At 54.2% G+C, this 132,250-nt stretch overlaps 1 protein-coding gene across 8 annotated transcripts; it reads right to left on the bottom strand.

Moving 5' to 3' along the window:
- Positions 1-10,550: 10,550 nt before the first annotated feature.
- DTNB (dystrobrevin beta) lies at positions 10,551-116,355 on the bottom strand. Of its 8 annotated transcripts, XM_062488345.1 has the most exons (19): positions 116,289-116,355; positions 114,959-115,039; positions 113,249-113,462; positions 110,173-110,258; positions 105,971-106,125; positions 103,632-103,737; positions 101,151-101,317; positions 94,499-94,623; positions 77,182-77,259; positions 72,525-72,530; positions 69,654-69,737; positions 64,484-64,571; positions 58,553-58,638; positions 57,035-57,148; positions 55,024-55,120; positions 50,296-50,316; positions 17,477-17,630; positions 14,009-14,098; positions 10,551-10,919 (listed from the first exon to the last, which is right to left on the bottom strand). In XM_062488345.1, exons 1-19 carry the CDS (start codon positions 116,353-116,355, stop codon positions 10,702-10,704), a joined length of 2,037 nt encoding a protein of 678 aa, XP_062344329.1. In that variant the 3' UTR covers positions 10,551-10,701. The 8 variants fall into 8 exon arrangements, with proteins under 8 accessions (XP_062344329.1, XP_062344328.1, XP_062344332.1 ...); XM_062488344.1 differs by lacking the exon at positions 72,525-72,530; XM_062488348.1 differs by lacking the exons at positions 69,654-69,737; positions 72,525-72,530.
- Positions 116,356-132,250: the final 15,895 nt, after the last annotated feature.

The following is a 132,250-nucleotide window of genomic DNA, read 5'->3' on the forward strand; positions in this document are numbered from 1 at the left end:
GGCCGCGGTGACCCCGAGCCCCGGGCCCCCAGCTCGCCGGGCCAGGAGGATGCGGGAAGGGACTCAGTGGGACCTCCCCAGGTGCCACCGGGGCTTGTGTCACCCCTGGCACGCAGCGGCCGCGGGCTGTGGAATGCTGGTGGCACCGGGAGCACGTGGCGGTGTCCCTGGGGACACAGCGGGTGTCACATGGAGCTGTGTGTGCGGGCGGGGGCGCGGCGGGGCCCGGGACCCCCGGGGTGGGGAGGGGGCACAGCTTGGGGTTCCCGGTACCTGCGGCCACGCCCGTGTCGTGTTTGCCGCTGCCGGCCCCGCTCGGTGGGGAGCGAGGAGGAGGAGGGCTGGGATGAAGGGCAGGGGGGTCAGCAATAATAACGGGATTGATCCGGGACTGAAGGAGCCCCGGGATCCGCGAGCCCCCGGCCACGTGCGGGGGTCCCCAGCTGTGTCCCCAGGCCGGGGCTGCCCCGGGACTGGCCGCGGGTGTTGGAGCCGCAGGGACACGGGGCCAGCTGGGCCTTCTCCCCAGACCAGCGAGGGTCCCGGGCTACAGGGGGTCCCTGAGGGCGCCTTGGGGTGCACAGAGATCCTGGGGTCTCCGTGAGGTTTTTGGGGTCCCTGTGGTCTCCTTGGGGTGCACTGAGACCCGGGGGTCTCTCTGGGGTTCTTGGGGTCTTCGTGGGGCTGAGCCCACCTGCTGCCCCCCCCTCTGGGCGGGAGCTGCCCTTCCCCGGGCAGCTGGGAATAATCGGGATTAATTACGGCTCTAATGAGGTGTGAAAGGGTTACGGCCTGTGGGATGAGCAGCGGGGCAGGGACAGGGACATCGGTGCCGCTGGACCTGGCTGAGACTACAGAGCACCCACGTCCCCGTGGGAGGGACAGGGCGGGTGGGGGACCCTCAGCGTGGGAAGGGGCCCCGGGCTGGGGCTGTGGGCACCCAGGCCCCTCCAAACCACCCCACACGGAGCCTGGCAGGGGCCGCGGGTAGGACGGGCTGGGTGGGGCAGGGACCCGGGTGGGGACAGAGGGGGCAGGACACCCAGCGCGGTGCTGAAGGGGTGGGCACGGCTGGGCAGGGCCCCGGCGGGGTGGTGGTGTCCCGACAGGGTGATGGTGTCCCCGAGCGCTCCGGTGTCGCCGGTGTCGCTGCACTGCCCGTATTTCCACGCTCCCGCTCTCCTCACGCCGGGCAGAGGAGCACGAAGCTGCTCCGGGAAGGCTCTGGATTTTTCCCACCACGATGCCTAATCCAAAACAAACACGAATGGACGCCGGGAAGGGCGCAGTGCGGGGCCAGACCGGGGCTGGGGAGTGGAGAGGACGCGCCTGTGGCCGGGACCCCGCGGATTCCGAGGGATGAGGTTCCTGCCGGGATGGAGGGAGCGCGGCAGGGAGGATCGGGGTGTTCGGCATCGCCGGGCATCCCGCGGGGAGCCGGTGCCGCCTGTGACCCGCCTGCAGCCCGGCACCGGCAGCTGTCCGGGGCGGCAGCGGTGCCACCGAGCCCAGGGAGTCTCCAGCGGGGACTGCGGGTTCAGCCGTGGCTGTCACCACCTTGATGCCCCCGAGCGCGCTCTCCCCTGCCAGATGTGCGGTGTGTGCGGTGCCGGCACATCTGGCGGCGGGGCAGCTGTGCCGGGGCCGAACACTGGCAGCTCTGTGCGCTCCCGGTGACCGCGGCCATGACCAATGCGGGGATCTCCGGCTCTGCCGCGGCCCCACGGCGCAGCGCCCGCAGCTGCTCCCTCCTCCCGGATCAGGCGCTTCCTAGGAAAACCCTTTTTTTTTTTTTTTTTTTTTTTTTTTTTTTTTCCATGAAATCCCTGTCTTTTCCGCATGGCGAAGGGACAAGACACCCCGCAGGGAGGAGATGGATTTATTAAATATTTGGCGGATGACAGAACATGTCTCCCTGCTCACAGGCTGCTGCTGGAAACGTTCCCCGTGCTTACGGCGTCGGCTGCAGCACCGCCTCGCCAGCCGCTCCAGGGGGGGACAAGGATCCTGTCCTGATCCGGGGGGACACAAGGATCCTGTCCTACTCCCAATCCTGCTCCCAGTCCTGCTCAGGGGGACAATCCTGCTCGCTGCTGCATTCCCCTGTGCCTGCAGGAATAGGGGATGGCACCAGAACTTGATGTGGTCCCCAGGGACCACCCATGCTGCGTGGGCACCGCCGGGGCTTGGGGAGCCGGGAGTGGCCACGGCCACCCCTGTCCTTGTGCATGTCACCCACGGAGCAGCCGCTGTGGGCTGCTCCCATCCCATTCCCTGCCCCATGGCAATTGGGATGTCCCTCTCCTGGCATTAACCCCGGGCCTGGCCGGGGATGCCAGCGCAGGGACGCGGCTCTGCCCCGGGATTGTCCATGGGAAAACGCCTTTAGGTGCCTTTTCCTTCGGCTTGGTTTTGCCCCAGGGAATTGCAAATGGCAATCCCGATCCGGAGGGTGCAGCTGGTGTGAGCCCCACGGCTCTGCCCCAGCCTGCGTTCAGCCCAGGGGGGCAATTAAAAAGGGGGTTAATTACCTACCTGAGTGACCCCCTCGGGTGACACATCACAACAGCCTTCCCTGGGCACCCCAATCCTGCTCTCCTCGGTGTCAGGGGGTGCTGGGGGGGCCCTGCACCATCCTTCCCATCACCTCCAAGTGATGGATCCCAGGTTTTCCACACAGAGCCCAGGTGCCCCAGCACTGCTGTGCCACCACCCTGCCCTGGCAGTGCCAGCAGCTCTGGCGCTGACCCCAGCGGGGCTCAGGTGGGCATCCCCAGCCTCTTGCCTACAGGAGGTGCTGGGAGAGCCCCCAGTCCCTCTCAGCTCTGCCTGGGGGGAAAGACCCCGACCCCTGTGCACCCATCACACCCCCAGCTCCTGGTGGCCAGCTGGGCCATCAGGAAAACATCCCCATTTTCCATGCTTGGAGCTACGATGCAGCCAAAGATGCTGCACACCTGAATGCAGCAAATTCAGCTGAGAATCCACATCAAGTTGTCCTTCTGTCCTAGTCCCCATCTCCATCCCCATTCCTGTCTGCATCCCTTTCCTCATTCCTATTCCCATCTCTCCCCATTCCTGTCCTTATCCCAGTTCTCATCCCTCTCCCCATCCCTGTCCTTATCTCCATCTCTCCCCATCCCTGTCCTGGCTCCCATCCCCATTCCTCTCCTTGTCCCCATCCCTGTCCCCGCTTTGCTAGCTGAAGCTGCTGCCTCTCTCCAGGTTCTCATGGCTGCCCACATTTCCATCCAGCCCAGCCTGTGGCCACCAGGGTGTTTATTGTCCCTGTCCCTGTCCTGGTGAGCGTGTCCTGGGGCTGGGTGGGTGTGGGGAGGGGGCAGAGCTGGGGGTGCTCACAGGGTTTTTGCTCCCTCCATCCATCACCCTCCACGAATATTTATGGATGCACCAGGGCCCTCGGCTCCTTCCACTCAAAACAACATTCCCAAGCACCACGGGAAGAATGTGCTGGAGCCACCCCTGGCTGGGACTGTGTCCGTGCTTTGGGAGTGGAGATGGAGCCCAGTGCAGGTCGGGGGGAGCTGCCATCCCCTGCTCCGTGATTTCCCCAGTTTCCACCAAAACTGAACCCAGCTCCTGATGCCGATGCTCCTCTCAGCCTGGCCATGCTCCTCCCTCAATTCCCTGTTTGGGATGGGAACGTTTCAGTCCAGGGCTGGGAATACCAGAGGTTGGTGACCCTGTCACCTGCAGCCCACCATCCACCCCCGGGAGGACAGGACCTCCCAGCTGACTCCGGGTGGGTTTTTAAAAGCTGAATCCCCTTGGTGCCGCGCAGGAGGGCCTGCACCCCCTCATTCCATGCACAGGGAGGGACAGAAGCCAGGAGCAGTGACCAGCGTGGGGTGTGACAGTGGCACTGCTGGGGAGGAGAATGGAACGGAGCAGCACACAGAGCGGGAACGGCCACCAGCAGCGTCCTGTCAGCTTTGTTTTTGGTGTTTTTTAAGCGTCCCATGACTCGCTGAGCCGGGTGGGACAGGTCTGGTCACCGTAGGGAACACACCGAGGGTACATGCAATGGCCTGAGGGCACGAGAGGCCCGCGGTGTCCAGGGAGAGCTCTCCAGGTGGTGTCGGGAGAGCTGGAGATCGGGCACAGGCGCACGATGGTGATGGATGGGCTGGAACTGCCTCTTCCCAAGGGGGGAGACGTCCCTCGATCGCAGATGGAACCTCCGAGCCTGCGGCACCAGGAACCACGTCAGGACCCACAGAGATCCCACAGGAATCCCACCCGGCCCCGGAGCCACCAATGCTGGGAGCTGGGGAAGGGGCTGGACGTGTCCAGGGAAGGGAATGGAGATGGGGAAGGGGCTGGAGCCCCAGGAGAGGCTGAGGGAGCTGGGAAAGGGGCTGAGCCTGGAGAAGAGGAGGCTCAGGGGGGACCTTGTGGCTCTGCACAACTCCCTGACAGGAGGGGACAGCCAGGGGGGGTCGGGCTCTGCTCCAGGGAACAGGGACAGGACAAGGGGAAATGGCTTCAGGCTGGGCCAGGGCAGGCTCAGCTTGGACAGCAGCAGGAATTTCTCCATGGAAAGGGTGCTCAGGCCTTGGCAGGGGCTGCCCAGGGAGCTTTGCAGTGCCCATCCCTGGAGGGGTTTAACAGCTCTGTGGATGTGGCACTGGGGGACATGGGACAGCTGGGCTCCATGGGCTCATGGAGCTTTTCCAGCCTCGGTGACCCCAGGACTCTGTGACCCCCGAGCCTGGGGCTGGGCACCCCTGGGGCCATCCCTGGCCAGCCCAGGCCAGACCCGAGGGGTGGCACCACTGGAGTGTCCTGCTGACCCCAGAACTCCTGCCCTTGGTCCCCAGGGAACTCCTGAGGTCAGGGCAGGTCCCCAAGGTGGCTCTGCAGGCTGAGGGGAGCTCGGGGCTGGGGATTTTGCCCCCCAACAGGATGGTGCTGCCCAGCTCCCCCCCCATCACTGGTGGGCAGCTGGAGCTGAAGGGTGGCCAGAGCCAGTGGTTTGGCTTGGCTGGACACCAGCAGCACCACAAGGCTCGGGAGCACCCCCCTGCTCCTGGCAACACACACGGGACTGGGAGGAACTGGAGGAATCCCAGAATCACTGAGGCTGGAAAATCCCCCGAGGTCGCTAAGTGCAATCCCCACCTTGTCCCCAGCCCAGAGCCCAGTGCCACCTCTAGGGACACCTCCAGGGACTCCAGGCCTCCCTGGGCAGCCCCTGCCAGGGCCTGACCACCCTTCCCACAAGGAAATCCTCCCTGGTGGAAGAGCCACCACAGTGTAAAGGATTCTTTTTGCTTTTCTTTTGTCTTTTCCCATTCTTCCTGTAGGATCAAGAAGCCTGACTGGTTCCTCTCTCTCGTTCTCTCAGTGGTCTCTACTTTAGTGCTCCTCAGCTGCTCCTTGCTGGTGTTTGAGCCCCGGGGGCTGCTCCTGTGCAGTGCAGCCCTGAGGGGTGCCAGGGGGACACACATCCCTTTCTTCAAAGCCACAGGGGTTTCAGGGACATGAGGAAAAGCCACACTCTGTGGTACCACTGTGCTGGCTCCCTCTCTAATGCTGCAATTTCACTCCTTCTTGAGTTACCAGATTGTTTCCCAGATGAGGCAGGACTTGAATTTCTAATGTAAAAACTGTCAGAAAGACTCCTGAGCCCCTCTGGGGTTCTCTCCTTGCGCTGCTGAAGTGGATGGGATGTGGGAAAGGCAAATCCCCCCTTTTCTCCTTTGCCAGTGGCTTGCAGAGGACACTTGGTGGGAGCTGGTGCTGGGTTTATCCCACAGAATTGTGGTTTGGATCTACCACTGATCTTCCTGGCCCATGCCTTGGGCTGGGGCTCAGTGAAAGGTGAAAACTTTCTCCTGCCAGGTCCCTACAATCCCCCAGCCAGTCCCAGAGGAAGGTCCCTCCCGTCCCCATCCCCTTCTAGCCCAGTCTGGGTGCATCCATGGGAGGTTTTTCTGCCAGGAGAAGCCTCCTGCCCACTGGGAATGGGGAGTGATGGGCATTATGGCAAACTTCCAGGGAGTGTGGAAACCTGAGCAGCTCCTCCTCCTCCTCCCAGCTCTTCAGGTGGGGGATAACGATCTCCCTGGAGACACCCCAGGCTCCAGTTCTGTCCCTCCTGCTCTCAGCTCCACCTGTTTGTCTGCCCATCTGTTGGGCCTTGTTAATAACTTAAACCCTGGCTTTTTGGGGGCAGACACTGTATTTTTGGTTCGTCTGGACAGTGTCTGTCCAGTGTCTGTCCAGTGTCTGTCCACGGGCTCCTGTTTGCTGGCTGAGGCCCCTTGTTACAGAAGTGACAATAGAGTGGGAGATGAGGCTGGGAGAGATGAAGGTGATGGTGTTTTCCCACTCTGGGGAGAGCTCCGAGCCCCTGGCAGGGCCTGAAGGGGCTCCAGGAGAGCTGGAGAGGGACTGGGGACAAGGCATGGAGGGACAGGACACAGGGAATGGCTCCCACTGCCACAGGGCAGGGCTGGATGGGATACTGGGAATTAGGAATTGTTCCCTGGCAGGGTGGGCAGGCCCTGGAATTCCACAGGGTGGAATTCCCAGAGCAGCTGTGGCTGCCCCTGCATCCCTGGCAGTGCCCAAGGCCAGGCTGGACATTGGGGTTGGAGCAGCCTGGGACAGTGGGAGGTGTCCCTGCCATGGCAGGGCTGGCACTAGGTCGGATTTGGGGTCCCTTCCCACCCAACCCACCCCATAATTCTGTGGAAAACATTATTTTGAACAGAGCAGAGGGGTGGGCAGGTGAGGCCTTCCTGGTACAGAAACAGGACAAGAGCAGGAGGTGACAGGAGCCCAGGAGCTGCTGGAGATGGGACATCTGTCCATCCTTACCTGAGCTGCTGTCCAGCCTGAGGCCCCTCCTAACCTGCAAACAGGGAAGAGCAGGTTAGCAAGGGGAGCATCTTATTTCCCACCAAACAAAGGATCTGCCCCCATCTCTCACTGCTGCCCCAGGACTGCACACCTGGACATGCACAGCAAGTCCTCTGTAAGTGCAGGCAGGCAGGAAAGTGCTCCTGATCCCCAAAGCCCAGCAGTCCCGGCTTGGCTGGGCTGGGGTTGCCCAGACCAGGCTCTCAGGGCAAGGCCAGCTCCACAGGCTGCTCAGGACCTTCTCCTGTGAGCCCTCAGGGTCTCCAAGGGGGGAAATCCCACAGGCTTTAGGGTCAACCTGTGCAAAGAGAATTTCCTTTATTCTGGCACGTGTCCCTTGTCTTCTCCCCAGGCACCACGGAGAAGCTCCTGCCTCAGTTTCCCTGAGTCTCTCCCAGGATTTCTGGATCTCACATGCATTGCTTTGATCCCAGTGCCCTGAGCCTTTCCAAGTGCCACCTCCAGCACTGCCACGGTCCTTCCCTGTCCCTGGTGTCCCGGGGAGCTCAGCTGGTGCCAGGCAGAGGGGCAGGGCAGTCCCCTCCCTGTGCCAGCCCGCGAACCCCTGACCCTCACAAGGACACGTCGCTGTCCCCTCGGTGTCCCCAGTGCCAGCTGTCCCTGCCAGCCTGTCCCACTGTTCCAGCTTGCCCCGTGTTCCCAGGGCTTGGCCCTTTCCTTGGCATTTCTCCAGCCTGCTCAGGTCCCAGGGGCACAGCCACCACTCCCAGCTCGGTGTCACCCCAAACCTGCCAGGGATGGTCCCATGGGGACAGGGGGATGCAGGACCTCAGTTTTGGCCAGGATGGGCAGGTGAATTCTGTGGAATCTGAGTGGTTTGGGTGGGAAGGGACCCCAAATCCCATCCAGTGCCACGGCAGGGACACCTCCCACTGTCCCAGGCTGCTCCAACCCCAATGTCCAACCTGGCCTTGGGCACTGCCAGGGATGCAGGGGCAGCCACAGCTGCTCTGGGAATTCCACCCTGTGGAATTCCAGGGCCTGCCCACCCTGCCAGGGAACAATTCCAATATCGATTCCAAATTGACCCTCTTTTGATTTAAAGCCACTCCTAGGACAATGTCATCCTTGCGCTTCCTCACAAGTTTCTTCATGTAATTATTTCCTACTTCCCTGCTATTTATTTATCTTATTCCCAATTAATGAACCCTACTCCCCTCCCTGCTGGAGAGGCTTTGATGGAGCAGGGGGTGGCTTTGGGGGGATGGAATCCAGGAGGATTCCCACTCAGCTGCATCCCTCGTGGCTGGGATCATAAAGCAGCATCTCCAGAGGTGTCCCCGAGGTGTCCAGGCCCTGGAGGGCACAGCTGGGAGCTGGCAAAGCCTCCTCCATGCAGTCCTGTTGGATGGCAGCCCACGGCAGCTCAGCCCCGGGGGCTCCTGCTGTGTTTCCCCTTTGGAACTTGGGGCGGTGCATCCACTCCTTCCCCTCTGCCAGATGCTACTGCACAGCTGGGACCACCTCTGCAATCCCTGTCTGCGAGGGAAGCCCTGCTGCTTCTCCCCCAGGCACCACGTTCCTCTTGGTGAGGCCAGGACGTGAGCCCAGGGTGGTGTCCCCTGAGATTCTCCATGTCCTTGTCCCTTCCTGCACTGACCATTTGGATTTTATAACCCTGAAACCATTGGAAGATGGACTGAAGACCTGGGTTCTGCTCAAACTGCTGGAAATGCAGTATTTTCTGATCCATTTCCTGGATAAAAATACCCAATTTGAAGTGGGATTCCAGCACAGGGTGGAATTCCCAGAGCAGCTGTGGCTGCCCCTACATCCCTGGCAGTGCCCAAGGCCAGGTTGGACATTGGGGTTGGAGCAGCCTGGGACAGTGGGAGGTGTCCCTGCCATGGCAGGGCTGGCGCTGGGTGGGATTTGGGTCCCTTCCCACCCAAACCATTGCAGGATGCTTCTCTGGATCCATGGCGGTGGAGGCCCTGTGAGGACCAGCCTCTCCCATGTCTGTGTGGGTGCAGGAGCCGGGGAACACCTGAGCTGCTTTTTGCTCTTGTTCATCCCAGGTGGGAGAACACTGCTGGGCCAGGGCTGCTCCCAGAGATGAACCTGGGGCAGGGGGAGCTCGCTGTGGACACGGGGTCAGGACTGCACACCTGGAGCATCCCAGCCACACTCCCTGCAGGCACCCTGCTCTTTGGTGTCACCCATCCCTGATGTCCCCACACCCCAGAGCCCCCACACCCAGGGTCTGGAGCAGCTCCCCCAGCCCACACCGCAGGGCTGCACGTCCATATTGATCATTCCTCGATTTCCCTGCCAGACGTTTACCTCACCCACTCTGGGACTGTAAGAAACCACTTTTTCCCTGGCAGGGATGATATTTACATTCCACACAGAGGTTCTTGGACCCAGTTCTGCTCTTGGACACGTCTGGGCTGTCCCTTCCCAGCTTCGTGCTGCTTGCTGTGATGAGTAACGGGCAGAGTTTGTGCTCCATCCCTGCTCCCATACATCATATTCCAGCCTCAGAGTCCCCCTTCCCCTGCTTCCCATGAGAGACACAATGCATATTTGGAAAAAGCCATGCAGGTCATCTGGTAAGCATCTCAAATATTCCAGTGATGAGGAATGTTCCGGGCAAAGAGGGTCCTGTGACTTGGAGCCGAGGCAATTCTGCTCTGAAAACTCCTGCTCCTGCCAAAATCAAACTTCCCGCGCTCCTTTCCACCACCTCCAAACACTGGTGGGCAAAGGAACGAGGCAGTTCCAAACACCTGGATGTTGTGCAGAAGTCAGTGGTTGGGAAAACTCAGGCAAATGAGCTCTTCTGGGACAAACGCTGCAGCAGCTGAGCCAGCAGGAAATGTGTGTGTAACAAACCCAGGCTCAGAAGTCCTGGTTTGTTGATGCTGGAGTTGGGTTTGGCTCCAGCGAGACAAATGCCGGGGCTGATTCACACCCGGCCAAGGCTGCTCCTCGTGTTTGGGTTTGAAACATCGACAGCAGAAGCCAAGGGAGCCCTGAGAGAGGTCCTGTCCCTGGCAGGGTCTGGGAGGAGCTTCCTGGCTCCTGGAAGGTGAGGTGAGGAGGAGATCCTGGCATTCCCTCACTCACGCTGCCCTGCTCTGGTGCCTGAAAATCCTGAGGTCATAAGGAGCCCTGAGATAACTCCAGTGGAATGGGCCATGGTTTGTCAGCACAGAGGGAAAACCTGGGAGGAGACCAGGGACACAGGGAGGAAAGGGACCTCTTGTGACACTGATGGTACTGCCTGTGTGGGACCCCCACTGGCATGGGGACACTTGTCCAGCCAAGGTCACCGTGGGCAGGGGCTGAGCAGGTGACAGTCCCACAGCTCAGGGACTTCCCTGGTGACTGCCCCACTCTGGGTTCTGTCTGATCCTCCCCTCTGAGCTGGATTTCTCTCAGCACCTGGAGAAGCTCCTCCTCCTCTCACACATTTCTCTGTGTGACCATTGCTGGAAGAAAAATATCCTTGGAAGCCAAGCACAGGGCAGGACTGTGACATCAGCCTGTGGCAGGTGTTGGGGACAGTGACTGGGGCTGGCAGGTGATGTGTGCCAGGGCACAGCCACAGCACCAGTGAGGGGGCTGCTCCATCAGATCCACCTAATCCAGAGCCACCTGATCCAGTCATCCACCTGATCCAGAGCCATCCACCTGCATCCAAAGTCATTCACCTGCACCTGGAGCCACCTGATCCAGTCATCCACCTGATCCAGAGCCATCCACCTGCATCCAAAGTCATTCACCTGCACCTGGAGCCACCTGATCCAGTCATCCACCTGATCCAGAGCCATCCACCTGCATCCAAAGTCATTCACCTGCACCTGGAGCCACCTGATCCAGCCATCCACCTGCACCCAGAGCCATCCACCTGCACCCAGAGGCTGTGGTGGGGCTCCAAAGGGAGCCAGTGAAGCCACAGAGGAGTGAGTCAGAAAATGCTGCAGAGCCCTCAGACAGGTTTGTCCTCTCACCTCGGTCCTTCCCATTCTGCAGCTTCTCTGTTTCTTCTTCGTCTACTTCCTCTGCTTCAGAAAAAAAAACAAACAAAAAAAAACAGAGAAAAAGCAGACATGAGACAGGTGGATGAGAGAAGAGAGGCAATCATGGAATTGTGTGCGTTGGAAAATCCCTCAGAGACCATGGAGTCCAGTTCCCCCAGTTCCACCACTGCCCCATGTCCCCAAGTGCCACCTCCACACAGCTTTTCCCCCCCAGGGGCTGGGATTCCATCACCTCTCTGGGCAGCCCCTTCCCATGAAGAGACTCTTCCTGGATTTCACCTGTTCTCTGGTGGGAGCTGTGGGTTTGCTCTGTTTAAGCCAGGATAAGCCAGGTGAGTTTATGGCAGGGTATTTACACAGCACAGTGGGAGCAGAAGGTCACATTCTCCTGCAGGTGGTGGCTCTTATCTCATCCCAACACTTCAGTGAGACCTGTGCAAACAGCTGATGGTTATCCTGAGGGGGTGTCACTCCTGCCCTGCCTCCTGCACGAGGTGTGAGAGCAAAGACAGGGAGAAGCCCCCAGGGAAAGGCACAGCTGGAGAACCAGAGGTGTTTGGGGTGGGTCTGGTCACAGGGGACCTCGCAGACACGGCCTGTGTGGCTGTAAGAGCAGGACAGTGGCACATGGAGGTCACACAGCTCAGCTGGGTCCTTGAAGGGAGAGCTGAGGGGATCAGGGACAAAACCAGATGCCTTTGGAATAACCAGAATTGTGACCTGGAGCTCAGCACTGGCTCTGGAGCAGCCAGCATTGCCTTGGTTCCCTGCAGACCAGCACCCTCCTGAAGCCCATCCTCTAGAGCTCAGATGGAATAAAAATGGGATCAGTGTTCCCCCAGCAGCACTGCGACATGAGAGTGTTGTGTGGATGTGGCACTTGGGACAGGGGCAGTGGTGGCCCTGGCACTGCTGGGGGAACAGTTGGACTCGGTGGTCCCGGAGATCTTTTCCAACCTCAGTGATTTTGTGATTCTGTAATTCTGTGACTCGACAACTCCATCACGAAATCATGGAATACCCTGGGTTGGAAGGACCCACCAGGATCACCCTGTCCCCTGCACGGATACCCCAACAGTCCCACCCTGGGCATCCCTGGGAGTGTTATCCAAACTCCCCTGGAGCTCTGGGGCAGTGCCCAGCACCCTCTGGGAGGGGGAATAGCCTTTCCCTGATCCCCAGCCAACCCTCCCTGACCTCACAGCAGGAGAAGGTGGATGGGGCCATCGGAGCACCCCAGGAAGCCCTGGGAGGATGGGGTGGTGCTGCTCCCTCTTTCCCTTCCCAGGGAATGTGCTCTGCAGGCTGGGCCAGGGCAGGGGGGAGCCAGACTCCCACCCTCCAGGGTGGGTCCCACACCCCTCCCGTGGCTGCAGGAGGTGTCTGTTCCCACAGCTCCCTTTGGGACACGATGTGTGAAATCCTGCTGGCTCCCATCAGCTGAGGATAACTCATGCTTTTCCTAATTTACACAAATGACACCATTTCAGGCACTGAAACCAAGGGAGCTTTCCTTGGTCTCTGCATCTCCTCGAGCAGGAGGCTGTCAGCAACTCCCATGTTCATTCCACTCTCACTCCCTGGTGATGCTCACAGCTCTGCAGATCCCCGAGTTCCATCAGGGAGCCTGGTCCCTGGCCAGGGACAGACCCTGGAGCTGTGTCAGGGGATTTTGGGATGCAGATCAGGGAAAGGTTTGGACAATACCCTCAGGCACAGGCTGGGATTGTTGGGGTGTCCTGGGCAGGGACAGGAGCTGGACTGCCTGATCCCTGTGGGTCTGACTCAGGTTATTCCACAATTCCATGATTCTACAATACTTGCTCTGCTCTGGAAAGCAAAAATGAATGAGTGCAGACTCTGGGCAGAGGTTTGCTCTCCGTGTCTGAGCCTCGGGGGCAGAGCTGAGGTGATTTATGGGGGAGCTGGCAGCCCTGCCACGGCCCCGCTGGTGCCGTGTCATCCATGGACAACTTTATTAACTCCCAGCTCCTCTGCTGCCAGGACAGGGGCTGGGAGTGGGGGATTTACTGCTGGGCTGTAAAACACCCACCCTGTTCATCCCTGGGAGGCTCCCCTAGGGCAGAGTCCCATCACTGAGGGACAGACATTTATGGGGAATTTTGTGCCACAGCTGCCAGGTCCAGCAGGGAGCAGGGACCAGGAACAGACACAGGACACGTCCCTTCCTCATTAACAGGGAGGGCAGAACAGAAAACAGGATCAGGAACACAGAAACACAGAATGCAGGATCAGGAACACAGAACACAGGAGCACAGAACACAGAACACAGGATCAGGAACACAGAACACAGGAACACAGAACACAGGATCAGGAACACAGAACACAGGAACACAGAACACAGGATCAGGAACACAGAACACAGGATCAGGAACACAGGAACAGAATCACAGGATCCTTCACCTTGCAAAAGGGCAAAGAGTCCAACCTGGGACTGGTGCTCTCTTTGTCACCAGCCCAGAGCACCGAGTTCAGTCTTTCCTTGGACACCCCTAGGGATGGGAACTTCCCCCTGGAGAGCCCCTTTCAATGCCTGACAACCCTTTCCATGAAGAAATCCCTCCTGGAAGCAGGCAGCTGGAGCACTGAATGGCCCCAGCCCTGTTGCTGACAAGGCTCAAGGGCCATGGACACTTCCCTGGGTGATGCAGGACCTGCTCCAGCCCCAGCAGGGTGTTCAGCTCCCCTGGCACAGGGAAGAGGCACAGAGGGAGTAATTATCTGTTTTCCTCATCACTGTTTAACAACAAGGGATGAAACTGGCCTCCTGTACAGTTATTGATACGTGATTGCATCATCTGATGGAGAGTCACAGCAGAGGGTCTCACCTGCTGCACAGGTACTGCAGGGCTAAGCAGGAGTCTGGGGACTCTCACTCCAAAAACCTGCTCTGGCTTGTGCCTGTGCCATTAAGATCATCCCCCAGCATTGCCCAGGCCAGTGATGCTGGCTATAAAAATGAATTTTCATTGAGAACGTGGACATATTACCTCACCTTACGCTTCAGTTCTAACAAAAAATAAATTTATGGACAAATCCTCAACCTGTGGCTTCCAAGTTCTCCTTCTCCCTTGCCCTGACCCGGCTCTCACCTGAGTGAAGCTCCTTCACCAGCGAGGACATGGTGTTGGTGATGGAATCAGCTGCCACCAGCAGGTCATTGCGGAGGTTCCTCCTCGTACCTGGGGCGGGGCAGACACACGGGAATCAGGAACGGGGTCACTGCCAGTGTCCCCGTGTCCCCCCTGTGACAGGGCAGCACCGGGGCAGTGCCAGCCCCCCTGCCTGCTCCCCCCACGGGCAGAGCCCCTCTCAGCCTTGCTGAGGTTGGATGGGATCAGGGCTGCTGGAATTCTCAGCCTCCTGCACGGCTGGAGGAAGGAAGCAATCCTCTTCCTCAGGGTGCCCTGCAGCTGGGGCACGGCTCTGTGCTGTCCCTGGGGACACCCACCTACCTGGACACTGCTGCCTGCACGCTGGGCAGCACCACCAGTGGCCCCATCCCAGAAGAGCCAGGGAACACAGCTGGCACAGGGATCATCCCACAGGGCTGTGGGAAGGACGATGCTTGTGGCCTCCTGAGGACCACGATCCTCTTGGATCATGGATGTGCCCCATCCCTGGAAGGGTTCAAGGCCGGGTTGGATGGGGCTTGGAGCAACCTGGGGCAGTGTCCCCGCTGTGAAACAGCTGGATAATGTTACCAAGCCCACCCAGACATCTCCTGCCTGGGACACTCAATTATTTTATTAAGTGAAAAAAATCGACATTTTATTCTCTTTCCTGTGTTCTCCACTGGCCTCGGCTTTGCCTGATTTTGTGTGATTAATATGAAATAGCACTAATTGTGCAGATTGCCTTTCCGGAAGGATCATTCCAGGAAAATGATTTCAGAGTCTGGTCACCACGATTTTTTTCTTGCAGGAGTTTTTCTGGTGGTTGAATCAGCCCCACCGTGGTTATCATGGGAGGAACATTCCCCTTGCTGTTAGCAGTGGTGGACCCGAGGATTCCTGAGGGAATATTCTCTTTCAAGATGATCAACAGCAGAATTGCTTTTCTAATTACGTGGTGGCCTCTGTGCCTGAGTGTTTCACCCAGAAACCGTCAGGGTGTTTTATTCTGAGCCTGTTGTACTTGGTCACCATCCGAGTGCCAATCTTGGTAATCCCCTACTGAATGGAAGATAAGAGATCATCTGAGGAGGAAACTTTTCTAATCTCAGGACTCTAAGACCAAGATCTCTGTGATTCAGTTCTTCAAAGCTTTTCTGCTCCAGAATTTGCCCCACTACTGGGGCAGCTCGTGGAGGACTCATGCCCTGAGAGGCAAAACGAGCCCTTGGTGTCCCTGTCCTCCCCCAGCTCACCACAGTGGGGTGGGACCATCCCATTTTTAAGGAACTGGTGGATATGCAGACACTAGCATGAATAGCCGAGATGTTTTTGCTAAAGTAGGACCAGTGTCCTGATCCTGAGGGGTGTCTCTGGGCTTGTTTTGGTCCCCAGCTGCCAGGACAAGTCCTCCACCCAGCCCTGAATGCTTTGCTGCAACGCCTGGTTCCTTGCAACCCGTATTTGAGATGCTGTCCTGTGTTAAAACCCCGGGAAAAGCACAAGTTTTCACCGTGGACCATCCCAGCAGGTCCTGACGAAGGGGCACTCATTAGGGAGAGGCACAATGAGCCCTTGATTGATTCCAGCAGCTCGAGCAGGAGCTTGAGAAGACGCTGCAGTGACAGCATGGGAGGGCTCTGCCTTGCCATGGCTTCCGCATCTTCCCAGGAAAAGGCAGATGGACACAGAGCAAACCAGGATGATCAGGGAAGGCTGGGAAATGAAGAAAGATCCAGCACCTTCACGTGCTGCCATAATCAGGTGCTCCAAGCACAGGAAGACCATTCCTTCTCTTGGTGCTCCTCACGAACAAAGGGAAGGGGAGAGCGATGAAATGGATCCTGTGGGTCCTCCCGGGACCTGGCTGGGCTCAGGGTGCTGAGCCTGGGTGAAGAAAGGGATCCTGCATGGGGGGAAGGAGAGGCAGCTGCCAGGGAAATCAGCACAGAGCTCTGGGCTGCACCCCCGAACTCGCAGTGATGAAGAGGAGGCGACTGGACCACCCACAGCAACAGATGGAGCGCTCGCCTCTGGAATTTGGCATCCTGCCTCCCTGGAAATGCCTGCTCTGCTCTCAGCTCTGGCACTGTGCAGCCATGAGGAGCTTGCTCCTACCCATGGGATGGGCAGAAGACATCCCCTGCTCCCAGAGGAGCTGCAGGGCTCACAGGGGCAGTCCCACAGCGTTCCCAGCGCTGAGGCTGAGGGCTCCCAGTCCTGCTGCAGCACCAAATACCAGCTAAAAGTGCTCACTGGCACCAGTTAGGTGTTCACTTGCACTCCTGCTCCTCCGCTGCCATTTCCCAGCCTCTTCCCTCACCTCCTTCTGGTAGCAGCTCCTTTGGGCAAGGGAAAAGGTCATTCCAGAAGGATACATCCACTGAGCACTGATAAATACCTGAAACCTGTCTGGTTTGGTTCTGAGAGGTTTCTTTCCGTGTTTGGTTTGTCTGAAGAAGGAACCTGTCCACCTGACAAAGGGATTTGGTGCTTCTATTCACAGTCTTCCCTCCCTGGAATAAGAAACCATCTGCAGCCCCATGACTCCACCTGAGGTGCCCTGCCAGTTTTTGAAGGAACAAACCTCCTCTGCATCAGCTGGGGGCTCTTGTTCACTGCCTGGGACTGGCCACGGCACGAGATTCCCAATGGGATCTCCAGGGAGCACCACGAGGTCCACAGGGATGATGACAGAAATACTGAAGTTGGAAAAGAGCTCCAAGATGTCCTTGGAGCCATCATCCTTGCTGAGTCCTCAGCCGTGCCTTAGGGATAGGAAGATTTTCTGTCCTTCCACTTGCACAGAGAAAAACATCAAGGACAGGTGGATGTCCAGCTTGGAAGAGGTGATGTCCAAAAAGAACCTCCAAGTCTGCCAGGGACTGCCAAGACCAGGCCCTACTGCTGTTTTGCTCCCTGGATTCTCCTGGAGCACTAAAGGTGAAAAGCTCTGGACCAAGATGGAGAAAAGAGCTTTGAAAGCCCTTGTGATTTTTCTTGCAGTTCAAGCAGCAGGTTTGTAAATATGACAGGTCTGCAAGGTTTTATTCTTGAATTATTTGTGGGCATAACTTCCCTTCAGGGAAGATCATCTTCTTAAGTCCAAGAGATTCAAAATGTGCCTCCAAATACGGTCCAGGGCAGAGGAGAGTGGTTTGTAATGATTGCCTTGGCACGGTGAGTTATGTGTGCGTTGTACTGGGAGCAGGGAATGGTTCGGGTGGGAAGCACAGTAAAGAGCATCCGGTTCTAAAACCTTCAGGGACACCTCCCACTGTCCCAGGCTGCTCCAACCCCAATGTCCAACCTGGCCTTGGGCACTGCCAGGGATGCAGGGGCAGCCACAGCTGCTCTGGGAATTCCACCCTGTGCCAGGGAACAATTCCTAATTCCCGGTATCCCCCGTCCATGCCCTCTCCCCGCCCCGGTGGTCCCAGCGCTCACCTTGTGTGAAGGCCTCGTGCACGTCTCCCCCGAGCCCGGGCAGGGTGTCCTGGGTGCCATGGGTGGGCGTGGAGCCGGCCGAGGAAGAGCGCGTGGGCACGGCCGGGGGGCGGCCATGGGTGGGCGAGGGCTGGGCTGAGCCCGAGGCCTGAGCCTGTGGAGACACAGAGAGAGCTGGGCCAGTGGGATGGCACAGACAGACAGACAGACAGACAGACAGACACAGAGAGAGCTGGGCCAGTGGGATGGCACAGACAGACAGACAGACAGACAGACAGACACAGAGAGAGCTGGGCCAGTGGGATGGCACAGACAGACAGACAGACAGACAGACACAGAGAGAGCTGGGCCAGTGGGATGGCACAGACAGACAGACAGACAGACAGACAGACACAGAGAGAGCTGGGCCAGTGGGATGGCACAGACAGACAGACAGACAGACAGACAGACACAGAGAGAGCTGGGCCAGTGGGATGGCACAGACAGACAGACAGACAGACACAGAGAGAGCTGGGCCAGTGGGATGGCACAGACAGACAGACAGACAGACACAGAGAGAGCTGGGCCAGTGGGATGGTGCAGACAGACAGACAGACAGACAGACACAGAGAGAGCTGGGCCAGTGGGATGGTGCAGACAGACAGACAGACACAGAGAGAGCTGGGCCAGTGGGATGGCACAGACAGACAGACAGACAGACACAGAGAGAGCTGGGCCAGTGGGATGGTGCAGACAGACAGACAGACACAGAGAGAGCTGGACCAGTGGGATGGCACAGACAGACAGACAGACAGACAGACACAGAGAGAGCTGGGCCAGTGGGATGGCACAGACAGACAGACAGACAGACAGACACAGAGAGAGCTGGGCCAGTGGGATGGTGCAGACAGACAGACAGACACAGAGAGAGCTGGACCAGTGGGATGGTGCAGACAGACAGACAGACACAGAGAGAGCTGGACCAGTGGGATGGCACAGACAGACAGACAGACAGACAGACACAGAGAGAGCTGGGCCAGTGGGATGGTGCAGACAGACAGACAGACACAGAGAGAGCTGGACCAGTGGGATGGTGCAGACAGACAGACAGACACAGAGAGAGCTGGACCAGTGGGATGGCACAGACAGACAGACAGACAGACACAGAGAGAGCTGGGCCAGTGGGATGGTGCAGACAGACAGACACAGAGAGAGCTGGGCCAATGGGATGGCACAGACAGACTCGGAGCTCTCCCTGGATCCTTCTTCTCTCCAGGATGAACATTCCCAGCTCCCCCAGGCTGGCTGTGCTGTCCCTGTCACTGCAGCCACATTTCAGGCACATTCAAAGCCACCAGCTCAGTCACTCAGGACCGAGAGCCTGGAGCTGCCAGCACCTGGAGCCACTCCCGGGTTTGTGCCTTTGGTTTGGAGCCTTCTCCTGAGCTAGGTCATGGCCAGCTCCTGGTGATGAGGGACTGTCACCGGGGCAACACAGCCTGGGAGATGACACTGCCAGGAGCTGGGCTTGGTGACATTGCCAGGAGCTGGGAACGGTGACACTGCCAGGAGCTTGGCACAGTGACACCACAGCACCCAGCACAGACATGCCACTGGGAGATGGTGACACTGCCAGCCCCCCTCACAGCGGTGACACCCCTGCCATCCTGCACAGCAGTGACATCATCAGCACCCATGGAATGGTGACAGCACCTGCACCCTGTGCAGCGGTGACACTGACAGCACCTTACACAATGGTGACACTGCCATCACCTTACACACAGTGACACTGCCAGCACCTTACACAAGGTGACACTGCCAGCACCCCGTGCTGGTCCCACAGGAGCTCCTAGGACCAGGACGCTGCTCGGGATGGCCGCAGCTCCAGCTCGTCGCTCTCCCCCTGCCAGCCCCGCGCTGATGTTTGCGTTAACATGAAAACCCAGCCATGTGGAAAATCCTCATTTGGAAAGTGCATTAATTGGGGACTGAGAGCCCCAAGTCACGTGTCCCTGTGCCACCTCCTCGGAGGGGACAGGGCTGCAGGAGGGGAGCAGCGCTTTTCCAAGGAAAGGTCACCCCAATGTGCACGTGCCACACCAGCAGCTTCCCTTGCCTGCACCCAAACCCAAACCAAACCTTGAACACCCGCCCAAAAACGCGCAGAAAAAGGCAGGAGTGTCTGAATTTGCATCTATTTGTGGCAAAAGGTGCCCACGCCTGGATGTTCCCAGTGCAGCCCGTGGGACACAGATGGGGACAGCGGCAGATGTCACCTGTGCCATGGCTCTGGTTTGGAGGAACCAGGTCTCTCCTCCTCCTCCTATTCCTCCTCCTCCCAGACTGAGCCTCAGCAGCCACTCAGGGGAGGGAGAGCAGCCCATGAAGATGGAAAAGAGGAATAAACCCAGCCCAAGCTCCTGCATCAGAAATGGGCCAGAACCAGAGCTGGTTCCCCCAGCAGGGAGCCAGAGAGCGGGTGGCAATGTTTCCTGGTTTGAATATTTTCTTGTTTTTAAGCTCATCCCCCAGGTCTCATCATGTGTCCTGGGACCTCAGCACGTGCTCCTGTTACCCCTGGAGACCAGGGATGGTGGCAGGTGTGAGGAAGGGAAAAGTCACAGAGCGTTTGTTGTTTAGAATCCCAGAATCACTTGGGCTATAAAAGAGCTCCAAGATCATCAGGTCCAATCCCCAGCTTGTCCCCAGCCCAGAGCACTCAGTGCCACATCCAGGAATTCCTTGCACACCTCCAGGGATGCAAAGCTCCCTGGGCAGCCCCTGCCAAGGCCTGAGCACGTTGCAGGTGGAGAGGTGAGAGCTCAGTTCCTGCAGTCAGATCTCAGTGCTGTGCCCCAAAACACATCTGCCTAAACTGACAGGAGACAAATTTTAGAGCGTGTGACAAGCTCAGTCCAGCTCACATGTCCCCACCTTGGCCAGGACGGGCTTTGCAATCATTGAATCCCAGATTGGTTTGAATGGGAAGGGAACTCAGAGCCCACCCAGTGCCAGCCCTGCCATGGCAGGGACACCTCCCATTGTCCCAGGCTGCTCCAGACCCAATGTCCAACCTGGCCTTGGGCACTGCCAGGGATGCAGGGGCAGCCACAGCTGCTCTGGGAGTTCCACCCTGTGGAATTCCAGGGCCTGCCCACCCTGCCAGGGAACAATTCCTAATTCCCAGTATCCCATCCAGCCCTGCCCCTTGTCCCTCTGTCCCATCATTCCAGGTGTGCTCTCTCCCTGGACCAGGGGACACCGTGACCCCCAGGCACGCCCAGGCTGGCAGTGCCCACTCCTGTCACATCCAACCAAGAGGAAATGATTTTTGTCACCAACACTGCTCTTTGAGACACGCTGCCTGCACTGATATTCTTCGAGAAAGTGCCCGAACAGTTGAATTTTTCATTTTGGTGGTTTTTTAACCGCTTGGCAGCAGCTGGCTGGGCTGATTTGCATTCCACGCCAGCGGAGCAGCGGGGACAGGAACGTCCCTCAGCCGTGACGTGGTTCCTGGAAAACACGGGGACTGTGAGAGCAGCCCGTGAGGTCACGGCCACGGCACATCCTGGGGGGGATGGGGACGGGGTTTGGGGACGGGGTTTGGGGACGGGGCAGGGCTGCTCCCCGCTCCCGGTGCAGCCCCCGGGGTGACGCACCCAGCGCTGGCGGGGCTCCAAGGGGGAGCCCCAAGTTGTGGGTTCAGCAGAGCCCTCAAGGTCGCCTTCCTAGAAACATGTGCTGGCCCCAGATGGGAGTTCTGGGGCCGGGACCCCCCCAGCTCCTGCAGCCCCTCACTGCTGACCCCTCAGAGCGCTCACAAAGCAGCTCCTGGCCAACCCTGACCCTCCCAAACCACAGCAGCACTGAACTTCCTGCGTTAGTGCTGCATCCTCCCCAAGACAGGATGGAGCTGTGGAGCCATGGAGGCACTGAGGCTGGAAAAACTCCGTGAGCCCATCGAGTCCAACCATCCCCAGCACAGCCAAGGCCACCACTGGCCCATGTCCCCAAGTGCCACATCCACAGGGCTTTGAAATCCCTCCAGGGATGGAGACTTCAAACCTCCCTGGGCAGCTGTGCCAGGGCAGCACAGTCCTTTCCAGGCAGGAATTGTTCCCAATATCCAAGCTGAGCCTGCCCTGGCCCAGCCTGAGGCCATTTCCCCTTGTCCTGTCCCTGTTCCCTGGCAGCAGAGCCCGACCCCAAATACCATGGGCTGAGCTACAGCTGCACATCTGTGTGGCTCCTGCAGGGATCTCACAAACCTCTGCAGGTTTACATCTCCAGAAGGAAATAATCCAATCTCCTCAGGGATGATCTCTCCAAGACCAGAGAGTTCGGAGTGGAGACAACACCTGAACAGGTCCAGCCAGGATGGAAAAGGGACCTGCAAGAGCATCCCTGGGCTGAAAAGGATCTTGAAGGGTGACGGCTCCTTCCTGCTCGAGGCACTGTGCAGGTGGGGCTTTCCCAGGCCCCACAGAAACCCCACAGGAGGGGCAGGAGAGGCACAGCAGAGCTGAGCTGCACTGTGCCAGCTCTGGGGTGGCACCCAGAAAAGGAGGCTCAGGGGGGACCTTTCCAGAGAAAAGAAAAAAAAAAACAGGGAAGGGAAGGGAAGGGAAGGGAAGGGAAGGGAAGGGAAGGGAAGGGAAGGGAAGGGAAGGGAAGGGAAGGGAAGGGAAGGGAAGGGAAGGGAAGGGAAGGGAAGGGAAGGGAAGGGAAGGGAAGGGAAGGGAAGGGAAGGGAAGGGAAGGGAAGGGAAGGGAAGGGAAGGGAAGGGAAGGGAAGGGAAGGGAAGGGAAGGGAAGGGAAGGGAAGGGAAGGGAAGGGAAGGGAAGGGAAGGGAAGGGAAGGGAAGGGAAGGGAAGGGAAGGGAAGGGAAGGGAAGGGAAGGGAAGGGAAGGGAAGGGAAGGGAAGGGAAGGGAAGGGAAGGGAAGGGAAGGGAAGGGAAGGGAAGGGAAGGGAAGGGAAGGAAGGAAAGGGAAGGGAAGGGAAGGGAAGGGAAGGGAAGGGAAGGGAAGGGAAGGGAAGGGAAGGGAAGGGAAGGGAAGGGAAGGGAAGGGAAGGAAAGGAAAGGAAAGGAAAGGAAAGGAAAGGAAAGGAAAGGAAAGGAAAGGAAAGGAAAGGAAAGGAAAGGAAAGGAAAGGAAAGGAAAGGAAAGGAAAGGAAAGGAAAGGAAAGGAAAGGAAAGGAAAGGAAAGGAAAGGAAAGGAAAGGAATCTGGAGTCCCCACATGCTGGTGTCCCTTTCCTGGGCCTGGCCACGGCCACGTGCACAGAGAGCAGTGACTGGAACCTCTGAGCTGGCATTTCCTCCCACTGACAGCTCTGTGCCACCCCCAGCCCACGGCTCTTGGGCAGCTGCTGCCACAAGGGAGGAGGGCTCAGGACACCGGGAAGAGCCAAGGATGGAAATCTGGGCAGCCTGGGCTGCTGGAATGTGTCCCTGCCCAGGGCAGGGCGTGGGACAGGAGGAGCTCTGAGGTCCCTTCCCCCCCAAAACAGCCTCTCAGTGTGACACCGATGGTGACAAGGAGCCCCAGGCAGCCCTAGGAGAGCAGCTGATGGAGCACCCTGCCCACTGCAGGGTGGGCACTGACCTGGCACAGCCCAGAGCCACCACGGGACCCTCTGGGGACACTCGGGGTGCTGCAGAGAGGGCCAACAAATCGCTCCCAAAACCTTCCTCTCCGGTGGCTGAAGGCAGCAGGAGCAGGAGAAGGAATGACAGAATTCTGGATTTCACAGGATCATCGAGGCTGGAAAAGCCCTCTAAGATCACAGAGTGGAATTGTCCCCCAGCACTGCCCCTGTCACCGAGTGCCACATCCACATGGATGGACTCCACCCCTGCCCTGGGCAGCTGTGCCAGGCTCTGAGCACCCTTTCCACGGAGGAATTCCCAATATCCAACCTGACAGCGCCCTGGTCAGCTTGAGGCCGTGCCAGTGGCCAAGAGCCCCCAGAGCTGAGGTGTCCCTGTGGATCTGGGGCTGTTGTCCTGTGCCAGGGCTCTTGGATCAGTGTCTCCATTCCCTGGCACAGTTGTGCTCAGCTCGGCTCCTGCACGGGGCTCCCAGTGTGGGGAACTCCAGGATGCCTTTTGTAATAACCAGAGCCAAGGCAGAGCTGAACAGGGCTCTAAACTCCTCTCTGGCTCTGTCTTGGAGCTGCAGCCCCACAAAATCCAGGAATTACTGGCTCTTTGCATGTCCTTCCTGGAAACTGCACCAGAAGTGACACAGAAGATGCATTTCAATTTAGAAAAGCCACGGAGGAAACCTCTGACCTGGCTCCTGAAATGTTTGGGAGCCAACTTCGATTTATGGTCCCTGGCTTATTGAGTCTTGTACACAAGAGCTGTAAGGTTCAACCCAAAATGCCATTTCCAGGGAAAGGAGGCTGGGCTGTGCCCTGAGCACGGATCTGCTCCAGGGGAAGGGATGGATGCAAGGGGAGCAGTGCCATGAGAGCTTCCAGCAGCTCTGCAGGACGCTGCCCCACCACCACCTCCCTCAGCCCAGAGGCTGAGCTGTGGGTCCCCCACCCTCTGGGGAACCACTGCCAAATTCCCTCCAACCACTGTGGCAGAGGAAAGGAGAACGGCATGGAAAAAGCCCTCGAAAATTTGGGTTTTAAGGAGCCCTGAAGGGGTTTTGGAGCCCCTTTTTGGAGCAAGGTCACCTACAAGGTGCTGCTCAGGCTCCTCTTCAGTTGCTCTTTGTAAACCTCCCCAGGGAGGCCCCACCACCCCTCTGGGCAGAGTTCAGCCTCTCCTGGGAATTCCTGTCCCAAATCCAGCCAGGATTGGGTTTGACCTGCACCTCTGGCTCCACTTCCTCCTGGGGCAGGAGGAGACACACAAGCACAGCTGGATTTCCCTCTCATTCCCCTTTGGCCTCCTCCTCTCCAGGCTCCTCACGACAGCTCCTGCATCACCTTTAGCATGGGTCTGTGGGACAGGGACACTGGAAAAGCTGTCCCAGACAGGGACAGGACCCCAGACCTCAGAGGTTTCCACAGAACTGACTTGATCTAGCGCCAGCAGCACTCCTGCTCGCAATCGTGGAATTGTGGAATTGTTTGGGTTGGAGAAGACCTTCAGTTGAGTCCAATCATCAAGTTCATCTGCTTCAAGTGGAAAGCTGAACCAAAGACCCCCAGAAGTCTCTGAGCCCACAGATGCTCACTGAGAAACGCAGAAATCCACAGACACTGATTCTGTCACAGAAACATCACGGAGTGGTTTTGTGGGAAAAAACCTCAAATCCCTCCCAGTGCCACCCCTGCCATGGCAGGGACACCTCCCACTGTCCCAGGCTGCTCCAGCCCCAATGTCCAGCCTGGCCTTGGGCACTGCCAGGGATGCAGGGGCAGCCACAGCTGCTCTGTTCCACTGTCATATGGATCTTCTTCCCAGAACAGATTAAACTCAAAGGGATCTTGCACACACAATGACCCAAGAGCCAACAGGTTTCAGACCAGCAGTTTAGACAAGTAAACATCTCATCATGCCCCAAATACTGCAGAAAATGCAGCGCAAACAGAGCAGAGGAGAACAGGAACACATGGTCTGTGCCTCCCAGCTGTGGCTGTGTGTCCCTGCTGCAGGAGGGAGCCAGGAGCATTCCTGGCGGCCCAGGAAAGCAGGGGTGTGCAGCAGAAAGTGCAGTGCTGTGGGTTCCTCTTGCACATCCCACTCAGTGCCTGGGTCCCCTCTCCTTGGCAGGGAGGGAGTGGCCCCTGAGCTCACCCCAGGAGCCGCCAGCTGAAGAGCTTTCATCACACTCCCCGTCAGTGAATATTCCAGGGGCTTTCCTCAGGAAAAACAGCATCTTCTGGCCCAGATGTTCTCCCCATGCCCGGGGCTGGGGGACACACACTGGGCTGAGCCCCTGGACCTAGCACTGCCCTTGGCTTCCTCTGGGGCTCCTCTTGCTCAGCCCTCGGACTCTCCACCAGGGAAAAACCTTCCCTGGCACAGGCTGCACAGAGGAGCTGTGGCTGCCCCATCCCTTGGCAGTGCCCAAGGCCGGGGTTTGGAGCACCCTGGGGTAGTGGGAGGTGTCCCTGCCCAGCGTAGGGGTGGAAGGAGATGAGATTTAAGATCCTTTCCCACCCAAACCACTCCAGGATTCCCTGACTCTATGACCAGACTGCCACAGAACCGACACACTGGAGGGCTACAGAAAACTCAGTTCTTGCCACTAAAATAACACCAAAGCTGGTGTTTCCTGCAGCTTCAGGTGCTGTTTCTGCAGAGCTGCGGGAGCTGCAGCTCAGCAGGTGAGGCACAGGAATGCACAGAACCATCAGAGAACTGTCAGGAGACACCTCGGCCACCCCAGCTGTGCCCGCTCCTCAGACTCCCTCCAGATGTTTAGGAGTGAATTTGCAGCACTTGGGGCTCTGCAGGCCCAGGGCAGCCCCAGCTCCTCCAGAACTGCTGGGTGAGCCAGAGCTTCAGCCAGGACGAGATCCCCTTCCTCACCAGGGATTCACAGAATGCCAAAAAGCTTGGGCTGGGAAAGGACCTTAAAGCTCATCCACACCAGGGACACCTTCCATGGACACTGTCCCAGCCCTGAGCCCCATTCCCTGGTCCTGAAGCCTTCCAGGGATGGAACAGCCACAGCTCTCCTCCAAACAGCCCTGCCCTTCTTCTAGAACCTCACAGCAGTCCAGGCTGGAAAACACCTCAGTTCTGAGTTCTCATCCCCAGCAATCTCCTCCTGCCTGACGCCAAGAGCAAACCCAAGTCCCTTGCAGGAAGGCTGAGTAGTAATTAATTCAGGACAGAAATAATGAACTACAGAGGAATTTCAATTTACACGTCTTGCTATTTTAACAGAAAACCCTTGACAACCGATTTTGGAAAAAAAAAACATAAAAAATACCCTTCTCCAACCACATTTAAACCTGCTTTGCATGAGGCTGATCCAGCCTACGCTGCACGGGAGGAGCAGGAGTTTGCTCAGGAGTGTCTCACTCAGGGATGCTCCCCCTGGGCTGCTTTTCCCTCTCACACTGCCTGGCTTTAGGCTGGGATAAAAGCTGGAATGCTGCAGGGCCGGTCGGGGCAGGACGTGGCTCTGTCCTTACCGCTCTGAGAGGCTCAGGGTGGTGCTGGCAGCTCGGTGACACTGCAGGGCACCGCAGCCAGCACTGCCTGCAGGGCCCAAATCCCATTTTTGGGAGCCCTGTCCTCGCTCCTCAGCCTCTCCTGCACTGAACATCACGAGTGCAGTCACGGGGCTGCAATATCCCTGTGAGCCATTTCTCCAGGATTTGGGGCTGTGTTGCCATTTGCCTTTTTTTATTTATTTATTTTTTTTCACCGGTAATTTAACAATTATTTACGTTACCCAGGAAGGGAGGAGAAGGCCTTCCAGAGCTGCACATGAAACTGCTGCTGCCTGAATAATTCCAGCTCGATCGAAGCGTGTGCTAAAAATAATCCAACCCCCTCCCTGCAAACACTCTTTGAGGGAAATATTTAAACCAGAAAACAAGGCCCCTAAATCAGCCAGCCCCCCCCCCCCCCCAGCCGGGGCTGTTAACCCGATTGTTGCAGAGAAATTGAATTTCCCTGTGCTCCGTGGGCTCCGGCTCCAGCCGCCTCCCGGAGCGAGCACGCCAAGGAATACATGAAAGGCTCATTAGTGGGGAAGGCTAATAACCTTTCTGAGACATTAATAAAATCCCCTAATGCAGGGACAGTTCCGTGGCAACAGAGGCAGGGAGGCAGGGTGTCCTGTCCCCAGTCCCACGGATCCCCCAGTGGGGTGGGGTGGGATCACTGGGATGAGCATGGATCCCATCCCTGTCTGATCCTGGCATGTTCCAGGGTATGGGATGGGGAAAGCTGTGTGCGACACCCTGACACCCACAGGGACATAAAACCCGTGCACATAAAATACAGATGGAGAAGGGCTGGGGGGGCGTGGGGGATGCACTGCAAACACAAGCAGCAGTGTGCATCATGCCTGCTCGGACAGCAGCAGGAATTTCTCCATGGAAAGGGTGCTCAGGCCTTGGCAGGGGCTGCCCAGGGAGCTTTGCAGTGCCCATCCCTGGAGGTGTCCCAGGAATTCCTGGATGTGGCACTGAGTGCTCTGGGCTGGGGACAAGGAGGGGATCAGACACAGCTGGGACCGGATGGGCTGGGAGGGATTTTCTGACCTAAATGCTTCTGGAATTCTGTGCTGTGGTTTGGATCCCTGCTAGCACCAGGCTCCTCAGCAATGCCAGCCAGGGATACTCATGATCCACCCCAGGTGACAGGATCATGGCATGGCTCGTCCCACCAAAAAGCTCACATGGATCTGTCCAAAATCAGATTAACCAGAAAAACAAAAGCCTGGCTAGGACCCACGGTGGGGATGGAGAGGAGAGGAGAGGAGAGGAGAGGAGAGGAGAGGAGAGGAGAGGAGAGGAGAGGAGAGGAGAGGAGAGGAGAGGAGAGGAGAGGAGAGGAGAGGAGAGGAGAGGAGAGGAGAGGAGAGGAGAGGAGAGGAGAAAACCAGCAGCACAGGGAGCAGCCTTTGGTTCCCCATCACAGCATGGATGCAGGTCTTGGGGACAGGTGCCAGGTGTCCTGGGGCTGTGCAGGGGCTGTGACCCCTCCCTAGTGCCCCATCATCAGTGCTGAGTGAAAGGACAGGTCTCTGTGCCCTGTGCCAGTGCTCAGCCCATCCCTGTTCCAGTGCTCAGCCCATCCCTGTACCAGTGCTCAGCCCATCCCTGTTCCAGTGCTCAGCACATCCCTGTTCCAGTGCTCAGCCCATCCCTGTGTCAGGGCTCAGCCCATCCCTGTGTCAGGGCTCAGCCCATCCCTGTTCCAGTGCTCAGCCCATCCCTGTTCCAGTGCTCAGCACATCCCTGTTCCAGTGCTCAGCACATCCCTGTACCAGTGCTCAGCACATCCCTGTGTCAGGGCTCAGCCCATCCCTGTGCCAGTGCTCAGCCCATCCCTGTTCCAGTGCTCAGCACATCCCTGTTCCAGTGCTCAGCACATCCCTGTACCAGTGCTCAGCCCATCCCTGTGTCAGGGCTCAGCCCATCCCTGTGTCAGGGCTCAGCCCATCCCTGTGTCAGGGCTCAGCCCATCCCTGTTCCAGTGCCCAGCCCATCCCTGTGTCAGGGCTCAGCCCATCCCTGTTCCAGTGCCCAGCCCATCCCTGTTCCAGTGCTCAGCCCATCCCTGTGCCAGTGCTCAGCACATCCCTGTGTCAGGGCTCAGCCCATCCCTGTGCCAGTGCTCAGCACATCCCTGTGCCAGTGCTCAGCACATCCCTGTTCCAGTGCCCAGCCCATCCCTGTTCCAGTGCTCAGCCCATCCCTGTTCCAGTGCTCAGCACATCCCTGTACCAGTGCTCAGCCCATCCCTGTGCCAGTGCTCAGCCCATCCCTGTGCCAGTGCTCAGCACATCCCTGTGCCAGTGCTCAGCACATCCCTGTTCCAGTGCCCAGCCCATCCCTGTTCCAGTGCTCAGCACATCCCTGTTCCAGTGCTCAGCACATCCCTGTACCAGTGCTCAGCCCATCCCTGTGCCAGTGCTCAGCCCATCCCTGTTCCAGTGCTCAGCCCATCCCTGTGTCAGGGCTCAGCCCATCCCTGTGCCAGTGCTCAGCCCATCCCTGTTCCAGTGCTCAGCACATCCCTGTTCCAGTGCTCAGCCCATCCCTGTGTCAGGGCTCAGCCCATCCCTGTTCCAGTGCTCAGCACATCCCTGTTCCAGTGCTCAGCACATCCCTGTGTCAGGGCTCAGCCCATCCCTGTGCCAGTGCTCAGCCCATCCCTGTTCCAGTGCTCAGCACATCCCTGTGTCAGGGCTCAGCCCATCCCTGTTCCAGTGCTCAGCCCATCCCTGTTCCAGTGCTCAGCACATCCCTGTTCCAGTGCTCAGCACATCCCTGTTCCAGTGCTCAGCACATCCCTGTGTCAGGGCTCAGCCCATCCCTGTTCCAGTGCTCAGCACATCCCTGTTCCAGTGCTCAGCCCATCCCTGTGCCAGTGCTCAGCACATCCCTGTTCCAGTGCTCAGCCCATCCCTGTGTCAGGGCTCAGCCCATCCCCGGGGCAGTGCTGGCAGCCATGGCCATTACTCAGCTCTTTTTGCAATTTGCTTTTTCAGCTTTAATTGCGACCTGGAGATAAACCCAGCCCTGCAGGACATCTGTGCCCGTGCAGGCTGGGCGGGCAGCTGTGTCCCCAGGGACGGTGGGACATGCCTGGGGACAACAGAGTGGCCAGACCCTGTCCCCAGGGAAGGGTCTGTGCTCCAGTGCTGCCTCCTGGCCTATTCCCTGCCCATCAGGCACCAGTATCCGAAGGATTTTCTCCCTGCAGGATTACACACCGTGGTGATTCTGTCCCTGGACAGAACCTGATCCAGCCTGGAAAATGACAGGGAAAAAGAGGAGAAAGCCAGGAAACCAACACTTTGTTTTTCCATCCATGTTTTGCACAGCTCCCACCGTGCCGCCAAAGACTTTTCTGGGTATGGAGCTGTGATGGGGATGGCAGCTTCTGCCTTTCCAGGGGCAGCTCCCTCCAGAGGGGTTCCCAGGCTGTGCTGTGCCATCCAGAGGGGTTCCATGCCTGTCCTGTGCCATCCAGAGGGGTTCCATGCCTGCTCTGTGCCATCCAGAGGAGTTCCCAGGCTGTTCTGTGCCATCCAGAGGGGTTCCCAGGCTGTGCTGTGCCATCCAGAGGGGTTCCCAGGCTGTTCTGTACCATCCAGAGGGGTTCCCAGTCTGTTCTGTGCCATCCATAAGTGTTCCCAGTCTGTTCTGTGCCATCCATAGGGGTTCCCAGTCTGTTCTGTGCCATCCATAGGTGTTCCCAGGCTGTTCTGTGCCATCCATAGGGGTTCCCAGTCTGTTCTGTGCCATCCATAGGGGTTCCCAGTCTGTTCTGTGCCATCCATAGGTGTTCCCAGGCTGTTCTGTGCTACTGCCCAGCTTTTCCTGCCCCCAGCCCCCCAGCAGGTCCTGCTCCCCCCAGCCCCGCTGGGCTGTTTGAACTCCCCATTCATGGATCACTGTTTGTTTTCATTCCTCCCTCTCCCCCCAGCTGCGGGACCCAGAGCAGGGATCAGGAAACAATAAAATCTCGGTTACCACACAGAATGCCGCCTTTTCCCTGGCTCCTTTCAAAGCCTGACATTTTTGCTTTCATCCACCATTTGCACAGTTCTGGGGCATGTGCTGCTCCCCCCGTGTGCAGAGGGGCCTCGCGTGGGGGTCCTGGGGCTGTGCTCAAGATGGACCAGATTGTTCCATCGGCACCACCACGTTCCCAGGGCTCCCACGGCTCCAATTCCCAGTTCCACTGCTTGGGTTACAAAGGCCCAAAGCCAGCGTTATCTTTCAGAATTATTCAAGTTTTTTTTTCAGGCTTCTCTCTTGGCACTTCCCTGCCTTTGGCTTTCCCCCCTGCTGGAGGGGCTGCAGGAGCCAGCCCAACCCGAGGCCAGAGCAAAACCTCTGATCCTGGGATCATCCAACCCGAGCTGCAGATTTCTGTGCCCTGGGATTTCCCTGCACTCACAGGGACACGGGAAGCACTGCGGGTCCAGATTCCTTGTCCTTCAAAAACCAGCCTGGGGACTTCATCCAGGCTGGAGTGAGAGTGTCCCCACTGCTGCTGCCCAGGCAGGGGACAGAAGCCATCTCTTCACCCAAAAACCATCAAATGCTCGAATTCACGGAATCAGGGAATGGGATGGGTGGGAAAGGGACTTCAGAGCCCACCCAGTGCCACCACTGCCATGGGCAGGGACACCTCCCACTGTCCCAGGCTGCTCCAACCCCAATGTCCAACCTGGCCTTGGGCACTGACAGGGATCCAGAGGCAGCCACAGCTGCTCTGGGCACCCTGGGCACCCCAAGATCCCATCCAGCCCTGCGCTCTGGCAGTGAAGCCATTCCCTGTGTCCTGACCCTCCCTTGTGACAACAGAGGGGCTCCAATTCCACACTGGGTGTGTCCATGCAGGCAAAGGAGCTGCTCTTGCTCCAGCATTTTTCAGGAAAACTGCAAAAAGATCAGGGAAAGCGATGGCAGGCAATGGTGAGGGTGGAGGAGGAGCTGCACAGCACCCAGCCATGGCAGGAGGGTGTCACCATCGGGTGACACAATGTCCTGAAGCCCAGACCTGGCTCCCCTGCCATGGGATGAGCCCTTTGGTGCATTATTTCCATGATCACCTTTTCCCCACCCGTGCTGAGGAGCAGAACTCGTGGTGGTGGTTCCTGGGCAGGACTCGGGTCCTGAGCCGATGGGAACCATCCCATCGGAGAGCTCTGGGGATAAGAACCAGAACTGATTGTCTTTGATCAGATCCAGCTTTTTAAGAGCCACTGATGGAACTCCTCCCGGGAAGTCAGGGCCCAGGCCCAAAGACAGGTTTGCACAAGAAGCTCCAGGCAGGCTGGGGCATGCTGCTCTCAGCAGCCCCTGCTCAGGGAACAAGGACACAGCCACAACAAAGGAGTACCTCGGTAATCCGGGATCAGCTGTGCTGCCTTTTCACAGCGTGCAAAAAGAGCTCGAGGCTTCTGGGGGGCCGGGGCGGACAAAAAGAGACACGGCCAGGAGCCCCTGGTTAAGGGGTTGGGACAGCCATGGCCGGGGACACGCAGGGGACACGGCAGGGCAGCAGCCCTGGGACAGCTGAAAGGATGGAGTGTCTGAAAGGATCACTTGTGACCATGAGACACAGGCGTGAAATCCCCCAGCCACCACACAGAGCTGTCATTCCTGCTGGGAAAAGGAGCCAGAGAGGGGGGACCTGCCCGGGCACCCCGCGGGTGTTTGGGTGTTGGGGTGTTTGGGGGTTTGGGGTGTCTGAGGTGTTTGGGGTGTTTGGGGATTTGGGGTATTTGAGGTGCTTGGGGTTTGCTCCCCAAAGGGACAGCACAGGGCAGAGCTGGGATTTGTGGCTCCACATCCTCAAAAAGGCCAGGAGAAAATGGATTCTGCTGAAAGACAACCTGGCTGGAGGATCCAGCAGGAATTCCTCAGGGATCTGTGCGCTTCATATTCTAATTACGTGCACAAAAATAACTGCACTCTAATGACACTTCCTGGTGACATAAAGGTTAGGATGAATCATTAATCCAGAGGCAGAGCAGAGTCTCACACAGCTCGGGAGGCTGGGCTGGCATGGGGAGCACTCGGGATCCTGGAGCAGGGGCTGGCTGTCCCCAGGGCCTGGCTGTGTCACCAGGACAGCCCCAGGGACCTTCTGGAGGCTCTGCCATCAATCCATCCTCACCCCAAATCCCTGCAGAACGTGTCTGATTACCCCATCCAGAGAGAGGAGTTTGAAATGGAAAAGGAGAAATCGGAGCGGTGCAGACACAAACTCTGTCCTCCATCTCAGCAAAACTAAGTCCAGGATCTCAAAAGGATCCATGGTATAAATGATATGGACAAAGGCTGCCAGTGGAATGAAGGAGCACAGCAAGAAAAGGAGCCCCTGGTTAGGCACAAACTCCAAAGTGCGAAGTGAAGCTCATCATTTTTGGAGGATTTCAGCTCAAGGTGGGTTTGCAAAGAGCTCCCCAAGAACTCTGCAAGTGTTTCCTCCTACCAAGACCCCACTCAGGATCAGCCCCTGCAGCCCAGGATGGTAACAAGGATGAAGTCACAGCTGCTGGAGGAACTTCCCATCATCCAGAAGCAACATCTCTGACCTGCAGCCCAAAACCTCACAATGTCCTCTGCAAACGCACATTTCCAAAGGCTGCAGGCTGGGGAACCTGGGCTAAGAGCCCCTGGAGAGCTGCTTGAAGAGTTTTTGATGTCCATTTTTAATAAATCTTGAAGTAACAGGGAAATTCCAGTAGCATAATAGCATTTTCCGGGATAATAATAAAAGGAAAAGCAGAATGAGTGGGAAGCTCCCATCAGTCAAAGACAGGAAAAAGAACAGAAAAGCTGAGAGGAGATTGGAACAGCAAAAAACTGGCAGGATTGCGACTGAGGGTTGGTAGCAGGAGCTTTTGGTGGCTGTGGAAGAGGGAAGTGGAGCTGGGAACACCGAGGGTGCCAAGGGGGGAGTGGAACACCAGAGCCAAACACTTCTGGAACACTCCCCACTTCCCCAAACACTCCCCACTGCAAGCCAGGCAGCGAGGAGAAGGTGCTCAGGAGGGAAGAAAAGCCAAGCAGAGGCATTAATTAAAGATCTGAAATGACCTGGGGACATTCCCACCTTCTCAGGTTTGGGAAGAGCTGCAGGTGGACATGTTCACAGGATGGAAATGCAGAACACAGAAATGGGCAAGGAAAAGTAAAATCCAACCCAGCTGTGGTCAGACGTGAACATCCCGGGCTGGAGACAACGTGTTCCTCAGCAAGCTGGGATGCAGCAGGGGCAGAAATGGGAATTCACACCCATGGGTCCTTTGTACCACCACGTTCTCACAGCAGCACCCAGGATATTCAGTGAAAATAGAATGGAACTGTACTGGATTCCAAACCTGAACTAACCCAGCTGAATTGGCTTGGGGAAGTTTTTATACAAAACCCCCATTTCCTACATTTCTCCGATTTCTACACAAAACTGGAGAAGTGCATAAAAAGCAGTGGTAGAGGAGCAGTTGTCTTTCCAAGGAAAGGAAATGTTTCACACACTTTGAAAAGGCTGCTTTGAGGGAAAAACCACCTGATTCATGGAAAGAAAGATGACAAAAGTACACATTATTGTTCCTTTCACGAGAAAAGAGCTGTGCACAGTAACACCCAATTACTGCTCAGTCTGAACTCTCTGAGCTTGCAACTCCTGCCTTGCTCCCAAAGCTGCGAGGAAACCACCCAGGAAAAAAGGGGAGGGCAGGAGGTTGGGCACGGAAAGAATCACTGGGGCTGGGAAATCCCTCCCAGCCCATCCAGCCCCACCTTGTCACCAGCTCAGGGCACCGAGTGCCACTTCCAGGGATTCCTTGGGCACCTCCAGGGGTGTCCAGATGTCCAGAGATCCGTCCCACCTGCAGGAGAATCACCCCGAGGAGCTCCCCAGAGGCAGCCCAGGAGTGAGGAGCAGCAAACACAGCCCCAGGACACGCTGCACGTTTGGGATGCTCCAAGGGACCCACCAGGGATGGAAGGAGGGAAGAGTAATTCTGGTTCCGAAGGGAACAGTAATTCTGGTTCCAAACCGAGCCCCCGAGACTCCTCTGACGCGTGTGTAGGAAAAGAAAAAAAAGGTGTGGAGTCATCCTGGGGGAGAGTGCTGTGGGGTGGTGATGGAAACAACTGCGCCCGAGGATTAATCATTAATTAATGATGTGGCTTCAGCTGCTGCCAGGGCACAAAACACTGCCTGGAGCCACCGGGTTGCTCATCTGTTGTTTAAAGCCGGGGCTGACACGGAAGGGAGGAGGTGTGAAAGCAACTCCGGGGTGCTGTGGGACCTGGAAAAGTGCAGCTCCAGGTTGGAGCCGCTTGGAAAAGAGGAGGGGAGGCAGCCAGTGAAGACAGAATGTGGGCGAGGACAGAAAACTCGGGAAAATATTTAAATTCCTCGTGGCTTCCATCATTTCCTGGAATGCTTTCCCAATATTTTCTGCAGTCCTCAAGGACTCTGGAGACTGTGCCTGGGAAGTTGTGTGCTGGAGATGAACACCAGGGCAGGTGTTGCTGTAGGCCAACCTGATGCCAGAAAAGCCAGAGCTGTGCCATGGCCACGGCTGGGCACGGATTCCCATGGGAATGGGAATTCTGTGATTGCCACGGGAATGGGAATTCCGTGATTGCCACAGGAATGGGAATTCCGTGATTGCCATGGGAATGGGAATTCTGTGATTGCCACAGGAACACGGCTCTGGCTGCCCATGGTATCCTGGGGCTGGCCTGGGACACAAAATGAGGCTCCACAAAATGCCCCGGGCAGGGCAGAGACAGGAGCTGCTGGGATGGAAAAAATCCTGGGAAAATCCCATATTATCCATGAGGGATGAGGGCCCTGCTGGCCCTGGCAGCTGGACCAGACCGCAGACCCTGCAGGGGGGTGAAGGGGCCTGGGAATTGCCAGATCCATGTCACCCCTGGGAATTGCCAGGTCTGTGCCATTCCTGGGAATTCAGTGGGCAATGCTCCTGTGGTGCAGCACAGGGCTGTAGATCAAGGACTTAAGGAAACCCCTCTGGCCACTGAATCTCTCAGGAAACGTTGCTTCCATGAGTATAAAATGACAGAAAATGAAGGAGGCAAAGCCCCAGTGATGGGTCCGGGGCAGCCCATGGGCCTCACTCTGCTGCTCCAGTCTCTGTCTCCTTCCAAATGAGGGAGCCCTGGTCAGTGCTGGGATGTTCATCCACAGCTGACAAACACAGCCAGAGCACTAAAAATGGATGTTCAGCAAGATGGATCACTCGCTGGCCATGGCCTGGCATGATAAATGCAGTCCTAACAGGATCAAGAAATGGGGATTTTGCTCTCAATAAACTCAAGCCTAACCATCAAATGATAAAACATGTGCACAGTTTGATTTCTGTAGCTACAAATTTTCTCTGAATAAAGCGGTTAAAACAGAGTAGATGAGAAATGAGGAGTTTGATGAGCAGGGCACAGCACAGTGAGGAGCACAGCTGAAGGAAAGCATCCCTCACTGCTGATGGAAAACCATCAGTTTCCACAACACACTTTTAAAACCCTTTCCAGGAAGACCGTAATGAATAATAATTTAAGGGATTGAGAAGGATGGGTGACATTTGTGGCTCTTTGGGTGAATATGTCTGTGCTTCAGGCAGAGACCGATGGCTCGTGGTGCCCTTGGCTCTCATTGCCAGCTCTGGGAGCCACAGGCTCACACATTTCCACAACAACACTCCCTACTTCTCCTATACAACAGAAGGATTTGTCATCCTCTTTTTGCCATTCCTGGCTTGCCAGCAGCAGCAGCACGAGCTGCAGATGAGCTCGTCACGCAGGGCACTGCAAACCCTTCCCAAAGGCACATCCTGGGAGTCATCCCTGCTTCCTCCTCGTGTCTGCCTCCACAGGCTGGGCCCACACACGGAGCAGGGAATGTCAGGGGATGGATGGATGGATGACACAGGCAGAGAGGCAGCAGAGCTGCCTCGTCACGGTACAAACCTCACCCCTCCTCCCCCTCCTCCCCCTCCTCCTCCTCCTCCTCCCTGCTCAGCACTTCCAGTGATGCTCAGAGCTCTGTACACACTCAGGGTAGGCAGCATTCCATTCCTGGAGGAATCCCAGGATCCCTGAGGCTGGAAAATCCCTCCCAGACCTTCCAGTCCCAGCTGTGGCTGATCCCCAGCTTGTCCCCAGCCCAGAGCACTCAGTGCCACATCCAGGAATTCCTGGGACACCTCCAGGGATGGGCACTGCAAAGCTCCCTGGGCAGCCCCTGCCAAGGCCTGAGCACCCTTTCCATGGAGAAATTCCTGCTGCTGTCCAAGAAGAAGAAGAAGAAGAAGAAGAAGAAGAAGAAGAAGGAGAAAAAGAAGAAGATATTTAGACTCTAGCAGTGCCACGGTGCAGGATGGCCTTTGGGATGGGGGTTTTGGCAACCCTGGGGAGGAACCTCCTCTGGTCCCCAGGACTGGAGGTGACCCTGGGCTCCCCCTGCCCCTTGGCTCCCACACCACTCCCAGCACTCCTTTTCCCAGCTGTGGGCTTGCAGAAGGAGCTGCTGGGGTTCGGCAGCCCTGGGGAGGGCAGGATGAGCCCCAGCTCCTTCCCCTGGAGCTTGGGGCACTGTGAATGCCACCAGCACAGCTCCACACTCCAACCCAAGATCACCGGGGCACACCTTCAGGAAGAGGTGGGAGATTCCCCAGAGGGACCTGAGGATCCCCAGGATGAACAGAAGGACCAGCTGGCACATGGTGTGAGGTGGCAGACCTGCTCTCCCCACTTTGCTGTGCCCCAAGGCAGGGATCCCCGTTGGAGCAGGGGCCAGGGGCTGGGCATGGCCCCACAGCTGCTGCAGGCGTGTCCGTCACAGCCAGCCCCGGTGTCCCAGCACAGCTCCTTTGGTTGTCACAGCCAGCCCCGGTGTCCCAGCACAGCTCCTTTGGTTGTCACAGCCAGCCCCGGTGTCCCAGCACAGCTCCTTTGATCTCTGCGAGGAGTGGCTCCCAGCTAATGCACAACACACGGAGCGTGACGCGCGCCCCCAGCCCCTCCTGCCATCTGGAGGGGCACAGAGCCCCCAGAGCAGGGGACACATCTCACACTGTGTCCCCTGTCCCTGTCAGAGAGCCCGGGGAGCTGCCCTGCCCCTCCTGGGGATGCTTTCTGCTGGAAACCCCCTGTGGATCCCCCGGCTGCTCCCAGAGGTGCTGCTGCTGCAGCCCTCGTCCCACGCTCAGGGCTGGGGAAGTTCCAGAGCTGAGCCTTGGGGAGATTTCTGCTGCAGATTTCTGTGCCTGAGAGCACACGGACTCCCTTCCTGGGACCTATTCCTCAACTTTTCCACAGCAAAGTGACAATAGGACACTTCACCTCTGAGCTGGAGACAGAACCACAGCCTGAGACACCACTGCCCTGACACGCTGACACTTCTTTGGGATTAAGCATCAGGAAAAAAAAAAAGCCCAAGTTTTTCTTCTTCAGAAGAAAAAAAGCAGCTGGGAATAAAACATGTGGTTTAGCTCTCCAGTGACAGGCATTGCTGTTTGGGGCCAGGTTATGGAATCCTGGAGTGGTTAGGGTGGGAAGGGACCTTAAATCCCACCCAGTGCCAGCCCTGCCATGGCAGGGACACCTCCCACTGTCCCAGGCTGCTCCAACCCCAATGTCCAACCTGGCCTTGGGCACTGCTAGGGATGCAGGGGCAGCCACAGCTGCTCTGGGAATTCCACCCTGTGCCCCTTCCCCACCCTCCCAGCCAGGAATTCCTGTCCAGCCTCCCTCCAGGGAAGCTCTGGGCAGGACAAGGCACAGCTGATGTGGGTTTATGTGACAGGAGATCAGCCTTGATGTCCCAGAGGTCTCTCTCCAGCTCTGTGCTGCCCTAAAAAGCTGGAGGTGATGGCAGGGTTTTGGGAGAATCCTGGAGTTTTAGGGACTGTCCAGGTGTGCCCCTGGGGAGGTGGGAGGCTGTGGGGGCTGCTCAGTCACGCTGCTGTGCTGGCCTTGAGGCCACCCAGAGCAGTTCTCAGGGCTGCAGAGGGGAGCCCAGCCTGCCTGCCAGGATGGCAGAGCCTGATCCCAGCTCCCTCTGGGATGTGTCCCTGCTGTGGGAACCCCACTGCTCAAGGAATTCCTCTGTTCCATTGTCACATGGAGCTTCTTCCTAGGAACAGATTAAACTAAAAGAGATCTTGCACACACAATAACCCAAGAGCAATTTAGACAAGTAAACATCTCATCATGCCCCAAAATAAATGTAGGAAATTGAGGTTTTGTATAAAAACTTCCCCAAGCCTGGGTAGTTCACTGTTCAAGGAGTATTTTTGTGTTCAGAAGACAGTGACATTTGGGTGTCAAAGGTTCTGAGATCTCAGAAATGTGCCAGTGATGTTCATGGGCAGTAATGTTGCACTCAGGCTGAGTGTCCTGAGGATGGGGGGAAGGAGAATCCCTGACATGGGAAATGTGAGAGCAGAGTCTGAGGTGGGCAGGCCCTGGCACAGGGTGGAATTCCCAGAGCAGCTGTGGCTGCCCCTGCATCCCTGGCAGTGCCCAAGGCCAGGCTGGACATTGGGGTTGGAGCAGCCTGGGGCAGCGGGAGGTGTCCCTGCCGTGGCACTGGATGGGATTTAAGGTCAGTTTTAAGGTTTTTTCCATGGTCCTGGCCCCATGCACAGCCTGACACCGACACCTGTGAGCACCAAGAGCATCATCACAGCCCAGCCCCACGCTCAGGGTGCAGATCTCCTGGAATTCTGTACCTGAGTTAATCTGATGGGCTCATTAGTGCTGTCAGCCACGCAGGATTAAGCTGCCAATGATCTGCACAACGGAGGCTGCTGGAAGCAAACCTGGGATGTTTCCAAATGAGCCCCACGCTGGGGAGGGGCAATGGTTGATGATGCTTTATTCAAGCCCAAGAATCCTGATCTCTTTTAAAGCATCTCCCTCACCTCCACTTGGTGAAATGCAACAGAGAAAGGGACAGAGAAAAGAAAACTAATATTCACCTGAGCTGGGTTTGCACAGAAGCATCCACTCATGGAATGGTTTGGGTTGAAGGGACCTTAAATCTCCTCCAGTGCCACCCCTGCCATGGCAGGGACACCTCCCACTGTCCCAGGCTGCTCCAGCCCCAATGTCCCACCTGGCCTGGGGCACTGCCCCTGAGCTACATCAGTTAAAATACTGAGATCTTCTATTTCTCTGCTGTTTTAATTCTTTGTGGATTCCAGCACATGTGCTTCAGGCTGGTGAAACTGGAGGGGTGTGTACAGCAGTAAATCACAGGCTAAATCACAAATACAATACGAGCACTTCTCTGTAAACCCAATTTGGATTACACGACAATTTTGGTTGTTAGCACAACTTCCATTCTGCTTTGATAAATAAAAAACAAACCCCAAGAGGTTTCAGGTTGGAAGCACCACACGAGGCCAAAGCTGCAGCTGGAACTGATATTCCCCAGAGCCAGGCTCTCAGGTAGGACTATTTTGGTGCAGCACTGTAGATAAATTGATTCCAGGCACAGGTTTTTTCCCTTCCTGTGGCACAGTGACATATCCAGGCCGGTGTCTGACTGTGATTTTCTGACAGCAGGCTGTAAATCCGTGCTGCCACAGTGCAGCAGCAGCCACCACCCACAAGGGGAAGTGATCACTGCCCTGGCTGACACATCTGAGCCAGCAACATCCAACCTCAGCATTCCCAAGGCCTTGAATCTGTAATATTTCTGTAATGCCAAACAGCACCAGCCCTGGATGTTCTGGGTTTCTTTATCCACAATATTTCTGTAATGCCCAACAGCACCAGCCCTGGATGTTCTGGGTTTCTTTATCCACAATATTTCTGTAATGCCCAACAGCACCAGCCCTGGATGTTCTGGGTTTCTTTATCTTGCTTCTAGCCTGCTTCAAATCAGCTACAACTACCAAAAACAGAACCAAAACCAAAAAACACCCCCCCCCCCCCCCCCCCCCACACACACAGTTAAAAGGTTTTCACTTCCAGCAGGGCCATAATTGGTCCCATTTGTCAAGGAGATCCTTGGCCAGAGAGGAGACACCCAAACACCCTCAGCCTGTCTGAACAAGGGGCACAGAGAGCTCCTGTCTCTGCCACACCTGGGATGTCTTCAAAGGATAACTGAACAATAACTGGGAACAATTCCTTCACTGAATTCCTTCATGGAATTCCTTCACCTCACACCCAGCCCATCCCAGCCCTGCCACGGCAGGGACACCTCCCACTGTCCCAGGCTGCTCCAACCCCAATGTCCAACCTGGCCTTGGGCACTGCCAGGGATGCAGGGGCAGCCACAGCTGCTCTGGGAATTCCACCCTGTGCCAGGTGGGCAGGCTGGCCAGGGAAGAAGTTTTTTGCAGTATCCATTCCAAATTTTCCCTCTTTCAGTCTGAACCCATCACTTCCTGCCCTGCCATTACAGTCCCCAGTGAGCTGTCCCTCTCCATCTCCTGGAGCACTGTGAGGTCTCCACAGAACCTCCTCTCCTGCAGCTCAGCAGCCCCCACGTTTCCAGCTCCCTGTGCCACGGGGCTGTGTCTCCCTGGAGCTCTTCCCTCTACTCCAAGCCCAAGTGCAGAAGTGAATTTGTGAGCTGGGGAGGTAAAGAACAAACTGGAGAGGGGCCAAGAAACCACGGACTTCAAAAAGACAAAAAGTTTACAACACAGTTAGTAAAGGAGTGATTTATGCTCAACAGGATGGTTTGGTTGTGTCAGGCCATACCTAAACCCTGGTGCTGCACAGAACATGCTTTAACAAGATGTTTCAGGGCTCCCTTTGAAAAAGACAACCCTTATAAAGAGATGAGGTGGAAAAAGGGACTGTTCCCAACAGAGGAAAGGGCCAAACCAGAGCAATAAAGTCTGTGCAACAGATGATGAACGGAGCCCCAAATTGCTGCCATCTGTTAGCAACCTTTGCCCAGCAAAATGAATTTCATGTGAGGTCAAGAAATCCCAAACTGCCATTTCCTCATTACTATTAATAAGGGCCAGGTGCCACATAAACCAGCAGTGGATCCAGATGTCCTTCACGTGGCTCTGATTACCCTTCCAGGCTGGGTAATGATCCCAGGGAAAGTACTGCAGATGTACCCACAGAAACACGGTCAGTATTAATTGCTCTGCAATCCAATTAGTGGGCACGAGGAGCATTATTCACCCCCAGCCCACGGGGTGAACATCCAGCTCCATGGACGTTCTCCTGAAAGAGCGCCAGGGGATGAAGAGCTCTTGGCTTCTGCTGGATTTTCCATGACTGTGGATGGAAGGATTTTTGTGAACTTCTTCTGAAGTCCAAAGAAAGAGAAGTTTTTGTGGAGACCCCATCCGAATGCCAGGTTGGACACTGGGGCTTGGAGCAGCCTGGGACAGTGGGAGGTGTCCCTGCCCATGGAACTGGATGGGATTTAAGGTCCCTTCCAACCCAAACCTGTGACTCTACAAGCAATCCCTTCTCCAGGTGACAGCCAAGATCCCAGCGAAGGCTCTCACTTGAATTTCACCTTGGTGAACATTGCTGAGCACCCAAAAAAGCGTCGGCTCTCCCTGTCTGCAAGGGACACAGCTCCACACCCAACAGCATGGTCCAGTTCTGGGGTTTGATTAACACGAAAATGCCAGGGGAAAGCAGCTGATAGCCACTCTGCATGGCTCCAGCCAGGTGTGTCTGGGTGCCAAGCTGTGTTTGAGGCCAGCAGGAGTGCAGGGGGTTCAGAGTGTGCTGGACCACATCCCAAGGAGGAACACGCTGTCTGCACTTCCTCCAGCCCAGCTACGTGCCGCAGCACTTGACTGCAGAGTGAAGAAAGCATTGTTTCAGAAGAGTCAGCATGGCTATGAAATTCAGCAGGGAAGCAATAAATATTTCACATCCTGGACTCCACAAGGACGATCATTTAACCACTTACAGCCCGTGCCCAAAGAAAATACATCAGAGGAGATGATTCCAGAATTCTGTCGTCGGTCCTGCCAAACCCATCAGCAGTGTCACATTTCCCAGGGACTAAACAAACAGCAAGGAGAGTCAGATCTTGCCAAAACAAATGCAAATCCTTGTAGAACATCTCTGCAGTCATCACAGTGATGTCCCCACAGTGGGAACACGACTGTGACGGGCTCAGGAATATCTGTCCCCAAATGTGGCCACAAATGATTTGTGGAAACGTCAATGGGAGGTGAGAAACGCCACCAACACACCACAGCAAATCCTCAGGAACAAGGGACAAAGGGTGGGAACACCCACGGAGGGGGAGAGTATTTCAATAAAAATCCCACTCTGACCTTGCCAATGAGATCTTTAATGGGGATTGATAAAATATCCAAGGTCGGGCTGGACACTGGGCCTGGGAGCAGCCTGGGAGAGTGGAAGGGGTGGCACTGGGGGGGGATTTAAGGCCCCTCCCCCCCAAAACCAGTTTAGGATTTGCTGATTCCTACAAGACAGACCTAAGCAGTGACTTCATTGCTCTAAACACTCAGTGAGTACAGGGACGCTGCTCCTCAGCCTTTGGAACATTCCTCCTGCTCCAAGACATTCCTCTTGCTTTGCTCTGACACAAACCATCCTCTCCTCGTGGCTCCAGAGGGTCTGGGCCTGCTGTGCCCCTGCTCCCACACCCTCCCTCTCCCATCCCTGTTTTTTGCTGGGGAGCTTTAGTGGCTGACAGGAAATCATGAAATCAGGAACTGCATCCAGCCCCTTCCAGGCTGGATCAGCATCTCCCAAAGATCTGGGTGAGCCACGGGAGCCCCTAGCTCAGCCCTTCCCCAGGGATGCTGTGTTGGGGCACACTGCCACTGAGCCCTGGGGATTTGGGAATGCAGTGAAAGGGCTGAGGAGCTGAAATTCCCCCAGGGGGCTGGAGGAGCTCAGCTGTTGTGGGCACCCCCAGCCCCCCAATCTTCCCAGACCCTGCTCTGACTCCCGGGGCCCCCCCTGGTCACAGACATGGGGACAGCTCAGCCTGGGGAGAGGTCCAGAGCTGCTCCACATCCCCAGGGCTGCTCAGGCCTGGGATGCTGAGGACTGCTCTGGCACGGTGTGGGATCAAAGGAGGATGGAAAGGTTTGGGTTTGGAGGGACCCCAAATCCCACCCAGTGCCACCCCTGCTGAACACCTCCTGCTGCCCCAGGCTGCTCCAACCCCAATGTCCAGCCTGGCCTTGGGCACTGCCAGGGATGCAGGGGCAGCCACAGCTGCTCTGGGAATTCCACCCTGTGGAATTCCAGGGCCTGCCCACCCTGCCAGGGAACAATTCCTAATTCCCAGTATCCCATCCAGCCCTGCCCTGTGGCAGTGGAAGCCATTCCCTGTGTCCTGTCCCTCCATGCCTTGTCCCCAGTCCCTCTCCAGCTCTCCTGGAGCCCCTTCAGGCCCTGCCAGGTCTGATTTAGGTGCTAAGGGAGCCCCTGGTCTCCCTGGGGCTGGCATGGTGCTGGCACACGAGGCTGTCCTGTGTCACCCTCCCATGGCCAGCCCTGGGCTCTGGTGCTGCCAGGGGCACTCAGGGCCTGCTGCTGAAATAAGGGAGAACTACCTGTGTGTAACCATCCTGGAGACCCACAGAACCCCACGCAGGATCCCAGAGGACTCTGTGTCCTGTCCAGCGAGGTCTCCTCACATGGACAATACACTGAGCACAGATGTGAGCCCTCGGGGTTCTTGGAGCCCCCTGAGCACGTGGCCCATCACCAAACCTTAAAACCATCCCTAATAAATCCACAGGAGCTGCACGTCCTGGTGAGAATGCTCTCACGCCGCCATGCTTCCCATCTTCATTCCACAAATAATGCCTTAAAACAACAAATACAAAAACAGAAACCTCCAGAGGGGAAAAGTGGAACCATTTCCAGGCTGCCCCTGACAGGAACCTGTTTAGAAAATGGAGCCCACCCTGTCAGCTGGATTTGAAAGCCCTTCCTCAGGGTATTCCTCCTGTCCAGGCAGGCAGAGCCTGTGCCTGGAGCTTTGTGCCACAGGAAGCAGCTCCAGAGCAGGGAAGGAAAGGCTTGGAAGGCAGGAAAGTGAACAAACTGCTGCCTGTTTGTAGCTGAGTGATCCAAAGGGTGATTAAGGGCACAGGAATGTGATTCAGGGAAGGCATGAATGGAGCAGAGGCTGAGCTGCCTCCTGGCTGCTCCCCAGTTCAGGAGAAACCACAGAGCCCTGACATCTCTGCCCAGGCTGGACACACCTCTGTGTGCCACAGAGCAGGAATCAAACCATCCCTCTGGAAAACACCTCAGTATGTTACAGAGCAGGAATCAAACCATCCCTCTGGAAAACACCTCAGTGTGCCACAGAGCAGGAATCAAACCATCCCTCTGGAAAACACCTCAGTGTGCCACAGAGCAGGAATCAAACCATCCCTCTGGAAAACAGCTCTACAGAGCAGGAATAGAACCATCCCTTTGGAAATATCTCTGTGTCCTACAGATCAGGACTCAAACCCTCCACGGCCTCTCTGCTGCTCCAGCCCATGCGAGACATTGCTGCCTCCCTCCCTGTGTGACAATGGGAACAGGAGAAGCCCTCAGGAGCCACAGGGATGCCATCCCCAGTCAAATCCTAAACTGGGTTGGGTTGGAAGGGACCTCAGAGCCCATCCAGTACCAGCCCTGCCATGTGACATGGTATGTGTATTCTACAACCAGCTGTGAAACCAGCTGGGGCAGTGATCCTTATCTCTGTGGAGATATCTCCTGTTCATGGACAGCTGTTAAACCAGCTGGGGCAGTGATCCTTATCTCTGTGGAGATATCTCCTGTTCATGAACCAGCTGTTAAACCAGCTGGGGCAGTGATCCTTATCTCTGGGGAGGTATCTCCTGTTCATGGACAGCTGTTAAACCAGCTGGGGCAGTGATCCTTATCTCTGGGGAGATATCTCCTGTTCATGAACCAGCTGTTAAACCAGCTGGGGCAGTGATCCTTATCTCTGGGGAGATATCTCCTGTTCATGGACAGCTGTTAAACCAGCTGGGGCAGTGATCCTTATCTCTGTGGAGATATCTCCTGTTCATGGACAGCTGTTAAACCAGCTGGGGCACTGTTCTTTCTCTTTCCCACATCCCATCCTCCCTCCAGGAGATATCTCCTGTTAATGGGCCATTGAGTCCCACTGCATGGCTGATAAAATTCCATCATCCCATTGGGAGATGCTCCACCCAGGGGCAGGAGCCAAGCATTCCCTACCCAGATAAAATCTGAGATTTGGAACATCAGAGCAGCCTTTTCCCACTGGATTCCAGAGGAAAACCAGACCCTTCTACATCATCACTGGACCTTCAGAGGAAAACTGCACCTTCTCCAGGAGCACTGCTCCAACAGAACCACATCTGTCACTGCAGGACTGCATCCACCATTTCATGGGGCTGCTCCAACACCCAGACTGACTGACAGGGGGTCAGCTTGGATTCTGACTCTGTCAGTGTTTTGGGTTTGTTTGGGGTCTTTTTGTATTTCTGTATTTTTATTTTAATTTTCCTAATAAGGAAATTCCTATTCCTATTCCTATTCCTATTCCCATATCTTTGCCTGACAGCTCCTTAATTTCAAAATTATAATAATTTGGAGGGAGGGGGGGTGTTACATTTTCCATTTCAAGAGAGGCTCTTGCCTTCCTAAGCAAACACCTGCCTTTCAAACCAAGACACCCTTCCAGCCAGGAATCCTGCCACATGCCCATGGCTGCTCCTCACAGCCCAGCCCAAACTCATCTGCAGGGGTGGCGCTGCCAGCGCAGGAGCCAGGTGAGGTGTTCAGTGCTGCCAGCTGAGGTGCTCTTCCCTCTGAGGGCAGCACAGGCCCAGCCTTCCCTGTGGAATGTCTGCAGGGAATAAACCCTGAGGTTAATAAATGTGTGAGGGATAAACCCCACGGCCACGGAGCTGCATCCCTGCACAGCTCTGAATATCACTGGCTCGCTCAGGAGCCCTTCTAGGTTTGGTGTAGGCAGCCTGGGATAGTGGAATTGTCATTGTCCACAGCAGGAGGGGGGAATGAATGAGGTTTAAGGTCCCTTCCCACCCAGACTGCTCTAGAATTTGGTGGTCCCTGCAGGAGAGCCATGAACATTTCTGAGAGGGGAGCAGCAGCCCTGAACTCTCCCCAGAGCTCCCCTGTCCCCAGCATTGGGCTGAGCTGCACACAGGAATGCTCCTGGCACTGCAACAAGGCCCTTTCCTGGTGTTGGAATGTGACACAGCTCAGGGAGCACAGGGCAATCCCAGGCACCAACACAGCTCTGGCAGGCTCAGGACCACGGAATCCCAAAATCCTTCAGCAGGAAACACCCTCCCAGCCCATTCAGTCCCAGATGTGTCCAATGCCCACCTTGTCCCCAGTCCAGAGTTCTGAGTGCCACATCCAGGACACCTCCAGGGATGTGACTCCACTGCTGGATGCAGAACTGAGCAGCAGTTGCAGATTGGACAAGAGACTCCTTCAGGCGGCCCAGGACTCTGCAGAATTCTTAACAGAATTCTGCTGGGAATTCTCCTGTTACAGGGCTCTGCATCCCTCGGGAAGGACAGGGCTCATGAAGTAGTTTGGCTTTGGGAAGGACAGGGCTCATGGAGTTGTTTGGCTCTGCTGTAGCCATGGCTGAGGTGGCTCAGCTCATTCAGGGGCTGTGCCCTGGCACTGCTGGAAGGTCTCCCCTAAACATCCAACCTGAACCATGGCATGAAAATGGGAACTCCTGACTCCCTCTCCATGGGGTTGAGGAGCAGCCCTCCCATGGATCCAGGGTTTCCAGGGATTGCTGGGTGAGCACACATCCATTTCTGCTGGGTAACACAGCCCTACCACTCCTGAGCCCCCTGCCCTGTTGTTCCCACCATCTCCTGAGGGAAAAGATCCCATCCCAGAGTTCCCTCTGCTTGAAGCTGTTCCTGTGCCTGTTTGGCATTAGGGACATTCCCTGGTGCTGCAGCTCCTGAGGCTGCTCTGGGATGGTTGTAGGACTGTGGGACACGCCAAGGACACCATCCCTGTGATGCACATCCTTGGGAATCCCTGCCACGCTCCTCTGGCCACTGAGAGCTCCTACGGCTGCTCCTCCCACTCCAAAACAAAGAGGCTTTAATGGTTAGCAGATTAGCCCAGCTTGTCACCAGCTGTGACATGGAAAGGCTCCTGGTGTAAATTAGGATTTTACTAGCTGGGACACAACAATCCCAGCAGTGCTGGGAACAGTGTGGTGGGCCATGAACGCCATGCGGCTCCAGACTCCATTCCAGACTGGAATGACATCTCCACACCAGGCTCTGCTCCTCCAGGGTGTGCCCAGGACACAACAGCATCTGTCTGGGCCTTGATGGAAGACCAGCTCTCAACACGGGGCACAGAGGTTGCTGGAAATGCCAGGATCAGAAATGGTGTCCCTCTCCTGATAGAAATTCCTGACATGAACTTCTGCTCCAGGACAGGACCTGCAGCCCCAGCAGTGGAGGAAGATCAGAGATTCCCAAAGTGGATGCCTGCTCCTGCTGTGCTGCTCCTCCTATTCCACGACTGCTCTGCTTTATTTCCCTTCACCCTTGACAGACATTCCTGCTGCCCCCACACAGCCAGCCCACCTGGCCAGGGGCTGAGGGGATGCTCAGCTCCCTGGAACACCTGAGCTTCTCCTCCACAGCCCCTAGAGCTGCTCCACCTTCTCCCTCACACAAGGCCAGCCTGGATGGGGCTGGGAACAACCTGGGAGGGTGGCAGGAGTCCCTGCCAGGGCTGGGGATGGAACAGATGAGCTGGAAAGTCCTTCCCACCCAGACCAGCCTGGGGTTTGCTGTTTCCATGGTGAGGGACAAACCCCAGCAGCCTGTTCTGAACACCAGGGGTGCTCTGGCTGCTCTCCAGAGCTGCCTTCCACCCTAGCCAGGTGGGACTCTGTTTCTCAGCCATGTGGGGCAGCCTCTGCTGGGATTTCCAACCTTGTGGGGAGCAGCTCAAGCTGCTCCAGGCCATGCAAAGGAAGGATGTAAAGTTTCAATTCCACAAATATATCCTTCAGCTGCTCAAAATCCACCTTTCTTGAGCTTCAAATCAACTTTGGCTCCTACATTCCTGATTTCAGAGGAATGGGCCTGGATGGAATGTCACTGTGCTGATGCTGGTTTACTTTTGGCTCTTTACCCTCCTCCTGACACAGCATTCCAGGGAAAAATGGGATGTCTAACTGGTCACCTTCTTCCCTGATCTCATATTTACCCTTTTTCTATATCCACAATCCAGATGGAAGCACAGCACAGGAAAATGGAGCTAACACAAAGCTCTGCCTTTCCCTGCAGAGGATTATGCCCAGCAGTGGAGCTGGGTAGGGGGAGGACACACAGTGTGGCATTCCACTGGCACAGTTAGAAGCTGGAGAACAGGGATAGGTTTTCCTTCCCCCAGGACATTCCCTGCAGCTCCTGCCACGTGCTGCAGCCTGGTCCCTTCAAGAAACCCAATCCCTTCTGCCAGGTGCCCTGGCAAACCCAGGGAGGGTTTTGGATGGGACATAGGACAAAGTCTGCCCTGGGAGGGTGGGGAGGGGCTGGGATGGAATTCCCAGAGCAGCTGTGGCTGCCCCTGGATCCCTGGTAGTGCCCAAGGCCAGGCTGGACATTGGGGCTTGGAGCAGCCTGGGACAGTGGGAGGTGTCCCTGGGTGAGGTTTAAGGCCCCTTCCCACCCAAACCATTCCAAGATTCCATGATTTCCTGATGATGAACTGGCCTCCAGTGGAAGGTGCCCGCTCACCAGCACCTCAGACCGGTACCAGAACAGCACCAAAAACCCATGCAGGAGTCACCAAAGGCCACTTTCAGCACACGGAACACTGAAGTGTCTTCAGCAATAGATGCTACCCCAAAATGTCTGCTTCCCTACCAAAAACAAGTCCCCAGAATTTCCAACCACTGTATCCAACATCCAGTGATGTCTGTGAGGAACAGCACACGAAACCCCAGAGGGTCCAAACACGGATTAATTGTCATGAAAGCTTTTGGATATAAAGGAAACCATGTTGGGAAAATGCTGCAAATGTTCTGCTGGGGAGCAGACACTAAACATCTGGCTGCTCCCGAGGAAAGCAGAAGGGCTCCCTCTGGAGTGGATCCCGAATTAACACAGGGCTCGGCTTCGAGCAGAGAAAAGGGGAATCGAACAGCAGCAAAGCCCCGGCGTTCTTGTCTCCTGCTCCTGCACTCATCCTGTGTGCAATGAGCTCCCCGGGACTCCTCCAAGGAGCCCCTGTCAGCACTGAAGGATATGGAGCCATGCCCAGAATATTAAGCCATTAATTAGTTTTCATGCATGGACTTGCATGTGGCAAGAGGTAAATTAAAGGATTCCTGAAGAGACAAGAAAGCTTTCTTAGCACCTGAAACCCTCCCAAGGATCTCCCACAAAATCAGGAATGAAGCCAGCCGAGAATCCCAGTTTTCATGGGCATGCATGATTCCACAAAAGCCTCATCAATCCAGCCCATGGCAATAAACTTCCCTGGAAAGGGAATGACTCCAGGACACACACAAGCCATGCTCTGCTGGAAGCTGAGGGAGGCTGTGCTCCATCTCCCCAGCAGAAAAGGCCCCCCATTCCCAGGGTTTATTTGCATACAAGCCGATTAACAGAAAATGGATTTCATGCAGGAAGGGGAAAAAATAAAAAAGTCAGATCACCTACAAAGTGAATTCAACTTACTGCCTGCTTTTGCTCTTCTTCCTAGAGACGTTGGCAAAATAAAAAGGTGAAGAGAGAGGGGAAAGATTAATTATCATGTGAAAATGGTTAATTTTCACGCAAAATACACAGTGAAAGGAGAGAACATGGTGCCAGCACCTGCAGCACACAGGAGCTGGGGACACGGGACATGGCTGGGGGGATCACAGGTGACATTTGTCCCCTTGTCCCCTCCAAACGGCCTCTGGGCACATGGGATGGGTGTCCCAGCACAGATCCCTGGGATACAGGAGGGGATAGCCAGGGGCACCTGCTGCTTTAGGCAGGGCCTTTACTGGCCCAGAGGAAGGTGTCCCTGCCCATGGCGGGGGGCACTGGGTGGGTTTTGTGCTTCCTTCCAACCCAAACCCTTCCGTGATCCTGTGATCCTCTGCTGCTCCAGACCTGAGGCCTCTCGAGCTGCCCTCGAGCCAACAGGCACCAGATCCATCCCCTGAAGTCTGGAACTGCCATCAGGAGTGTCCCAGCACACAAATGTGCCAGCACAGAGCCCCAACAGCACAACATCCCCCTTGGTCAGCTCCCACTGGGCACTCCAGGACCGGATGGGAACTGCAGGGGCAGAGAAAGCAGATTTGGGAGGGGACAGGGACAGGCTGAGGCCAAGGCAGTGAAGGTGCTGAGTAAAGAAGGAGGTGCAGAGAGAGCAGCTCCTGCACTGCAGAGCATCCCAGCATGGATCCCTCCCGACCTGGAGCACAAAAAAAGTGAAACACAGGTGAACCTCTCCCCTTCTGCAGCAGGGAAATGCCCACTGTGATTGGGCCTGGGCTGGTGGAGGCACATCCTGCCTTCAGTTCCAGGAGAATTGCTGGCAAGGAGAGAAATGTCACCCAGCCCAGAGCTGCCTTGGTAATTCAGAGGTCTCCATGGCTTTTGTCCTCTCACAGACAAGAAGCACCACGGGTCCCAGCCTGGGTGTGACAGGAGGGCTGCACGATGGTGCTGCTCACCCTTGTCTATCCCAAAGCAGCAATTCCAGCATTTTCAGGTGATCCCTCCTCCACGCCCTGCACAAGGGGCAAGGGGCAGCAGGACCACGGCCAAGCACAGCCCCCCAGAAATCCAGGTCATGGAATTAAAATTCGTGGGATAAAAGCTCCTTCTGGCCTGGAAATCTATGAACACATTTATCAACCTCCCCTGGCTGATCTCCCATCTGAGCAGGATTAACCAGAACCTCTCCCTTAATTTAAAGCAGCTCCTTCTCACTGACCCCTGGAAGCTGCTTTCCCACCCAGCCCTGCAGAGGAGCCCGGGGGAGAATTCCATGGTTTTGAGCATTGATTTTTGGGTTTTTCTCCCAAGACTTGGGGTTCCTCCAGGTGTGTCTCCAGTGTTGCTTGGCTGATGTGGGGCCTGGCTCTGCTTAGTGCCCTCCCCACATCCCACACATCTCCCCTTGTGCCTGCCACCAGCACCGGGACCTGCGGGACCAGACAGGGACCCAGGTCAGGGAAAAAGATCTTAAATCATCCCCACCCCACCAAAAAAAAAAAAAAAAAAAGTTGTTAGTTTGAAAAATGAGGCCCTGGCATTGAGGACAGATGTGGAAAAGCCCTCTGAGGAGGGATAGAGCTCACTGATTTATCCCAGAGCAGTGCTGGGATAAATCACGGGAGCAGCCGTGGGGAAATTGCCGTGGAGGAAATGGAAGCAGAGAAATGGGATCTGTCTGCTGGATTTCCGTGGAGCTGACAGTGAAAGCCCTGCGAGGAGCAGACAGAAGTGCCCAGGGAATGCTCAGCACAGCCAGGCCAGCCACAGCACCAGGGGACTGCAGCAGAGTGCAGGAGTAAGGGAGAGCCAAGCCAAGCCCGGATGGAGCCACGGTCCCAGAACAGGCTGACCTTAAATCCCACCTTGTACCCATGGGCAGGGACACCTCCCACCACCCCAGGGTGCTCCAGGCCCTGTAAAACCTGCCCATGGACACTTCCAGGGATGGGGCAGCCACAGCTTCCCTCCCAGTCCTGTCGGTGACTCCATGAAATTCCCATCACTGGAACCCCCAGTCATAAGTGCCAGCACTCCCTGGGTTGATTTTTGTGGAAAACTCCAAAACCCCAACAGTGACTCTCAATTGCAGTGGTCTGGGGAGGGCCCAGGAACATCAGGGCAGGACCCCCAGAGGAGTTTAATTAACTCCGCACAAACAACCAGAATGGTCAGAAATCACAGAACTGGAATGGACAGAAATCACAGAACCAGAAATTGTCAGAAATTATAAAATGGGAATGGACAGAAATCACAGAGTGGGAATGGTCAGAAATCACAGAACCAGAACAAACAGAAATCACAGAATCAGTGTGGTCAGAAATCACAGAACTGGAATGGACAGAAATCACAGAATCAATGTGGTCAGAAATCACAGAAGCAGAACAACCAGAAATCACAGAACCAAAACAATCAGAAATCAGAGAGGGTCAGAACCAGAGGGGTCAGAAATCACAGGAGCAGAAATGGTTTGGCCTTGAAGGGATTTCATTCCAGGGCCTTTCCCTGCTCTGAGTCCAACTACCACAGCGTGGGGAAATGGATGAACCTCCAGAGAGATGCATCCCAAATGCCCTGACACAGCTCCAGCCCTTCCCTGGGGCTGGCCCTGTCACAGACAGCAAGGCTAGGGCTGCCCCTCAGGGGAAGATGGTAACACCTACAAGGTCCTTCCTCACTCTCCTTTTCCTCAGAGAGGGATTTGAGCCCCCAAACTCTCAGGCAAGCAGAGCTGGGTGAGCTGAATGTAGCCCTAAATGATGAAATGAAGGTAGCATTAAAAATGGAAAAAATACTGCATAAAAAAATGGAAAAAAATCCCATAAAAGCTTAACAGCTGATGTAAATTATACATGAGGAGTTTTGAAGAGCTCCAAGAGATGAGAGAAGCTAAAACCTGGTGGGGAAAAATCGTGTCTGGCAGGGCTAAAACCACTGAAAATGAGAGCTGGAAATAAACACCAACATCAGGAACAAAACAGAGCCTGGAGGCAGCGCCGGGCTGGGGTGAAATCCTGAGCAGGGGAGGAGGGAGGATCCTGTGTCTGCCTCGTCCCTTCCCCTGGAGCCTGCACACAGGGAAGCTCTGACACCAATAATGAGAAAAGGTGTCAAAAGTATCTATTATAAAAGAAATGATATTTTTAGCTCAGCAGGCTGGGGAACTTGCAGATTAAAATAATTACCTGAGTGAGGAGGTACCTGGGGCAGGGCAGGGGATTTGTGATTGATCCTGGAATGCCCAGGACTAGGGGGGAGATACTCAGACAAGGAGGGGAGACAAAGAAGACAAGTTTTTTTTTTTAGGGGTGACCTAAATGGGACCTTGCAGGGCCTGAAGGGGCTCCAGAAGAGCTGGAGAGGGACTGGGGACAAGGCATGGAGGGACAGGACACAGGGAATGGCTCCCACTGCCACAGGGCAGGGCTGGATGGGATACTGGGAATTAGGAATTGTTCCCTGGCAGGGTGGGCAGGCCCTGGAATTCCACAGGGTGGAATTCCCAGAGCAGCTGTGGCTGCCCCTGCATCCCTGGCAGTGCCCAAGGCCAGGCTGGACATTGGGGTTGGAGCAGCCTGGGACAGTGGGAGGTGTCCCTGCCGTGGCAGGGGTGGCTCTGGGTGGGATTTGAGGTCCCTCCAACCCAAATCATTCTGGGATTCCAAGATTCCTGTGATTTTAGAAGTCAGACATTAATGGACTGAGCAGGAAAAACACAGAGCAGAACCATTGGCTTCGGGAAAATCAGAATTCCCAAACATGGGAGTTCCCAAACATGGGAGTGTGCCATCAGGGAGGGGAATAAACCAGGCCCTGCTGAGGGGTGTTTGATCATCACCCCTCTATGGACATCCCTGCCCCAGGACAAGGGCAGGGGCTGTAATTCTGCACCAGGATAAAGGCAGGGGCTGGAATTCCTCCCCCAGGATGAAGGAAGGGGCTGGAATTCCTCCCCCAGGATACAAGCCCAAGCTGAGGAGTGATGGCACTTCTGCTTTCCAGACACTGGGAATTCATTGTCTCTTTTGAGTGCAGAGAAGCTCAGAGTTTTTCTGGAGCCACCCAGATGTGCCCACAGCTGATCTGTGCCACTGTCACCACTGCCAGGTCTCTCCCCCAGTCCCACAGCACTTTGGGACATCCTGTCTTGCACCAGAACCTCCCCAAGGCTTTGCCCCTTGCTTTACAGGGAGGCTTTTGTTGGATTGAAAGCAGAGAAAGAACAAAGGTGTGACAGAATTTCCCACTCCAATCACCAGCTGGGAGCTCAGCCCAGGGGGAACGCCATAAAAACAAGGAAGGATCCTCATGAGAAACCCAAACAATGGCATTTGCTGGAGCTCAGAGCCAGCAGAGCCCTCAGACAAAACCCCCAGGTGTGGCAGGGGCTGAGCAGGCTCAGCTCCTTGTCCCTGGCACTCACATCCTGCCCTGCTCCCAGTGTATTTCCCAGGGAGAGTGGGAAGTACCAAATCAAACTTTAAACCACTCCAAATCTCGGGCTCCGGGTATTTTACCCACACAAAACCCATTAACCCCCTGCACCCCACGCAGAGCTGGGATGGAAATGGCTCTGGCAAACTCGTGCTGCTCCTCAGGAAGGGTTTTTAGGGTGTGACAGCAAAACAGGGATCCCAGAGCCCCCAGGAAGGGAGGGGTGTGCTGCCTTCCCAGCAGGAACAGATTCCTTACTTTGAGCAGCTTCATCAGCCCCTCCAGCTGCACCATCAGCTCTCTTCTGCTCTCCTGCAGGGCTGACATCCTCTGCTCCAGCTCATCCTTCCTCTGCCTGGGACAGGGGACAAAGAGGCACAAAATAAACTCGGGGTGTTTCAAACCTCCTTGGGGAAATAAAGTGACTTTGGGTCCCATCATTGTCCTGCTCCCCATTTAAAAACCTGAAGTGAAGCTCAGCACAGCCACCATGGATCTGGAGGTGACAATTCCCTGCTCCCCCAAACTCAGAGAGCTCCTCCAGCCACAGGCAGAGGGAAGCCCTACTCGGCATCAGAGCATTGTGAGGGAAAAAAAAACAAACACTTTTTATGTCTCTGAGCATCAGAGCCCGGCATCCTGTGGAGCTCAGACAGAGCAGGATGAGCTCTGGGAGGAAAGAGAGGGACAAGAAAGAGGAGGAAAGGCTGCAGGTGTTGGGGGAGGCTCAGCAGAGCTGCTCCTGGCAGTGATGGAACAGCCAGGACACGTCCCCTGCACCAGCAGCCAGGTGACAACAGCAGCAGAGGAGGAGGAAGAGTGACCTTCCCTTCCCTTCCCTTGGCTGCACAAAACCTGTCTGGAGCTATTTCAGGAGTGATGACTCTGAGGCTGGGGTTTGTGGTTAAAAAAAGAAAGAATGAGTAATAAAGGAGCAGCCCAGACAGACGTCAGCCTGATGAGGTTCTGTGTCCCTGGGCCCACAGATCCCAGCCCTGGGCATGAGAAACAACCCCAGGGAAAAGCAGGGTACCAGGGGTTCTTTATTGCCCTATAGTGGTTCTGGTGACACCAGAGTGTGTCAGTCCCACGTTAGAACATCACCTGGAACAGACTGAACCTTTGAGAGCCTTCAGTGCTGTCTCGTGGCAGCTGTGGATAATCCACCCCAGGAATTTCAACAAAGACAGAAAACTGTCGAACATTAACAAACATTAACCACCCTGGGTGTAGCTCTCAGTATCTGTCTGTATGTTGAAGACTGTGGTTTGTAAATTAAGGATCTGGAGGGGCTTACAGGGAAGCTGAAGTGGGAATCTTCACCAGGAATTGCAGGGACAGGACACAGGGAATGGCTCCCACTGCCACAGGGCAGGGCTGGATGGGATACTGGGAATTAGGAATTGTTCCCTGGCAGGGTGGGCAGGCCCTGGAATTCCACAGGGTGGAATTCCCAGAGCAGCTGTGGCTGCCCCTGCATCTCTGGCAGTGCCCAAGGCCAGGCTGGGACAGTGGGAGGTGTCCCTGCCATGGCAGGGCTGGGAATGGGTGGGATTTGGAGTCCTTTCCAGCTCAAACCTTCTGAGATTGCAGGCAGGAGCAAGCAGGCACAACTGCAGTGCCAGGACAGGGATGTGCCAGGACAGGGATGTGCTAGGACAGGGATGTGCCAGGACAGGGATCCAGGGCCTCTGCAAGGTCCCAGCAGAGCTGACTCATCCCCAGGGCTGCCTGCAGAGCTCCAAAGCTGAGACACCACTTCCCATGGATTAGCACTCCCCTGCTTTCACAGCCTGAACTCTGGGCAGAACGGGCATCACTCGTGCTGGTGCTCACGGACAATGACATTCCAGTCATCCTGCCCTGGCACGGCTGGGGAGCACCCGGAGCTCGGGAAGCACCTTCCCATCCCACAGAACCTGCCAGTGGGACCCACCGAGGGAACGCCTTGAGGAGTGAGGCTTCGGGGTGGCAAAGCTGGTGCTGTGCGTGCCTGAGCACCAGGGAGGTCACGGGGGGACACCGGGGGCACGGAACCCCAGGATCAGGGAACCCCCGGGGCTGGACCAGCCCTGCAGGATCCCCCAGTGCTGCCGATCCCCTCCTCACGAGCACCTTCCCGAGCTGCGCAAACGGGGCTCATGGAAGGGAGGTTGTTATTTACTCCTAAAAAGAAAGCTGAAGGCGCTGCAGTGCCTTGGCCCTACAGTGCCCCCAGCCCGGTAGCCCGGCAGCCCGGCCCGGTAGCCCGGCCCAGGTGTTCTGTTACCGCAGCAGGCGCAGCTCGGCCAGCAGGGTGGGGTTCTGCTGAGCCTTCTCGGGGGTGGGCTGCGAGGCTTGCTCGTGTTCCAGCCGCAGCCGCTGGATTTCCTGCAGGATCTCCCTGGGCAAGAAGGACACAGCAAAGAAGAGAAGGACGAGGTCAGTGTCCGCAGCGCTGCTGAACGCTCCTGCAGCTCTCCAAGCAGCTCCTGGCAGTGGGCAGCCCCAGCCCGGGGGCTCTGGGCACAGCTCCCAGCCAGCACGGGGACGCGAGCGCAGCCCTGGGCATGCTGCAGGACCCGGGAAAGGCATTGCTCCGCAAGGCTGAAATCGCTCGCTGCAACGTTCTCCAGCCCCCTCAGACCGAACGGGCTCGCGGAGCGTTCCAGGAGGACAAAAGTTCCCATTTCAGCACTCCCTGTCCTGCAGGTGCTCGGGGGGGCTCTGGAGCAGCACTGGGGAGACCCCAGCCCCCTTACCCTGGAGGGCAGCAGGAGCAGCACAGCTCACTGGAACACAAACAGACCCTCAGGGTGTTCAGAGGCTGAGGGGCCAGGCAGCAGCACAGTCCTGTGTGCTGTGCAGGTGCAGGGATGGCCAAGGACTCGGCCAGTGCAGCAGGGATGAAACCCTTCCAAGAGGAGAGTGTCACCTCCAGCTCTCCTTGCTGGCAGAACTGCTGAGCTGCTCTCCTGGCAGGGCTCCCCAGCAGCCCTGAGCGAGATCTCCCTTATCCAGGATCTCCAGGAACCATTCCAGATACCTGCAAAGTCTCTGGGCAGAGCTCAGAAGCTACAGCAGTGCCAGGACTGAGCTGTTCCTGCTCTCCAGGAACTGCTGCTGCTCCAAACTTCCCTGAAGCAGCCTTTGCTCACTGCCAGGGGTGCCAGGGCTGTGAGCAGCAGGCTCAGGGCACAGGGACACTATGGAGACCTTTGGGAGGGACCTCAGAGCCCACCCAGTGCCAGCCCTGCCATGGCAGGGACACCTCCCACTGTCCCAGGCTGCTCCAGCCCCAATGTCCAACCTGGCCTTGGGCACTGCCAGAGATGCAGGGGCAGCCACAGCTGCTCTGGGAATTCCACCCTGTGGAATTCCAGGGCCTGCCCACCCTGCCAGGGAACAATTCCTAATTCCCAGTATCCCATCCAGCCCTGCCCTGTGGCAGTGGGAGCCATTCCCTGTGTCCTGTCCCTCCATGCCTTGTCCCCAGTCCCTCTCCATCTTTCCTGTCAGCTCCTTCAGGCACCGGGAGGTCACAGTGAGGTCACCCCAGAGCCTTCTCCAGGCTGAACAACCCCAATTCTCTCAGCCTTTCCTCACAGCAGAGCTGCTCCATCCCTCTGATCACCTGGTGCCTCCTCTGGGCTCTCTCCAGCAGCTCCAGCTCCTGCTGCTGTTGGAATCCCCAGGGCTGGGGCAGCTCTGCAGGTGAGGTCTCACCTGAGCACAGGGGCACAATCCCCCCTTTCCTGCCTGGGGATCAGCACAAAGCCCAGGGCTGCTCCCCTAAGCAGAGCTGTACCTGTTCTTGTTCTCCAGCTCTGCTATCAGCTGCCTCTGCTGCTTGTTGGCATCGAAGCTGAAACCCAGGTCAGCTGGGGGACGGGGCTGGGGAGAGAGAGTCACACAAATCAAATCACAGAAATCACCAAAATCCCACAAATCCCACAAATCAATCAAATTACTCAAATCATCAAAATCACACAAATCACACAAGTATCACACATCAATCACACAAATCAATCACACAAATGACACAAATCACCAAAATCCTACAAATCAATCATACCGATCATACCAATCACACAAATGACACAAATCACCAAAATCATACAAATCACCAAAATCACACAAATTACACCAATCACACAAATCAGTCACACAAATCACACACTCCATGCAGGTTTTGCAGCCTCCAAACTTCCCTGGAGCAGCCTTTGCCCACTGCTGGGGGTACCAGGGCTGTGAGCAGCAGGCTCAGGGCACAGGGAAGACCATGGAGACCTTTGAGAGGGACCTCAGAGCCCACCCAGTGCCAGCCCTGCCATGGCAGGGACACCTCCCACTGTCCCAGGCTGCTCCAACCCCAGTGTCCAACCTGGCCTTGGGCACTGCCAGGGATGCAGGGGCAGCCACAGCTGCTCTGGGAATTCCACCCTGTGCCAGTGGAAACTGCATCCACCACCTCTGAGTGCACAAAAAACATCTCCCCAAAGTCTTCCCAAGGTTAAACAAGTAAAAAAAAAAAAATATTCTAGCTGTGGATTCTCCACCAAACATCAAAACCCTCCAGGTTCTTCCATTTCAAAGGCTCATCCTGAACGATTGCAAAGGGGATCCCAGATATCCCTGGCAGTGTCCCAGGCTGGACACTGGGGTTGGAGCAGCCTGGGGCACTGGGAGATGTCCCTGCCATGGCAGGGCTGGCATTGGATAAAGTGAGAGGCATCCCTTAAATGTGCAAACACCTCTGTGGGCTCCAGGTATTCTCTGCATTTCCTCACTGCGTGAAGTGTGGAATCACAGAACCATTTGGGAAAATCCCTCTGAGACACTGAGTGCAGCCCTTCCCTGCACTGCCCAGGCCACCACTGCCCATGTCCCCAAGTGGCACATCCACAGGGATTCAACTCCCTGCAGGGCTGGACACACTGCAGCCACTGCCCCACCTCATTCTCACTGCCCTCACCTTGGAAGAATCTGGAGTTCCTGGGATGGTGATGGTGAATCCCATCCTCGTCATAAAGCCAGGGATGGGATACATTCCCACATTCCCACATTCCCACGTTGCTATTTATCCTGAGGAGAGCTCCCTGGGAACTGTGTGTGGGAATTCCAGCCCCAACAAACCCAAACCATTCCCTTCCCCGTGCCCAGTGCTTGTGTGCGCCAGGATTTATGGCTGGAATTCCGTGCTGGGTCAGCTCCCTGCCTGCTCAGCAGCTCCTGGGATGAATCCCCTGCTGCTCCACTCCTACAGGAGGTTTTTACTCCAAACACAGGCTGCCAGTCTGAGCTCAGCAGAGGGAGACAAACAGAAGAAGCTGTGATCTTGAGAGCTGTGGTTTAATCAAAGTTTGGATTGCTCTCTGTTATTTCTTCACTTGATCTATGCCTGCTCCAGCAGGGCCAGGGCAGGGTGGGCAGGGGCAGCAGTGCCCCAGCAGCTCACACTCCATCCAGGACACGTTTTGGCCACACACTGGCTGCAGGAGGGCAAGGGCAGCTCAGCCAGAGCTCCTCTGGGGGACACAGCCACGTGCCATGGGGTGGTGTGTGTGTGTGTGTGTGCCACGGGGTGTTGTGTGTGTGCCATGGGGTGTTGTGCGTGTGTGCCACGGGGTGTTGTGTGTGTGTGCCATGGGGTGTTGTGTGTGTGTGTGTGTGTGCGCCACGGGGTGTTGTGTGTGTGCCATGGGGTGTTGTGCGTGTGTGCCACGGGGTGTTGTGTGTGTGTGCCATGGGGTGTTCTGTGTGTGCCATGGGGTGGTGTGTGTGCCATGGGGTGTTGTGTGTGTGTGTGCCATGGGGTGTTGTGTGTGTGTGTGCGTGTGTGCCACGGGGTGTTGTGTGTGTGTGCCATGGGGTGTTGTGTGTGTGTGTGTGCCACGGGGTGTTGTGTGTGTGTGCCATGGGGTGTTGTGTGTGCCATGGGGTGTTGTGTGTGTGTGTGCCATGGGGTGTTGTGTGTGTGTGTGCCATGGGGTGTTGTGTGTGCCATGGGGTGGTGTGTGTGTGTGTGTGTGTGTGTGTGCCATGGGGTGTTCTGTGTGTGTGTGTGTGTGTGCCATGGGGTGGTGTGTGTGTGTGTGTGTGTGTGTGTGTGTGTGTGTGTGTGCCATGGGGTGTTCCCTGTGTGCCATGGGGTGTTGTGTGTGTGTGCCATGGGGTGGTGTGTGTGTGTGTGTGTGTGTGTGTGTGTGTGTGCCATGGGGTGTTCTGTGTGTGCCGTGGGGTGTTGTGTGTGTGTGTGTGCCATGGGGTGTTCTGTGTGTGCCGTGGGGTGTTGTGTGTGTGTGTGTGTGTGTGCCATGGGGTGTTCTGTGTGTGCCGTGGGGTGGTGTGTGTGCCATGGGGTGGTGTGTGTGTGTGTGTGTGTGTGTGTGTGTGTGTGTGTGTGTGTGCCATGGGGTGTTCTGTGTGTGCCGTGGGGTGTTGTGTGTGTGTGTGTGTGTGTGCCATGGGGTGTTCCCTGTGTGCCATGGGGTGTTGTGTGTGTGTGCCATGGGGTGGTGTGTGTGTGTGTGTGTGTGTGTGTGTGTGTGTGCGCCATGGGGTGTTCTGTGTGTGCCGTGGGGTGTTGTGTGTGTGTGTGTGTGTGTGTGTGCCATGGGGTGTTCTGTGTGTGCCGTGGGGTGTTGTGTGTGTGTGTGTGTGTGTGCCATGGGGTGTTCTGTGTGTGCCGTGGGGTGTTGTGTGTGTGTGTGTGTGTGTGTGTGTGTGTGTGTGTGCCATGGGGTGTTGTGTGTGTGTGCCATGGGGTGTTGTGTGTGTGTGTGTGTGTGTGTGTGCCATGGGGTGTTGTGTGTGTGTGCCATGGGGTGTTGTGTGTGCCGTGGGGTGTTGTGTGTGTGTGTGTGTGTGTGCCATGGGGTGGTGTGTGTGTGTGTGTGTGTGTGTGTGTGTGTGTGTGTGTGTGTGCCATGGGGTGTTCCCTGTGTGCCATGGGGTGTTCCCTGTGCCATTGGTCCCTGGCAGTGACAGCTCCTCCTGTTCTCTCCTGTCCTCCCCTGTCTGTCCTGCCTCCCTCCCTTTCTCTTCCTTAAGAAGCACACCTGCATGTCCAGGATGAGCTCCCAGACGTTCCTGGGATGTTTCTGGCCCAGCCACACTTGAAGCCATTTCCCCAGGGATGTTCCCAGGGGTGTCACCCACATGATGGGGGGATGACATTTGCTCCAGTACCAGCCCTGCAGGAACAGCTCCAGGCTTTTGTCCCTTTTGGGAAGACACAGACACAGATGGGCTGAGTCCACCTGAGCCATGGACAATCCCCAGGGACCTCTGCCAGTGACCCCCAAGAGGGGAGGAAGAAGCCTGAGCCCAGGCTGCTGGAGCTGGACAGGGTTTCAGGGATTCCCTGCATTCCCAGCACTCAGAACACGTTCAGGGAATCATTCTGCTCACACCAACCCCTGTCAAGTGCTCCCAGCACACACTGGTCCAGTTTTAGAACCTCCTCAGACAAATATCCCATAACTCCTTTATGTTGTTGGTTTTTTCCATTCTCCACTTCTATTAATGTCCAGATCCACAGGAAAACACAGGTGGGGAGGGACCTTGGGAGCTCTCCAGCATATGCAAAGCAGGGCCAGTTCACAGAAATTGCTCCTGAACTCAACTTGTCGAGCTCTGAACCTCTCCAAGGAGGTTCCAGTTCTGAGCTAAACACTTGGACAACAACACCTGACCATTATCATGGTGAGAAAAGTCTTTGATATCCCCATGAACGTGGCACGTTGTCCCCATGGATGTCACCCCATCCCAGAGCTCAGATTTTGGCAAGATTTTCCCCCACCAAGCTGCCATGGCCAGCTTGGACAAGGGAGGGAGATGTGCCCTTGGCAGGGAATAAGGAGGAGCTGCCAGGATTCAAAACCCTTTGAACTCATCCATTCCAGCTGCTGGGCATTTCTGGACTGGGAGCAAATGGTGGAGCCAGGAAATAACTCCAGATTCCCAGTGGCCAAGCTCTGGCTGCAATAGAGGAGCCCCCACTGTTCCCTTTCCCATCTGTCTCTGCCCCTGGCACTGCTCCAGCATCTGCCCTGGGATGGCACTTAGGAAAAGAGAGATAAAGGAAAAGAAGGACCCAAAGGCGCTTGAGGAGCCTCAGCAAACTCCAAGTGCTGCTCCTTGGACACGCAAAGAATGGCTCCACTTCTGGTCCTGCCATGGCCACACAAGTGACTGAGGTCTTTGATGGGTTTTTAACAACCAGGTCCTCTCAGGACCAATCTGTGGCTCCTGAAGTTTCCACAACACTTTGTCTCTACCAGAAGAAGTCAAGCCATGACTAAGAGTTCTCCCAGCACTTTCCAACGTGACAGTGACTCAGCACTTGCTGTCTCAACAGCTTGGATATGACAGGATTACATGGAAATTTCCTCCTTTTCCATCTAAACCTGGAACTCGGCACTGCGTCCCCTGAATATTTCAACATTCCTGGTGAACAGAGTGACCCTGGACATGCAGCTGCAGCACTGGGCACAGGGAGTGGGAGCTGACAGCTGAAAATGTTCATCAGCACGAGTGTGCTGTGTTGGTTTTACACAGAAATGTGTCTGTGTAAAAAAATGCCAGAAATGGCATCCCTCAGCCAAAGGCAGGCTCCTGGCTGAACATGCCCCAGGGCAAATTCAGGAACGTGGGAGATGGTCCCTACAAACTCTCCACTCCTTCCCTATAGAAAAACCTGCCAAGACAGGGATCCCACCATCCAGCTAGCCTGCAAATATTGCCTGGAATTTCAGTAAACTCTTCTTGTGTTGCTGTAACCATTTTATGTCAGAGCAGTGTTGATTTTTACCCACTGGGAATGTGTTCATGTTTCCTTCATTTTCTCCTGTAAGAAGCTGCAAACACAAACCCACCTCTCCCTCTGTCAGGCTGCTTCCCTCTGGAATAAATCCACCCCCAGCACCTGCCCATGAATTGTTTTCCTCAGGTATCTGCACATTTATCCCTCTGCAGGATTAATCTCTTATCCCCTTGCTGCCCTCAACTCATTCCCAGCCACCTCCCCCGGCCTGGTGCTCCCACCCTGCTGGACCAACACAAACTGGGGATTTTGTGCAGGTCTGGGAGCCTAAACCCTCGTGGTGCCCCCAGAGCCCCTGGTGCCCATGGCAGGGACAGGGTCACTTACTGCATCCCTGGAAACTGAGAATTTTGGGTTTTCTGTGCTGCCAGGCACTGACCCCCAGGAGAGCACTGCTTTTGACCAGAGGCCATGGAGAAGGCTTCCAAAATTAAATGACAGAATTGGGATCACTGGTGTGTAGTTTAATTAAAAGTATGTAATACCACACAGAGAAAAATTTAGAATTTGGGGGTTTGGAATATAGCAATGTATGGAGGGCAAGATGGAGCTTCTAGGGCAGAGGCTTCTTTCTTTCCTCACCTTCTTCTTCATGGTATAGGTGGCACTTTTTAAATTGGATAGAAAATACTACACTGTGAGTCAGGGGTGTTTGGTTATTGGGCCAAAAATAAAAATAATTTAGGTGTCAGTTCTTAATTGGACAATTAAGCCATAAAAACCTTGTAACAAGAGAGGAAGATCACCATTTCACCATTTTTAGCTTGTTAGCTACGAGTGCTGCAGCACTCACTGTAACATAGACAGGAATTAATAAACAGCTGAGTCCCAACACAAAATTCTGACTCTTGTGCATTTAATCCTGACCATAGGAGAGGAGTAAAAAGAAGATAAAATGCAAGAGTCACTCACAGCATTGCCAGCCTCTGCAGCCAAGCGTGCGGCGTAGCGAGCGATCAGCCGGTGCTCCTCATCCAGCCGGCCTGGGCTGTCCAGGACACTGCAAAACCAGACAGAGTTATACCAGGACACTGCAAAACAAACCATAGTTATACCAGGACACTGCAAAAACCAGACAGAGTTATACCAGGACACTGCAAAACAAACCACAGTTATACCAGGACACTGCAAAAACCAGACGGAGTTATACCAGGACACTGCAAAACAAACCATAGTTACACCAGGACACTGCAAAAACCAAACCACAGTCAGGTCTGGACACTGCAAGAACAAACCACAGTTATACCAGGACACTGCAAAAAACAAATCAGAGTCAGGTCTTGGCACTGCAAAACCAAACCAGAGTCAGGTCTGGGCCACAGGGATGTGCCAGGGCACAGAAATAGCGAGGGCAGAGGGAAGAGCCCCACTGGAAATAATTTGCACAATTCCCTTTCCTTCCAGAGCAGGGGCCTTGCCCCAGGCTTCCCTCCCAGCAGGAGGATTCAGGGATTCCAATTGGAGGAAAAGGACCCTTTCCCTCCAGAATTCACAGATTCCAGCTGGGATGTAGGTTTACCCCCCGATTTAACTGAACTCATTTTTTAAATGTAATTTGTTTCTGAGGCACTTGTGTGCAAACCCTGCTGGTTACCCCAGGTCAGCAGGGGCCAGGGGAAGGATGGAGGAGGAAAGCTTTGTGTGGGAATTCAGGATGATCCAAGCCAGGATGGTTTCCGTGGGGAGGAGAGGGTGGGACCCTGCTGGGCTGGGCAGAACCCTGCGCCACTCAAGAACACGCATGGAATGAAGTGGCACTTTGTAAACCAGCCCGACCTACAGGCAGCTCAGCACAGCCAGGACAGGCTGGTGATCTGAGATGGGTCCTGCACCCCTCAGCCCCAGGGGTGACACAGCTCCAGCTGCCTCGTGGCACGCCTGGAGGGGCTGGGGGCACCCTGGGACAGGGGGACACGTCCCTGCCGTGGCAGGGCTGGAGATCCTCGGAAATGCTGCTGAAATGGGTGTTAAAAACCATCTCCAACAATCATCAGACCCAGTGACAGACCCCTGAGGTGACAGAGAGGGACAGGCAGGGGTGAGACAGGAAAAGCAGCAGTGACAGCAGAGGGGACAGGCCCCAGGGTGGGCAGGGTGGCTCTGCCTCATGTCTACCAGGACACCACCCTCCTAAAACCATCTTAATGCCATCATTCTCTGTCAATGTTAATGAAAATCTGTTCATGCCATCACTCATCCAGCCAGGCAGGGCCTGCAGTGCTGGAGCAGCCCCTGCTGCTCCCAAAGAACTCCCTTTGTCACTCCAAACTGGGGGACAAAGGATGATTTTTGGGTCATGCTGACTGACACTGTCAGTGCTGAGATCTGTTCCCAGCTGGATTTGGTGCCACAAGGAACTGGGAAGGAAATGACAGTGGGAGGAATAACTTTTAAAGTCAGCAGCCAGCTGCTGGATTTGGGAGCTGCTGGAGTTGGGAGCTGCTGGAGTTGGGAGCTGCTGCATTTAGGAACTGCAGGTTGTCCCCCTGGTGTGCAGAGATCCCTCACCCCATCTCCCCTGGGAAGGGAACCACTGGGTCAGGTACAGAAACCAAAGTGGAATTTAATGAAAACAGCAGTGTGGGAATGAGGAATGTGCTTCCCACAGCCACGGAGCCCTCCCAGAGCCATTCCTGAGCCTCCAGGGGGATCCATGGGCAGCCCAGGGAAATTCAGCATCATCACACAGCAGCAAACCAAACCAGACACATTCCTGGTGCACCACAAAAGCCATTCCCAGCCCACATTCCCACCTCAGGAGACAATTTGCATTTCTGCAAGTTTAATTTCAAGGACTTTTGTTTCCCTTATTCACACAACCAATCTATGCTGTGAATCTGATGGTTATTTAAAAATGAAGATTTCATTTCTTTTCAGCAACACCAGATTTAACAACTCGAACTCATCCAGCCCCTGGAGTTGGCCAGGTGATGTCTGGGCTGGAACAGACCCACAATTACAGGGCTGGGATGACCATAACTGACACTGTGAGGTCTCTGCTTGGCTGAATCCAATCCTGGAGACATCCCAGTGCAAAGAGCGAAGGAAGGAGCTGGAGGAAGGTGAGTGAAACCAGGGGGAGCACAAAAACCACACAAACCAGGCTTGGGGGGCTGCACAGACACCTCCACACTGATTTAGTGCCCCAGAGCTTTGTAAAGGACACCAGCCTTCCCCATCCCACACCCTGAACCCCATGCTGCTGTCCTACAGCTCTGCACTTGTGTCTGCACAAGTCCTGCCCTGCTTTCCTGAGACATCCCAGGATCCTTTCCCCTTTCCCATTATCTGCTGCTCCCAGTTCAACTCCCAGCTCCTGGAACTGCCATCTCTTCTTAGCACAGGGAATTACAAAATAGTTATTGACCATTTCTGGCTTTCTTGAAAACAACCTGGGACTCACAAAAGAAAGAAGAAACATTTTGTGTTTGCTTTTAGGAATATTTGACAGGTCACAAGAGGAGTTGGAGTTCATCTCCTGTCCCAGGCTGCTCCAACCCCAGGGTCCAACCTGGAGGACACTTCCAGGAATCCAGGAATTCACTCCCAGGGATTCCTCTGGGTACCCTGTGCCAGGGCCTGCCCACCCTGCCAGGGAACAATTCCTAATTCCCAGTATCCCATCCAGCCCTGCCCTGTGGCAGTGGGAGCCATTCCCTGTGTCCTGTCCCTCCATGCCTTGTCCCCAGTCCCTCTCCAGCTCTCCTGGAGCCCCTTCAGGCCCTGCCAGGGGCTCGGAGCTCTCCCTGGATCCTTCTCCTCTCCAGGTGAGCACCCCCAGCTGTCAGGAACAGGAAAGGGAGGAAAGGGGAAGAATGAATGCAGAGCTGGGATGGGAGCAGGATACATGGAGAGAATCCAGAGAGTTCCACAGCAGCAGAGGTTTGCAGAGGGCAAACAGAATCACACAGAATTCCCTGTGTTAAAAGCAGCACTCAGGTGATGTGGCCCCTTGTGACAATGTTGTGTCACTTCACAGTGAGCCCCTGAGCTCTCCCACCATCCCTGGGAGCCGCAGCTCATGGCTGGCACAGAGAACGGGATCAGGGAATGGTCTGGGTGGAAAGGGACATTAAATCCCCCCCAGTGCCACCCCTGCCATGGCAGGGACACCTCCCACTGTCCCAGGGGGCTCCAGGTCAGCCTGGCCTGACCAGGGGAGGGTTCAACACCTGCTCTGGGGCACAGGGCAGGTGACAGTGACCCTGAGGGGACACCAAACCCACAGGAGACAGGGAGGGCTGGGGATTTCAGGTGACAATGCCAAGGGCTGAGAACAGGCTGTGCCCTCCTGGCAGCAGCAGCACAGCGTGAGGAGCCAGAGAAGGAAATTAAATTGGCTTGGGATGGACCTGACACAACAGGGACAAGGAGCTTGTGCCAGCACAGGTCCCTGAGCCAGCTCAGAGGGGACAGGACACCAGGAGTCACACAGGGAATGGGCAGAGACAGGAAAAGGGACACTCAGGGAAAGGGACATTCAGGGAGAGGGACACTCAGGGAGAGGGACACTCAGGGGATGGGGACATTCAGGGGAAGAAGGGACACTCAGGGGAAGAAGGGACACTAAGGAATGGGGACTCTCAGGGGATGGGGACACTCAGGGGAAATGGGACACTCAGGAGAAATGGGGATACTCGGGATGGGGACACTCAGGGAACAGGACACTCAGGGGAAATGGGAAACTCAGGAAGAGGGGACACTCAGGGGAAATGGGACACTCAGCCCCATTTGATCCTTCCTGGAGGTTCTCATGGAACCACATCCTGCAGAACAGGGCAGGGTGGAGTGAGAGCTGAGACCACCCTGCCCTGCTGAACCTCCTGCCACAAATCCCAGTGGGACAATCCAAGTGTGAGCAGGGTGGGCAAGGGACAGGCTGGTGCATCCTGGAATGCCTTCCATTAGGCAGGGATGGATGGGATAAAAATCCTTCCCTGAGTGGGCAGGCCCTGGCACAGGGTGGAATTCCCAGAGCAGCTGTGGCTGCCCCTGCATCCCTGGCAGTGCCCAAGGCCAGGCTGGACATTGGGGTTGGAGCAGCCTGGGACAGTGGGAGGTGTCCCTGCCGTGGCAGGGCTGGCACTGGGTGGGATTTAAAGTCCCTTACCATCCAAACCAGTCTGGGATTCTCTAAGGGGATGGGATGGGATGGGATGGGATGGGATGGGATGGGATGGGATGGGATGGGATGAGGGGATGAGGGGATGAGGGGATGAGGGGATGAAGGGATGGGATGATGGGATGGGATGAGCGAATGATGGGATGATGGGATGACGGGATGATGGGATGATGGGATGAGGGGATGGGATGATGGGATGGGATGAGGGAATGATGGGATGGGATGATGGGATGACGGGATGATGGGATGGGATGATGGGATGATGGGATGATGGGATGAGGGGATGATGGGATGAGGGGATGATGGGATGGGATGAGGGAATGATGGGATGGGATGATGGGATGACGGGATGATGGGATGGGATGAGGGGATGATGGGATGATGGGATGATGGAATGATGGGATGAGGGGATGAGGGGATGGGATGATGGGATGGGATGACGGAATGATGGTATGGGATGATGGGATGATGGGATGGGATGATGGGATGATGGGATGATGGGATGATGGGATGATGGGATGAGGGGATGGGATGATGGGATGGGATGACAGGATGACGGGATGATGGGATGGGATGATGGGATGGGATGATGGGATGATGGGATGATGGGATGATGGGATGATGGGATGGGATGACAGGATGACGGGATGATGGGATGGGATGGGATGATGGGATGGGATGATGGGATGATGGGATGATGGGATGATGGGATGAGGGGATGGGATGATGGGATGATGGGATGATGGGATGGGATGATGGGATGACGGGATGATGGGATGAGGGGATGGGATGATGGGATGGGATGACAGGATGACGGGATGATGGGATGGGATGATGGGATGGGATGATGGGATGATGGGATGATGGGATGAGGGGATGGGATGATGGGATGGGATGACAGGATGACGGGATGATGGGATGGACTCGTTCCCCCCCCCGTGTCCCCAGGTGGGCACTGACCAGGCCCTGCTCCGCAGCTGGCTCACAAAGGTGGCAATCAGGGCGTGCTCCTCACGGGAGGGGTCAGGGCTGCTGAGCTGGCACCTGGGGAGGGAGGGAGAGAGAGCAAAAAAAACCAACAGAAACAACATAAAACAGTATGAACAACAGAAACAACAAAAAAAACCAAAACCAGTATAAACAACAAAACAACAAAAACAATATAAAACAATATAAACAGCATAAACAACAGAAAGAGCATTAAAAAATAACAACATAAAACAATATAAACAATATAAACAACATAAACAACAAATATAACAAAAACCCAAAAACAACATAAACCAAAAAAAAACCCCAAAAGAACAAAATCAATATAAATAACCAATAAAAACAACAAAACCAATATAAATAACCAATAAAAGCAACAAAACTAATATAAATAACATAAATAGGGGCAGGGCTGAACACCAAACCAACACCTGCACAAGGGACATGGAAAATGGAAATGGGTTTCCATGAGGCACGGGGCCAGGACACTGCTGCTGCCCAGGGAGCTTTGCAGTGCCCATCCCTGGAGGGGTCCCAGGAATTCCTGGATGTGGCACTGAGTGCTCTGGGCTGGGGACAAGGAGGGGATCAGCCACAGCTGGGACTGGATAGGCTGGGAGGGACTTTCTAACCTCAGGGATTAGGGATTCTGGATTCTGGGATTCTGAGAATAGGGAATGCTGCTGGGGTTGGATTCTCCTGTGCTCAGGAGTCTCTTTCTTAAAGATCTTGCTGGGAATTCTGGGAGGCTCCAGAATTCTGCTCGGCTCCAAAATTCTGCTTCAGGAGCTGCAGAATATTCAATATATAAATATTCAATATTTATATTTACAGAATATTTGAATATTGAATACTTACAGAATGCCAGTATCCCTGAAGTTGGCACTGACAGAAACACAGGACACAGCCTCAAGCTGTGCCAAAGGGAATTTAGTTTGGATATTAGGAAGAAGATTTTTACTGGAAGAGTGATAAAGTACTGGATTGCATTGCCTGGGGAGGTGGTGGAGTCACCATCCCTGGATGTGTTTAAAAAAAATTGGATGTGGCACTTGGTGCCATGGGTGAGTTGAAGTCTTAGGGCATGGCTTGGACTCGATGATCTTGGAGGTCTCTTCCAACCTGGTGATTCTGTGATTGATTGTGTGATTGATTGTGTGATTGATTGTGTCATTGTGTGATTGATTGTGTGATGGTGTGATTGATGGTGTGATTAACTGCGTGGTTGATTGTGTGAGTCTGTGATTTTCTGATTCTGTGATCCTCTGAGTGATTTTCTGATTGTGTGATTCTCTGATTTTCTGATTCTTTGATTCTGAGATTCTCTGATTGTGTGATTCTGTGATTCTCTGATTGAGTGATTTTCTGATTCTGTGAATCTCTGATTTTCTGAATTTCTGATTCTTTGATTCTCTGATTCTGTGATTCCATGATTGTGTGATTCCCTGATTCTGGGATTCTGTGACATCTGCCAGATGAGGGCTTGGTCTCCAGTGCTGCCTCTGCCAGGCACCCAGCATTTGATAGGTTATTTTATTTGGTGTGAGCACTCATAAAAATAAAGCTGCTGCAGTTTGGGGTATTCCTAGGAACAGAGATCAACTGCAAGAAATATTTGTCAGAACTAATACAGAAGCATAACTAAGTAATAAATGTGTTTCTGTGTTATCTTGATGACAGCTTTCTGCAGCAGGATCCCAGGGAATGGAGCAAACCCCCAGGAAAATGCAGCAAAATGTTCCTTTTTTAGCCCAGGCACTGCACAGAAAGGGGCAGAGGGGGATCACAGCATCCCCACGGCAGTGTCACTGTCATTGTGGCACAATTCCATGTGCCATTCCTGCTGGCAATTCCAGCCCTCCCTCCATCACCTGCAGTCAGTTTTAAGACAAACAGAATCCCCCTTTTCAGCCACACAAACACTTTTTTTTTCCTTCTTTTTCTTCTCGGTGATATGCAGGGACATGTCAGGGGCAGAGCCAGAGCTTGTAAAAAAGAGATTAAAAAAAAAAAAAAATCCACGTGGAGGCCGCCGGGCAAGGAGCAGCCTGTGGAATGAGGGGTTTGTGGTGGGAGACTCAACATTCACTACCACACCAGGGGAAACTGGGGTGAACCACTGACAAATGCTCAAAAGCTGCATTTTAGGTGTGTTTGGTTCCCAGACCTTTCCCATTCCAGCTCATTAGCAGAGCTCATTAAAAGCCCATCAGAAAGCAAAGGCAGCAGCTGCAACAATGAGCAGCATTCCTGGGCTGGGGAAGGGAAATCAGAGTCACGTTCAATTAATGGGACACCGCTCCCAGCCTGGAGCTGCTTTTCTGATTCTCGATGGTTGGGGATACCCAGAGCATCCCTCAGCTGCCCCTAAAAATACCAGAGAATTATGGAATGGTTTGAGTGTCAGGAGGAACTTCAAAATCAGCCCTTCCCCTGTCCCATGGCAGGGACACCTCCCACTGTCCCAGGCTGCTCCAGCCCCAATGTCCAGCCTGGCCTTGGGCACTGCCAGGGATGCAGGGGCAGCCACAGCCGCTCTGGGAATTCCACCCTGTGGAATTCCAGGGCCTGCCCACCCTGCCAGGGAACAATTCCTAATTCCCAGTATCCCATCCAGCCCTGCCCTGTGGCAGTGGGAGCCATTCCCTGTGTCCTGTCCCTCCATGCCTTGTCCCCAGTCCCTCTCCAGCTCTCCTGGAGCCCCTTCAGGCCCTGCCAAAGGCTCTAAGAGCTCCCTGGATCCTTCTCCTCTCCAGGATGAACATTCCCAGCTCTCCCAGCCTGAGGTGGTCTCCAGGACAAGCCCCCAACTCCTCCCCCTGGGTCAGCCACTGCTTGAACTGAATTCTCCACTGAACCCTGGTTCTGGGGGATAATTCCCACACTTCCCACATCTCAGCACCCTCTGAACACAAATCCAGGAGATCCACAAGTCAAGAGAGAGCAAGAAACGATGGCAGCCACAGTCCCTGGGGCAGAGGGAAGGGATGTTCAGGGGCAGAGTCTGCCCAGGGCTCTGGGACTCTCCCGGGGCTGTTCCCAGGCTGAGCTCTGCCCTGGGTGAGCTCAGCCTGGGGCTGGAGCAGCACCCACAGGTCGGGAATGGGCACTGGGAACTCCACTGTCCCCAGCTTCACCCCTGAGACCTGCCTCTGCTGCTTTAGGAGCAGCTCAGTAAGTTAGAGGTATTCAAATGGTGCTTTTGCTGTCTTAAATCAATTCCTGCTCTGAAAATTTACCAGGGAAGCCAAGCCAAACAGACAATTTCCTTTGAATTCTGTAATTTACACCAAGAAATGCCTGCAAAGCTCTCTTCTGCTTGCTCACACCCTGGGAAATCCTTGCAGGGCTGCACGGTGCTGCTCTGGCTCCAGGGAAGGGAAAGGCTTTGGGGAAGGGAAAGGCTTTGGGAAGAGCTGCCAGGATGGAGCCCAGAGGGGTCCCTGGCTCTGCCCTGCTGCTTTCCCCCAAGGGATTTGGAGAGAAGCTGAGGTCCCAAAGCACAGTGACCATTCCCAGAGACAGAGCGACCTTGTCCCAAAGCAGTGACCAGGCTGTGGCTCTGTCCCTCCTGTCCCTACAGACAGTCTGGGCACACTCACATCCCAACCCCAAGATTTCTCCTACATTTATCCCCACCTTTTCCCCTAGATCCTGGATTTATTCTCTCCCACCAGCACTGTACCAACATCCCCCTGCCGATGCTTTTGGGCCTTTTTTCCTCCCACCAACCCCACCTGTGGGATCCTCCTCAGCCCCATCCTCTGCCCCACAGCTGCACCTGAGGGGTTTTAAAGCTCAGCTTAGGAATAAACACCTGCAGGCACCCAGGGCTCAGTTCAAATAACAATTAGTAACACTGATCTGTGTTTGAACCACTCCTGGCTGTGCCCCTCTCTCACCTGGGACCTCCCCTGTCTCCACAAAGAGAGATCCTTACCCCTTTTCTCAAAATAAAGCTTAGGTAGGTCTGCCTCGGGCATTATGGGATGCACAATGACTCCTGGAACAAACATGGCTACACTCCTGCACAACCCAGCCAGGACCTTCAAAAACTCTTCCCCCAAAATCCTCTTGAGGATAAAATTATGGCTAAACAGGATCTGGGACCTTGAGAGGTCACAGAGGTGGAGGAAGCTGAATAAAAGGGATTTTCTCGTGTCCAAGGGAGGTGGCAGTGCCAGGAGTGCCAGCCCCTCTCAGGTGGCACTGGGGGCTGGGCAGGGGGACATGGATGGAGAGAAGGGAACAAAGGAACACTGGGAGCTGCCAGGCAAATAAAAACCACTCTGGGAGACAGAAATGAACCCAAGGGACAGCACCAGGGACACTGAGAGGGAAATCCCTGGTCAGAGCTGGGGGTGCAGATCACAGAGTGCCCACATGTGCACATCTAGGGAAGGACAGAACTCTGAGGGTCGGTGCTGCTGGACACGGCACAGTCACACAAGGACAAACAAAACCCAGGCAGGGCTGGGAGCAGCAGAGAATCAGGGGGCTCAGGACTGAGAATAACCCCAGTGAGAGTTAATGGGAATGAAATCTTTGCAGGAAGGAGGCTTTGGAGCGTTGTCCAGGCAGTGACATCACATCCCTTCACCTCCAGCTCACGTAATTCTGATTTTGGGCTGCAGGAACACGTTCCACCCCAGCACACACAGCGTGCTGGTCTCCAGGCTCCTCAGAAATCAAGGGAAGGAATGCAGGGCTTTGTTCTGCCAGAGGCAGCCCTTGGGGACAGCTTTTATGGGCTTGGTGCTGGCAGGAATTCTGGAGCAAACCCTTCCCAGCCCCGGGGAGCTGAACCCCCACTGCTGGAGGCTCCCCAGGCACGGGGAGGAAAGAGCTGGGCTGTCCCAGAGGGACACTGGGATCACTCTGCTCTGTCACCCTGACAGGACATTGGTCCCTGTGACCTGAGCAGGGACATTGCTGCAGCTCTGCTGTGGATGCAGGGTGGTTGGGATGGGACCAATCCCACCCATGAACCTTCCTAGGGAAAACCATGGGATGGGCCATGGAGTTACAGCTTGGTTTGGGAGGGAAGGGACCTCAGATCCCATCCAGTGCCAGCCCTGTGGCAGTGGGAGCCATTCCCTGTGTCCTGTCCCTCCATGCCTTGTCCCCAGTCCCTCTCCAGCTCTCCTGGAGCCCCTTCAGGCCCTGCCAGGGGCTCGGAGCTCTCCCTGGATCCTTCTCCTCTCCAGGTGAGCACCCCCAGCTCTCCCAGCAGTGCCTGGAGCAGCTTGCAGGAGCAGTTCTCTTTCCCAGTGAATTCCCACGAAGGTTATCCATTTACTCCTTCCAGAACTGCCTTCTAACAAGCAGATCATACTTGCTCCATATTTTGGGGAAAGAAAGCAAATCCTGGGTTGACATCCTGCTGGGAACTGGAGTGTCAGTGCAGCAAGGAGGAAGATTTGGTGGGGGTGTAAACAACTCAAAATGCTCCTCAGAACGGGAGAGGTTCAGGCAGGACACGACCTGTGTCTCCCACTGTAAACCCCAGAGATCCAGGAGATTTCTGGCAGTCCCTGCTGTGCTTTGCTGATGCCCTTTCAGTGGTTTTCAGCGCTGAGGATGCTCAGGGATGGGTTGAGCCCAATCCTTCCAAGATGAATGTGCCCACACAGGTGAAACCACAACTTTTCATGTTTGCATCCATCATTTCTTACAGCACAGAAAATACTTTACAACTTCAGGAACAAATGTTTCATAACTTCAGGAACAAACCTGGCTTTCCAGCAGAAGCCGGGGGGGGGAAAGTGGCCACTTTGAGCAGCTCCAGACACTGAAATGCAGCTCCCAGCCCCCTCCAGCTGCAATTCCAGGTGCCAGGATGTGCCAGAGCCTCCAGCACAGGAAATGAATGAACCCCTTCATTTGAGTCAGGGATGAGCCCCTGCTCCAGGGACTGACCTGGGGCAGGAGAAGCTGCAATAAATCCTGAGGAAAACACTGTAATTAGGCAGAACTGAGGGAGCTGACACTCCCTTGGCAGTTCTCTTCCCCTCCCTCTCACCCAGTGCTGCCACCTGCACTTTTCCAGGCTGGAAGGGAGGCAGGATCCGAGGGGACAGAGCCCTGTGCTGCTGCACCCAGAGATCCAGGTGATGGATCACCCCAAAATGTATCCAGGCCCCAGCCAGTGCTGCTCCACACTGGGAAATATGATCCCAAAAACTGGGTGGGAACGTGCTGAGAGACACAGGAGCCTCCTGCAAGCTGGGGCAGGAGCAGGGATTGCAATTCCCGTGTCACTCCTGACTCCCCAGGGCTGCTCCCACCTGCTCCGGGGCCACAGAGGGTCAGGGGGAGTCACTGAGCCTGGGAATGTCTCAGAGAGGGATCCAGGGCACCCTCAGCAGTTGCAATTCCAGAATCCCAGGATCACTGAGGTTGGAAAAGCCCTCCCAGCCCATCCAGTCCCAGCTGTGGCTGATCCCCTCCTTGTCCCCAGCCCAGAGCACTCAGTGCCACATCCAGGAATTCCTTGCACACCTCCAGGGATGGGCACTGCAAAGCTCCCTGGGCAGCCCCTGCCAAGGCCTGAGCACCCTTTCCATAGAGAAATTCCTCCTGGATCACACAAAACCCAGCCTGGGCTGGCAGGCATCTTCCATGGAAAGTCAGACTGGAAAAGTTCCCTGATGCCCTGTCCAGGAGCATCCTAAGAACCTCCAGGGACCCCCACAGGCACTGCAGAAATCCCATGGAAGGATTTGCAGGCAGATTTGGGGAGAATTTCAGTGCAGGCAGTTTGAGGCCACAGATGTGACTGGTTTTGTCAAGGAGAGCAGAAGGAAAAGCCCTGGATCTCAGATCCATGCAGCTGCTGGAAATGTGGGCTCTGCCTTGCTCTGGAGAACCCCCAGCTGCTGCAAGGGCCAGCTCAGCTCCTCATTCCCTGCAGGAATGTTTATTTATTCCTTCATTCCCTGCAGGAATATTTATTTCCTCATTGCCATCTCTGCCAAGCACAGCCTGCACCTCGCTGCTCCCCTTGGATTCATTCCTTAGGAAAGGAAAGAGAAAGTCACCATTCAGGGGCTCTCCTGCTCACTTGCAGACATAAAATCCACGCAGTAATTTAGACATGAAATGCAATCCCAAACTCAGCTCCAGCCCACACAGCTCTCCCAGCCAGGGCAGCTCCCAGGAGCCCTGCCAGCTGAGCTGAGTGAGAGGTGACACAGCAGGACAGGATCACCCTGGCAGGAGGAGCAGCCTGTGACACAAAACCAGCCTCTCTCAGCTCCAGAGGTCAATTCCAGTTAGAGCAAAGCCAAAAGCTCCTCAGGTGTTTCCTCAGTCACATGTAACAACAGCAGCTCAGTAAATAAAAACCTCTCTTTAGAGAGAACTCAGCAATTCCTGCAAAGGATCCTCCCTCAGGAGAGCTCTGCAGGGCCAGGGTGGTCTAGGATGTCAGGAGAGCTGAAACACTGAGAATTCCATCCCTTCCCCAGGAATCACCCCCAGCCTGAGGCTCCTGTACCTTTTGGTTGGTGTGGGTGCTCCGGAGGACACGTGGGTCACCATGGCCTCATTCATGTTACTCACGGGCCTGGGGGGGCTGCAAGAGACAGGGATGATGTTAGAGAGCAGAGAAATAACCCAGCACTGACAGGGATCCTGTTAGAGAGCAGAGAAATAACCCAGCACACACAGGGATCCTGTGAGAGAGCAGAGAAATAACCCAGCAGTGACAGGGATCCTGTTAGAGAGCAGAGAAATAACCCAGCACTGACAGGGATCCTGTGAGAGAGCACAGAAATAACCCAGCACTGACAGGGATCCTGTGAGAGAGCAGAGAAATAACCCAGCACTGACAGGGATCCTGTGAGAGAGCACAGAAATAACCCAGCACTGACAGGGATCCTGTGAGAGAGCACAGAAATAACCCAGCACTGACAGGGATCCTGTTAGAGAGCAGAGAAATAACCCAGCACACACAGGGATCCTGTGAGAGAGCACAGAAATAACCCAGCACACACAGGGATCCTGTGAGAGAGCACAGAAATAACCCAGCAGTGACAGGGATCCTGTTAGAGAGCAGAGAAATAACCCAGCACTGACAGGGATCCTGTGAGAGAGCACAGAAATAACCCAGCACTGACAGGGATCCTGTGAGAGAGCAGAGAAATAACCCAGCACTGACAGGGATCCTGTGAGAGAGCACAGAAATAACCCAGCACTGACAGGGATCCTGTGAGAGAGCAGAGAAATAACCCAGCACTGACAGGGATCCTGTTAGAGAGCAGAGAAATAACCCAGCACTGACAGGGATCCTGTGAGAGAGCACAGAAATAACCCAGCACTGACAGGGATCCTGTGAGAGAGCGGAGAAATAACCCAGCACACACAGGGATCCTGTGAGAGAGCACAGAAATAACCCAGCAGTGACAGGGATCCTGTGAGAGAGCACAGAAATAACCCAGCACACACAGGGATCCTGTGAGAGAGCACAGAAATAACCCAGCACACACAGGGATCCTGTGAGAGAGCACAGAAATAACCCAGCACTGACAGGGATCCTGTGAGAGAGCACAGAAATAACCCAGCACTGACAGGGATCCTGTGAGAGAGCACAGAAATAACCCAGCACACACAGGGATCCTGTGAGAGAGCACAGAAATAACCCAGCACTGACAGGGATCCTGTGAGAGAGTACAGAAATAACCCAGCACTGACAGGGATCCTGTGAGAGAGCACAGAAATAACCCAGCACTGACAGGGATCCTGTGAGAGAGCACAGAAATAACCCAGCACTGACAGGGATCCTGTTGGAGACCAGAAAACCCAAAAAACCCCCTCTAGTTACTATCTACCATAATATAAGAAAAAAATCCCACAGAATTATACAAAAACTAAAACAACACACCAGTCCTCACTAATAAAATACACTCTTTAAATAATCGCCAACCACAACTAGAATTTTAAACACACTACTACACCTTATAATTATAATATTAATACTTATTCATATGAACTTTTTAGTATCTATTATAACATGTATTTGAAATTTAAAAAACATTAAAACACATAATTTTAACCTCATTGTCAAAAATGCATAAAAAACATTAAAAACCACCTATGATAACAATTAACTAATTCCAAAGCCAAGCCCATCCCTGTGTCCTGTGGCAGTGCCAGCAAGGAGCAGCACACCTGAGGAGGGTTTGACCCTCCCAGGTCAACATTTATCTCCCAATATTCCTGGGGCAGCACAGGGACCCCAAACCCCAGATTATTTCATTCCACACTTCTCAGAGCAATGCAGAGAATCAACCAGCCACTGAAACAACCCCCTGGATGTCAAACTCCTGAAATCACAGAGGATTGCTCCCTGCAGGAATTCCTGCCTCCTTCTCCACGCAGGATTTGAGGGAAAAACCATTTCTCATCCTCACTCGGGGCAGATCTGCCCTGAAATAATCACAGAGCACTTTTCATGCTCCTCCAAACACCAAACTCCAAACATTTCACCCCAAAATGGTTTGGCTGTAAGAGTTCACTGAGGAAGGAGCTCTCTGCAGCCCGGAGGAGGAGGAGGAGGAGGAGGAGGAACAGGAGCCCCTGATTTTATCAGAGCCCACCGAATTAAATCCCATGGGAATGAGCAGCTCATTACCAGGGCTCTCCCTCCCCATTTTGCTCCCCTTTTACTTCTCCCTGACTGAGCACAAGGAACGCTCCAGCCCCAAACTCTTCCTTCTCCCAGACATGCCCTCCACAACCCCAGGTGTGCCTGCCATGAGCAGCAGCTTCTGCAGCCAAATCTGCATTTTCCAGCCCCACTTCTGTCCCATCAGCTGGGATTTTCCTTTCAGAGAGATCCACAATTTCCCTGAACATACAAACACCTCCTCAGTCATTCCTATGACTCCTTTTAATGAGAGAACTGATCTAATTGCCCACTTGCAATCTGCTTTTTGTGTCATTATTGGACATTGCCACTGCTCCTCCTGGCTCTGTCCCCACCAGTGTCCCCAGTTTTCCAGCTCAGTCCTCACCAACAGGGATAAAGGCAAAGGGACAACCCCAGAAGCATCTGCTTAAAAGATTCCAGGATGAAGATCAAAGGTTGGACTCGATGGTCTTGGAGGTTTTTTCCAGCTGAAGTGAATCTGTGGTTCCACGTTCTGGTCACACCCAACAAAGCCTCTCCCATGCCTGGGCACTTCTTGAGGCCTCTAATCTATTTTTGGGGAATATCTTTTGAAAATGCCTGTCAGGATGGCCCTGCCTGACTCAGGGGACCATGAGGATAAAAACTGAATTATTCATGAAATCAACACACTCCAGTTTGCCTGTCCAGAGAGCCATGAAAAAATAGCCTGGAAACACCTAAAAGTATTTAAATCAAGTTTTTCACTATTTAAATGAAAAATATTCTGGATTCAGCTACCAAGGAGGGATTTTTGTGGCTTGATAACCTCACCAGGAATGCCAGATATCCAGGCAGGAGGAATGGACAGAAGGATGGACAGAAGGAGGATGGACAGAAGGAGGGATGGACAGAAGGAGGGATGGACAGAAGGAGGGATGGACAGCAGGAGGATGGACAGAAGAATGGACAGACAGAAGGAGGGATGGACAGAAGAATGGATGGACAGAAGGAGGAAGAGGGAGCAGAAAACCACGATGTGAGGGATGATATCAGAACTTCTGGAGCTGCTTCCCACACTTGGGAATTCGGGGTGAAGGAATCCTGTGGCTGGAAGTGCTCTGGGATGCTGGCTCAGCCTGAGCAGCATTCTGCTGTCTCCAAGGACAGAAACTCCACCACCTCTTCCAGCAACCTAAAGCAGGGCTGAACTACCCCAGAACCATGGAATCTTGGAAAAATTTGGGTGGGAAGGGACCTTAAAACCCACCCAATGCTCCCCCTGCCACGGGCAGGGACACCTTCCACCATCCCAGGTTCCAGCCTGGCCTTGGGCACTGCCAGGGATGTGGGCTCTGTGCCAGGGCCTCCCCAGGCTCCCAGGGAAGAATTCCTTCCTTAAATCCCATCTAAACCCAGCAGCTGAGCTCTGCCCTTGCTGGGGGGCTCAGCAGCTCCCTGGACACCCCTGGCAGGCCATGGGGAGGGGTCCTCAGGAGCTCTGGGAGCCCTCAGCACTCCCTGCACTGTTTGAGGAACACTCTCTCCCTGCTTTGTGCTGGATGAGCCCTTATCCTCCCAGCATCTAAATCCTAAATCACCAAAAGTCCTAAATCACCACAGAGGAGGAGGAAATGAAGGAACAGCTTCTTTTGTGTGGGGTATATTACATAACAAACCCCTACCTGCAGCTCTGTATTTATTATTCCAATCTAAATAACATTTCCTGCTGCCTCTCCCTCCTCCTGCACTCCCAGGATAAGGATCAATACCCTGTTCCTTGGGAGGCACTGAGGAAAGGAGAGGAAAAACCTACTGAAAAATGCAACGGCTGATAATGAAAATAACATTGACACCAGAGAGTGGAGAAGTGGGGGTGGAACAACCTTTTCCCCAAAAAATGAACAAACTAAGGGCAGAAATTTGGTTCATCTTGGGAAAGCAGAGTTTACCAGGAGCTGCAGCTCCTCCAGGACAGGACCCAAAGGAACTGCTGGAGCTGTGTCAGGGGATTTGGGATGGATCACAGGGAAAGGTTCTTCCCAATCCCAGAGGGTGCTGGGCGCTGCCCAGGCTCCCCAGGGAACGGGCACGGCCCCAGAGCTCCAGGAGAATTTGGATAACGCTGCCAGGGATGCACAGGGATTGTTGGGGTACACCCACTGGAGTGAGGATCCCTGTGGGTCCCTTCCCTCCCAGGATATTCCATGATTCCAAGGTTCTCAGATAAAATGACTGCACAGGGCACACGGGGCCGAGGCTGGAGAAAACATCCCTGGGGTGATGCTGGAACCTCAGAGAAGAGCCCTGAGCAAACCAGGGGATTTTGAGGAGGGAGGGGGCTCTGTGGGCTTGGCTCTGCCAGGCACAAATGGAATCCCAGCCCCTTTCAGGAGCCACAACTCCAGAGGGAGGCTGAAAAGCAGGGATGGTTCAGGGAGCAGACAGAGGAACGACTAAAAGCTGGAAAAACATTCTTTTCACTCAGAGTTGTAATCCCAAACCTCCTCTTTAGCAGCCAATTATGTGGTGCTTTGATGGCAACCTCCACATAAATTGGATTTATTTCCAATAAAACCAAGCCACAGTGAACAGGCACAGACTCAAGGAAACCCAGAGAGCAGGAACTGAAATGAGGGAAATGCAGCAATGCCCAGAACAGCTCCCAGGGCTGATGAGCTCATAACTGGAATCTTTAAAGCTCTTTTACAAAATACCTGATTTTCTGCTGGCATTTTCCACTTTGCACAGGTTGTAACTCAAAGAAATCTTCTCATCTCTGTAGTATTTGCAGCAGAGGTCAAATATCTGCGAGGAGCCAATCCATGAACTTGGAATGAAGAAATAACTGCAGGAACACCAGTGTGAGTGTTTTGAGCTCTTTTGCCCAAAAACATGAGGGGGAAGCTGCCAGGCAGCATCTGTACAGGAAATCCCAGAGCCAGCCTGGGCAGGAGCTTGGATTAAGAAATAAGAAATCACCTCCTCCCCTCTGACAGAGAATTTCAAGTCTTTCTCTGTTTTCTACTCTCTCACTCCACTTCCCACATCAGGAAATCCTGAGAGTGAAAGGCCCTGGCACAATGGGAACAGCTGAACTGCTGCAGCTACTCTGAAAGTGCTCCAGATTGGATTTCTGCAGTTTCTAATAAAAATCAGCAGGAACTGGAGCTGCTGGAGAGAGCCCAGAGGAGGCCCCGGAGCTGCTGCAGGGCTGGATCTCCTCTGCTCTGGAGCCAGGCTGGGAGAGCTGGGGGTGCTCACCTGGAGAGGAGAAGGATCCAGGGAGAGCTCCGAGCCCCTGGCAGGGCCTGAAGGGGCTCCAGGAGAGCTGGAGAGGGACTGGGGACAAGGCATGGAGGGACAGGACACAGGGAATGGCTCCCACTGCCACAGGGCAGGGCTGGATGGGATACTGGGAATTAGGAATTGTTCCCTGGCAGGGTGGGCAGGCCCTGGAATTCCACAGGGTGGAATTCCCAGAGCAGCTGTGGCTGCCCCTGCATCCCTGGCAGTGCCCAAGGCCAGGTTGGACATTGGGGCTGGAGCAGCCTGGGACAGTGGGAGGTGTCCCTGCCGTGGCAGGGCTGGCACTGGGTGGGATTTAAGGTCCTTCCCACCCAAACCAGGCTGGAATTCAGTGCCTGGGAACCAGACCTGTCCCAGGCTCAGTGGAACCAGCAGGAGAGGCAGAGAGAACACAGATCGAGCTGGGGACAGGGACCCAGAGAGCTGCAGGCAGTGCCCACACCCTGCTCTCCCTGTGGAAATGAGCAGCCACACGTGGGAACACCAGGAACAGACCCTGCACTGGAACTGAGGCATTTAAGAGTGCCACAAATTCATCCCAAAGGAATTTGCTGGAACAGCTGGACTTCACCTGGGACAAGGGATGTGGCTTTTTGGCCTGGCTGTGCCATGGGGGGATGGTTCATGGAAGCACAGACCCCCAGAAAGCTGTGGGGTAGAAGGGACCTGTCCTGGGGAGTAGCCCCAGAGCAGCTGCCAGGACTTCATGGAGCAGCATTCCAGGGAAAACCACCCCTGTCAGGCACCACAGGGCAAGCAGCAATTCCTGACCTCTCCCTTCCTCTCTGCTTCTTCTCCAGGGGCTTCTTCTCCCTCCCTGGGATCCAGGGAGAGCAGCACTCAGGGCCAGCCTTGAGCTCAGACATCACCTCTGAGATCCCCCAGTAAAATCCCCCAAAAACTCCAGCAAAAAGGGGGGATTTGTTCCTGTTGTTACTCCTGTCAATAAAAAGGCTCTGCTTAAAGAGTAGCCCTGGGCTGCTGGGACTTCCTCAGTTTCTTTTCTGAGCCAGGAACAAACCCCTCCCCGAAAATCAGGGTAACCTGAATTCCCAGGCTGTGCAAACCAATTAATTCTGCAAAAGGAAGGAACTGGAGCAGGGAAACGTGTTTGTGGTGTCCCTGGAAGGCAGGGGAGCAGGTGACAAAGTCCCTGCAGTCCCCAACTGTTCTTTCAGCCCCTCCTGCACAAGTCCTGGTTCCAGCCATGACCCCACACTGTGCTGGAGTCTGAATATTCCCTAGGGATGGCTGGACTGCAGCTGGAATGAGGGCTGTGAGTGGCTCCAGGAGGGCACTGCCCACCCCCCTGCACTGCCCCTGTGCCATCCCAAGCACAAACACCTGCCAGCAGCTCCTCCCTGACAGAGCATTTGTAAGGAAAAATCAGGGATTGTTTAAAAATAGCACCCAGCACTCCTGCAATGAGAGCACCAAGGGCAAACATATCCATGAGCATGCTGAGCCAGCACCAGCTTCCCTGTAAACGGGAATGCAGCTAATGGTGGGACTGATGTGGAGCTCATCACCTCATCCCAGTGCTAATCCTGGGAGCAACTTCCAGGAAAACTCACACGGAAATACGGGAATAATATGGAAATACAGCAGATTCATCCCTGCTCTGTTCAACAGTGGGAAACAGCCAAGTCCTGCACCTTGTGCAACAGGGAATGAGAAATGTGTCTCTGCTTCCCTGGACAATCCCAGGATCACTGAGGATGGAAAAGATCTCCAAAATGAGTCCAAGCTGTGGCTGATCCCCTCCTTGTCCCCAGCCCAGAGCACTCAGTGCCACATCCAGGAATTCCTTGCACACCTCCCGGGATGGGCACTGCAAAGCTCCCTGGGCAGCCCCTGCCAAGGCCTGAGCACCCTTTCCATGGAGAAATTCCTGCTGCTGTCCAAGCTGAGCCTGCCCTGGCCCAGCCTGAGGCCATTTCCCCTTGTCCTGTCCCTGTTCCCTGGAGCAGAGCCCGACCCCCCCTGGCTGTCCCCTCCTGTCAGGGAGTTGTGCAGAGCCACAAGGTCCCCCCTGAGCCTCCTTTTCCCCAGGCTCAGCCCCTTTCCCAGCTCCCTCAGCCTCTCCTGGTGCTCCAGCCCCTTCCCCAGCTCCGTTCCCTTCCCTGGACACGCTCCAGCCCCTCCAGGGCTCTCCTGTCAGGAGGGGCCCAGAGCTGCCCCCAGCACTGGAGGTGTCCCAGCAGTGCCAGCACAGGGGACAGGCACTGCCCTGGCCCTGCTGCCACCCCAGAGCTGGCACAGCCCAGGGGTCACTGGCCTCTTGCCCACCTGGGCACACCTGAGCTCGTGCCCCGTTCAGTTCTGAGCTGCCCATGTGCCTCCATGGAGCTGCTCCAGCTGCTTTTCCCTGCTCCTGATGCCACTGAGGAACAAACGAGCCCAAAGCCATCCCAACAGAGGCAGAGAAAATCACAAACAACTAATCCACCAACAAAATGTAGGTTAAAAACGTCTAATCCAAAAATAGTAGCCTAAATTTTTGCCAAAGGGAAACATTTCAAACGTGTTGGGATCTGACAGTGTCTCTCTACCTGCCTGTTCCATGTGCCTGGGCAGCAGAATCAGGGATTGATGTCTGTCCTCTGGAAAACTGCAAATTGAAGGGATTTTAGCAGCAGGAATGACAAATTTCAATGTTAATTTTACAGGGTTTGTAGTAATTTTAAAAAGAGTTGAAGGTGATTCTGTTCAGGTGGTCGGAAATAAATTAAAGAGAAGTTAAAGAACAATCACAAACCTGAGAATATAAACAGATAATTGGGATTTTACAGATGAGAACTGAAGAAAATCAATCCCTGACGACTACAGCAGCACCTGGTGATGATCAATACAATTTATTGCATGGACTGTCGAGTTTCTGAGCAGTTTTACCACCAAACCTCTGCTGGTTTTTATCTAAGAGCCAATTCCTGTGAGTGCCACAGTCCCAGCAGGGCAGGGAGCAGCAGCAGCTGGCCAGATGTTACCATGCCTTTATCCCCTCTGCAACCTCCAACGTCCCTGGGTGTGCTGGGGAATGCCATGGGAATGCCATGGGAATGTCAGGGGAATGCCAGGGGAATGCCAGGGGAATGTCAGGGGAATATCAGGGGAATGCCAGGGGAATGCCATGGGAATGCCAGGGGAATGTCAGGAGAATGCCATGGGAATGCCATGGGAATGCCATGGGAATGTCAGGGGAATGTCAGGGGAATGCCATGGGAATGCCATGAGAATGCCATGGGAATGTCAGGGGAATGGGGATGGAGCCACAACTACGCTCGGGATGAGAGAGGAGTCACTTCCCAAGGACTTTGCTGTGCCCTGCTCCCAGCTGGGCTCTCGGGGAACCTTTGGGGTGTTCCCTGTGCTGGGCTGCCCTGCCAGAGACCCCATCCCTGTCCCACCTGACCCTTCATTCCCCCCCCGTACACATCCCTGTCCCACCTGTCCCTTCATCCCCTAAACACATCCCTGTCCCACCTGTCCCTTCATCCCCCCATGAACACATCCCTGTCCCACCTGTCCCTTCATCCCCCCCTAAACACATCCCTGTCCCACCTGACCCTTCATCCCCCCCCGTACACATCCCTGTCCCACCTGTCCCTTCATCCCCCCCTGTACACATCCCTGTCCCACCTGTCCCTTCATCCCCCCCTAAACACATCCCTGTCCCACCTGACCCTTCATCCCCCCCTGAACACATCCCTGTCCCACCTGTCCCTTCATCCCCTCCCTGTACACATCCCTGTCCCACCTGACCCTTCATCCCCCCCCGTACACATCCCTGTCCCACCTGTCCCTTCATCCCCCCCTAAACACATCCCTGTCCCACCTGTCCCTTCATCCCTCCCTGTACACATCCCTGTTCCACCTGTCCCTTCATCCCTCCCTGTACACATCCCTGTCCCACCTGACCCTTCATCCCCTCCACCCCTCTCCCAGCTCTCCTGCATCCCTTTCCAGATGGCTCCTCTGTCCCTCCCGGCTGTTCTTGCATTCCTGTCTGAGGTGATGCTCCTGCATCCCTCTGAACTGACTCTACAATGCCCAGGAGCCAATCCTACACAGCTCAGAGTTGACCCTACAAAGCTCAGAGCCGATCCTATAAATCTCAGAGCTGATCCTACACAGCTGAGAGCCGATCCTACAAATCTCAGAGCCGATCCTACACAGCTCTGAGATCAGACCCTACACAGCTCTGAGATCAGACCCTACAACGCTCGGAGAGGCTGCCCAGGACTCCGGGAGCTGTTCCAGGGCTGTTCCCAGCTCCGGGCCGGCCCCTCTCCCGCATGCCCCCGGCGGTCCCGCAGCTCCCACGACCCAAACCCGAGCGGGACGAAGCAGAGGGGACAGGGACGGGACAGGGAGGGGACAGGAACAGGGACAGGGAGGGAACAGGGATGGGTACAGGGACGGGACAGGGACGGGACAGGGAGGGAACAGGAACAGGGAGGGGACAGGGACAGGGAGGGGACAGGGACAGGGAGGGGACAGGGATAAGGGACAGGGATAAGGGACAGGGACAGGGAGGGGACAGGGATAAGGGACAGGGATAAGGGACAGGGACAGGGCCGGGAGCACGAACCTGCCTGGCGGTGCCCGCCCGGTGCCCGGTGCCCGCTCCCGCTCATCCCGGCCCGCTCCATCCCGGAGGATGCGCGCACCCCGCGCTGCCTCCATGGCAACGGGGCCGCCGCGGGAGCGCGCATCTCCCGGGCACCGGCAGCGGATCCCGGAAAATGCGCTCGGGCTGCTCCGGGGCTGAGCCCGCACACAGCAATAGGCTGAGAGAGAGACCCTTACAATATTGTAAATAATATTCTTTTATAATATTATTATTTTTAATACTAGTATTTTTATTTTGTTGTCTTAATACTATTATTTTAATAATATTATTATTATTTAAATTATTCTTTCCTCTTTTCTTTTTCGTTTTAATTTTTCATGCTTTTAAATTTTTCGTCTCTTAAAAAATATTTTTAAAATCGACCCCGTGTTGCTCTGTTGGAGGCAACAGCCCACAGCTACCTATGAGGAGTTCTTTAACAAACAAGCAAATGAAGATAAAGAGGATCACAGAACGACTTTGTTTGGAAAAGACTCCCAAGCTCATGGAGTCCAACCTGTGACTGACCACCCGTTTATATTTCACTCCATCCTCGCCCTTGAATACGTTAATATAAAATAAATTAATATAAAAGTACAAAACTTACTCTTCCAAGCCCAATATTCCTCAAGAGAAACGTGCCCACACCAAAGAGCTGGAAAATCTGGGTTTAGGGGAGGAATATCCCGGTGCTCTTGATCACATTCACTCCTTCCACTGTTCCAGGCTGCTCCAGGGACACTGCCAGGGATCCAGGGGCAGCCACAGCTCCTCTGGGAATTCTGTGCCAGAATCCCCAGGCTCAAAGGGAAGGATTCCTTCCAGTAAATTAATAAATTATTCATAAATTGCCACTATAATAGAGATTATTGCACCATGAAATGTGGTCTCTGGCACACACAAACCCACCAAATAAAAACCTAAATCCCACCCACTTCCTCCAGCTCTGAGAAGCTCTTTAGGTTTGTCTAAAGCCCAATTTCAAGAAGTTTGAATAACAGAATCACCCATTCCCAGAAAGGGCTGGCATGGAGGGGACCTTGAAGACCCATCCAGCTCCAGCCCCCTACCACGGGCAGGAACATTTCCAGTGGGTTTGTGGCATTAAAAAGGAAAAGTTACAGCTTCCTTTGGTTGTTTATTCCATCTCTGTCTTGATCAGGAGATTCCTGACTGGGATCTGTTTGATGTCAGCCAAGGAGGAACGCAGGGCTGGCTCCTTGTGAAGTACAGGAGGGTTCTATGCATTGTTCTGGTAACAGGGTGATTGCAGCCCCATGGCTGTAAACACAGCTCTCAGGGGTGATAATTTAATGGTCATTATATCAAGATTGGCCCCTCCTGTACCTGGCTGGTGTCACACACTCGCCATCACTGTCAGGGAGCTGCCCTGTGGCACCAGGGAAGGATCGTGGCAAGGTCGACGAATTAATAATGAGAATTCAAAATAAATCCAAAATAAACCCCCTCAGAAATCAACCCCAGCGCTGCGGGTTCTGTTCCATCTGCTGGGTGATATCCCAATATCCCAGTGCCCCTATACCCCAATACTCCAACATCCCAACACTCCAAAATATCCCAATACCCCAACACTCCAATACCCCAGTACCCCAATACCCCCATATCCCAGTACCCCAGGATCACACCAGCCCTCCCCAGCACGGATCCCTCCCCTGTGCACGTACCCAGTGCCTGCCATGCAAACACATGACAGGAGCTCAAAATGCAGCCAAGCTCTGTTCTGGCAGGGACAATCAGGGCAGCTGCAGCACAGCAGGAACAGCAGCTCCTGCTCCAGCTCCAAGTCCTGATCCTGTTCCTGCTCCTGTTTCACCTCAGCTCCTGCTCACAGCTCCTGTTCCCAGCTCCTGTTCCCATCTCCAGCTCCTATTCCCAGCTCTGTTCCAGCTCCAAGTCCTGCTCCTGCTCCTGTTCCCATTTCAGCTCCTGTTCCTGCTCCTGTTCCCAGCTCCTGCTCCTGTTTCAGCTCCTGCTCCTATTCCCAGCTCCTGTTCCTGTTTCAGCTCCTACTCCTATTCCCAGCTCCTGCTTCCATTCCTGCTCCAGAGTGGAACAGCAGAAAAAATGCTCCTGGAAAAGCAAACCCACAGGTTGCTCCTGCCATGGCAGGGACACCTCCCACTGTCCCAGGCTGCTCCAACCCCAATGTCCAACCTGGCCTTGGGCACTGCCAGGGATGCAGGGGCAGCCACAGCTGCTCTGGGCACCCTGTGCCACCTCCATAACACTTTAAAATCAAGGATTTGCTGACAGATGTTTGCATGAGGTGGGTCCAGAGTCATATCCCATAACCCCACTGTGGTGATGGAGCACTTGAAACGATTCCTCCCAGAAAAAGTGATCCATGCCAACACCATCTCTGCTTTAGCAGATATACACAAAAAGAGGCACCATCATTCTCCATCTCACACTCAAGGGCAGCCTGTGAGCTGTATTCAGTGACCTGACACCTAAACCCAAATATGATTTGCATGGAATTACTCCAAAAGCCAGGAAACTCCCACCTGGACACAGAATCCCAGAAAAGGGAGGAGAAAGGAGAAAGGGGAAAGGAGAAAGGAGAAAAATCCCTCCCAGCCCATCCAGTCCCAGCTGTGGCTGATCCCCTCCTTGTCCCCAGCCCAGAGCACTCAGTGCCACATCCAGGAATTCCTGGGACACCTCCAGGGATGGGCACTGCAAAGCTCCCTGGGCAGCCCCTGCCAAGGCCTGAGCACCCTTTCCATGGAGAAATTCCTGCTGCTGTCCAAGCTGAGCCTGCCCTGGCCCAGCCTGAGGCCATTTCCCCTTGTCCTGTCCCTGTTCCCTGGCAGCAGAGTGACAGCTACAACCTGGAGGAGGATGCAGGGATATCAGGGAATGCAGAATGCACCAAACCAGCAGGAAATTGCAGAATTTCCATTTTTTGCTATTACTGACACAGCCTGGCTGCAGGAATGCAGGTGAAGGTGGCTTCAGAAACACTCACTTATTCCTTGAAATGTGAGGGAAGCAAATGCCAGATTCCCTCAGGGATGGACATCCAGGGTTCCAGCAGTGGATCCAGCAAAATCCCAGACTCTGAGGATCCATTAACATTTTTGTCTGCATTTCTCCTATCTCCTAAAGCAGTAAAAAACACTGAGATAACAGAGCTCCCATCACACAGGGAGCTGACTGGAATTCTGAGTGCCTTTAAAAACGCTCCTGTCCTGTCCTGGTGTTAAAGGTTCAGTGGTGGAAATTCCAGCACCACTTGGGTAATAGATTCTAACACTTAATTTCCTTACATTCACTATTAAAAACATCTTGTTTTGTTGCCCAGAGCAGCTGTGGCTGCCCCTGCATCCCTGGCAGTGCCCAAGGCCAGGTTGGACATTGGGGCTGGAGCAGCCTGGGACAGCGGGAGGTGTCCCTGCCATGGCAGGGCTGGCACTGGGTGGGATTTGAGGCCCCTTCCCAACCCAAACCATTCTGAGATTCTCACATTTTCACATTTCATATTCATTATTCTGAAGGTGTCTGCCTTCAGCTCCTGCTCCCTGTCGTCTGTTAAGCCCCTATGCCAACGCCCAGGATTATGTTTAATTTCTCTAGGACTGGTATTTTTAGAGACATCCAGCTACTCCTTAACCTGTATTCCTGGAATCCTTGGCTGGACTCTGCCCATATCCAGACATCTCCATCTACCTCAAGTCCTTTGGTTGTTCCCAGGGTTTTCCAACCAGAGTCTCTCTTGTTGATCCTCCTGGGTCCTGTCACCATCCTTGGTTACAAAACCACCCTGAAAATGCACATTCAGACACCTGCAGACCACAACCTCCAGAATTTGCTGTTGAGCCACTCTGCCCAGCACATTTTCTTTTCAATTGGCTTCATTCCCAAAATTTTCTCATTCTCCTCTATTTTACATGTTCTCCTCCTTGTGGAAATGAGTGTTGTTGGCACAGAACTCTGCAGGGCTCTGCTTGAAAGCCCCTTCCTTTTGCAGCTCCATTGAGGCCAGGGAGATAAACAATTTCCATGAGATAATGGAACCCCAGAATGGATTGGCTTGGAAGGGATCTTAGAGCCGATCTTGTTCCAAAACCCCTGCCACAGATTCCTCCTGTGTGGGTGGGGCTTTGTTTATTGTCTTCTCAATCTTCCAGTGCTCCTAATTAACACACGATGGCAACAACCTCATGTCATTAATGCAAACGAACCCTGCAGAAAGGACCCTCCGGGCTGGGGGTGACCCCACCCCAGTGCCCATCCCTGGCACTGGCACCAGGTCCCTCTGCTGCCAGCTCAGCCGGGCAGATTCCCCTGCCCAGCTCCAGCTGTGTCACAGCTGGCCCTGGGTGACCTCATCCCCCTGTCCCCAAGCAGTGACATCACCTGGAGCTGCTTCCAGGGCCCTGGGACCTCTGCAGTGCTCCCAGACACATCAGAGCCTCAACTGGGAAATGACCTCACAGTGCAGCTGGGACTGCAAACACACACAGGGCACTGCAGCATCTGCTGGGTGACCCCACAGGATCCCCAGACCACTGGGGATGGAAAAGATCCCCAACACCATCCAGTCCCAGCTGTGCCTGATCCCCTCCTTGTCCCCAGCCCAGAGCACTCAGTGCCACATCCAGGAATTCCTGGGACACCTCCAGGGATGGGCACTGCAAAGCTCCCTGGGCAGCCCCTGCCAAGGCCTGAGCACCCTTTCCATGGAGAAATTCCTGCTGCTGTCCAAGCTGAGCCTGCCCTGGCCCAGCCTGAGGCCATTTCCCCTTGTCCTGTCCCTGTTCCCTGGAGCAGAGCCCGACCCCCCCTGGCTGTCCCCTCCTGTCAGGGAGTTGTGCAGAGCCACAAGGTCCCCCCTGAGCCTCCTTTTCCCCAGGCTCAGCCCCTTTCCCAGCTCCCTCAGCCTCTCCTGGGGCTCCAGCCCCTTCCCCAGCTCCGTTCCCTCGGGAAGGTGAATTCCTCCCCACCAGCTCACTGCACCCTCACTGCCCCTGTGCCAAACCACGGGCTGGAAATACTCCCAGCAACTTCTAACTCATCGTTTACATTCCTTGTTACTCATTTTTGTATTTCCTCCCTCCCTCAAAGTGCACAGCTGGATTTTTTTTCCCTTCCAAGCCTTGTTTTCCCTCAAACCTTTGGCCAAGTATTGTTAAACTGCCCCTAGTTATTAATATTTTCATTCTTTACTTACTCAGCTGGAGCAGATCTCAGCGTTTGAGAGTCTCTCCCTCAGCATTTATTGGTAGGTGCTGAAGTTGTTGTTGGTGCTGATTCCATTACACAAATCAAATACAATCAACCCCTGTCCCTGACACCCCAGGAGTGACTCTCTGGGGCCTGGAGTAATTCCTGCTTGGAGCTGAATTCCATCACAAAACCTCCACTGGCTACAGCCCCTCTCACACCCAAAACCCATGGTAGGGGGGAGGTTATTGTTATTTTTGTTGTTTCAATGGTTCACAGAGGCCCAAAGGCCTCATGTCCCTTACATAAACCCCAGTGGGTTCTTTTTGTGATTGTCCCTGTGATTTGGCACTGGATATAGATCACCTGCTGCCACAATTGCTGCACCAGGTCAGTGCCTGGTGTTCCCAGAGCTGTCCTTGGACCATCAGGCCCTACTTCCTGATCCTTTGGCTTTTTAGGGCATTGCTTTTTACATTTAATTAAAGCTGTCAGCACAGAGCAGATGTCTCTGAGCTGCCAAGCTGCTGCCAGGAGTAACCGGGCAGCTTTCCCAGTGCCTGCAGGAGGTGTCCAGTCCTGTCCCCGTGTCCCTGTCCCTGCAGGAGGTGTCCAGTCCTGTCCCCATGTCCCTGTCCCCGTGTCCCCGTCCCTGCAGGAGGTGTCTAGTCCTGTCCCCATGTCCCTGTCCCAGCCCTGTCCCCGTGTCCCTGCATGTTCCCAGGGCCATGCACTCCTCCTGTGCTCCTGCCCCTCCGTCCTCCAGCCCCTGGGAATGGGAATAATGGGAATGGAAACGGGGAATGGAAAGAACCATTGGGAAGGGATAGGCAATGCTGTGGACAATGGACTGCCCTGTCCCTGGCACCTGATGAGCCATTTGTTTGGAGAAGGGGATGAATTCCCGAGGAGAACCCACTCCAGCTCTGTACTGAGCAGCAGCAGGACTGGCCCCTGAGCTCTTCCCAATTTCCAGCTGCCCCAAGGAAACCAGAGCAGAACTTCTATTCCTTGGAATCAGATGGATCCCTCACTGCAGGGCACCAAAGCAAGCACTGGGACAGGTGGGGAATCCTCAGGGAGGCAGGAACTGGAGGGGACAAGCACAGAGCAAAGCAGGAATCAGCTCCAAGCTGGGCTGGGAGCAGCCCAGAGCGGGAGCTGCTGCTGCAGGCCTGGAGCTCTACGCTGCTCACACCAGGAAGCCACACTACAAAAAGCTCTGCAGGTCTCACCTGTCCAGCACTCGGGCAATTTAGCCTGCAGCTTTTCCTGAAGGCATGCCACACTGTTAAAGGAGCGAGCAGAAAAGGCAGTCAATGGAACCATCGGGCTCTGGGAAGCGCCAGAGCAGCACAGCCTGGCTGGGATGGGCACAGGGGAGAGGAGGGACACAGAAACCACTCCCTGAGCAATGTGGTACTCAGGGTGTCAAATAAAACCAGGGCAGCAGCAGCTCCCCTCGCTCTCAGCCTGCAAATGGCTCCATCCTCATGGAAATGTAATGTAATTGCACTTTCCTGGAGCTACCTCCCAGTGCTGCCCCTCCTCACTCTCTTCTACAGACGTGAAGAATTTTTCTCCAGCCTCTGCAGGACACCGGGATTTATTTGGAGACTGACTTCAGTTTGTTTGGGTCTTTTCCTCTCAGTTTTTACTTTCCCCAAGTGGGGAAGCAGAGTGACCTGAGGCTGCTCAGACCAACACCGGTGCAGTGGCTTTCCATTCCAACCATGTCACAGCGAGGTCACCATGGCACAGCAGGGTGACAGCGAGGCCACGCAGAGAGGACAGGGCTCCAGGCAGCACCAGGAGCAGAGCCCTGCGATGTGCCCGGCACAGTTGCGTTGACATCGTCTGATTTACAACAAATGAGAACACGGAGCCTGAGCCGAGGCAGGGGTGAGCGAGAGGTGCCACAGGTGGGCACAGGCAGTGCCAGAGCCGCAGGCAGGACCTGCACCAAACACCTGCAATCCTCACCTTGCTGGAGGAGACTCCTCACGCCACCTTCGGGTGACTTCCCGGTGCCGCATTTCCAGCACGGAGGTGAAAGCCCAGCATGGCCGGAGCAGGGGAGGGGTCAGGGGTACTCACACGATGTGGGCCAGGTCCAGGGGCTTCTCGGGCTGCTCGGGGAACAGCGGCCGGGGCGGCTCCCGGCTGGGCACGCAGCCCAGGGATTTGCTGATGGCGTGGCTCAGCTTCTTGGCCGGGGATTTCTGGGGAGGGGAACAACCACAGGAGCCAGGTGTCAGCAAAAGTCATCCGCAAACACCGGAGGTTTACGCCCAAAAAGGAGACACGGGAGTCCCTTTTGCTTTATTTGAATAAAGGGAGAGGCCATGGGGCATTGCCCTGGGATAGCTCAGATTTTTGGAGGATGCAGCCTCCTTTTTATCCTGATTTCCCTCTCTCTTTCCCCTTTGGGGTACTTGAGAGGCACAGACCTCCCAGAACACCTGATACCTGAGATTCCCCTCTAATGTATAACCCTTCTTTTAATTTTTAATTCTTATAGAATTCATAGTTTCCCCCCATTGCTTCTTTCATATTTCAATATCCAATTCCATTTATCATCAAACCTACGGTTTGTTTATAAAGGCAAATATATTTTTCCATTTATCAATCAGTGGAATCCATCCCATTGTTTCTGTTATCTCTCAGTGCTGGTTTTATCTACTAGCAGACCCACAGCTCCTTTTAAAATACAAATCCCTCATTCCTCCCAGTTCCTCATTGGGAAGGGCAGGGTGCAGTCACAGAGAGGAGTGACAAACAACAGAGGGGTAGGAAAGAGCAGCACATGCACAAATAGCCAGGTTTGTTACAGAATTCCTGGGAAATCAGGGCCGACACTGCACTGGGAGCGTTTAAGTGCTCTGCTACTGACAATTGAAAGTTTAACCAAATGATGTAAGATTAGGAAACAAACCAATTACCTGGGGGTTCTTTCAGGAATTAAACCCATCCCATTAAGGGATTGTGACACTCACTCTCTGAACACAGAGGGGCCATTCTGAGGGGAGGAGCAGCCACTTGCCAATTTTCTGTCCTTTACAGGCAAAGCCAAGGTGGTGCAGAGTGCTGGGGATGACTTTATCTCCCAACTTCCCAACTTTTCCCAACTGCCCTCAGTTGTGCTGAAGGGCCTCACAGGATCAGTGATGCTGGTGACAAGTTCTGCCACACGCACAGGAACGGGGACCCGTCCCAGGCCACGACCATAAAATGGGGTTTAAATCCCACAGTGACTTACAAAATTCAGGCTGAAAATGGCATTGCACTCACTGAGCTCCCAGCAGTGACATGGGAAGCCTGGTGATGGTCTTTTCCAACCCAAATAATTCCAGGGCTCTGGGAGCTCAGACATAACCTGGCAGCTGCTTTTGCTGCTCTCACTTCCTGACATGCCTGCAAAACATAACCCCTGGCTAATTACTGCTGTGGAATTCATTACTGCTCCTGTACAACATCCCAAAGTGGAACTGGGACCAGCTCTCAAGGGACATTCAAGTTAAAATTCAGATTAACATTGGTTCAAATAGGAGCCCAGGACAGGAGTTACAGCAAATACCATCACTACCTAATTGCTGACAATTAGCACCATTTATTAGCAATGGAATAAATTCTTCCTGATGTCCAACCTGCCCCTGCCCTGGAGGTGCAGCCTAATTCCTTTCAGGTTCTGGAATTTTTATTTATCAGCTGACAGCTCCATCCTGGGAAGCAGCAGAATTGTGTGAAGGCCCTGGAGAGCAACTCATCCAAGAGGCTCTGGATCCCAGGGAACTGGCACTTGGTCTTCCCAGTATCATCAAATCCTGCAATGGTTTGTGTTGGAAGGGACCTTAAAGCTCATCTCATTCCAACCCTGCCCCTTTAACTACTTTGAAATCCTATGAAAAGCACAATTTGATTTTATATCACTTACTGACCCCACAGAGAATTTAAATTATGCACACAGATGTGATTGTTCCAAACTTAAAACCATAGTTTTCCTAAATTAATTCTTCCAACGCTAAAAATGTCCACAATTACTTCTCTCTGAATTTGGTAATTTCTCTCCCACAGATCTGAGGGACTCATCATGACCTGGAGGGACAGGACACAGGGAATGGCTCCCACTGCCACAGGGCAGGGCTGGATGGGATACTGGGAATTAGGAATTGTTCCCTGGCAGGGGGGACAGGCCCTGGAATTCCACAGGGTGGAATTCCCAGAGCAGCTGTGGCTGCCCCTGCATCCCTGGCAGTGCCCAAGGCCAGGCTGGACATTGGGGTTGGAGCAGCCTGGGACAGTGGGAGTTGTCCCTGCCGTGGCAGGAGCTGGCACTGGGTGGGTTTTTGAAGTCCCTTCCCACCCAAACCACTCTGGCACGCCACGATTAAGCACTAATTAACAATTGGGAACATCTCTGGGATGGATCCATGGCTCATGAGCCCAAGGGAGTCAGGCACAGAAATGGAAAATGGACACGAGGCCTCCCTGGCCCTCCTGGAACTGAGCTTGCTCCAGAATGCTCAGTCCCAGAGCAGCTCCTTCCCCTGCCCTGCCTGTGCCAGGCCACGGCAGCCGTGCCAGGCTCCTCCTCTGCACTGTCCCCAGTGCTGGGACACTCCTGGCTCCCTGTGGACCCTGCAGTGCCAAGGGCAGCAGGGACAGCCCCGAGCTCCCTGCAGAGCTGCACCAGGGAAGGCTCAGGTTGGCTATTGGGAACAATTCCTGCCTGGAAAGGGCCCTCCAGCCCTGGATTCCCCATCCCTGAAGGGATTTAAAAGCCCTCGGGATGTGGCACTTGGGGACAGGGGCCAGTGGTGGTCTTGGCAGTGCCAAGGATGGCTGGGCTCAATGGGCTCACAGGGCTTTTCCAACCCAAGTGAATCCAGGATTCTGCGATTTTTATAAATTTTACAAAAATCCTAGAATCAGCTTCCTAAGATCCCTTCTTCAGCAAACTCACAGCCTTTTCCATATCCACACCTATAAATGAAGGACACTCACCTTTTGCTCACATCCATCAACCAATATTCAAATAAATGCTTCCCACTTCATTCTCTTCCTGCATGGAATAAGGGTTTAGGGAATGAAGATTTCTTCTAAACCCCTCCAGGGGTGGGCACTGCAAAGCTCCCTGGGCAGCCCCTGCCAAGGCCTGAGCACCCTTTCCATGGAGAAATTCCTGCTGCTGTCCAAGCTGAGCCTGCCCTGGCCCAGCCTGAGGCCATTTCCCCTTGTCCTGTCCCTGTTCCCTGGAGCAGAGCCCGACCCCCCCTGGCTGTCCCCTCCTGTCAGGGAGTTGTGCAGAGCCACAAGGTCCCCCCTGAGCCTCCTTTTCCCCAGGCTCAGCCCCTTTCCCAGCTCCCTCAGCCTCTCCTGGGGCTCCAGCCCCTTCCCCAGCTCCGTTCCCTTCCCTGGACACGCTCCAGCCCCTCCAGGGCTCTCCTGTCAGGAGGGGCCCAGAGCTGTCCCCAGCACTGGAGGTGTCCCAGCAGTGCCAGCACAGGGGACAGGCACTGCCCTGGCCCTGCTGCCACCCCAGAGCTGGCACAGCCCAGGGGTCACTGGCCTCTTGCCCACCTGGGCACACCTGGGCTCGAGTCCAGCTGCTGGCACCAACACCCCAAGGCCTTTCCAGCCTGCAGGGCTGTGCATGCCCTGCTAGCCCAGTCCCAGACTATGTGTGCCCTCTGCCAGGAGCTGTCTCAATCCCGATCCCAATCCAAATCCCATTCACAATCCCATTTCCCAATCCCATTCCCAGGTCACTCAAGATCCCATGCAGGACCAGCAGCTCCTGGGGCTGGGCACAAACAGCTCCAGAGCCCCTAAAGCCTTTGGGACCACTAAAGAGGAAATAATTTAGGATTTAGGAGGCAGGGACAGGGGGGATTGAGCCCCAAAATCTCCCTAACAGCTCGTATGGCAGCTGGGAGATGGGAGGGGCTGCGTGTGCTCCAGATCCACGATTATTAATAATAATTCCCATTATTATCCCATGGAAACCCTTCCCAGCAGAGCCAGGGATGCCATGGCACAGGAACCCACACACCTTTGGTGGGGTGTGCCCAAAGGCACAAATCCCAAATATTCCATCTTGGTCAGCAGGGGAGGGGTCTGAGCTGACAAACCCCCCCCAGGTGACACCACAGGGACACAGGGAGGGGTGTCCTGGTTATTCCAGCCTGGAATTCACAGGGACAGATTGTCCCAATGCCAAAACCAGCCCAAAGCAATCCTCAGGCTCCTGCTGGGTGTACCTGACCCCTCCCTGCCTGAAGGTTCTCCAGTGAAACCAAAACTGAAACAGCCCAGAAACCAATTCAAGGTTTTCACCCACCCAAACAGGCCCCGAAGAGCAACGCGTTCATGCATTATTAAAAAGAACTTTTTTTTTACCTGAACTTATCCATATAAAACCACTATGGTTACAGATTTCAATATATTTCATCACTATGTTAAATATATGGATATATATAAAATATCTCAATATTATGGGTAACAAAAAATTATCAAAGGTACCTCGGAATTTCAGGAAAAAGAAGCTATAAGTATATAAAAATAACATAATATTTATAGAAACATTAATGTTATTAATAAGTATACCAATCATATTTATCACAACCATGGAGATATTTATTATTAAGCTCATTCTGGATCGTAGGGCTCCAAAACTTGGCAAATACACCAGGCAAGCCTGAATTAGACTGAAAAGCCAGGGAAGAACATTTCTTGTTTCACTGCTGCCCCTGGGGTTTCACCCCTGGAGTTACTGCAGAGTGAACTCACCAGGGGCTCACTGAGCCACCAACACAAGCCAAACACAAAATAAGATTTTTTTTTTTTTTAATTAGGCCTCAATTTCAATTTTCATAAAATTAACATGAAACATTTGGGGAAGTTAAAAAAAAAAATTAAAAGGATGGCACTGGATGAGCTTTAATGTCCCTTCCCACCCAATTCCATGTTTATATCATTTAGATGTCTCTTTGTATTAAAAATCCCAGCCTGGGTTGATATGCATTTAAGGGAATAATAACCTACTGTTAGCTGGGATTAAAAATTCCAGAAGTTTATTATGCACAGAGTTATAATAAGGACAAGAGAATTTTCCTTTGCCTCACAACTCCCGCCTGGTATTCAGCCCAATTTTCTAAATTAAACAGTAATGCTATAATGGCTCTTCCTTATGAAGAAAACTATTAATTATAATCCTATCATCATCTGAACTTCTCTTTGAATAAGTGAAAGGCTGGGCTTAATCTTTTGCCATAAAATAGGTTTTTCTCCATAAAATTGTCTATTATTCCTTGAGCTGTGATTATCATCCTGCCATCAAACTGCAAAGATCCTTTCTGTGAGGCTTCTTCATTCAGAATTTTCCAAGCATATATTTCCAGCTGGCAGGAGAATAAGAGAAAAATGCAATATTGTCACAGTAATGCTGTCTTTAAAGATGCCACTGGATGAGGGTCCTGTCCAAGCACAGAACTCACGGTCACTGCTTTGGCTTTCTGGGAAGAGCAGGCATTACAACAACAGCATCATGTGGAATTCCAGGACCCCTGAGGCTGGAAAAGTCCTCCAGGATCATCCAGTCCCAGCTGTGGCTGATCCCCTCCTTGTCCCCAGCCCAGAGCACTCAGTGCCACATGCAGGAATTCCTGGGACACCACCAGGGATGGGCACTGCAAAGCTCCCTGGGCAGCTGTGCCAGGGCCCTCTGCCCCAGCCTGGAACATTCCAGGCTATTGTGGGGACCCAGGGGATGGACCTGGAACTCAGCCTTGTTGAGTCCAGCCATGGATCCATCCTGTCCCAGCACATCCCAGTCACGGATCCATCCTGTCCCAGCACATCCCAGTCCACGGATCCATCCTGTCCCAGCACATCCCAGTCATGGATCCATCCGGTCCCAGCACATCCCAGTCATGGATCCATCCTCTCCCAGCACATCCCAGTCCACGGATCCATCCTGTCCCAGCACATCCCGGTCATGGATCCATCCTGTCCCAGCACATCCCAGTCCACGGATCCATCCTGTCCCAGCACATCCCAGTCATGGATCCATCCTGTCCCAGCACATCCCAGTCCACGGATCCATCCTGTCCCAGCACATCCCAGTCCACGGATCCATCCTGTCCCAGCACATCCCAGTCCACGGATCCATCCTGTCCCAGCACATCCCGGTCATGGATCCATCCTGTCCCAGCACATCCCGGTCATGGATCCATCCTGTCCCAGCACATCCCAGTCCACGGATCCATCCTGTCCCAACACATCCCAGTCATGGATCCATCCTCTCCCAGCACATCCCAGTCCCTGGGGCTGCCCAGGAGCTCACCCAGGGTGGTGCCCTCGATGCCCAGAGCATCCCTGAAGGTGTTGGACAGGACTGAGCCAGCCCTGAGCCCACTGGTGCCCATTCCCAGCTGGGTGTGCCTCCATCCCCAGCTCTCCCAAGTTGATCCCAGCCAGGAATAAACAATAAACCCAGTCCAACTCTCCTTTGTTTTTTGCAGAACTGTAAAAGCCCCACAGAGCATTTCTGCTCCAGATCCTGAAAGCTCCTGAGGAATCAGCCCAGAGAGGCTGCTCCATATCCAGCTGCCTAGAAGGGACATCCCTGCCCAGGAGGAATTCCCTTACCCAGGAGGAACATCCTTATCCAGGAGGAATGTCCCTGCCTAGAGGGAATACCCTCACCCAGGAACAGTGTCCTTCCCCAGGAGCGAGCCCTGGCCCTTACCCATGAGGAGTGCTCCTTCATCTGGTGCTGGTTGCTGTGGGGGCCGCTGGCATGGCCCCTCCAGAAGCAGCTCTGGCACAGCTGGTAGTTGTGGCACTGCTGGCAGCGGTACCTGAAGCCCATCATGCTCTCACAGTGGCAGTACGAGCACTCCACAGGGTGGAAGACTTGAAGACAAGAAAAAAAAAAAAATAAAAATAAAAGTTTAAGTGACTTTTTGGTAAACCTGGAACATCCCATTTCAATGGAGCTTCCAGGCTCCCCCAGGTCGTTCAGCACTCGTTATTTGGGCAGAGTTTTGAGGGCAGAGCAGGAAATTTTGGTTCCATTAACACTCAGGTGAAGCTGCTGCTAACACAGCAGTTCCATCTGCCATGTTCTCACCATATTCCTTCTTCAGATGCGTCCTACCCTGGGCACACTCAGAGTTCCCCAGGGAAGCCCAGCAGAGCTGAGCACAGGCAGGGAAGCAGCAAAGCTGCATCACACCAGGAGCATTTGGCTGGATTCTGCCACAGGAGTTCCCCGGGATCAGAGTCACCCCTTCAGAAAGGACAATTCCTGGTCCAAACCCCCTCTCACCCCTCCCTTCTCCCTCCTGCACCTCCACAGCCTCCAGAGAGGAATTCCCAATATCCCTCTGAATCTGAATCCAGAGAACTCGGGTTGATCTGACCTGCAGAGACACCACCAGGGTGGGCTAAAATAAACCTCAAGGAGTGCTTCTTCCCTGTTCTAGCCATGGATGGATCTACCCAATCCTGCTCCACCAAAGCCTTTGGAAGAACCCAAAGAGGAATGTGAGCATGAGGGGAAGGAGATGACACCTCCCCATGGCAAATGCATCCTGAAATGTCAGGGACAAAACAGAACCAGGGCCTCACCCCTCTGCCAGGGAACAACTCCTTCCCTACATCCCATCCACCCCCTGCCCATTCCCTGTGTCCTGTCCCTCCATGCCTTGTCCCCAGTCCCTCTCCAGCTCTCCTGGAGCCCCTTCAGGCCCTGCCAGGGGCTCGGAGCTCTCCCTGGATCCTTCTCCTCTCCAGGTGAGCACCCCCAGCTCTCCCAGCCTGGATCCATGAGAAGTCCTCCCTCACCTTTCCAGAACTGTCCCTTCTCCTCCCTGGCTCGGTGCTGATAAAAGGGAGCAGCACAGAATGCAAACCTTGCTATCCTGCTGTGGGGAAGCAATAACAAAGTTCTGATAACAGAAACCACGAGGCACAACAGGGACAGCACTCGCTGTCCTGCCCAGGGCACAGCCCCAAATGATGGATAAGGACAAGACTGGAACAAGCAGGACCATGGATTATTAGATCAGGGACCAGCAAGATGGGAACAAAAGAGGTAGGAGCTCCTTTGGTTACCTGAAGAACGTATTTTGGGTTTTTTTTCTAGTTCCATGTTTTTTGCCTCTTTTGGTTTTATGATTGTTTTGTTGGGTTTTTGTAGTTTTTATGTTGTTGTTTTCTTGGTGTTAGTTTGGTCATGTTTTTGTGGGTTTTGTTTGTTTAGGTTTTTGTTTGTGGTGGTTTCTTTGTGGTATTTTTTTTTTGTTTTCAACTTTCTGCAAGGGCTAAAGTTTAGCACTGGATGGGAAAGATCCCAGTGAAGGGGAGCAGCCAAACTGGTCCCCTTCTGCTCCTGGCTGCTGCCAGGGAATGGCAGGATCAAATCAGGACCCCATTTTCCCTGGAATTCACCCAACATTTTAACCAGATCAACCGCCTTACCTTCTAGGCATGAATTCCCTTAGCACTTGACACCAGGAAATTGCCATCATCAAAATTAATTCAAAAATCCCAGAACCCCTGCAGCTGGAAAAGCCCTCCCAGTCCATCCAGTCCCAGCTGTGGCTGATCCCCTCCTTGTCCCCAGCCCAGAGCACTCAGTGCCACATCCAGGAATTCCTGGGACACCTCCAGGGGTGGGCACTGCAAAGCTCCCTGGGCAGCCCCTGCCAAGACCTGAGCACCCTTTCCATGGAGAAATTCCTGCTGCTGTCCAAGCTGAGCCTGCCCTGGCCCAGCCTGAGGCCATTTCCCCTTGTCCTGTCCCTGTTCCCTGGAGCAGAGCCCGACCCCCCCTGGCTGTCCCCTCCTGTCAGGGAGTTGTGCAGAGCCACAAGGTCCCCCCTGAGCCTCCTTTTCCCCAGGCTCAGCCCCTTTCCCAGCTCCCTCAGCCTCTCCTGGGGCTCCAGCCCCTTCCCCAGCTCCCTCAGTCTCAGGAACATTCAGACAAGGTCATTTTTCTTCCACTAAATGCTGTAACACTGAAATCCATGGGTTTGCACTGTTGCTGCTTTCACACACAGGCAGCCCACATCCCACATTCCCAGGACACTCTGATCCCATCCCTGGCATGCTCTGGGAAAGGACTGATGCACGCACGAGGTGTTGGTTACATGAGCAAGGACAGAGCCTTCCCATGTGTGAGTAAAGCGCCACTCTGTTCCCAACAGGAAAATAGTGCATTTACCATTTTCAACATGGGCCAGTCTGTGCATGAGGGGCAGCCACACAAGGCACTGGGGAGGAGGATCAGCCATCAGTGTGTCCAGGAACATGTTCAGCATCACCTTCTTCTGCAGGGAGAGCACAGGAAGTGCAGGGTCACAGAGAAAAAAACATCCCCTTCATACTTGTCTTGGATGGCAGAGCAGGATGGGATACGGGATGTGTATTCTACAACCAGCTGTGAAACCAGCTGGGGCAGTGATCCTTATCTCTTTGGAGATATCTCCTGTTCATGGACAGCTGTGAAACCAGCTGGGGCAGTGATCCTTATCTCTCTGGAGATATCTCCTGTTCATGGACAGCTGTGAAACCAGCTGGGGCAGTGATCCTTATCTCTCTGGAGATATCTCCTGTTCATGGACAGCTGTTAAACCAGCTGGGGCAGTGATCCTTATCTCTGAGGAGATATCTCCTGTTCATGAACCAGCTGTTAAACCAGCTGGGGCAGTGATCCTTATCTCTCTGGAGATATCTCCTGTTCATGGACAGCTGTGAAACCAGCTGGGGCAGTGATCCTTATCTCTGTGGAGATATCTCCTGTTCATGAACCAGCTGTGAAACCAGCTGGGGCAGTGATCCTTATCTCTGTGGAGATATCTCCTGTTCATGAACCAGCTGTGAAACCAGCTGGGGCAGTGATCCTTATCTCTGGGGAGATATCTCCTGTTCATGGACAGCTGTTAAACCAGCTGGGGCAGTGATCCTTATCTCTGTGGAGATATCTCCTGTTCATGGACAGCTGTTAAACCAGCTGGGGCACTGTTCTTTCTCTTTCCCACATCCCATCCTCCCTCCAGGAGATATCTCCTGTTAATGGGCCATTGAGTCCCACTGCATGGCTGATAAAATTCCATCATCCCATTGGGAGATGCTCCACCCAGGGGCAGGAGCCAAGCATTCCCTACCCAGATAAAATCTGAGATTTGGAACATCAGAGCAGCCTTTTCCCACTGGATTCCAGAGGAAAACCAGACCCTTCTACATCATCACTGGACCTTCAGAGGAAAACTGCACCTTCTCCAGGAGCACTGCTCCAACAGAACCACATCTGTCACTGCAGGACTGCATCCACCATTTCATGGGACTGCTCCAACACCCTGACTGACTGACAGGGGGTCAGCTTGGATTCTGACTCTGTCAGTGTTTTGGGTTTGTTTGGGGTCTTTTTGTATTTCTGTATTTTTATTTTAATTTTCCTAGTCAGGAACTGTTATTCCTATTCCCATATCTTTGCCTGAGTGCCCCTTAATTTCGAGATTATAATAATTTGGAGGGAGGGGGGGTTACATTTTCCATTTCAAGAGAGGCTCCTGCCTTCTTCAGCAGACACCCGTCTTTCAAACCAAGACAATACTGCAATGGCTTCTCCAGCCTTGAAACTTCTCTGGGACACAACTTGTGCTCACCAGAAATATTTCCTGTACTGTCATAGTCATGGAATCAGGGAATGGTTTGTGTGGGAAGGGACCTTAAAGCTCACCCAGTGCCAGCCCTGCCACGGCAGGGACACCTCCCACTGTCCCAGGTGCTCCAACCCCAGTGTCCAACCTGGCCTTGGGCACTGCCAGGGATGCAGGGGCAGCCACAGCTGCTCTGGGAATTCCACCCTGTGGAATTCCAGGGCTTGCCCACCCTGCCAGGGAACAATTCCTGCCCAATATCAAATGTAAATATGGAGACTCATGGATTCTGAAAGCAAAGGATGTTTCCTACTGTGTCATATTCCAAATACGCTAATTGCTAATTAACTTATATTTAGTCACTATAAATTTTACATCAAATCCTGCAGAAGTGTTTCTTCTGGAGCATCATCATGGCCAGAGTCTAAACATTTAATTTTAGGCCTAAGATCAATCAGGTTCATGTTTACAGTTGATTTAAGGATTAGTTATATTATTTACATTACCTCAAATGAGAAACAAATCATTGGAACAATTACAATACAACTGCAATGGAATTAAAAATAGACCGGTGCACAGAAGGTGTTTATTTTGAACAGATCCTGGAAGTGACTTGTCAAAACTAATTTTCTTAACACAGTGAAAAAGCTTTGAAAAATCGAGGGAAAGTAGTAAAAATGGCATGTTTCATGTTTTGGAAAAGAAATCAGTCATTCCTGCTGTTCTGCTGGGGAATATGGGCGGCCCTTCAAGTATGAAAGGACAGAAAATCCTCGAATTGCTTATTTTGGGCTGCTTCAAAGTGCTTGGGTTGTGCAAGGGACCTCACTGCCCTCAAACCCCAAATCCTAAATCCCGAATCCCAAATCCCAAACACCAAACCCCACAGCCCACTCCTGACCTGCTGGGGGAAGCAGGTGCGCACCGCGTGCTCCGTGTAGCCGAAGGAGGGGCCCTCGAACACGGCCGTGGGCAGCTTCAGCACTTCCCTCAAGAACTGGTCAAACTTGGTGAAAATCATCAGCCCGTTGGAATCTGAGATCTGAGAGAAAATATCTGTAAGAAAATACAATAAAACCCCGTAGTAAATATGGGTTCAGTATGGGACAATGCCCGTCCCTCTGCACCCCAAAGGATTTCTCTGTGCTTTGCTCTGAGCACTTTCTGATCACTGCTATCCACACAGGATTTATCAGTGTCAGCATTCCCATGTGCCAGAAGTCTCCCTGTTCCTCCTTTCCTACAGGAAAGCTCCTGACAATGAGGAGCAGAAGCAGAATTTCACAAGAACACATTGAACCTGAAACTACAGAAACCCTACAGAGGAGGATCCCAGAAAAAAAATCAGTTCTGACAGTGCCAGAGCCAAAGCTGGCAGAGCTCTGGGAAAACGTGCACACACAGGGCATGGGGGATGGCAGGGGCACAGCATGCCAGGATCCATAGGGCTGGAAAAGCCCTCCCAGCCCATCCAGTCCCAGCTGTGGCTGATCCCCTCCTTGTCCCCAGCCCAGAGCACTCAGTGCCACATCCAGGAATTCCTGGGACACCTCCAGGGATGAGCACTGCAAAGCTCCCTGGGCAGCCCCTGCCAAGGCCTGAGCACCCTTTCCATGGAGAAATTCCTGCTGCTGTCCAAGCTGAGCCTGCCCTGGCCCAGCCTGAGGCCATTTCCCCTTGTCCTGTCCCTGTTCCCTGGAGCAGAGCCTGACCCCCCCTGGCTGTCCCCTCCTGTCAGGGAGTTGTGCAGAGCCACAAGGTCCCCCCTGAGCCTCCTTTTCCCCAGGCTCAGCCCCTTTCCCAGCTCCCTCAGCCTCTCCTGGGGCTCCAGCCCCTTCCCCAGCTCCATTGCCTTCCCAGGACACAGGATGCAGCCTGAGGATCTCCTCCAGTCTCCTGCCTGGCTCCAAAGGAGAAGGTCTGAACTTGCCCCTGGGGAAACATCTCAGCCCTGGTGCTGCCCCTGCATCCCTGGCAGTGCCCAAGGCTAGGTTGGACATTGGGGCTGGAGCAGCCTGGGACAGTGGAAGGGGTCCCTGCCATGGCAGAGGTGGCACTGGATGGGATTTGAGGTCCCTCCCAACCCAAACTACTCTGGGATTCTGAGAATGTTTGTGATGAGAGGAGTTCATACTTTTTAAGCAGCTCTGTGGCCACAAATGTGTTCCTGAAAGCAAAAAGGGGCTGAGTAGATGTTCCTTGATGTTTGTAAGGACAGAAGGAAAAGAGGCAGGTGCTGCAGGTGTCCCTCCCTCCCTGTCCCTGCTCCTCTCTGAGTCTCAGGGGTCCCTGATCCTCTCCCTAGAGCTCCACTCCCCCACCCCACAGCTCTGGTATCCCAGCAAAGGCAAATCCCAGGGCAGTGGTGCAGAGAGCATGACAGGAGATTGATGTCTCAGGAAATACAACTGTCCTGGGATCCAAAATGTCCCTGGAAAGGGATCCCTCAAAGCCAGCTGGGTCCCCATGCACACCCAGAGCCAGGGCACTCTCTAAAGGCAGGTTTCACCAATGACAACAAGAATTCCCCAAGATGTGACAGATCCCAGATCTCTGCTGCAGCACCAAACCCTCTCTGCTGTTACTTCAGGCACCCTCAGTAATTTAACATCAAAAAGTTCATGCTGCCAGAAAATAACCTTCATTTCAGTGATCAAAACCAGCTTCAGAAAAAAAGACACTTTCAGAAAGGCATGTTTCTAGTAAACTGGAGAAATGACCCCAATTTCCTGAAAGAATGAGCTCAGGAGAAAGCCTGCAATGCCTTCATTAAGAGGGAGAAAGCTACCTGAAGTTTGTATCACTGACTAAACAGAACAGCTTGAACTGAAGCTGTCTTAAATAATGAGAAACAAAATGTTAAAAAATTACATGTATTAGGATATAAAATAAAATATCTTAGGTGGAATTGGGGAAAAAATAAAAAAAATATTTATTATGATGCATTTCTGTATTTCAGAAAAATAAGCCAGGCAGAAAAACAAGGCTTAACTTGGAAATGTGGAAAAAAAGTCAGGATGAAAATGCACACAAAATGAAAACAATGAGAACAACTAAAATTAGAGAGCCAAAATTCCAGAATCCTAATCCATTCTGGAGCAGAATCTCTGCAGGAGTGGCCCCTGCACAGGAGCTGAAGGTCTGCAATGGACCTGGCAAGGTGGGATGGGGAGGACACAACAGGGACACAACAATTGTGTTTGAAATGGGCTGAAACCTCCTGGGTGTGCTCAGGTGTGTTCATCTGAGCTGAGTCAAGTGATCCTAAAGAGAGAGGAATTAAAGGTATGGAAATCAACTGAAAATGAGAGAGAACAGCCCAGCTTTGCCAAAGGGAAATTAAAACCCCTCCAAATCCCATCATTTGTCTTGCAGTTAAAAAAGTGGGTTTGTTGTCAAAATGGGGAACTTCCCCACGGGGAAGTAGCAGTGAAACTGGAAATGCTGATATCCTTTCCAAGGGCAATCCTGGTGCCAGGATGAGAGGGAACAGCCTCGGGCTGTGCCAGGCTGGACATCAGGAGGAATTCCTGCCTGGAAAGGGTGGTCAGGCCTTGGAGGTGTCCCAGGAAGGGCTGGTTGTGGCACTCGGTGCCCTGGGGACAAGGGGGGCACAGCTGGGACTCCGTGGGCTGGGAGGATTTTCCAGCCTCAGAGATCCTGGGATCCCTGCCTTGCTCAGCACCATAAGGAGCTGCTCTGCAAGGGGATCACATCCCAGGAAATTGCAGAGCCAGGGAAAGGCCTCACTGAAGCTGTCCCAGCTCATCTGTGCCACGGACATGGGGACACTCCCAGGACATGGAACTGTGTCCAGCAAGGGCAGAGCCCAAGCTCCCACCACTCCCACATGCCACGGGATGAGAAAACATGAAAAATCCAGCTGCCAGGACTGCCAGAGAGCCTCGTGCTCCAGCCTGCTCAGGGAAGGGAGGCTGGGGTGGGATCCTTCTGGACAAGGAGATTTTGGGGGTGAAGTGGGTCAGTAACCAGGGAGATGTGGGAAGGAAAGGGGGAAACCAAAGCAGCACAGAATAAAGCTGAGAAGAAACCAAGAATCAGGAAAGAGCTGAGGCAGAGAGATCAGAAGGCTGCTCCTCCCCAGAGCAGATGGCTCAGGCAGGCACATCCCTGGCACACTCCTCCTCCCTGAGCTCCCTGGGCACCCAGCAGCCTCGGATGGATCTGCCTGCAGGGGAAGTGGCTGCAGGGTGTTTGATACCCACCACATCCTCGGGGAGACTTAGAGCACAATTGGTCTCTGCTTCTCCATCTGGCACTGCTCATTCCAGTGGCTGCCCTGGGCTTCCTGTCCTGGAAGGGGAAGGGAGCAGCTGGAAGGGGAAGGAGTAGCTGTTTGCAGTTCCCCTTGCTCAGGATTTTAAAGAACACTCTTTCACCACCAGTTTGGTCTCCAGGCTGAGGAATCCTGCTCCGTGTCCTCATCCAGCAGGATTTGGGGTTTGGATTGTGGGTCACTTCCAAAGGAACAGAGCCCAGGAGTCAGCAGGGCTCAGGGGAAGGGACAGGGCTTGGAGCAGCCTGGGACAGTGGGAGATGTCCCTGCCCATGGCAGGGGTGGCATTGGATGGGCTTTAAGGTCCCTTCCTACCCAAACCATCCAGGAATTCTACCTCAGAAGCTGGAAGACAGAAAGTGCAGAGAGCCTCAGGGCAAGCAGAAGATTCACAGGAGCCTCCAACATCCTCAAAGCAGGAAAATGGTGACAACTGGGATATTCCCATTGGAAAATCAGCCCTCAAGTTCTCCATTTAAACAAGTGCCCAAGAGCTTCACGTAAAGAAATGGGCTTGGGAAGCTTCCTCAGTCCTGGGCTGGGGATAACCAGGAGCTGGAACATGGCATAAAATATCCCTGGAGGTGTCACAGGAAGGCCTGGATGTAGCACTGACGAAGTGGGGATTGGGCACAGCCTGGACCTTAATGACTCAAGAATTTTGGGATTTACAGTACAGCTCCAGGTCAGCGTAAAGCTCACATAACCAGCCAAAAAAAAAAAAAAAAAAAAAAAAAAAAAAAAAAAAAAGCCTCCAGAACTGAGGAAGCAGTCCCTAAAGGCAGGGATTCCTCAGGAGTACTCACATCTGAGCTTGTCCAGGATCTTCCCCCCACACATGGTGGCCAGCATGGCTTTCACTGAGAACACTGTCAGCTTCCCATGGCCCTCACTGCAGGGAAAAGAGAATGGGTGAGAAGCCCTGAGAACTCCACAGGGAATGGAAGCACAAACCCCCCAGTGCTGGGGGAACCAGGAATAAAGGGAATAACAACAACCATGACCTTCAGTCACTACTGCTAGCATTTAATACCTGGAACTAAATGTGCTGCACAAGGAATTGGGACTGGTATGGGAAATACAGTGATAGGGAAAGCACAGGATGAGTGCAGGGAGAGCTGGAAAACCAGAATTGTTCTGAAGGGAAACTCTGAGAGCTGGAGAGGGGCTGTGGACAGGGGCCTGGAGGGACAGGAAATGGTTTGAGTGGGAAAGGGACCCCAAAATCCACCCAGTGCCAGCCCTGCCATGGCAGGGACACCTCCCACTGTCCCAGGCTGCTCCAACCCCAATGTCCAGCCTGGCTTTGGGCACTGCCAGGGATCCAGGGGCAGCCACAGCTGCTCTGGGAATTCCACCCTGTGGAACTCCAGGGCCTGCCCACCCTGCCAGGGAACAATTCCTAATTCCCAGTATCCCATCCAGCCCTGCCCTGTGGCAGTGGGAGCCATTCCCTGTGTCCTGTCCCTCCATGCCTTGTCCCCAGTCCCTCTCCAGCTCTCCTGGAGCCCCTTCAGGCCCTGCCAGGGGCTCGGAGCTCTCCCTGGATCCTTCTCCTCTCCAGGTGAGCACCCCCAGCTCTCCCAGCCTGGCTCCAGAGCAGAGGGGCTCCAGCCCTGCAGCAGCTCCGGGGCCTCCTCTTGGCTCTCTCCAGCAGCTCCAGCTCCTGCTGCTGTTGGAATCCCCAGGGCTGGGGCAGCTCTGCAGGTGAGGTCTCACCTGAGCACAGGGGCACAATCGCCCCTTTCCTGCTGCTCACACTGGGGGATCATCCAGGGCAAAGCTCACCTGGAAATTCAAACCTCCCTAAGTTGAAATCTTAGCCCCCTCCCCTTTTACTCTTTAACATTCATTTTGTATCAAAGGAAGGCTCAGCTTGGCATTAGTTCCCAGAAAAACCAGTGCCCAAAGACATCAACGTCTCCTCCCAGGACACAACCTGTCCTTGGAAACTCTCTCCTGGTGCCCCCAGATACTGGGTCTGCCCCCGACCCTGTGTTTATAAATCACCCAAAACCCCAATGTGCCCCCTGCACTCTGCCAGAGGAGCAGCTCCTGAGCAATTTGCCCAACCCGCTGTGCCAGTGCCATTCCATCTGAAGGAAAAAAGGCAAGACCTTCTCTATGATCTCAAATCTCATATAAGAATCAGGACTGGAAGCAGAACTGGGGACTGGTTTAAATCAGGCCAGCCCTGGGAGGCTCCTCCCTCCCCCTCACCATCTTCCCGGGCTGGCTCTGCAGCAGCTCCCACAGCAGGGATGTCCTCGTGGATCTGCCACTGACCCCAGCTCCAGCCCAGGACGCTCCCCCTCCTCTGCTGGCCCTGCCAGAGCCCACTGCAGCATTCCAGCTGTGCCAGGCCCCAAACTCCTCCTCAGGGCACCCACTCGGGCAGAACTCCCAGCAAAGGCACCAGAGCTTGTTGAGCTGTAGGCACTGCTCAGAGCAGCTGTGGCTGCCCCTTGATCCCTGGCAGTGCCCAGGGCCAGGCCGGACAGGACTGGGAGCACCTGGGACAGTGGAAGGTGTCCCTGCCATGGCAGGGGTGGCACTGGATAATTGGCACAGTCGCTTCCTACCCAAACCTTTCCAGAATTGTTGGACTGTAGCTGCCAAGGGGAATGTTAAAGGTTCTGATGGTGCCAGCAGCAGCCTCAGTGAGAACTCTGGGACTCTGTGCATTCCAGCAGACCCAGCCGGCTCGGGGATGGAATTCCAGCACGGATGGAATTGCAGCTTTTGCATCAAAACCCTGCCTGCCGTGCTGCTGAGCTCCTGGAGAGGGAGCCTCGGCCCTGCTCTGCTCTCCCACATCCCAGCTCCTCCCTCAGTGCCAGCTCCAGGCACCGGGAGGCAGAGAGCAGCTGCTGCACCGTGCTGGGATCCAGGAGCCCTGTGCTGCTGGGACCCACCAAGGCAGAGCTCACAGGGCTGGGGACAGTGGGGAACAAAACCCTACCTCTAACTAAAGCCTCCATCTTCTGAGTCTGCTCCTCCAAACATGACCACTACTGAGTTTAAATCCTGTATTTTATAGTGTGAGTTGTCTGAAAATAACCAAACCCTCAGCCAAGCCTTACAATTTGTCTAACTTCAAACCAGGACTGAACAGAAATTCCTCTGCGTTCTGCTGGCACAGGACCTGCTCTGAGCTTGGTTTTGGTTTTATTTTCCCCAGTGAGACAGGGACTGTCCTCAAGCCTGGGCTCTCTGAGGGACACACCCAGCTTCTGTTTGGTGACAGTAAGGAGTTGTCCCATCAGGAGAGGATCAAATCTGGACACCACAAACACAACTGTATGGCACACTCAGTGCTGGGGACTGCCCTGGGTAAATCCCCTCCATGGGACAGAAGCAGAAGCCAGATCCCACGGGAAAAAAAAATTATTTGGAAAAAAGCAAGACCAAAAATCAGAAATGCCAAGCACAGCAAAGGACCTGCAGCTGCTGCTCAGGGAACACAGAGGGGCACAGCTACTCCAGAGCAGCAGAGCAAACCCTGCAGAGAGAGGCTGTGAGAGAAGCACACAAAACTGGATACAAACAGATGCCTGGACAGAACCCTGAGCAAGAAATGCAGCTGCTCCCAGCCAGGAAATGAGAACCAGCTTCATGGGGTCACAGCACATCAGAGGGGGCTGCAAACTGACTGTCCAAACGAGGTTGAGTTTAAAAAGGTGGGGTTTTTTTTCAGCAAGATTCAACAAAACACATTCAGTTTTCAACCACTGCGGACCCCCCAGGAGCTCCCAGCAGAGTTTCACCCCAGGCCCAGCCCAGCCCAGGGCTCCCAGCTCCCCTCAGAGAGCAGCTTTGGTCCCCAGCAGCCCTGGGCACACCCATGCTGCCCAGGGCAAGCACACAGGAGGCAGTACTGGCCTGTCATATGCTGCTATCATGAAGTTGAGGAGGAGGCTGATGGATTGCTCTACGCTGATCTGGTGGGTAGAAGGAAGGCGTTTGTTTAGCTGGTAGTAGATGGATGAAATGATTGTTTCTAGCCGGGACACGTTGATCTCTGTGCTATGATCCAAAGTGTTAAGGCCATTATCTCGGAAGGCTTCAATCATATTCCAGATATCTACAAGGTGAACTAAAAACAAAGCGAAAAACAATTAACTTCTGCTCTGCAAGGCATGCAAGCCCACTGTGATGGCACTGCCTGTGAGGAGTGTCAGCTCTCATGGGCAGGAACAGCCACTGTGCACAAAGGGAGAGACTGAGCTCGTGATCACAGCTCTCAGAGGGACACAGCTGTGCCCAGATGTGGCTTTCACTGCACCTTCAGCACCTGGGTCTGTCAGGAACAGCTCCTGAAGGAGCAGAGCCCTCCCCCCTGAGCATGCAGGGTTTTAGCCTTCAGCCAGAACTGTTCCCTGGCAGGGTGGGCAGCCCTGGCTGCCCCTGCATCCCTGGCAGTGCCCAAGGCCAGGTTGGACATCGGGGCTGGGAGCAGCCTGGGACAGTGGGAGGTGTCCCTGCCATGGCAGGGGTGGAATGGGATGGGATTTAAGGTCCCTTCCCAACCCCAAACCACTCTGGGATCTGATGATCCTCTAAACCCACTACAAACTGTCCACAGTAACTCTGAACACTCTCATGCTGACTCCTATTGAAGGAGGAACTTTATGTTCCAGTCAAACTCTTGACTGTTTCCAGTTGATCCAGTTCCCAAACCTAGAGCATAATGTTTTATAAACACAGGTCTGGGGCTGCACAACATTGTCCTAAATTTCCCTGCTGTATCTAAGGAGTGTTAACAACATGCCGAAATCCTTTTCCAAACCACAGTAAGAGATCTGCACAACCACATTAAACAGTATTTTGAAATGTTTCCAAGCTTGAAGGTTTACAGGAGAGTGGAGAAGACATGTAAGGATCAGCAGCCACCCAAACTGAACATGATCCAGCAGCCAGAGAAGGGCCATGGTGAAATTCCCTGCTGGATCTCCCCACAGGAAGCTCGGCAGTCACTGTGGCCTCCTCCTTCTCCTCCTCATCCCTTCTCCTGCCTCTTCTTCATCCTCAGCCCTCCTCCTCCTCCTCAGCAGTTCCTGGCCCTGGGATTAGGAATTTCCTCCCACCTGTTAACCTGCTCTGCTCTCTGCTGTGTGCAGCTCAGCTGGGGCAGGACACAAAGTGCACCTGCGACTCACCTGGGACTCACCTGTGCCCTGGGAGCTGTCCCAGGGCAGAGAAAGGGAGAACCTGCCCTGCCCAGAACTCTCCATGGCCACTGATGTCACAGGTGGGACAGCTCCAGGCAGGGATGTCCCTGTGCTCCCTGGGGTTCCCTGTGAGGAAACAGCCCCTCACACAGCTCAAGACCATCTATACCCAGCTCTGAGGGCAACCAAACACCACAGCTGCTCTGGGACTTGACATTTCCTGAACACTAAAGAATAAACCTGCACATATTCCAGAGTACCGGGCAAGCATCGCTGCCTCTTCTCAATTTCATATTTAATTAACTATTAGATCTCTGTTCAGATAGCAGCTGGCAGGGTCTGTCTCTACTCCAGAGGGGCTGGGGCAGTGTCTGAAGCAGCCATGCAGAGCAGGGGTGAGGAGGAGGCTGACAGCACTCACGGTTGCACCTCTTCTGCACGAAGCGCAGCTTGCAGGCGGTTCTGTACGTGGAGAGCCGGATCACGTCGAAGTTCTGGGCTCCTGCAACAAAAGAATCCTTTGGGCTTGGCTTCCCTCTGCAACAGTCATTTCACATGATGCTGCTGAGAGCAGGACTTGGGAAAAGGCTCCAGTGTCTCCTCACACACACCTGTGCTCAGGTGAGGCCTCACCTGCAGAGCTGCCCCAGCCCTGGGGATTCCAACAGCAGCAGGAGCTGGAGCTGCTGGAGAGAGCCCAGAGGAGGCACCAGGTGATCAGAGGGATGGAGCAGCTCTGCTGTGAGGAAAGGCTGAGAGAATTGGGATTGTTCAGCCTGGAGAAGGATCCAGGGAGAGCTCCGAGCCCCTGGCAGGGCCTGAAGGGGCTCCAGGAGAGATGGAGAGGGACTGGGGACAAGGCATGGAGGGACAGGACACAGGGAATGGCTCCCACTGCCACAGGGCAGGGCTGGATGGGATACTGGGAATTAGGAATTGTTTCCTGGCAGGGTGGGCAGGCCCTGGAATTCCACAGGGTGGAATTCCCAGAGCAGCTGTGGCTGCCCCTGCATCCCTGGCAGTGCCCAAGGCCAGGTTGGACATTGGGGTTGGAGCAGCCTGGGACAGTGGGAGGTGTCCCTGCCATGGCAGGGCTGGCACTGGGTGGGATTTAAGGCCCTTTCCCACCCAGACCACCCCATGATTCCATAACAATGCTGCTCTGGAAACAAACCAGTACAAATATGCAGTTTTAAGTTGGAGCTCCCTCAGTCTGTAACTGGAATTAAGGACATGCTGGCCTAATCCAGGAACTGCCTCCAGCCCCGAGTCCTTGCAGGACAGCAGCACATTGTGGTCTCATGCAAACACAAATTCTTAACTCTTCCTTTCCAGAGGACAATCTTTCACAAATCAATCCCCAAACCATTTCTAGAGTCACACCAGCATTGCAGGGCCATTCTTTACCCTTTTTTAAAGGCCTAAGGTGCTCTGTGTGTTGTCATTATTAATTTAAATAGCTGTCCACAAACCTTAGGCATTGGCATTGATGAGAGATGTGAACACTCCCTAAGGAATCCCCCAAACCTAGGGACAAATGACCTTCCCAGACCATTTATAAACGGGACCATTTATAAAGGGACAAATGACCTTCCCAGGCATTGTGACTCCCCTTCTCCTCCTGAGCAGCCCCCTGGATGATTTTCCCTGCATGGGGCTCGTGGGACAGGACAGGGATGATCTGGTACAGCTGTCACAGGGAAGCTCTAATGAAGAATAAATGACATTATGTCTTCAGATTTCCTACTTACTCATTTCCATGAACAGCTGCCTCTTCTCTGCCATGGTCCTCCTCCTCTTCCCACTCTCCTCAATCATTCTGGAGACAAAAATGGCAAACACTGTTTGTGTTAGAATTCCTGTCACAAGAGCAACTTGCTGCAAGCAGCAGGATTCTGTCCCTCAGTGGGAACAGTCTCGTTCTGTTTGGGGACTGGGAATTCCAGGACACAGACAGACACCTCTCCTCATCATCCCATTCCACACACTCTCCAGCCTTGTTTAACACCTGCCAAGGTGTGGCACAGCACAAGAAACATTCACTCTGAACGCCTGAACTGCTTTGGTTTGAAAAGCTCAGAGCTGCATTAATACAGACAGAAATATCCCATCAAGAATTCTTTTGTGTTCCAAGGGGCTTTGTCTGCAAACCACAGAGCAAGTCAGGAGCAGCTGAGCCGAAAAAGGGGAAATGCTGCATGATTTGGGGGTCAGGAGGAACCAGCTCAGGCCATTCCCTTCCCTGGCTGACAGAGCTTCCCTGCAGCATCACAGAATCCTTCAGCTTGGAAAAGACCTCCCAGGATTTGTGGGAATGTTGGCTTTAAACAAAACTTGTTATAATTCACTGAACTTCGACCCCCGACACCTGAGGTCAAATGGGATTTGTCAGGGAAGTGAAGAACTTCAAACAAATTAAGTTGGAAATAAAAACAGTTTAGTGACAGAGGCTTCCCTTTCCTAGGAAAACACTAAAAGAGTGACAGGAGCAGGAAGGAGTTTGTACCCCAAGGCAAGGGGGCACAGGGACAGCATAGCAGCTTCCAGGGCTTATTTCACTACATAATCCTAAAAGATGCCAAACTTCAGTCCACTGCAGCAAAAACAAAACAAAACAAACAAGTTAATTCAGCATCAGTGCAAAATTTAATTTACAGTTCACGCAATTATTACATCATTCTTTGGTTACCAAATTCACCAACTTAAAAACCATTAAATACAGGTTTTGTGTGTCTAACCCCCCAAAAAGACAAAAATCCCAATCAATTCTACAGCTCCATGCAGCCCTAGAGGAGGCAGTTGCCTCAGCCTGCTCAGCCCAGCCTGCAGAGCCTCAAATGCCACCAGGAGCACCATGCCCTGGCACTCCCACACATCCCTGAGGAGCAGTTCCTTGGCACTTCCCCATTTCCTGCTGGAATCCTACAGCTTGGAACCCACAAAAGCCTTTTTCCTCTTCAGGAGAGATAACAAGCACATGGGCTCTGACCTAAAAATATATTTAATTTCCTTGGCTTTTGCTACTTTAGAAAGCCATAGACTCAGATCCATTGTGCTGCTGTATCTTAATTGTATTTTTTTTACCAGGAAAAAGCCTCAGGGGCAGTTTTTATCCCTTGTACAAGGTGAGGGTTTCATGCACATGAGCTTCCAGTCCCATCTCATTCTCCATTTTACAGTACCACGGCTTCCACCTCTTTCCCAAGAGATTCCTCTTTCACAGAATCCCAGGATGGCTTGGGTGGGAAGGGACCCTAAATCCCATCCCCTGCCACGGCAGGGACACCTCCCACTGTCCCAGGCTGCTCCAGCCCCAATGTCCAACCTGGAACTGGGCACTGCCAGGGATGCAGGAGCAGCCACAGCTGCTGTGCTCAGCCTGGCACAGAGAGGCTGCAGTGCCAGGACAGGAGTTCCAGAGGCCATTCCCAGGGCGTGGACACAGCACCCAAAGCTGCCACACAGAATTCCTGGAGGAAGAGGTCAGAGTGACCGAGACAGACACAATTCCATGGCAGAGGAGTTCAGTGTCACCCTCTGTAAGGACAAGGAGGGACTGAGCTCTGTCAAGTTCTGGAATGAGACCTGAATGAGGGATCTGCTCTCTCCATGATCCCAGGATCACTGAGGTTGGAAAAGCCCTCCCAGCCCATGGAGTCCAAGCTGTGGCTGATCCCCTCCTTGTCCCCAGCCCAGAGCACTCAGTGCCACATGCAGGAATTCCTGGGACACCTCCAGGGATGGGCACTGCAAAGCTCCCTGGGCAGCCCCTGCCAAGGCCTGAGCACCCTTTCCATGGAGAAATTCCTGCTGCTGTCCAAGCTGAGCCTGCCCTGGCCCAGCCTGAGGCCATTTCCCCTTGTCCTGTCCCTGTTCCCTGGAGCAGAGCCCAACTCCCTCATTACTGCCAGATATTTGGAGAAGTGGTGGAAATTAGGTTCTAGCAGAATAATTGACAAACCTGTTTTTAATCCCTGAACCATGAGGTACAGAAGGATCCCTCGGTGATGAGACTGGGAAGAAGGAAGATGGGGAATCTTTTTCAAGTTCAGAACAGGAATGAACCAAACCCACAAGAACTGCAACTATGTTTGAGATGCAAATTACAGTGCTCAGTTCCCAAAACAGGGCAGGGAAACAGCAGCTTGGCCTGAGCTAGTTTGGTTTGTTAGCCTGGGTTCTTTGAAGGGGGTAGGGAGGCTGGGTTTGGGTTTTGGTAGAGATTTTTTGGGTGGGTTTTGTTTGCTTGCTGGTTCCTTGCTTTTTTAAAAAAGACTAGCAAAATCCGTGAGCAAAGTGCCAGGAAATACAACATGGGCTGGAATGATGTGGCAGCCAGGAATTCCTGAGGTGGCTGCTCACATTCCATGAGCACATGGAGGGGAAACCACTCCAATACAGAACCCCAGGATGGGCTGGAGGGACCTCAGAGCCCACCCAGTGCCACCCCTGCCATGGCAGGGACAATTCCACTGCCCCAGGTGCTCCCAGCCCCATCCTTGGGCACTGCCAGGGGTAGGAAGTCCAGTTATTTGGAAATCCTTATGGAAATGTTTAGCTAAAAGCAGAAAAGGTACTGTGCAGTACCTTAGAAAATTGCAGCTGAGAGTGTCTGATGGAAACATCCAAAATTTTATCATTTCCCTTCATCCTTTCACCTTCTCCCCCTTTCAACAGGTACAACACTTGTATGGCCTCAGGAGCACCCTCTGGCAGAGTTATTAGCAAATCCAATTTATAAATTTCCAACCAATTACTGTGGAAAATTCTACACTCAGCCACCATCTGAAATATCTTTCATAAAGTCACATTTTTCTTGTTTCCCTTGTCGGGCACCTTTTTTTCTCTCCCTGTTTCTCTGGCACTGCCCTGTTCCAGGGCTGTCCCTGGCAAAGCTCTGTGCAGTTCCCCAGCACAGGTGAGATTTGCACCCCTCTGGCTGCAGAGAGCCCCTGTGAGCCCCCAGAGACCCCAGGCTGTCCCCCTGTGCCTGTTCCCTCCCTGCCTGTGCCATCCTGGCTGTCCCCTCCTCCTCCTCCTCCTCCTGTTCCCTCCCTGCCCATCCTACCTCACCTGTCCCATCCTGGCTGTCCCCTCCTCCTGTTCCCTCCCTGCCTGTGCCATCCTGGCTGATCCCTCCTCCTCCTCCTGTTCCCTCCCTGCCCATCCCATCTCACCTGTCCCATCCTGGCTGTCCCTTCCCTGCTGTCCCCTCCCTGCCTGTGCCATCCTGGCTGTCCCCTCCTCCTCCTCCTGTTCCCTCCCTGCCCATCCTACCTCACCTGTCCCATCCTGGCTGTCCCCTCCTCCTGTTCCCTCCCTGCCCATCCCATCTCACCTGTCCCATCCTGGCTGTCCCTTCCCTGCTGTCCCCTCCCTGCCTGTGCCATCCTGGCTGTCCCCTCCTCCTGTTCCCTCCCTGCCCATCCCATCTCACCTGTCCCATCCTGGCTGTCCCTTCCCTGCTGTCCTCTGCAGGTACCATCCTGGCTGTCCCCTCTCCTGCCTGCCCCTTCCATCCAGGCCGTCCCATCCTGCCTGTCCCTTCCCTGCCTGTGCCCTGCAGGTACCACCCTGCCTGTCCTTCCCGGCTGTCCCTTCCCTGCCTCTCCCACCCTCCTGATCCCCTCCTGCCCGTGCCCCCCCTGGCTGGCCCCTGCTGTCCCCCCAGGTTGAGGCCAATACTACAGGACCTTTGTTAGCAGGTTTCGCTCTTCTTGGAGCTCATCAGCTGTAGGTAACGGCCCCAGCACAGCAGGCAGCACACAGTGCTCAGCAAGCACCTCAGCACCACACCAGTCTCTTGTGTTTCCTTGCATTCTCCACTTCCACCTTCAAGGAACGCTCCAAGGGACGTTCTCACCTCTGGGCTTTGAGAACCATTTCCAGACATTGGTTTGCACTGAGCTGCAGCCTCCTCGGGAGGCAGGAACAGAGAAAGAAAAGTTCATTTACCAGTTATTAAATCGGACTTGGTTTGGATTCTTGGCTCTGCATGTCATTAGCAGAAATAACATTTGATGTCACTGATTAAACTGCAGTTGCTGCATGAGGATAAAACTGTGCCCATACCTATTTATGGTCAGAAATAACTTGTAATTAAAATGAACCAGAAAAGCAGTTTGGGCCACGGGCTGATCTGAGCTGTGCTTGGCACAGGGGAGGAGGTTCAGTGACTTTCTGCCATTTTTCTGAGCAGAAGGAACAACTATTCCTGATGTTTGGAGGAAAAGCTTTCCTCCCTTGTCAGTTCACTCACTCTTAAAAATGTAACTTTAATAAATAACAGAACTGGGATGAAGATATTGAATAAAAATTGAGGGCATACCTGTGCTGGCAGAAAAAGCGTCCACCTGCTTTGGTACTTCCTTGCCTTGGGCTTCTGAACTTGTCTGGCTTCAACTGATATTTGACTGAAATAATCTAAAATAATTTCTGAACTATCATAAATGTTTTGGTAAAGTATAAAATTGAACTTACTTATGATAGAAAGGTGCTTATGTTTGTTCATCTCAGCTTTCAATAAAAAATATTCAAAGACCCCACAATGACTGATTTAATTCCCTCCTCTCCCTCTGCCTATCCAAAATATCTGATGCTCTTCCTCATTTCTTTGTTCTCCTGGTTCATATTCTGAATCCTTTTCCTCAGCAGCCAAACCTAATTAATCAAAAATGCTCCTTTGCTCCCCAGTGCCTTTTCCTAAGAAGAGGAGAGATCTAGAAGTGATTTCAGGGGGGATACATCTGACCCCTGGAAGAGACAAGACAAACCTTTCATACTTACTCAAGTAGACTGACATCTTTTAAAGCACATTTTAACTACTCCTGACAATTCCTCTAATTTATCTGCAACATTTTTAAACTCTGTTACCATCATTTACAAGATAACTAACTGAAGCAAAAGCTGTGCACAAAAGCATGAAAAATATCCTAAAATGTTATTTCTGCATCTCCAGCTATTACATGGGGACCTCTGGGAACCACCACACACCTTCCAGCAGCAGCTTCCCCAAAACCCAAAGATCTGGATCCTTCACTGATGGTTTTACATGTCCTCGACTCAGATTATTGTGCAAGATCTTTACAAATCCAAACTGACTCCAGCTTCAGAGGGTGTAAGGAAAAACCCACGTGGCTAAGAGCCAGGAAATGGACTGGAACTTCCCAGTGATTACAACTCTGCAGTGAAATCCTACACAAGGCAATGGTTCCTTTTTATTTCCTCCATGAATCCAGTGGATCCAGAGCTGCACTATAAGATTCTGTAAAAACCTGCCCAAATCATGCAGCAAGCTTCATTAAAAACAAACAGGAAATCCAGTATTCAAGGGGAAAAAATACTACTGAAACATAAAGCTTTCCCTCATGCAGGCCTTGCTATTTTTGCTGCAACTGGGAGGTTTTTCCAAGGCACGAGAAACCACACAGGACTCAGCACGTGGCAGCACAGCCCCACAGAGCCCTGAGTTACTGGGGTGGAAAATCACTGATGGACAGGGACACACCTGGGGATGGAGGCACACCCAGCTGGGAACAGGCACCAGTGGGCTCAGGGCTGGCTCAGTCCTGTCCAACACCTTCAGGGATGCTCTGGGCATCGAGGGCACCACCCTGGGTGAGCTCCTGGGCAGCTCCAGGGACTGGGATGTGCTGGGAGAGGATGGATCCATGACTGGGATGTGCTGGGGCAGGATGGATCCAGGGACTGGGATGTGCTGGGGCAGGATGGATCCGTGGACTGGGGCGACTGGGTGAGAACCAACAAAGGCCAAGAGCTGGGTCCTGCACTGGGGTCACATCAACCCCATGGACCATTCCAGGATGGGAACGGAGCTGGGGAAGGGGCTGGAGCCCCAGGAGAGGCTGAGGGAGCTGGGAAAGGGGCTGAGCCTGGGGAAAAGGAGGCTCAGGGGGGACCTTGTGGCTCTGCACAACTCCCTGACAGGAGGGGACAGCCAGGGGGGGTCGGGCTCTGCTCCAGGGAACAGGGACAGGACAAGGAGAAATGGCCTCAGGCTGGGCCAGGGCAGGCTCAGCTTGGACAGCAGCAGGAATTTCTCCATGGAAAGGGTGCTCAGGCCTTGGCAGGGGCTGCCCAGGGAGCTTTGCAGTGCCCACCCCTGGAGGTGTCCCAGGAATTCCTGCATGTGGCACTGAGTGCTCTGGGCTGGGGACAAGGAGGGGATCAGCCACAGCTGGGACTCAGAGGACTTTTACAACCAAAATCATTCTGTGATTCCAGGAAAACTCCGTGGTCTAAGCCCCAGGGTGAGCCCAACAACCTCTCCTGCCCACCTGGTCAGAAACTGATAAACCTTGTATTGTATTCAAGTCAAACCAAGATGGAACAAGTAACAATATTTAATCAGAGGTTTCTTTGAAAGCCTCCCAAAACATTTAACAGGTTCCCTTCAGACCAAACAGAACCAATTCAGATCCAGAAGAGTTCCAAACCACCTGAGTTTCTGTGACCTCACATCTCTAAGTTCCAGCTGAGTGCTCAGAACAGAGAGAAGTCCCAGCCCTGAGGAACTTGCAGCTCAGGGTAAGAATGGTGAGGGTGGCACTGAAGGTCCCAGCCCTGCTGCCAAGGTGTTATTTTAAACTCACAGCTCTAAATACCCCTTTTCAGTCCCTAGGAAGTCATCCAGCAGCTCTGAAGGCTCTTAAGGACAGCACTGAGTGTCTCAGCAGAGACTGTGGCACAGGCAGGGTGCAGAGCAGGCAGGACACTCAGTGCCCACAACACCCAGGAGTAACCAGAGAACCAAAAACTCTCATCTTCCCTTATTGCCCCACAGCCTGAGGGGTAGAAATGGATTCTTACAACCTGCCTGTTGGTCTGCAGGCTGAAGTTAATGTCAGTCTGTGGGATTTACCAGGAGCCTGCAAACAAGAGCAAATCCAGCAGCTGAAATTGTTCCTTTGAAATAAAGCAGCGTTCCTGTTGGATAACAGAAATGAAATGTCACAGGAGGGTTTTTGAGCAGTGAGAAGTTGGAAATAGTCTAATTGAGAGCTTACCCCTCCCTCCCAGGAAGGGAAGACTTCTTTGTGGAGGGGATTTCTGAGCACTGAGTGCTTCCAAGAGAAGCTGGCAAAGCCTTCCCTCCCCAAGTTGCCCTGCAGGCACCAGCACTGCCTCCAGAGCACAGGGAAGGACTCTGGAGCTGAATGGAATATCCATTATTAGGAAGGGCTCCGAGCTGCACTCCTGCCCTTTTCCCCATTAACCCAGACTCGGAGATGGAGCAGCACTGCCAGGAGCCAAAGCAGAGCCCAGAGCTCTCCTGGCACAGCTGGGGAAGAGGGAAATTCCAGTAGGGCACTGAGAAACACCTGGAAACAGGAACTGCCTTCCCCATCACAACTGGCTCCAGGAAAAAACAGCTTGCTCAGTCTTAATTCATTAATTTCACCTTCTGCAATTAACTTACAGTATGAAATCTCAATAGCTTCACAGGTCTAAACTAAAATAATTCTGTCAAGTGTTAGATATTGCTGAAAGGGTACAGGAGTACTGAAGCTGGAATTGCCAATTAATCTGCATTTAAAAGTCTCTGCCACTGCCCCAGGCAATGGGAACTGAACACCTCCACAGGTCTGATCACTTTTAACTTTGAGCTGCCAGACACACACAGCACCTTCTCCAAAAGCCTGGCTGCACCCAAACTGCTCCTCACTACTGTGGGCACAAACTAAGGGGGGTCTTCCTAAACAACAGCATAAGCCTGAAGTAAAAGTCTAACTGATGACACTTGCCAATGCCTTCTGTAAAACTAAAAAGTTTCTATCACTTGGTTTTGTCACTTTCTGTTTTAAAAAATAAATTTAAAAAAAAGAAATGAAGTTAGGGCCTCAGCTCCCTCCCTGTTTGCTTTAAGCCAGGACACCCCTTTGCTCCCCACCTCAAATCACTAAATCACTGAGGCTCTTGGTCACCCAAGAGCACAGAGTCCAATCTCTGACCTAAGTAAAATTAAAAGTTGCACTGACAAACTGAAAAACAACTCACCTTGCACACAGTACTTCAGTTACTATGATTTCAAGTGTTCTGTGACCACAACACATCCTTTAGACATCCAACTCTTAAAAGGCAGTGATGAATTGGCACCTGCTGTCATAATTCCATTTGTTTCCACAGAAACACCTGGCTCAATATAATGTGCAAGGTGCTGTGGAATTTTAAGGTCTCCTACTGTTTCCTCCAGATCTAGGCTCTTCATTACGTTAAGTTTTTTTAATAAATCTGAATTGCTTAAGCACAGCTGAGAAGTTAAAACCCACAGGAGTAGGAAAGTCCCATGAAACTATTCAAATTTAGGTACCCTTTATCCATAGAAATCTGTTTAAACACTAAACCAGAGACAACAAATGGTTTCTCCTCCCTGGCACCAAAGGGAAAACAAGTAACATAATAAAAATATGATGGATTCAAATCCTTATCACCTGAACCACCTTACCTGAACCCTCTTTAGGCTCTCTAAAGCTCCCCCAGAGCAGCCCACGCAGGAGCTCAGGCTGCTTCAGGCACGACCCAGCCACAACACACACAGCTTTAATCTCCCACATGTGGCTCCTTCCCTGTTCAAAAGCTGTCAGAGCTTCCACAACACACAGCTGACCACAGACACCTTGGTTTAAAGGGCTGCACAACTGTTAACACCCAGTCAGGGCTGCAAGTGCTCACTCCCACTTCACCTGTGCTGCGTGTGGTGTCTCTGAACTGCTGGAAAAGTGAAAAAAAGGGGCAAAAGCCCTTTTTTATTGCATTATGGCTCCTTCCTAACCAACCAGCACTCCCTAAAACATGTATTGCTCTTGGGTCCTGGGATAAACCAGAGGCCTGCCTGCATCAGTGCAACACGGCCAACAAATGAAGTCATTTACTGCTCCAAAAACACCCAGCCTGCTCCAAAGCCAGGGAGTCTGGGACAATGCTGGCAGGGCTGCTGCATTCAGCACCACAGCAACTGCAGGGAACAATGAGGGTGTCCCACGGAGCTCACAGGAGGTCCTGGATGTGTCCCCTTCAATACAGGATTCTGGAACTGTCAGGAACCAACTCTGGCTGCCCAGCCTGGGAACTGCTCCCTGGGACACCCCAGCAGCAGATCTGGGATGTCCCAAACAGCCCCAGAACAAGACAAGAATTCTGTGTATGGTGATGGGAACAAGCAGAAACTCAATGAGGGTTTAACAGGATAACATGCTCAAGGAAAAGAAACCCTCTGAAGCAGCATCCTGCACACAGGGAAGAATTCCAGGGTCAAAGGAAAGCTGGAACTGAAACTTGGGACCTTTAGAACCAGCAGATCAGGCACCTGGAATGGTTTGTTACTGGGCAGCTGCAGCAGACAGAGCACAGAATGATCGAAGTTTTGAGTGGAAAGAGATCTTAAAGCTCATCCAGTGGCACCCCCTGGATCCCTGGCAGTGCCCAAGGCCTGGCTGGACAGGGCTTGGAGCACCCTGGGACAGTGGAAGGTGTCCCTGCCCATGGCAGGGGTGGAATTGTTATTTAAAGTCCTTTCCCACTAAAAGCATTCTGTAATTCACCTTCCCCAGATGAGGGATGTGCTGCGCAACAAACACAATTCTGGAGGAATTTTAAACACAGGATTCCATCTTTTTACATGATTCAGTCTCTTTACGTGCCAAACACATCCCAGAAAATGCAGAAGGCACTGCTTCACAACACAAGTTTTATCATAAATGCAAAATGTCAGTATCAGCTCCGTGAGTGTAAGAACTGAACATACAAAGCACAAGATTTTAAGGTTGACACCACAGCCAATACCAACAGATCCCAATACCTGAATCACACTGAGAAGTCTCTCAGGGCAACTTCCACTTCCCTGGCTCACTTCCTTCGTCAGACATTTAAGCGACAACCTAAAGAGATGTGAAAAACACCAAGTGAGCTTTTTCTCCAAGAAAGGAGCAGTTCTCCACAGAAAAATTACACTGTCTTATTTCACAGCCCAAACACGGTGCTGCTCCTGCCCTGGCTGCTGCTCCCATTAACTCCAGAGCAATGGAACCTGTTCATCCCGGGTTTTAACTCCGGAGCAATGCAGCCCTGCACATCCCGGGTTTTAACTCCAGAGCAGTGGAACCTGCACATCCCGGGTTTTAACTCCAGAGCAGTGGAACCTGCACATCCCGGGTTTTAACTCCGGAGCAATGGAACCTGCTCATCCCGGGTTTTAACTCCGGAGCAATGCAGCCCTGCACATCCCGGGTTTTAACTCCAGAGGAGTGGAACCTGCACATCCCGGGTTTTAACTCCAGAGCAGTGGAACCTGCACATCCCGGGTTTTAACTCCAGAGCAGTGGAACCTGCACATCCCGGGTTTTAACTCCAGAGCAGTGGAACCTGCACATCCCGGGTTTTAACTCCAGAGCAGTGGAACCTGCACATCCCGGGTTTTAACTCCAGAGCAGTGGAACCTGCACATCCCGGGTTTTAACTCCAGAGCAGTGGAACCTGCACATCCCGGGTTTTAACTCCAGAGCAATGGAACCTGCTCATCCCGGGTTTTAACTCCAGAGCAGTGGAACCTGCTCATCCCGGGTTTTAACTCCAGACGAGTGGAACCTGCACATCCCGGGTTTTAACTCCAGAGCAGTGGAATCTGCACATCCCGGGTTTTAACTCCAGAGCAGTGGAATCTGCACATCCCGGGTTTTAACTCCAGAGCAGTGGAACCTGCTCATCCCGGGTTTTAACTCCAGAGCAGTGGAATCTGCACATCCCGGGTTTTAACTCCAGAGCAGTGGAACCTGCACATCCCGGGTTTTAACTCCAGAGCAGTGGAACCTGCTCATCCCGGGTTTTAACTCCAGAGCAGTGGAACCTGCTCATCCCGGGTTTTAACTCCAGAGCAGTGGAATCTGCACATCCCGGGTTTTAACTCCAGAGCAGTGGAACCTGCACATCCCGGGTTTTAACTCCAGAGCAATGGAACCTGCTCATCCCGGGTTTTAACTCCAGAGCAATGGAACCTGCTCATCCCGGGTTTTAACTCCGGAGCAATGCAGCCCTGCACATCCCAGCTCCCCCGATAACTCCAAAGCAATGGAGCCTACACTCCGGCTCCCTGCCAGCAGCTGTTCTGCAGCAGGGAGGAACAGCGGAGCGTGGCCAAACCAGCGGCCCCACGCGCAGCCCGGTGACCGGGGCCCGGTGACCGCGGCCCCGCCGCTCCCAGCCGTACCTGAGCCGCTGCCGGCGCTCCCGCGGCTCCCGGGCCGCCTCAGCCGCCTCAGCCGCCGCCGCGCTCCAACGGTCCCGGCCGCCGCCGCGCGGCGCCCCGGCCAATCAAAGCCCGCCTCCGCCGGGGGCGCGCGGCCCTCCGCCAATCCGCTCCCGCTCGGCCCCGCCCTCTCGCGCCCCTCAGCCAATCGGCGGGCAGCGCCGCCTGCCGCGCTCCCGCCTCCGCCACGGCGCGCGCGCGCCGCGCGGCGCTCACCCCGGGGCGCGGCGGGACCGCGCAGGCGCAGCGCGAGGCGCCAGGGAGCGGCCCCGCCCCCCGGCCCGCCCTGAGGGGCTGGGGCCGCCTGAGGGGAGCGGAGCGGAGGAGTGGGCATAGCGCTGGGGGTTTTGTCAGCTATGGCTGTCCCCTCACAGCCATCCCTCAGCACCATCCATTCACCACCATGGCAACCATAGCTGTCCCTCACAGCCATCCCCTCAGGACCGTGTCAGCCACAACCATTCCCTCGCGGCTGTGAACTACAGCCATCTTCCAGGACAGTCCCCTCACAGCGTGACTGCCGTCCCCTCAGCATCCAGCCACAGCCATTGCTCAGCTCCATCCCTTCAGCTGCCGGGGCTGGAGCCCCTCTGCTCTGGAGCCAGGCTGGGAGAGCTGGGGGTGCTCACCTGGAGAGGAGAAGGATCCAGGGAGAGCTCCGAGCCCCTGGCAGGGCCTGAAGGGGCTCCAGGAGAGCTGGAGAGGGACTGGGGACAAGGCATGGAGGGACAGGACACAGGGAATGGCTCCCACTGCCACAGGGCAGGGCTGGATGGGATACTGGGAATTAGGAATTGTTCCCTGGCAGGGTGGGCAGGCCCTGGAATTCCACAGGGTGGAATTCCCAGAGCGGCTGTGGCTGCCCCTGGATCCCTGGCAGTGCCCAAGGCCAGGCTGGACATTGGGGTTGGAGCAGCCTGGGACAGTGGGAGGTGTCCCTGCCGTGGCAGGGTGGCACTGGGTGGGATTTGGGGTCCCTCCCAACCCAAACCTTTCCAGGATCGGTGTTTCTATGGGCTTGCAGGGCAGCTCAGGCTTGCATGGACTGTGCCCTGCAGGACAGGACGTGTCCCCTGCTCCAGGGGAGGCTACTCCCAGCTCCTGCCGTGTCCCACAGCTCTGCCCAGCCACAGCAGCAGAGGCTGTTCCCAACCACGGCTCCATGGCCTGACCTCCGTGTGGATATCAGCGTTCCATGGGCACTGCGGATGTCGCTGCTCGCCTTGCTGGCAGCACCAGCAGTGTTTCCTGAGGAGGATCCGGCAGGACGGGCTCTGTTGCAGGCTCCTGTGTCCCTGTGGAAATGTCACAGCTGCTCCTGCACAGCGCTGCCTGTGCCTGCAGGAGGGGAGAAAAGCTCCTCCGAGGGTGGAGAGGAGGGACCACTCCCGGTTTGCAGGAGAGGAGGGAATGCCTTGCTAGGAAATGGGACATGAGAGGGGAAAGCGCTGCTAGGGCGGTTAGCGATGCTCGTCCCCAGCTATCCGTGCCAATGGCAGTGCTCGCTTTGTCCCGGAATTGTGGAGCCAAACCCGCGGCTGGCAGTGGGACCGAGGTGGGGAGGTGATTCCTGCTGGCTGCAATTCCATCCCAAACTAGGCGGCAGCAGCCAAAGCAGCGTTTGGAAAAGCCGTCTGCCTTGGGCTGCAGGGAGAAGTGCTGCAACCTGGAAAAACACCAGATGGTGCCATGGCTTTAGTTATTTATGTTTCCCATTCGGGGAGTTCGGCTTCCCTCCCCTCTGTGGGCTGTGCCCATCCTCCTTCTTCCCGAGGGTCCCAGGGGAATTCCGCCTGGCTAGGAAAAAAAAAAAAAAGGTTTTACTTAATGAACAACGGCTTAGAGACTTTAATTAGTCACACTGATTAAAAAGGAGAATAAATTGAAGTCTAGTGATGCCACCAAGATGCCACCTGAGGGCTGGGGTGGATTATTCCCACTGGCACATATCCAACCCCTTCCATACTTAAAATACAGAACTGTTGATACTTTTAATGTGTTCAGGGAAAAGAAATCCCAGACTCTTGCACGTTCTTCAGTGCTGCTGATTTTACCGAGTTGTTAAGTGCACGAGTTTTCCTGTCAGAAATCAGGTGAGTTGGTTACACATCTGTTTCCCTGAGTCCCTCCATTTTAAGGGAAATTAAGCTCCTGACACTTCATACAGGTTTCTTCCTGCTTCTTTCTTTCCCCCAAATCTACAGTTCCATGCTTCTGAAGTGTCTTGGGACCCCAAGAAGTGAAGGAACTGCGGAATTTATTAAGGCTAAGTAATAAACCGATGTTTTCCCCTTAAAATGTGCCAAAAGAAAATTTAACAGATGCCCACAGCTTGTAAAGCCAGGGAAGTGCAGTTCCCTGCCAGGGGAAGGCAGAAGGAAATCCCTGAAAACCACCATGAGCAGGACTCAAGGCCATATCCCAAATGGTTGTAGTGAGCAGAAGATGGACCCTGATGGTGGAGCACTCGTGTGCCCGGTGCTGAGGAACTACAGGGTCGAGAATTGATCTCCAACGAGGGCACTGTGGGAGGAAGAGGAGCAGAATCCGTGGTAGGACACGAGGCACAGGGAATGATTTTGTGTGGTACCATGTCCTGAGGGCACGGGTATTCCAGTGCCAGCTTGGGAATGGGCTGTTGGGTTGGGAGCAGCCCTCGGATCCCCCTCTGGGACACTAAGGTGGCATTTTATACCTATATGTATGTATAATGAATATATGTATATGATGTATATGTATATGTATATGTATCTCCATGCGTGTCCCCCAGGGATTGCCCCTGGGCTGCTTTCAGAGCCCAGAAATCACCTTCCTGCCCTGGAGATGCCTTTGATCCATACTCCCAGCACTGGGATTTCAGTGTGGCTGTCACAGCTTGTGACAGGCCCGGGGCTGGCAGTGGCCCAGAGGTGCCATGGAGTCCTTCTGTGGACTCATCCCTGGGACACCAGAGTAAAACCTGTGTCCATGAGGCTCAAGGTAGCACCCGTGCCGTGGGGACGGGTGAATCCCATGCTCTGGGAAGCAGGACTGGAGGAAGCTGTGGGAGCTGCAGCACAGTCACTGTCCATGGGATCACATCCCTGGGATCTGGTCTGGAAGAGCCCAGAGGCCTCTGAAGGTGAAACTCCCAGCCCAGCTTTTCCACTGTAAAGTCCATAATCAGCACCAGAGAAGCCTGAACAGAAAGGAACAGAGCAGTTTGATTCAGCCTTGAACTGGGAGGGAAGGGCTGGGACATGCAGCAGCACCGGTGGAATTAGGAATGTTTGCTTGGAAGTGCAGCAGCTCGGACACTTTGCCATTTTATATGTGATCGCAGCCGTGTAACCTTAAAGAGGAAACAACTCCCAAGGCTGCCGTTCCCCCTCAGGCGTGAGGTGGCTCTGCGGGAGGGGAGGAAGAGGCCTGGGATGAAGGCGGGGTCCCTCTGGCCAGGAGGCACAGTCGCTGCGCTCACCCCCAGCTGGGACCCTCTAGAGCAGCTTAAACCCATCCTGCCCCAGCAGCTCTCTCGGCTGGGCGCCAAGGTTTGGCTTTGCAGGACATGCCAGTAACAATCAAGGACAGAAGCACCAGTTCTGTGTCTTTCCAGGGTTCATTTTTGTACCTTTAACCCAGACGTGTTCCCGTTGCTGCTTTTCCCACCTCATTTCCTTCCCTGCACGTCCCAGGGATGGAACTGCTGAACCAGCTCTGGGTTACAGACGGGATCCCAGGAACACTCACTGCACTAAATGGAATAAACGTCGTTTGGGACTCACCCGAGCTAAGACGGGCACGGCAGAGCAGGGCGCAGCCAGCTCTGGGCTCCAGTCTGCTCCCACCCTCCCCCAGCAGGGAGCTGTGCTCGCTGTGCGGGTGCAGCCCGGCACTCCGGGGGCCGCAGGTCTCCTCCTGCTTCCCAAACTGGAGCCCCCAGGGCTGCAGGAGGGCCGGCTGGGCCCAGGGAAGAGCTCCAGGAGCCGGGATTTGCAGCACGTGGAGCTGTGTCCGCTCAGCCCCCCCGAGCTGCTCTCAGGGCCCAGGGGCAGAACCAGAGGACACAGTCTCGAGCTGCGCCAGGGGAGATACGGGCTGGGTATTAGGAGGAAGTTTTTCATGGGAAGACCAATAAAGTATTGGAATGTTTTGCCTGGGGAGGTGGTGGAGTCACCGCCCCTGGATGTGTTTAAATAAGACTGGATGTGGCACTTGCTGCCACAGTCTAGTTGAGGTGTTGGGGCACGGGTCGGACTCGATGATCTTGGAAGTCTCTTCCAACCTGGTGATTCAGTGATGGTGTGGTGGGACCCCCCCTCCCGCTGGGAATTCACTCCAGTGCTAAGAGCTGCAGAGATGGATCGACCTCTGCAGGGAGATTCGCACCCAAAGCCCTGCAGAGTAAAGGAATGCCCTGCCTGGCAGTTCCCTTGGAAGCACTGGGCAACGTTTGGCGTCTGACGCCCCCGT

This window comes from Cinclus cinclus, chromosome 3, assembly GCF_963662255.1.
Source record: "Cinclus cinclus chromosome 3, bCinCin1.1, whole genome shotgun sequence".
In the NCBI taxonomy this organism is placed as follows: Eukaryota; Metazoa; Chordata; class Aves; order Passeriformes; family Cinclidae; genus Cinclus; species Cinclus cinclus.

Excerpts from the sequence above, each read along its gene's own strand:
- DTNB (XM_062488345.1), bottom strand. The coding sequence starts at position 116,355 with ATGATTGAGGAGAGTGGGAAGAGGAGGAGGACCATGGCAGAGAAGAGG. Across the intron at positions 115,040-116,288 it reads GCAGCTGTTCATGGAAATGA|GAGCCCAGAACTTCGACGTG; the intron begins GTAAGTAGGAAA and ends CTTTTGTTGCAG. Across the intron at positions 57,149-58,552 it reads GAGCTGGAGAACAAGAACAG|GGAGATCCTGCAGGAAATCC; the intron begins GTACAGCTCTGC and ends CTTCTTGCCCAG.